Raw genomic sequence first — 144,179 nt, forward strand, 5'->3', positions numbered from 1 at the left:
ACAACATTATCGTGTTTTAACGGGCGCAGTGATTATTTTGTTCTTCTTTCAGCGTCATGAAAAACTCCACATCCAGATCAAACTGACACTGAGTTTTTTGGGTTTTTTTTTTTTGTCATCTAGCGCATAACCAGCTAATTTCTTCTTCACTTCGTTGATAGTTCCTGGCAGGTCCAACACGTAGACAGCCATGTGTAGCTGAGATAGTTTTGTTACTCTAGACACAGCCAGATAAACTAAATTTGACCATTCGATGCGATCATCGACAATCCAGATATTGGTATTTGAGACGAATGAATTGTTATTGCATATCCCAGACTCCAGCACGATGGGTTTAGTTACAGCGGCTGTTGTACAGCCTCTACTGGAACTTCGACGATATCATTACGAGTTTTGTTTCGTTACCGTTCCAGGAATGTCAGTGAGTATATCATGCCGGCGTGTATCTGCAGGCCGGTAACATAACGGGACTTGCTGAGTTGGACATTTTGATTTGTAAAGATCAAATAGTCTAAGATGCACGTGATCTCGTACAATTTTCCTGGATACAAGTATTAGCTTATTAGAGCCCCATGAGTTCCAGAAATCAGACATCGGTGTCTCTGGAATTACTACGCGCATGATTTCACATTAAATTTTATTTGGTTGTAGTCTGATTAGCAGTTCCAACTGTCGTAATGTTTCCTCGTGGTCGCACAGCATTTCATCGTAGTAGCCAGCGTAATTTTTCAGCTAGTCATGTGGGGATTCTACAGTAAATGGCAGATGTTACTTTGGAGTGCCACACATAATAATTGCTATCTATTTTGTCGTTAGGTAATCAAGAAATCTTTTTCAGATATCTTTAGACACCGTGCATATTTCGTCCAAAATAATTATTTTCGGGATATATTTTTCACACATTCGTTCGGGTCTCAATGCATCACCACGCCATATGAAGAAACTATTAAACGTGTCTGCGCTGACACCACGATGTTGCGTCTTTCTGACAAGCCAGTGAATTGGCGTCAACACAATCATATCTGAATTTTTGAATAATTCTATCGCACGTGTTATTTTACCAGAACCACCAGGTCCATTCCGATAGACCGTGATATGTCTCGTGATTGGATCATACACTGACTGCGATAATACAATCTTTGATAAATTATCGTTGCGATAATATACATCGGGTATTTTAAAGTGGGCTGACTCGAGATAATTGCGTATTAGTTCGTGTTTTATTCGCCACGCACTCCAATGAGTATCTGCAGTGCCCTTATAAATAAATCGTGCAACGAGATTCATTTTACAACGACTAATATACAAAGAACCCGTGGCGACTCTAACAACGTCATTAGGAAATCTATTAATCATCGATAATAGGTTTATTGACGAATATGCCAGCATAAATGATCTCAGATGAGTAAACTGAGGAGAATTGCCGTTGCAATAGCTAATGATCGTGCCAATAGTTGTTTCATCTCGTTTTGTTGAATCTCTCCTTGACACCAACACACTTTTTGTCACTGTATCCTTGATGACAAAATCTAATTCTGCTGGATCCATGATTCACCTTGTACAAAAACGTGAGGAACACGGAGTAAATTTACCAATAATTTTTCTGCAAATATCTTTGTTGTCTTGTGGTAACCAAACATGTTTTTGTTGTTTATACGAAATGATCGCAGAGGTTACCGTTAACAAAGTTAAAATCTTAGTGTCTAACATATATCGTACTAACACTATTGGAGCCCAACCACGCTGATATTTTTTGCGCAGCTGTCGTTGAGATTTGCATTGGTATCTGGTTTATTAAAGTATCTACCAAATCAAATTGGTATAACCAGATGAATACTCCCTGAAAACTCGAATGATTCTGTCTCTGCTAACTCAGTACGATCGACATTTGGTAGTGGCCCGTTTATTGCAACTCATCTCATTTCGTGTGTTGGATGTCCTAATCGCTCAAAATATGACCGAAACTCGCCAAGTCCAAGAAAAGCCGCCGGATAAGCAGCGACATTGTCGACAAAAATCATATCGGAGGAATTATATTTTGTGTTCCAAAGACCGCCATTTTGGATTTTCGTAAGGAATTATTTTGTTGGGTTATATGCACAACAACAGACGACGCCGTAAAACAGTTTTGAGTAATTCGTCGTTGTTTCTCTTATATTTTACCAAAATATGTTTCATATTTTGTTGGAGTGATCCATTCCGATAAATAACTCCAGATGGTATCATAAACTGATCAAATGATGATTCATCTATGGAATCATCTCCCTGAAATAACCAGATTGATACAGGATCCTGCTTACTTATGTTGTAGATTTCTTCGCAGATGTCACCGTGGTAAAATTGTATTATTCTCTCTCTTGGAAATTTTTCACTGAGTTGGTCCATATATGTGTAATATGATCATATAAAATTATTGGAGCACACTTACTACAGTATTTACCACAATTGTACAAAATCTTGTTGGTCATTGTTTTTACAATCATTGGAATATTTTGTGGGTTTTTTTTCTGAAACAACCACGTCATCTATCTTACTCCGTCGATAAGAGAGTTTTACTAATGTACGATTTTTTAAATTCTTGATTCTGCAAGTCCATTTCCGCATTTTTAGTTTACAAAATGTTCTCTGACACGTTGAGACACACACTTTAGCGACCCTGTTTTCATCTGAGCAAGAGCAGCTATGTCTGGTTTATTTAAACGATAAATTGCGTAAACAACAATGGACACTGGATTTGAGTTATTGTAATATGGTTTGTCAATTCTTGTGAAAATACCTGGTTTAGAATTTTTATCTATTATGACGACATTGTTATGTCACCGTGATTTCTTAATAGGGTCGAGTTTATCACGAATAATCCAAGTCTGGCCATCTTTGCTAACATGTTCAACAACAAATTTTGTTCTGAATATATACTTTATGTCAACAAGATTATTAACGGTAGCAGATGCTTGTTTGTCATTCAAGGTGGAATGAACGGAAATATCATCACCATCAATTTTAAACGTCGACCAAACATGAGACGCATCATCGTTGATAAATTCGTTCGTGGCCATTTTGATAAAATCATGCAATTGTAACTCAAATGGTGATTGTTTCTTATCTCTGATTAATCTGTCGGGATCAAATCTAGTAGTGTGTTGTGGTTCAATCTCCGATACTCTTTTTCGTTCTCGTTCAAGAAACATATCTCTGCTCTTCTCTGGTTATAATTTTGTTAATCTCTCAATTTCACTCGCGATTAATAACGATTTATCTCATTTAGTGAATTTTCTTGTGCAATTTTTGACATTGGGAAAGATACTTTTATCACGGTTGGATTAAAATACTGTTCTTGGAGTTGTTTTGCAACACTATAATTAGTCATCTATATAATTAGGAAAAGTATTATCATCAATTGGACTTAATCCAATAATATAAAAAGCATCATGCAAAAATAGTTGTTGATGGTTCATGTCTGGATCAATAACTCCTTGTGGAAAAAAATCGGCGTGGAGAGTATTGTGGATATCACATGACTAGTGTTCGCCGTGTCAGTACAGGACCACAGTCATGTCTGAAGTGTGTGGGTGGCGGTCAAGGTAAAGACCCAATTGTGTGTGTCTTGCCGCGGACGAAAATATCGAGCGCTTAAACGATATAACGGGATTCAAAAGGTTTCTGATGACATCTGAATAAAAGACGCAAAGGATTATCTCGAATTCCTCCGCTGAATAATGTTATATAAGAAGAAGACAAAATTATATTACTGGAACAACTTGAAAAAATGATTGATCTTGATGAGTTTAGATGCAGTCCAACATTTACTAATTACGAAGAGAACAGAGCTGGAATTATCAGAAACCGTCGTCTCATAAAACCTTTTGGAAATGTCAGTAACATGTGGTACCTTACTATTGGTATCGGGATTCCAGAAAGGAAAAGAAAAAAAAAAGAATATATCACTCACACTTTTATGATTGTTTCAATGGTTCTAATTAATAATGGTTTCGTTATTGGTCATAATTATTCTGATAAACAAGATAATAAGTTAGGAAACGTACAAGCTGTCACACAGAGAGAAAACACAATAAGTGAAAAAATCAACAGAGTTATATATAAAAAAAACAAACACTAAAGCCTGTTAGATAAATAAACTTAGAGACAAGAACGATAACAGAATTTTCATCATTAAATTCCTCCGGATAATATCTCGTTATAAGTCACAGATCAATAAAATTTACTGCAGACAATATAAAAAATTCAGTCATGTCAAAGAGACTTAAAATTTTTTTTTTTACATACATCACACAATAAAATTCATAATGGTCAGTTGTTCAATATAACGGATTTTTTCAGCAATAGAGAATAACTGGAATCTTAATTCTACTCACAGTTTATTTTCCCCCGCTATCACGTGTCAAGCCTCTAAATATACCTATCTGCTATTAATAACACACAGGGTTTCCCCACATGAGGTCACGTGTCTGATTGCTCTCAATCCCTGTTTTTACAAGGTAAAAATCGATAATTGTACCCTCTAAAGAGAAATCTACCTGTTATATTAAACATAAATTATAAAATACTAGAATATTTGATAAATAAATTATACGATCTAAATGTGTGTGTATGTTTAATGTATGTTGGTCTGTATAATTAGTTTTGATATAGTTATACATTTCATTTCAGCTGTATATCTGTAAGAGTCCTGTGTCCGAGTGGTTAAGGCGTACAGACAAACTATCAATCGACTAGTGGAAACTACTTCATAGGATCGAGTAAAAACTCGATTGACATATTGTCAGCATTACCGACAAATGCTATTATAGGGTGGGATTATCTATAATACAATGAAAAAGACGAAATAACTTAACTCGGCCCCTCCGAGCCCAAATAACGGAGTTCATTCTAAAATACCTAGGGTTCACTTAGGGGTGTGGGTGCATGGTTACATATTAAAAATCCTCTGAATCTCCAAAATTTCGCAATTAGCGATCTAACAATTACAATCGAAAAATTTCCCAAGATTCAACAGATATCCAACGTCATTTAACCTGGTCCCAGGCACCTCAATTTGCTATTTTTTAAGGTCAGATTACAGTATGGTGGTTCATTTTCTCGTATAAATTTAGGTCATTCACGAGATTTTATTTTGTCTCCTTGTTCATAAAAGCGTCTGATTCCACAATGGAGGTTTTATTGATGGGTAACAAAAATGTGTCGGTCACCCTTTTTGGGGGGTCCCCCCACTTGCTGCTGGTACCGAATTCTAGTGTAAAAAGGGGAGTGATTTCCAAGACTGAATGATCAAGCTCAGTACAATGTTCACAGAGAATTATCAATTTGACACAACAGCTGTGTGATGGATAAACTAACTCCAAGTTTAATGAAGCTGAATACATTGTTATGCCTTGCGACTAAACAGATGCTGTACGCTATGACATAAACGATGCAGTACGACATTGCCTCTCTACTATCTAAAACAATGCCGCTCATGTACCCCTCTGTGCATCTCATCAAATCACAGCAGTGTAAAAATAATAGTTTTGGAATCTTTAGTACTTTTCTAGCCTCTATCCCCATAACAGTTTTATTTAGCAAGCGAGCCATACACATTGTGTAACCCCTGGACTATCAGCATTAACAGTTCAGGAAAGTGAAGTGGTCCAAAAAAGCACCTAGAATTAGGCAGTGACACAGAGCAGTGACCAGCAAAAACGCCATTGTCACTCTATTCCACTCGCATCCACATCCTCAAAATGAGTTCCCAAATGAACTCACATTTCTGCTACTTTTTCAACTACTTTGCAAACAACTACAAAAACAACAAAACAAAACGCAATGAAACAACACCATCAATTATATCCTTCAATTCCAAGCAAACACAAACAACTTTGCCAATTTTGTTTTGTCCATTTTAAACAATACACAACAAAAGCAGAAACATCCAGAAGTCAAAATGTTTTCCAGCTGGAGACGCAACATCTCCCATAGGTGGTTGCTATGCAAATGATGTCACCAAAGACTACTTGGGCTACCTAGAAGGAGATTTCACCAATCGTATTCTGGACCATAAAAACCGTCGGAAAAATTGTTTATCTATTCTCCTGCAATACCTTCCAGGGAGATCATCGAACTGTATACTATGTCGTGGAAAATTATGCAACAAATTTGTATGCCAGATAAAATGCGCCCATATACAAGAAATGCTTGGAAACAATGTAGAAACTTCTGCAAATGTCCAGACGAACGACTGGGAACAACACTGCATACCTAGAAATGCAACAATGAGGGATCTGCCAAAATACCTAGCCATGGTTGCGATATGTTAACCCTATTTACACCTTGGCGAATCGATCAGATAATTCAGTGCTTCGGGTCTGTGAATTTCACTGGATGCGGTTGCAAGCGCATCCAATCAAAGTTAGGTTGTTCAAATTTGAATACTGTTTCTACATGATCGATACAAGGGGAGTGCACGACTGGAATGGACTGATAAATAAGCAAGTTTTCACTGACAGTCCTTGTTTGTTCAAATACATACTTTTCCTCAAATATACCTGGAATGGTTTCTCTCTAGTACGTAGTCACACTTTCAATGTTAAACTTAAAAAGTATCTTTTTAAAGTCAATTGACTTCGCCATTTTCAGCTGATGTTCAAAGTAATAATTCACCATCGTTACACGCTATTGGTTAGCTGTCATTATATACCAAGGGAGACAACTCATGAAATCAAATAGATGTCACTGTGAGATAGTAATCAAATATGTGAGCGATCTGCCAAGGTATGGATTGGGTTAACACATCGGAACATTGTCTAGCGAAGACGAGATCTGCCATATCGAGGTGTCTCCATATGACATGTTGCTGGAAGTTGCATCCATGGAAACTGCCATAAACGTTGCAGAACAGATGCACGAACTATTCCCATCGTCCACTAGTTTGGATATAGCTGATACAAAACCAATGGCAAGCACTAGCAGCAATGCATATTAATACTATCGAAGGCATCCAAAACGCTAGAATAATTTATTCTTTTTTAAAGGAAACCACTTTTGATGACATTGTAAAATCTTGTTGGTTACATTACAAATGTATGTGAAATAATATCTATGACTATGAAAATTCCAAAACAAAGGAGTTTAAAAAAATTATAAACAAAAAACATATTTCTAAAATATTTTAGAGAAATTTGTAGCACAAGGGCGAGCCTCCAGTTTTCTGTTATGTTTCTATGGCCTTAAACTAAATAACAGAAAATAGCAAAAAACCAACAAGTTTTGTAAATTTCAACAAATAATTGATTATCCCGGAATGCAATGTAAAATATGCAAAAAAGAACTTATCGTATTGCGAATTAAGTTTCTAATAATCCAAGAATTTCTATCATACATCCTAATGATTAAAATTCTGAACTTTAGTGGTATTCCAAAATAAATCCAACACCGGAGTGTTGATGTGCCTGTGATGCCCTCTGTCGTAGTGATGTGTCAACGTTCTTTTCCTTCTTTTCACAAAAATACAATCCAAAGATATATATTTATTTGACTTTCACTATAAATCCGATTTTCTATTTCCAACAATTTTATTTTTGAGCACCTAATATTTCCAAAGAAGAATCACTTGAATTAAATAATTTTGAAAAATTAAATTCCAGTCCAAAGGAAAGACTGGACACAACAGTAATACAAGTGATTGTGCTCAGATCAGACAGCACGAATAAATAATTTCTAGATAACCAAGACTATACAGTCCTCTGCTAGATGTCAGGTCACAATAGGCATTTTCTATTTTTAAAAAAACAATCTGTTAACTAATGGAAAAATTCATTATGGAAAGTTCCAAATGTTGTTATAATTAGAAGGTCTGTTACTAAAATTATAATATAATATGTGGTAATCTACAGGAAGATCTTGTATTTCATAGGGAATTTCCAATGATTTGCGCTCATATTGAGATAAACATGTTGTTTACAAAACCAAAATCAATGATTCGGTTCAGGTGGAAAATGAACTTGAATTTGGACAAGGTAAAGTCCAAATACATCTATCATAGTATATAATGAATAAAAAGCTAACAAACAATTCAAATTAACAATGGGTGTATGTTGATCTGCAGGTGTGGGCACTGATCAGTGGCACAGTGTATTGGTTGGAATAAGAATTTTTGGGGGCTAGTAGTATTTGGGCGCAGCTCAATAAGAATATGTATGTATGTATGTATGTATGTATGTATGTATGTATGTATGTATGCATGTATGTATGCATGCATGTACGTATGTATGTATGTATGTATGTATGTATGTATGTATGTATCTATGTATCTATGCATGTATGTATGCATGCATGCATGCATGTACGTATGTATGTATGTATGTATGTATGTATGTATGTATGTATCTATGCATGTATGTATGCATGCATGTATGTATGTTTGTCAGCACGTGTGGGTGATTGTCAAAATATGAAGTGGCTGCCACTAGATGTCAGTGTTGGCCATTAACACAGAGTTTTGGTTAGTAAATGTTTGGAATAGTACTGTGGGTGCTGGTCAGTAAGGCTGTCTGGTCAGTAGTTGTTGGTAATGGTTACTAACACTGTATTGGTTAGTACGTGTGGTTGTTGGTTAGTAGAAGTGGGTTTTTGTCAACAACATTTTGTATTCGTTAATAGACATAGGTTCTGGTCTGAATATGCGGGTGTTAGTCAGCAAGATGTTGTATTGGCCATTATGAGTGGTTAATGGTGAGCAACATTATTGGTCAGTTAGCATGTTTATATGCTGGTCGATTGAGGTAGGTAACGGTCAGTAGAGGTGAGAGATGGTCAGTAATAGTGTATGTTAAACTTAAGTACATTTAGTGTCTGTTAAACCTGGATGTTTGTAACATATTTTCGATTGTCCCCAAACCAGCCCATAGTAAGAATCATATGGACATTTTTAACATTGCATTCCCTTGTCCTCCTACTTACCCATAATCTTAACCCTAGTTTAAATTTAATATATGTATTGAAGGTTATTGGCATTTATAACAACGTCATCTTTTTAAAGTATTACACACCAAAATGAATAATGACACTTTTTAAATTTTACATGTTGCTTTAAACATCATGAAAAATAACATGAAATATTTACATATCTATCACAAGACGCTATTGATAAGACAGGAGACACACTTTGAAGAAAAAATTCCTACTTCATCCTCAGACATCTCCAAATTGTACAGTATCTCAAACTATATGGAAAAGCGGAAAGATAACTGTTTAAATATTAAATTCAGTTACTTGGATCTGAACATTCGTGGTTTTTTAAAATTAAAAAATGATGTATCCCTTTGAAATGAATTAAACAAAACATAAGTAAAATGTAGTATTCTTTATTATTTTGCATTCACATGCGATTTTCAAATATTAAACACGTTTTTATTTAAAACTCATGAACTTTGTTGAATTGCGTAACCATCTTTAGATCTGGTGTAATGCACATTTCATATCATTATGTAAATGTATCTGTGATTGACTTGTAGAACATATTATTTCCAATAATGAATTTGTATATCATAATTTTTTTTACCAATTTTCCAAAAGCATCACATTGCACAAAAAAAAACTATTTCTTTCTCTTAGCGCGATAAATAGTTCACCTAAATTGCTACAGTAGCATGGAGATGATTGAAATGTAATTTATGTTCTAACTTTTTGAAAGAAAATGCAGTTTTTGAAGATGAGTTGTATGTGATAATAAGTAAAAGAGATAATCGTACAAGATCTATATCACGAAAGCAAACCGAATTACGTAGCGGACTCGGAACCTTGAAAAAACTATAGTGAAACTAGACTGCCATCTATCATTGGATATGTTTCGCAAGTTTTCGTAACGAAGAAGCATGCTTAGCAAGTTAATCTGCTGTTGCACAGTGTAGGCAATCTTACGACGGTTAGCTGACGGTATATATCACTGATCAGTGTTTTGGGGATAGTGTTTTAGTGGTGTCCGAATCGGCTCACAGGTGCTCGATGCGAGCTTGATGTTGAGAAGAATTTCTTTTTAAAATAATCTGAAGGAAAAAAAATCATAGTGACAAAAATACCTGAGATAACCCTCATGCCCGTTCTGACATAGAACCCTCTCTATCATAATATATGAGAGAAGGTACGTAACTTCCAGATACTTCGTTCCACCTATGACCGTCGATTTCCTTTTGCTATTTCGGTCTTTAAAGGCACACGTCCATACTATATGGCTTGTTTCACTCCTGAGATATTTTTCTATTCATCAAGCTGTCATTGACTTTTCTGCGTTGGGTATGTGTAGAACTCGCCCCCAGCGTATCTGGAGAAGTCGCCCCAGAGTGGTCGGAGAAGTCGCCCCAATTGGTTAGAGAAGTCACCCCAAAACTTGGCACCCAGATAACCTTTTTAATATATTTCTTTGAAATAAATAAGTTATTGATTGCAATTTGAATTGTTCAATTATTAGTTGAAGATATATTTCTTCCTGGTTTACATTTGCACTGTAATTCAAAGATGTAATGGAAAAAAAGAAATAAAGCCAAGATATATTTCATCCTGGTTTACATTTGCACTGTAATTCAAAGATGTAATGGAAAAAAAAGAAATAAAGCCAAGATATATTTCATCCTGGTTTACATTTGCACTGTAATTCAAAGATGTAATGGAAAAAAGAAATAAAGCCAAGATAACAAATTAAGAGAGGTAAAGAAACAGTGTTAAACCTATCACATAGGAGATTAACTGATAATGACTATATACTGTTAGGCAAAGGGCTAAAATTTTGTCCCACGCCAAAATCTCAAAAGTTTAAATTGCCTGAAGAAATTTTTAATTTTTCTTGACATCTAAAATTAAAAGAAATTTTTTTATGATAAAACATGCAACATTTCAGAGAGTAAATCGAATTCTTTTCATTCTAAAAATAATGCGTTATTTTAACAGAATTAAATCATCTTTTACACCACTTAGTGGACATGATCCATATTTAGATTTTTATAGATACGCGATCACAAAAGAGATATTAACTGGTAATCATAAAAAGCAATATCATAGTAATATTTTGAAGGACGAAATTAAGTCTATAATCTAATGAATGATGACAATATAGTGATTAAAAAGGATGATAAGTCAAACACTTACTTTTTTGAATCAAGAAGATTATGTTAAAGAAGTTGAACGTCAATTAAATGATAAAAAAATACTACAAAAATTTTAATGAAGACCAGTCAGTAGAAATTAAATCAAACATTTCAACATGCATTAATGAGATTGCTAAAAATAATAATTCTCTATATGAGGAATTTGATACTTTCCCTCTTAACATACGTACACCTCAGTTCTACATATTATCCAAAACTCATAAAATTCCTGACTATAATTTATCTTTAAATTATCCAGGACGACCCATTATATCATGTTGTAATTCATATGCTGAAAACCTATCCAAATTTATTGATAGTGTTTTACAACCTTTAATGAAATCACTTCCTTTATACATTAAAGATACAACTACTTTCATTAAAAAGTTGAAGTCTGTTCTACAGCTATCTGATAACTCAATCCTGGTATCATTAAATGTAACATCATTATGTACCAGCATTCTGCATGCAGATGGTATTGAAGCATGTAAATATTTTCTTGATAACAGTCCTAATAATAGCACACTATCTAGTGAAGATATTTGTAAAATAATAAAACTTATCTTGGAAAATAATTATTTTAAATTTAATATTACGAATTACATGCAAATAATGGGGATGGCAATGGGTAGTCCTATGGCTCCTTCATATGCTTCCCTTTTCATGGGTAAATTAGAAAAGAATTTTCTTCAAAACAAAAAGTTTAATCCATCTATTTAGTTCAGATTTTTAGATGTCATATTTATGATCTGGAACCATTCAACTGAAGAACTGAAAAAATGTATTGATCGCCTGAATCAATTTCAACCGACGATTAAATTTACCTTTACTGCATCTAGTACGCATGTTTAATTTTTAGATGTAAATGTAATAAAAAATATTGATGACACTATCTCTACAAATATTCATATCAAGGAAACTAATATCCACCAATATGTGGAATATTCTTAATGTCATCCCTTGACATGTAAAAAATGTATACCATATAACCAGTCCAAAAGATACAGACGCATTATTTCAGATGATTGTCAGATACAAAATTTGTTGAATAAATTACATATCCTATGCATATAATTGATTCTGCACTGAACAAAGACCGAAATCTTACTCAACATGAGGCTTTAAACAAAGCAGAACGTAAAATAGAGATGTAATTCCTTTCGCAATACTAGAAACGTCATTGTCATTGGCCACTGTTGCAATGACACTAAAGGGTAATAGCGATTATTTCTGCCCTTTAAATTATCATGATTGAATTATAGTCATGAATACAGTATTAGAAATTCTTAACGTATGACATTGAAATTTCAACCACTGCCATGTAATTAAAACGACACAATTTCATCACAGTCCTTTCAGCTTTCTGTTCCCCCTTCCTGTGTCAATGCTATACCATGAGATGTACAAATATTTCATCTAAATGGCTGATTCTCCAAACTTCCAAGCTGATTCGGACCATGTGAACTATTATTCAGTTTAGTCCAGGATGTAAATGTGACATTTAAATTTGTTTTTAAAGATGATTTTCTCATTATGTCCCAAGTACGTCGAGCAGTTTAAATATGCATTTAAGGTAACAAAATCCCAATAGTACGCATGATCATGGTGTTTTTATATATAATAAAATAACGCAGTCTTGTTTATTTTGCATTGGTAATTTAGTAGTGAAATATTTTTTAAACTTCTCGTTCAGCTTTAAATAGTTTGTTTTATTGAGAAATAATAAAATTACGAACACTGACAAAAAAGAAGAAATAAACTAAATGATGGGCATAGTACAAGTGATCTTTCAGAAACCGATTGAATTCTGCGCATTAGCCATCATGATGAACTTGGTAGTGACTGCATTTCCTGAGTAGGCGTCAGTGATGCTTTTTATCGAGTTCAAGTATCATTCATCAGTGGTTAGCAAATTTCAATGAAAAATGAGATTAAATTGTTCATTTTGAGAGATGATACTATAACAATTTGGTTTATTGATGGTCAGCACCAATTCAATTGATTTCGGGTTATAGTGATCCATGTCATAAGTTCATCTGATGACGTTGGTTATTAGGTTGGAACCCTTTCATATATAAAACTGCAGATGTCATATCATGCTTACACCCACTCTATTTTTCCAACTAAAATGCATTTAATGATTTGAAGAGCAGAGCAAAAAGGACAGATAACACTTCTTATTCGTTAAGTACATAAGCGGAGTTGATCAAATGGAAAAGTTGAAAAGCTGCACATTTTATAGATTTAATAAGTTATTAACTTGAAGAAAAACAACAATAAATAAAGCCTTAACAACAATGTGGCGACATCTCAGAACTAGTATATATTATCCTTGGGGCGACTTTTCCAGGCGAAGTGGGGTGACCTCTCTGACCACCATGGGGCGACTTCTTCTGACACCTGGGATGAGTTCCAGGGTGAATTCTCCATGGGATAAGTTCTCCCAGGGTGAGTTCTCCATAATTTTCTGCGTTGTAACAAACTGAAGTTACGGGCTCCGAAATGTGCGATTTGTCACGCTATATAAGGCTGTTATTTGGGTAGTAAGATGTAGCACTAAAACATAAATAACGTGATACGTCTTACATTATAGGACTACATCTTACTACCCAAATAATGGCCTTGTATAGTGTGTTCCAATGTCGGTTGACATCGGAACGAGTAGTCAAAGTTTCAGGAATATCTCACTCACTCAGCGGCCCATATCAACACACTTCCACAAATTGATATGTAATTCTTACTGTGCTGTTTTTATCCTGTTGGAATCAAAATCTGACACTATTAAATGGATGCATTTTCATGTTCCGTTGACATCCATTTGAATTTGTTGAAATGTGATGGTAGTCGAAGTATGCCGAAATAGGTTCATGTGGGGGATATGTTTCTTGAACAAAACAAAACATTGTTTACAGTTAGTAGGCATAATATATTTTTGTTTGTTTCATTAAAGAATAATATTTCAACTTAACCCGATTTTAGCATTCCCTGCTTTCATCGCTTTCCAGCCAGCTGACATGTAGGCCAATGAAACTTGAAAACAGGTCCATTTCTTTTGTGAAAATTTGAATTTATTAGATAAAAATATCAGGGTAAGTAAAGTCTGGCTAAAACATTATGACTTTGTAGAAAAATGTTGTTATTGGTTGCCAGTTGTGTGAGATATTCTTGAAAATTTGACTTTCATTACGATGGTAGTCGACATCAAAACACTCTACATAGCGACGTTAGTTAGGTAGTAAGACCCAGAGACCCAAAACATAAATATCAGCATCAAGGTTTTACATGTAGGACTAACATGCCAGTCAACCAAACTTTGTATGTCCTCACGAAAACTTCAAAAGTTTCATTTTTTTCGCTTACTTAGTGACTATGGCACAGAGTGGTCCTCACATTATAAGGATCATCGTTTAATCCCAGTATAACGTCACAATTAAGCATGTGCAGAGCTCTGGTTGGCAGAAACTATAGCAGCAACAGAATGAGATGAACTCTCAAATGTATTACCAAATGAAGCGCATGCTTATTGTACTCAAAAGTTAAACGGCATTAAAGATTATAAATGACTGCCTGTACTGTAAGCTTGTTTGATTATTTTATGTATATTTCTCGAATGGTGCGGCCCTTTTGACATTTAGTTTCCAAGCCATCATTTGTTTATGGGGTTTTTTTTGGTTGTTTTACAAATAGAATACTTTTATATGTTATAGTAAAAGTCTTGCAGATCATGTATGCACATTTACTTAAATGTAAATTGTTGTTTTGAAATATAATACTAACTTTGCTTAACCAAACTGCATCAAGAAATGAGCATGTTGAGACTAATCATCACAATATAGGTAATATGGATTTGTGTAACAAAATGCATAACTTTCTTTGTGACATCGCAGAACGCATGACATTTAATAGGGATTGTGCTGTACATTTAGGTTGATGACATCTAAAATTGTCCACGTACTTTAACCTTGATTTTGCCATATGTACGTAACAACCCTCCAAAGGAATATGGATGTATGAGGATTCAAGTAAAGTGAATAATTGCTTTTTAAAGGTATGTTGAATAAATATAAAAAATGACACCGATTACTGAAATCATCTATACTGATGACCTGTATGAATTTTACTATACAGAGCATTGAGAAGCAGTGTCGTTAAGTAATGAGGACATCATCATGATATATGGATTATATATTACTATGCTGATCTTGAGTTTTCTAAACTATCTGTACTATTTTACCAGTATTTTAATGACCTTGTAATGACCAGTTGTAAAACGTATGTCAGGTTCATGATGCACTAACTTCCAAAAATACCAATTTCAATATTAGTATAAAACTTTGAATCTGATAGAGGATGATGGACAACTACAAAACCAAAGTAAACCTATGGTCTCTGCCAACCAGACCATGACCCCACCACCCCACCCCCACATGATCATGCCCAATGACATCTTTCAGCAATGATCGCCGTTGTATAAGAATATTTTGAACCATATTGTGAATAAATTGAAGTAGAGTTTTCTCTGATCGTTCTCAATCCATTTTAGATACTTGGACAGTTATGTTGGTGTGTAAAGTCAGAGTCCTTTGCATAGGCTGGAAATTTGAATTTGCCTAAACATTGTGGTAAAGACGTGGGTGGTCATTTACTAATATTAGTACCCATACCTCCATTGTCAATGGGGGTACTAATTGGATACTGTATCTGCAGGGACATATATAACACAAGATTGGCAACTCCCTGCAATGTGATTAAGTGATGCTAACAGACTGAAATACACAAAAAAGTGAAATACAGATTTTTACCAAAGTGCTCATACCGACGAATGGAAGTGATTTTGATACAGATTATATACTTTTTTTTACCTATTTATATCACAATGTAATGACATCACTTGGTTTACTTGACTGGACAGGTATGATAGATCTTAAGATTCTGTACTATGGTATGGCTTGGATAAATCATTATGGCTTGGATATATCATCAGTATTAATCTTAAGATTCTGTACTATGGTATGGCTTGGATAAATCATTATGTCTTGGATATATCATCAGTATTAATCTTAAGATTCTGTACTATGGTATGGCTTGGATAAATCATTATGGCTTGGATATATCATCAGTATTAATCTTAAGATTCTGTACTATGGTATGGCTTGGATAAATCATTATGGCTTGGATATATCATCAGTATTAATCTTAAGATTCTGTACTATGGTATGGCTTGGATAAATCATTATGTCTTGGATATATCATCAGTATTAATCTTAAGATTCTGTACTATGGTATGGCTTGGATAAATCATTATGTCTTGGATATATCATCAGTATTAATCTTAAGATTCTGTACTATGGTATGGCTTGGATAAATCATTATGGCTTGGATATATCATCAGTATTAATCTTAAGATTCTGTACTATGGTATGGCTTGGATAAATCATTATGTCTTGGATATATCATCAGTATTAATCTTAAGATTCTGTACTATGGTATGGCTTAGATTAATCATTATGTCTTGGATATATCATCAGTATTAATCTTAAGATTCTGTACTATGGTATGGCTTGGATAAATCATTATGGCTTGGATATATCATCAGTATTAATCTTAAGATTCTGTACTATGGTATGGCTTGGATATATCATCAGTATTAATCTTAAGATTCTGTACTATGGTATGGCTTGGATAAATCATTATGGCTTGGATAAATCATTATGGCTTGGATATATCATCAGTATTAATCTTAAGATTCTGTACTATGGTATGGCTTGGATAAATCATTATGGCTTGGATATATCATCAGTATTAATCTTAAGATTCTGTACTATGGTATGGCTTGGATAAATCATTATGTCTTGGATATAACATGAGTATTAAACTTGAAAATAAAAATGGTATTTTTCCTTCAAAATATTGGGAGAAAAGGATTATATTATGTGTTAATGTGTCCTTGGGGTGGGTGTGATAATAATTAAATTGGCTAGTAATGTCTCCATAGTGCATTTCTTCATCTTGCATTAAATCACAAAATATTATAATCTAAAAGCTAAATAAATTTTCTGCTGACGGCACAAGCTTTAAGAAAGCTAATTTTAAGGGCCGTGTTCAATGTTTAAACGCTGGTGTAGAACTCTGTTTCTGAAATAACTTGTATCACTTTTCTGTTGCAAATGTGAATTATATACCATTTGCTCTATGTTCTTCATCTTCTGCTGAGTTAAGTCACATTTGGTTTCATTAAAAGGCTGAATAAATTTTCTGCTGAGAGTGAAAGCTTTAAGAAAACAAAGTGTAATTTTAAAGGTCATTTTCAATTTTTAAACAAGCCAACAAAATTGTGGTTTTGAAAAAACTTGTAAATGTACTGCTTTTCTGTTGAAGCTATGAATTCCATATCAGCAGCTCTACTTTATGTATTTCTTCAATTTGCATTAAACTGAGTCATATATTGATATGACGTCACTATACTTGGCAGACTAAATAAATTTTCTGTTGAGGACATAAGCATTAGGTAATCAGTTTTTAAATTTAAGGGCCGTATCCATGGTTAAAATATGAGCATAAAATTCTGTCTCTGAAATAGCATGAAATACTTTTCCATCACAACTTTCGACTGCTACAGTGGCCTAAGTGGTTTGAGCATCTGCCATGGATGTGGCAGGTTGCAGGTTTGAACCTCAGCCAAGTAATGGCAGAGACTTATAAAAATGTTACTAGCAGCTGCCTTGCTTGGCACTCAGCATTAAGAGGTTAGTGTTAGGACTGGTTGGCCTGGTGTCAGGATAATTTGGCTGGGTGGGACGCGATGCTACATGTCTGTGGCATGATGTCCCAGTGTTAGACATCACTGTAACTACCACACTGCAGACATCTTAATGATATGACTAAAAATTGTAAAGCTACATTAAAAATCCAAATCACATGTACGATCACAATGTTCCATTTGTTCTGTTTGCATTTCTTCGTCTTCCATTCATCTGAGTCATTTAGAACCTAAGTAAATTTTCTTCTGTGTCAACAAGCTTTAAAGCTTTAAGAAAAATCAGTTTTTTAAATAACTTTTCAATCTCCCATAACCTACAGCATTGTCTGGAAATATGACAAGAATGAATTGAACACTTTGATTTTTCTTTTTTACCTTGTGTGTATATACTATTATACTTTAAATTAAGTATCAAGCAATATTACTTAAGCTTACATTGATGAACAGTCCAGTATACTGGTCATTGTTATTATTATTGTTAATTTATTATGATTATTGAATGAATGAATAAATCTACATGCAAAAGTGTTGTAGCCCCATTGAGTATTTTTCTTGGTAGATTTAGGGTACCGCTGTTCAGATATGTTTAAGAGATCTTCCTCAGACCGCTCCGGTGGCCTAGTGGTTATAGCATCTACCTCGGATGTGGGAGGTCGTGGGTTCAATCCCCGGCCAAGTCATACCAAAGACTTACGAAAACGGTACTAACAGCTGCCTCGCTTGGCGCTCAGCATTAAGAGGTTAGTGTTAGGACTGGTCGGCCTGGTGTCAGGATAATGTGACTGGGTGGGACATCATACTTCATGTCTGCGGCATGATGCCCCAGTGCAAGACATCACTATAAACTGTCACACTGCAGACATTGTAGCGATATGACTGAAAAATTGTTAAAGCTACGTTTAAAATCCAAATCACATACACACACACACAGATCTTCCTCATTAAGTGATTTGAAGCGTTTTGGTTTGTGGTCATCCTGGTGATCAAATGGGAACTGGACTGGTGTTAGTTCATTCAAACTAAATGATAACTCACTTTGTGATACTTCTTCCACATCAGAAGGCTTGTCAGATATGGATGGGTCAAAATTTTCAGTATCTTTGTGCATGAGATCTATCTGATAAGGCAAAGTTAGCGAAATATCTCCAAATTTTGACATTTCAGTTTCAGCGTTGGATAGCTATAATACTGGTGACCTTGACCTATCACACTTCAAAACTTTTTATCCATATTTTTCACAAATTTCGACAAAAGATGAGAAATATCAGTTGCTTTAGACTTTCAGATTAAATTTATTCAATTATTTTTTTAAAAATTGTAAGAATGTTCTTTTCCTTTAATGCTTACTTTGTGTCTGCCTTCACTGTTAGTGTTTATCTTATGTTGTACATGTAACTATTTATAGAAGTGGATATTCTTAGAAAAGTAGTTCTCATTACAGTTCATACAGAAATAACCGCAATTCATTTTGATCATGTGGTAACATTCTGACCAATGGAAATATTACTTTCCTTTACCAGCTACTGGCATTGCAATTATTATAGTCTATATTTTATTCTTGCCTGAGTTGGGTTTTGTGTATGATCATTTCACAGGCAAGCTTTCATGCCAGAATCGTGAAATTGATGATTATTTGATTTCTGTTAGGTCAGCACCCTTACAACAGAAGCTGATCGTGATCAATATTTCATCTTTTACAGGCTTGACTACACTTTGCATTTACCTCCTGACCACGTGAGCTTTTGGCATGCTATGCCTATAATGTTCTAACTGTGATAGGAAACTTGGCAAGGGGAAACAGCTTGAAAAGTTGTACAACCTTATTGCAAAAAGAGCTTCCTGTGACCTTTGCTTCATGCTTTGTTGACTTTGATGAAAGTTCTTTGTTCAGAGTTCATTTATTGTTGATGTTCTTATTATAACACTTGATGCATTTCTGTCAGTACTACAACCAAAGATCACTGTGACCAACATCATAGCTTTTCTAGCTTGATTTCTGACCAGTGCAGTTGGAAGTAGATATGTTTATTCAGTGGTAAACTTCCCATTGGAATGACTGTGCTTAGTATATTGTGATTGGTTACCCATAACAGCTTAGCTGTGTATTGTACATGTTACCCTTAACGGCTTAGCTGTGTATTGTACATGTTGTCCTTAACAGCTTAGCTGTGTATTGTACATGTTTCCCATAACAGCTTAGCTGTGTATTGTACATGTTGTCCTTAACGGCTTAGCTGTGTATTGTATATGTTACCCATAATAGCTTAGCTGTGTTTTGTATATGTTAATATAGATGACTGGACTGCATGCTATTCTGGATGCCTCATTTGTGGTGGCTTTTCAGGATACTCATTGATGCATAAACTGTACTTGTACTGCTGGCTGTCACTTCAGGGTACTTACTGATACATAAACTATACCTGTTCTGGCTGTCACTTCAGGGTACTTACTCATGCATAAACTGTACCTGTACCACTGGCTGTCACTTCAGGGTACTTATTGATACATAAACTGTACATATATTGCCGGCTGTCACTTCAAGGTACTTACTGGTGCGTAAACTGTACCTGTATTGCTGGCTGTCACTTCAAGGTACTTACTGGTGCGTAAACTGTACCTGTATTGCTGGCTGGCTGTCACTTCAAGGTACTTACTGGTGCATAAACTGTACCTGTATTGCTGGGTGTCACTTATTAGAAATGAGCAAATAGCCAAGATCACTGTTTTAAGACTTATTTTTTACATGATAAATAATGTTTACTATGGCTGCAGGAGACTACTAAAAGCTTTATATTAATGAGTCATGTTGATTACACTCTTGTCAAATCACCTGCTGAATTAATTTGTAAGAGATGATAACCACTATGCAGTACTGAATACATGCTATAGGACATTTCAATGGGCATGGGATATTGTTTGGTTGACACACACACACACACCTTTAGTCACAAAAAGTAAAATATAGTCAGTACTTAAACATAGGGATATGGTGAAAAGAAAATTATTAAATGTATACATACATGTTATACTTCTGTGTATACATACATGTTATACTTCTGAGCATACATACATGTTGTACTTCTGTGTATACATACATGTTATACTTCTGTGTATACATACATGTTATACTTCTGTGTATACATACATGTTGTACTTCTGAGTAGACATACATGTACTTCTATGTATACATACATGTACTTCTGTGTATACATACATGTTGTACTTCTGTGTATACATACATGTTGTACTTCTGTGTATACATACATGTACTTCTATGTATACATACATGTTATACTTCTGTGTATACATACATGTTGTACTTCTGTGAATACATACATGTACTTCTATGTATACATACATGTTATACTTCTGTGTATACATACATGTTGTACTTCTGTGAATACATACATGTACTTCTATGTATACATACATGTTATACTTCTGTGTATACATACATGTTGTACTTCTGTGAATACATACATGTACTTCTATGTATACATACATGTTATACTTCTGTGTATACGTACATGTTGTACTTCTGTGTATACATACATGTACTTCTATGTATATATGTTGTACTTCTGTGTATACATACATGGTACTTCTGTGTATACATACATGTACTTCTGTGTATACATACATGTACTTCTATGTATACATACATGTTATACTTTTGTGTATACATACATGTTGTACTTCTGTGTATACATACATGTACTTCTATGTATACATACATGTTGTACTTCTGTGTATTCATACGTGTTGTACTTCTGTGTATACATGCATGTTGTACTTCTGAGTATACATACATGTTGTACTTCTGTGTATACATATATGTAATAGTTCTGTGTATACATACATGTTGTACTTCTGTGTATACATACATGTTGTACTTCAGTGTATACATACGTGTTGTACTTCTGTGTATACATGCATGTTGTACTTCTGAGTATACATACATGTTGTACTTCTGTGTATACATACATGTTGTACTTCTATGTATACATACATGTTGTACTTGTTGTACTTCTGAGTAGACATACATGTTGTACTTCTGTGTATACATACATGTACTTCTGTGTATACATACATGTTGTACTTCTGTGTATACATACGTGTTGTACTTCTGTGTATACATGCATGTTGTACTTCTGAGTATACATACATGTTGTACTTCTGTGTATACATACATGTTGTACTTATGAGTATACATATATGTAATAGTTCGGTGTATACATACATGTTGTACTTCTGTGTATACATACATGTTGTACTTCTGTGTATACATACGTGTTGTACTTCTGTGTATACATGCATGTTGTACTTCTGAGTATACATACATGTTGTACTTCTGTGTATACATACATGTTGTACTTCTGAGTATACATATATGTAATAGTTCTGTGTATACATACATGTTGTACTTCTGTGTATACATACATGTACTTCTATGTATACATACATGTTGTACTTCTGTGTATACATACGTGTTGTACTTCTGAGTTGACATACAAGTTGTACTTCTGTGTATACATGTTATACTTCTGTGTATACATACATGTTGTACTTCTGTGTATACATACATGTTGTACTTCTATGTATACATGCATGTTGTACTTCTGAGTATACATACATGTTGTACTTCTGTGTATACATACTTGTTATACTTCTGTGTATACATACTTGTTATACTTCTGTGTATACATACATGTTGTACTTCTGTGTATACATACATGTACTTCTATGTATACATACATGTTGTACTTCTGTGTATACTTACATGTTGTACTTCTGTGTATACATGCATGTTGTACATCTGAGTATACATACATGTTGTACTTCTGAGTATACATATATGTAATAGTTCTGTGTATACATATATGTAGTAGTTCTGAGTATACATACATGTTGTACTTCTGAGTATACATACATGCTATACTTCTGAATATACATACATGTACTTCTTTGTATACATATATGTAGTAGTTATGTGTATACATACATGTGAGTTCTGTATATACATATATGTAGTAGTTCTGTGTATATATGTGTGTAGTAGTTGTGTATACATATATGTAGTAGTTATGTGTATACATACATGTGAGTTCTGTATATACATATATGTAGTAGTTCTGTGTATATATGTGTGTAGTAGTTGTGTATACATGTATGTAGTAGTTCTGTATATACATCTTTGTAGTAATGTGTATACATACATGTTTGAGTTTTGTGTATACATACATCATGTAGTTCTGAGTTTACATATATGTAATAGTTATGTGTATATAGGTATGTAATAGTTCTTTGTATACATGTATGTAGTAATGTATATACATACATGTGTGAGTTCTGTGTATACATACATGTTGTAGTTCTGAGTATACATATATGTAATAGTTCTGTGTATACATTATATGTAGTAGTTCTGTGTATGCATACATGTAGTAGTTCTGTGTATACATAAGTGCATTTTTTCCAGAAAGGAAATTCAGTGAAGACCAAAAATGATCAATATGTCAGCAGAAGGTTCAGCAGAAATTTGGAAAGTTTTTGTGCCGCAATGCCTGCTGGAGCAGCAACCTGCAGATCTTCTTGGTTTGATTCACACCGAAAACCATTGCATATGTATCACTGCTAGCTCTTCCAGTATACAGCCAGATGCTTTGAAAGCTACTCAGTCCATACAGTATGTAGGAAAATGGCATGGTCATCATAAGAAATTGAGGGGGTCAGCAAACAGACATTTTTATATTGATGTTTGGCTGGATAAATTTGGGTTAATTAACTGCCAGTTATTAACTGATAGTAAATTTGTATCATGTACTTGTATAACCTATGAGCCAGGGGAGTTTTTAAAGTCCTGTTGTTTTACTAAACAAAAAGGACACTTAAGAACATTGATCAGGTCTCTTGCTGACACAGAGCAGGAAGTAGATACCATGAGGAAGGAGCTTAATATTTGGATGTATGGACGGGTTTCAGAGGAAGGACAGAGAATGATGGGAAGAGTTTGGATGACACTCCTTCATAGTCTCATGTACTTGTACTGGCCATTTCATTGCTTCTCAGCTCTTGAAAGGTAAACTATTTTCTTTTCTAAATTTACTAAATTTCAACTTTACTGGTTCACAAACATTTGTTACATTGCTGAGATGATTGCCATAAATTTGACAAACATGTTGATCCCAGTTGGTCCCAGAATGGCAGCAGTCTAGGCAAGAATGATACCTGTCTGATATCCAATAAGGCTACAATAATGGCTGTCTAGAAAATCTTGTTTTTTGTACTCGTTCTGAACTGATGGTCATATGAAATGTAATTTTCACGATAAAAAAACTTAATATGATGTGTAATTGTTCAAAAATAAAAATGGTGTCCTTAATATAGTCATTATTTTATTGCCTGAATGGATGATCATATCTGGGCTTTACTAATCGCCTGAATGGATGATCATATCTGAGCTTTACTAATCAAATTGTCCGACTCATAGGACAGGGTAAATACAGCTTGGTCAAGCTCATTTGTGGAATGTACTTGCATGTGGGCAAGTCGGAAACGAAGGGGAGGGGAGGGGGTCGAGTTCAGTTGGAAATGCTTTATATTCTTCAAGTTTTATTCTCTATGATATTGGAACATTACTTATATCAGCACCTTTGTATGTACCACATTCTTCAAATACTTAACTTCATGCAGTTTCTTTCATCTGTCAGTTGTTTATTTCACATTATACCACGACAGGCTGTCTTTTTCTTGTAGTCTGTGCAAATGTTTCATATTTTCTTGTTCAGACTTGATAATATGAATGTACTATTTAAAGCAAGTTTTGATAAATAGGAAAAAATATATTTCAACTTAATGGTTATATTTCTAACTGTAATATTTGTAAATATTTGGCCTGTTGACTTTCAGGGTCTAACTTAGCCACAAGCAGTTTGTGTGTTTGAATGTTGCCAAGATTGCTAGCTCCTAAACAATCAGTGTGTTAGAGATTGTTTTGACTCATGTTGCCATTCACAAAGCAGTCTAATTAAAACCCTAAATATTCACAATTTTCATTCCCTCTTTATAATACTGTTAATGGCAGACATACAGTTATGTGCATTTTCAATAAAGCAATATTATAATGTAGGATGTTGTGGCAGTTATTGTATACAAACACAAATGTTGGATGCTCTGGCAAGGCTGTGTGAAATTATTGTATACAAACACAATTGTTGGAATGCTGTGGCAATGTTGTGTCAAATCAGTGTATGCAAACACAAATGTAGGGTTGCTGTGGCAAGGCTGTGTGAAATTATTGTATACAAACACAATTGTTGGAATGCTGTGGCAATGTTGTGTCAAATCAGTGTATGCAAACACAAATGTAGGGATGCTGTGGCAAGGCTGTGTGAAATTATTGTATACAAACACAAATGTTGGAATGCTGTGGCAATGTTGTGTCAAATCAGTGTATACAAACACAAATGTTGGAATGCTGTGGCAAGGCTGTGTGAAATTATTGTATACAAACACAAATGTTGGAATGCTGTGGCAGTCTTGTGTCAAATCAGTGTATGCAAACACAAATGTAGGGATGCTGTGGCAAGGCTGTGTGAAATTATTGTATACAAACACAAATGTAGGATGTTGTGGCAAGGCTGTGTGAAATTATTATATACAAACACAAATGTAGGGATGCTTTGGCAATGCTGTGCCAAATCAGTGTTTGCAAACACCAATGTAAGGATGTTGTTGTGGGGTTTAATGCCATTTTTCAGCACACGATAGGCTATACATGGCGGCCAGTATTAATGGTGGAGGAAGAACCTAGGAAAACCCCAGAAAGAACCACCAACCCACGAAAAGCTACTGGCAAGCTTTCTCACATACCCACAAATGCAGGGGATGCTTTGGCAAGGCTGTTTGAAATCAGTCTATACAAACACTCTTGTGGGATATTGTGGCAAGGCTCTGTCAAACCAGTATATGCAAAAAAATGTAGGAATTTTATGGCAAGGCTGTGTCAAATCATTGTGTACAAACACCAATGTAGGGATTTTTGGCAAGGCTATGTCAGATAAACTGAAAAGGATGCTTCCTCACTCTGGATAATTTGAAATTTTCAGCAATATCACACTGCCTTCATCAGCAACTAATGTTGATCATGTGACATATAATGGTCATGTGATATGAGGAGACTGGAATATAATTCATGACTATAATAATGTTACAGGATGGATAGTGGCAGTGTGGGGCCACATGTATGGAATTCATGACTATGTTAGAATATGGACAGTGGTATGGTGAGGGACCACTTCAATGGGATTCTTTTTGATGTTGGTTTTAATTGTGCTTGTGACATATTTTTGGCTTTATAAATACAAGGAAATGGGAACTAAATGCCTATCCCATGGATACTCCAAGGCAGGCACCCCTGGCTGACCTGGGCAATATTGAACTTGTGGTATTTGGATTATAAGTAATATGCTTTCCTAACTGAGCTGTCATGGCTTTTCGGTGTGATCAATAATTATGTTACAGTATGGGTAGTATGGTGAGGAACTATACCTGTGAAATTCATGTGACCATTATACAAAATGATATATATAGTGAGGGACCACTTCTGTGGAATTCACAACCATAATTATGTTGCAAGATGGTACATATGTGTGGTTAGGGACCACATTTATGAGATTCATGGTAATAATTATGTTACAAAAGGGGGAGCTGTGTGGCGAGGGACCACATGTATGAGATTCATGTTAATAATTATGTTTCATAAGGGGGAGCTGTGTGGTGAGGGACCACATGTATGAGATTCATGACAATAATTATGTTACAAAAGGGGGAGTTGTGTAGTGAGGGACCACATGTATGAGATTCATGATAATAATTATGTTACAGAAGGGGGAGCTGTGTGGTGAGGGACTACATGTATGAGATTCATGTTAATAATTATGTTTCATAAGGGGGAGCTGTGTGGTGAGGGACCACATGTATGAGATTCATGACAATAATTATGTTACAGAAGGGGGAGCTGTGTGGTGAGGGACCACATGTATGAGATTCATGTTAATAATTATGTTTCATAAGGGGGAGCTGTGTGGTGAGGGACCACATGTATGAGATTCATGACAATAATTATGTTACAAAAGGGGGAGCTGTGTGGTGAGGGACCACATGTATGAGTTTCATGACAATAATTATGTTACAAAAGGGGGAGTTGTGTAGTGAGGGACCACATGTATGAGATTCATGATAATAATTATGTTACAGAAGGGGGAGCTGTGTGGTGAGGGACCACATTATCTTCTTTAATTTACGCTGATGAGATTTATTAAAGATTGTAATATCTTATGCTGTTTCAGAAACTTCCCAAATTTGCTTGGAAAGGCTATGCATGTTCCATCAGTAACAAGTCAGTTATTGGTAAGATCCTCACAGAATGAACAAGTAACCAGTCCATTATTGGTAAGATCCTCACAGAATGAACAAGTAACCAGTCCATTATTGGTAAGATCCTCACAGAATGAACAAGTAACCAGTCCGTTATTGGTAAGATCCTCACAGAATGAAAATGTCAGGTATCCTGCAGGAAATTCTGGATTGCATAAAATGAGGCAAGTATGTTAGCAACATTAAGTTAAAAGTTCAATTTATTTGAGCACTTAGTTCTTAGAATAAAAACAAATTATGTTTCCGTTGATGTACCTAGTATTTATAGATTGAAATAGTCTTCGTTGTTGCCATATTTACTGTATATGTTGGGACACCAATAATTAAAATATAAAGTAATTTTGTGTGTATTTTATATTCTGGAACAGATCCTTGTTTTGAGTTGCAAGTTTTGGGACAATGCAGTCAACCTTAATTTTTTTTAAATAATAAAATAAAAACCTGTTAGTGTTTCTCCAAACCTTTGTTATATAGCATGAAAACATGCACACACACATAATCACTACAATAAAAAACATTAATAAGAAAAAAGTACCCAAAGTTTTTGTTTCTTAAAATCCATTGGACAGTGGATTACATTATCTATATTGTATTGTCTGACTTTACAGTCTTTAATTTGTCATTGGTGCAGTTTGTAGGTGATTCATGTGTCATTACTATTAGAGTCTGGGTAATTCATATAATCCCAGAGAGTTGCTTCTCATGGAGTTTTCAAAAGTTTCCAAAGGATTTCAAGTATTTTTTCTTAATGATGCTTTGTCTGCCACTGCATAAATATATACAAAAGAAGACAATACAGAGGCACCTCTCTTATGTGGCCACCCCTTCTGCACCAGGAAACTGGTCATATAAGAGAGGGGCTATATTTGTGAGAAGTATTTGTTGGTGTATGTAGTAAAGTTTGTTCCATTAAAACATACATGGGACCTGGGGAAGGCAGTTTTGAAATTGGGTAGCCACCCATAGATGTGATTTACGCCTGATAGAACTGGTGGGGGGTGGGGGTATATTAAGGAAAATATTTAACTCCTAGAAAGCAAAGTCTAATATTATTTTATTCAAGATATAACATGCAAATGCAATTATGTCAGGGTTTGACACTAACTTTTTTAAGTAGGAAGCCAGCATGACTTCCTGCTTTTGAAATCTGGTGGTCCTTCTGACTGTTAGAAAGTCCTTCTCATTTATTATCATAATCATCATCATCATCGTAATCATCATCGTCATAAGCAGCATCAACATCACAGTCAGACGCACCATCCATTCCCATTGCAGCGTTCTTTTTCATCCATTTGTTTCCATATCTCTCTAACATAAGGCCCGCTATTAAATGACTGATGGTTTCACTATCTACCTTGGGTACATTTTTTATACCCAAACAATGAATTTAAACCATAGAAATACTAAATTGTTGAATTAACAAAATTAAATAATTTAACCAGAACAGATCTGATATTAAATTTGTGGTTTAAAAGCTTACAGTATTATAAATGGAATGGATCTAAATTTACATTTCTGTTTAACAGTTTAAATTCAATAGTATAAAATTAAGTTTCTAAAACATATACCTTTCACTTCAAAGAATGTATACAATTTCTGCCTCTTTGTTAAACGTGTCAGTGGAGCAAACGCTAATAACTGAAAATTCCTGACTGGAGGAAATGATATGGTCCTGTTCTGACTCTTTGATTATTGGCAATAGCCCTGATAAATTTCTGACAGTATTTGTTCATCAAGTAAGTACTGCCTATTCCCAAACCTTGTCCATAATTTCAGATAGTCAGTATAAGGGCATCCATGTTTCTCGACAAAATGAACATTTCTAAACATGACACATAGTATTTCAAAGGCTGCTTTATTCAGCAATGTAACAGACTCCTTACTTTCAGAACTGGCAGGGGCTGCTGTCTCAGACCATGGGTTCTGATTCTACCAATTTTATAAGTTATTGCTGTCAACTACAAATGTTCCCAATCATATTATATCCATAACAAACTAAATATGTCATCTCATCCTTCTTCTTCCTGTGCGTTAGCCACTGAACTTCCTGTGACCAAGTATCTTGGAATTTTCATTCTTTTTTTATTTTATCCTATACATTTATTTCAAGTATCTTTTTTTATTTGGGGTTTGGGGTGGGGGGCAGATAGACACTATAACAAAATCTCATTTTTCAAACACGTAAAACCACATAAGAAGTCTAAATGCTTGATGCTCTTTTATGATTAACAAAGTAAGCACCCAAAGGCAATTTACAAAACCATTTAAAAACGTTATTTAAATCTTTGTACAAAGATCATTTGGCATTTACAATCATTCTCATTCCATTTTCCCACAGCTACAGAATATTCTCCTTATCTGTTACAATGCTGTTTATTTGAATCTTTCCAACATTAGATGTGATGGCAAGCACACTTGAACTCTCCCCATTGTTATTTAGTCAAATAATTTTTAATTTTTCTTCTAAAGTAAGAATTTTCCATTTATGTGAGGACATTTAAAAGTTTTAGTATGATTTATTCCCATGTTGCTAATTGTGCTGCAATTTAATCATGCACACAAAACTTTTGTAGAGTACATGAAATGCATTGTTTATAAAGGAAGTGATACATGTACTGTCACATGATTATTCAGTCTTCGCCTGATACCCAGTTTTGTTCATGGTTAATTTCTCTTTGTGAAGCTTTATTTAGCCTCTAGTAGTTGTTACGTGTATTTAATTTGCATTGTTTGTTCGACTGATCTGGTGGCATTAGTGGTTCAAGCATCTGCCTTGGATGCAGGAGGTTGCGGGTTCAAGCCCCAGACAAGTCTTGCAAAAGACATAAAAATGGTACTAACAGCTACTTTGCTTGGTGCTCAACATTAAGACGTTAGTGTTAGGACTGGTTGGCCTGGTGTCAGGATAATGTGACTGGGTGGGACATCATGCTACATGCCTGCGGCATGATGCCCCAGTGCAAGACATCACTATAAACTGCCACACTGCAGACATCATAGTGATATCACTGAAAAATTGTTAAAGCTATGTTAAAAATTCAAAATACACACACACACACACATTGTATGTTCATTAGTTTTTTAAATAATTTTTTATTTTCATTATATGCTATGAATAACTGTATGGACTATCTTGTCCACAATCAAGCTCATTTTCTACCTGACATGAATCATTGATTTTGACCTTCCAGTAAACATGTTTATCTCAATTTGGAGACTAGAACTTTGGAAATTTTGCCATAAAATAACAGGTCTACCTGTTGTTTATGAAATTTTATATAATTTGGAGACTAGAACTTTGGACTTTTTGCCATGAAATGACTGGTCTACCTGTTGTTTACTACATTTTATATAATTTGGAGACTAGAACTTTGGACATTTTGCCATGAAATGACTGTTCTACCTGTTGTTTACTACATTTTATATAATTTGGAGACTAGAACTTTGGACTTTTTGCCATGAAATGACTGGTCTACCTGTTGTTTACTACATTTTTATATAATTTGGAGACTAGAACTTTGGACATTTTGCCATGAAATGACAGGTCTACCTGTTGTTTACTACATTTTATATAATTTGGAGACTAGAACTTTGGACATTTTGCCATGAAATGACTGGTCTACCTGTTGTTTACTACATTTTTATATAATTTGGAGACTAGAACTTTGGACTTTTTGCCATGAAATGACTGGTCTACCTGTTGTTTACTACATTTTTATATAATTTGGAGACTAGAACTTTGGACATTTTGCCATGAAATGACTGGTCTACCTGTTGTTTACTACATTTTTATATAATTTGGAGACTAGAACTTTGGACATTTTGCCATGAAATGACAGGTCTACCTGTTGTTTACTACATTTTATATAATTTGGAGACTAGAACTTTGGACATTTTGCCATGAAATGACTGGTCTACCTGTTGTTTACTACATTTTTATATAATTTGGAGACTAGAACTTTGGACATTTTGCCATGAAATGACAGGTCTACCTGTTGTTTACTACATTTTATATAATTTGGAGACTAGAACTTTGGACATTTTGCCATGAAATGACAGGTCTACCTGTTGTTTACTACATTTTTATATAATTTGGAGACTAGAACTTTGGACTTTTTGCCATGAAATGACTGTTCTACCTGTTGTTTACTACATTTTTATATAATTTGGAGACTAGAACTTTGGACATTTTGCCATGAAATGACAGGTCTACCTGTTGTTTACTACATTTTATATAATTTGGAGACTAGAACTTTGGACATTTTGCCATGAAATGACAGGTCTACCTGTTGTTTACTACATTTTATATAATTTGGAGACTAGAACTTTGGATGTTTTACCATGAAATGACAGGTCTACCTGTTGTTTACTACATTTTATATAATTTGGAGGCTAGAACTTTGGAAATTTTGCCATGAAATGACAGGTCTACCTGTTGTTTACTACATTTTTATATAATTTGGAGGCTAGAACTTTGGAAATTTTGCCATGAAATGACAGGTCTGCCTGTTGTTTACTACATTTTATATAATTTGGAGACTAGAACTTTGGAAATTTTGCCATAAAATAACAGGTCTACCTGTTGTTTACTACATTTTATATAATTTGGAGACTAGAACTTTGGACATTTTGCCATGAAATGACCGGTCTACCTGTTGTTTGCTACATTTTTATATAATTTGGAGACTAGAACTTTGGACATTTTGCCATGAAATGACAGGTCTGCCTGTTGTTTACTACATTTTATATAATTTGGAGACTAGAACTTTGGAAATTTTGCCATGAAATGACAGGTCTGCCTGTTGTTTACTACATTTTATATAATTTGGAGACTAGAACTTTGGATGTTTTACCATGAAATGACAGGTCTACCTGTTGTTTACTACATTTTTATATAATTTGGAGACTAGAACTTTGGATGTTTTACCATGAAATGACAGGTCTACCTGTTGTTTACTACATTTTTATATAATTTGGAGACTAGAACTTTGGACATTTTGCCATGAAATGACTGTTCTACCTGTTGTTTACTACATTTTATATAATTTGGAGACTAGAACTTTGGACATTTTGCCATGAAATGACCGGTCTACCTGTTGTTTACTACATTTTATATAATTTGGAGACTAGAACTTTGGACATTTTGCCATGAAATGACAAGTCTGCCTGTTGTTTACTACATTTTATATAATTTGGAGACTAGAACTTTGGATGTTTTACCATGAAATGACAGGTCTACCTGTTGTTTACTACATTTTATATAATTTGGAGGCTAGAACTTTGGAAATTTTGCCATGAAATGACAGGTCTGCCTGTTGTTTACTACATTTTTATATAATTTGGAGGCTAGAACTTTGGACATTTTGCCATGAAATGACAGGTCTACCTGTTGTTTACTACATTTTATATAATTTGGAGACTAGAACTTTGGACATTTTGCCATGAAATGACAGGTCTACCTGTTGTTTACTACATTTTATATAATTTGGAGACTAGAACTTTGGATGTTTTACCATGAAATGACAGGTCTACCTGTTGTTTACTACATTTTATATAATTTGGAGGCTAGAACTTTGGAAATTTTGCCATGAAATGACAGGTCTGCCTGTTGTTTACTACATTTTTATATAATTTGGAGGCTAGAACTTTGGAAATTTTGCCATGAAATGACAGGTCTGCCTGTTGTTTACTACATTTTATATAATTTGGAGACTAGAACTTTGGAAATTTTGCCATAAAATAACAGGTCTACCTGTTGTTTACTACATTTTATATAATTTGGAGACTAGAACTTTGGACATTTTGCCATGAAATGACCGGTCTACCTGTTGTTTGCTACATTTTTATATAATTTGGAGACTAGAACTTTGGACATTTTGCCATGAAATGACAGGTCTGCCTGTTGTTTACTACATTTTATATAATTTGGAGACTAGAACTTTGGAAATTTTGCCATAAAATAACAGGTCTACCTGTTGTTTACTACATTTTATATTATAATTTAGAAATAGACTTCTAAAGTTTTAGCTTGTAAACATTTGATCTTCAAGAAGGAAACTTTCCTTTAGGTAATAGTTTTCTTTAACACAGTAACCCCTGGAGGTTTTTGTCATCTTCGCCTGAAATTCGAGTAGGAAACACATTTTGAAAGCTATTTTTGAATAGATCAGAAAACATAAAATCCCAGTTGATCTTTCAATAACATACTGCCTAGATGTGTTAGAAACATCGTTTATCATTGGCTATTTGGCTCGCGCATGAGCAGAAGGGTAAAAGTTGGAGTTCTTTTTTTTATTTTTCTAAATGGAGCCATTATTTTTGTATCAAGACCACTCTTTTCTCCAAATGGCCATCTTATCCTACTTTTTCTAAAGGTTCATCTGTCTGTTTGCAGTTCATACCAGTTTGCTTTAGATCCAAAAAGTCTAAAATCCGGACACAAAATTGGATTTTGACTATGGGCAAAATTTGGGTAGAAAAAAATTGGGTCCAAAAAATTTGGTTTTTCCCTCTGTATTTTGTAGTGCAACTAGAAATTTCAGATTATTTGGTATCATTGTAGAGCTACATCTGTCTACCTTTCTATAATACCACCCACTTTAGTGTATCATGCATGACCATGACGCTACAGAGTTCGTCAGTAGGCTACTACCTCCTGCCACTTTAACACGTTGCTAGGGGTTAATGTGTTAATATAAAATGCTAATTGTGACCTGAGGTCAAGTAGAGGACTATATAATCTTGTTTTTCTTGTAATTAATTATTCATGCTGTAAGATCTTAGCACAGACAGCTGCATCATTGTTGTGGCCAGTAATTCTTTTAAGCTGGAATTCATTTAGTCAAATTATTTAATTTAAGTGATTCTTATCTGGAAATACAAAGTACTCAAACATAACGTTCTTGGAAATAGAGTCATGATTTTACAATGCAGTTTCCAATAAGGAAATATTTTTCTTGGATTGTATTATTTTGTTCCAACAAAATACTGTTGGCACATCACCATTACACAGGCCATCACGGGCACATCAACCTTCCAGTATTGGATTTAATTTAACCCCTCAAATTCAAATGCACAAACCATCTTTAAAAAAGATGGCTGAAACCTTTTCATTAAAGGCAAAGAAGTGCGTTCAGATGAATTGGGTTGTTCCACTTGATGTGATTTACCTATGCAAATTAATTATCTGCCACACAGCAGCTCTTCAAAGTATATGAGACACAAAATCACCCTCGCAATTGTCAGTCAGTTAAGTAATAGTAATCTGTGGAGCAGTGGTTGTTTATCATTGATCCTTTGTATGATTGCATGTGTGATGACTGTATTAGCTGTATGATTGCATGTGTGATGACCATATTAGCAGCTGTATGATTGCATGTGTGATGACCATATTAGCTATGTGAGTCATGTGTGATCACCGTATTAGCTGTATGATTGTAAGTGTGATGACCATATTAGCTGTATGAGTGCATGTGTGATGACCATATTAGCTGTATGATTGCATGTGTGATGACCATTATAACTCTATGGTTGCATGTGTGATGACCATATTAGCTGTATGATTGCATGTGTGATGACCGTATTAGCTGTAAGATTGCATGTGTGATGACCATATTAGCTGTATGATTGCATGTGTGATGACCATATTAGCTGTATGATTGCATGTGTGATGACCATATTAGCTGTATGATTGCATGTGCAACAACCATATTAGCTGTATGGTTGCATGTGTGATGACCATATTAGCTGTATGATTGCATGTGTGATGACCATATTAGCTGTATGATTGCATGTGTGATGACCATATTAGCTGTATGAGTGCATGTGTGATGACCATATTAGCTGTATGATTGCATGTGTGATGACCATATTAGCTGTATGATTGCATGTGCAACAACCATATTAGATGTGTGATGACCATATTAGCTGTATGAGTGCATGTGTGATGACCATATTAGCTGTATGATTGCATGTGTGATGACCATATTAGCTGTATGATTGCATGTGCAACAACCATATTAGCTGTGTGATGACCATATTAGCTGTATGAGTGCATGTGTGATGACCATATTAGCTGTATGATTGCAAGTGTGATGACCATATTAGCTGTATGATTGCGTGTGTGATGACCATATTAGCTGTATGATTGCATGTGCAACAACCATATTAGCTGTGTGATGACCATATTAGCTGTATGAGTGCATGTGTAATGACCATATTAGCTGTATGATTGCATGTGTGATGACCATATTAGCTGTATGATTGCATGTGTGATGACTGTATTAGCTGTAAGATTGCATGTGTGATGACTGTATTAGCTGTATGATTGCATGTGTGATGACTGTATTAGCTGTATGATTGCATGTGTGATGACCGTATTAGCTGTATGATTGCATGTGTGATGACCGTATTAGTTGTATGATTGCATGTGTGATGACCATTATAACTATGATTGCATGTGTGATGACTGTATTAGCTGTATGATTGCATGTGTGATGACCGTATTTGCTGTATGATTGCATGTGTGATGACCGTATTAGTTGTATGATTGCATGTGTGATGACCATTATAACTCTATGATTGCATGTGTGATGACTGTATTAGCTGTATGATTGCATGTGTGATGACCGTATTAGCTGTATGATTGCATGTGTGATGACCGTATTAGTTGTATGATTGCATGTGTGATGACCATTATAACTCTATGATTGCATGTGTGATGACCGTATTAGCTGTAAGATTGCATGTGTGATGTCCGTATTAGCTGTATGATTGCATGTGTGATGACAGTTATAAATATATGATTGCATGTGTGATGACCATATTAGCTGTATAATTGCATGTGTGATGACCGTATTAGCTGTATGATTGCATGTGTGATGACCATATTAGCTATGTGATTGCATGTGTGATGACCATATTAGCTGCACAGAGGAGATATCATCAAGTCATTCATTGCATAGCTATGGGACTGTTTATTTAGGCTATAGGCATATATTGTTTTGTCAAAAAAGGTCTCAATTTTTAAAATATTTTTTATCAGATTTACTAGAAATCAGTTTTTAGAAATGACATTAATGGGCAGAGGGGGTTGGAAATCATTAATCATTTTTTTTCATGCAATTTGATCTGGCAAATTAGGACTTTGAAACATCTTTTTCATGTTTGAAAAATTACACAAAATATGGTGGCACATAAATAGATAAGACAAATTATGGCAAGCTGAATTAGCAGGATAAATTGTGTTCCTAAAATTACAACATAACTGTGGGGAATAATTTAATTTACGAATCAAAAACAGTATTTCACTGCAACCATGAAAACATACAGATTATTGATTTGTTTTTTAAAAAAAATGTTTTCCAGTGTATTTAAACAGGTTTGAATGAAGAGGGTTACATGCAATTATACACTTTAAATATATTTATTATCTTTTTTTGCAGGTACATGAATGTGTATGTAAGACAGGCCATTGACACAGTACTTGGGATCATACTAATGCTGTACCTCATGCAAGGGGACAGGTGTGACACACTGGCCATGGCTCTACACAGCTGGGCAGAGGTATCTACTGAAGATACACATGTGTGACTAAAAGGCATCAGCCATAGACTGAACACCCATTAAAGATATATATACACATGACTAAAAGGCATTAACAATAGACTGAACACCCTGTACAGATGTATACATATATGGCTACAAGGCATTAGCAATAGACTGAAAACCCTGTAAAGATATATACACACATGACTAAAAGGCACCAGCCATAGACTGAAAACCCTGTAAAGATATCAGCCATTGACTTTAGCCCATGTAAAAATATATACACACATGACTAAAAGGCTATAAATGGGGCATTTAGTAATACAGATTTACATATATTACAATAAATGTGGCACATTGCATCTGTCATGAATTTCATGAATGTACAATTTCATCTCCATCATGCTGCATGGAGGGGTCACATTGTGTTACTGATGTCCATCTGTCACATTAAGTTTATCACATTACATCTGTCTTGAATTTCATGACTGTACAATTTTGTCTCCATCATTTTGTATGGAGGGGTCACATACTGTTACTGATGTCCATCTGTCACATTAAGTGTAACACTTTACATCTGTATGGAATTTCATGACTGTACAATTTTGTCTCCATCATGTTGTATGGAGGGGTCACATTGTGTTACTGATGTCCATCTGTCACGTTAAGTGTAACACTTTACATCTGTCTTGAATTTCATGACTGTACAATTTTGTCTCCATCATTTTGTATGGAGGGGTCACATACTGTTACTGATGTCCATCTGTCACATTAAGTGTAACACTTTACATCTGTCTGGAATTTCATGATGGTACAATTTTGTCTCCATCATGTTTTATGGAGGGGTCACATAGTGTTACTGATGTCCATCTGTCACATTAAGTGTAACACTTTACATCTGTCTGGAATTTCATGATGGTACAATTTTGTCTTCATGTTGTATGCAGGAGTCACATAGTGTTACTGGTGTCCATCTGTCACATTAAGTGTAACACTTTACATCTGTCTGGAATTTCATGATGGTACAATTTTGTCTTCATCATGTTGTATGGAGGGTCACATAGTGTTACTGATGTCCATCTGTCACATTAAGTGTAACACTTTACATTTGTCTTGAATTTCATGACTGTACAGTTTTGTCTCCATCATGTTGTATGGAGGGGACATATTGTTATCAGTATACGTCAGATACAATAATGTCATAAGTTTTATTTTATGCTGAATAACTTTGCAGGATATTATGTTTTAAAATCAAATATATTTTCTGTTTTGAATCAAATGTTTTTTGACATTATATTAAGAAGACTTCAAGTTTAGACATTTTCTAAAATATTTTGAGTACAGACCCTGATTGCCCTTGCTTATTGAACCAAACTGTCTTCATTATCACATAGGTAGGGGCATGTTTCCTGTTTTTAAAATAGACATGGGAAACATAACCAAACTGTCTTCATGATCAGATAGGTAGGGGCATGTTTCTGACATGGGTATATTTCCTGTTTTTAAAATAGACATGGGAAACATAACCAAACTGTCTTCATTATCAGATAGGTAGGGGCATGTTTTTGACATGGATATAGTTCCTGTTTTTAAAATAGACATGGGAAACATAACCAAACTGTCTTCATTATCGCATAGGTAGGGGCATGTTTCTAACATGGATATGTTTATTGTTTTTAAAATAGACATGGGAAACATAACCAAACTGTCTTCATTATCACATAGGTAGGGGCATGTTTCTGACATGGATATGTTTCCTGTTTTTAAAATAGACTTAGGAAACATAACTGAAAGAAAGACACAATACTGATAACATCTTCATAAAAATGAATTTTTAAAAATTTGGTGTTTTATAGTTCAGTGGTTTGGTTTGGTGTTTTATGATGCAGATGTTTGGTTTAGAGTTGTATGGTACAGATGTTTGGTTCATTGTTTTATGGTACAGAAACATAAGTAGTTTATTTACTGTTGAGTTACATTAGTACAGTAATTACAATAAATTTAGAATTTGAAAATGTTCTCTTTGAATTCATTTTATCAGTTTTACACAACTTTGTAATTATGACATGGAGAATGACTTTGTTATTAGAGACCATCTCACAAGATTAATATTAGCAGTTGTGTACAAAGCACCTTACAGAGAAAAAGATAATATCAGCTATTTGTTATTGTAAATGTCAAGATGTTTTGTGAGCACAGTATTTTAGAGAAATTACAAAGGAAAGTTTTGTTTTGAAAAAAATAATAAAGCAATAAGCACAATTTACTTGCTAGCATACTGCATTGACTATTGTAATAAACATTTTATAACACTATCAGTTTATAATTGACTATTACTACATGGGACATAAATGAGTTTTTTTTAAAGGTTACATTAGTACAGTGATTGGAAAAGTTAAATGCTATTTGGGATTCTTGCATGTATTTATTTTTTTTTAAATATTAGCTCTAGAAGGATAGTTGGATTATTTAGTTAATATTCTTAGTAAACAGAACATTTTTTCATGTCAGTTGTTATGATGATTGCTTATTTTAGCTCAGTTGACAAATTGTTTTTTCTTTCTTTCAGCATGTGGCTGGTGAACTGAAGATTCTACTGAACTGGTTAATGGGGTCACCTGCGGGGCTTAAATTAAATAGTCAACTTACACATTTTATGGGACATTTCTTCCTTTACCACATTTACTTATGGAAAGGTTTGTAACATCAACTGATCTCAATTTAACCATCATGATGACAGGGTGTTAATGTCATTAGGGGTGATCTTAATTTAAACATCATGATGGCAGGGGTGTTAATGTCATAATGGGTGGTCTTTATTTAACCATCATTATGACACGGGTATTAATGTCATAATGGGTGGTCTTAATTTAAACATCATGATGACAGGGGTGTGGTGTTATCCTTATTTAACCATCATGATGACAGGGGTGTTAATGTCATAATGGGTGATCTTAATTTAAACATAATGATGACATTATTAAATGATTGAAAACACTAAAAAAGTAATTAAAATGGTTGCAAAAATAAAGTAGAGGGTCATAAGAAGCTAAATTTCTTTGTTTTTACTTGCTTTGGATGCAGTGAAATTTATAATTCTGCCAGAAACTTAATGCTTGTAATTATCTCATTAGTTTTCCCACCCCAATGCTCTTGAATCCTGAATGCTTACCATTGTATATAAATATTGGATGGTCATAAACACAGGAACCTGAGATTGTTTTGTCATTTTTGTTTCATCAATCTCAGCAGAAGATCGACATACTGATCATATAGGTATTCTTGTGTCTCTTCATCCATCTGTAATCTGTCCACAACTAAGGTCAGTGTCCACATGTAAATCTGTCCCCAACCTGAATTAAGGTCAGTGTCCATCTGTAATCTGTCCACACCCGAAATTAAGGTCAGTGTGCATCTGTAAATCTATCCACGCCGAAAATTAAGGTCAGTGTGCATCTGTAAATCTATCCATGCCCTAAATTAAGGTCAGTGTGCATCTATAAATCTGTTCACACACTGAATTAGGTTCAAGTTTTTACCCTTGTAGCTAAATCAAAAGCAGCCTCAACAGAAAGGGAGTCATTTGTTTTATAGAATCCGTATATACACTATGATATTATTCTGAGGTCCATGCCTAGCCATGCTTGATAAATTTGCTGTCTTGTAGCTTTTATTCAGTATTGTTGAAGTAATGCAAGCTTTCCAGTGATGAAGATTCACTACCTTGGAATTTACTATTACTTTTTTTCAGTATAAGCCGATGTCAGTTGGAAAGGGTGTCATTTGAGAAAATATTCCTAATGTCAATTTGACCTTTTGAGCAAATTATTCAGATATTATGTCAATATTGTGTTATGTTGATATGATAAATAGTTTATTATTGACCCTTATAAAGAGTTATGCTTATGATTGGTATTATAAGTCGACAAACACAGAATCCTTACTAAGCTAAATCATGGCTTTTAATCAGGCTTTTCTCCTGAATCACAATTACTGGTCACTTTATGTGATCTCCTACAGTCCATCAACTGAAAACAGCAAGTTGATGTTGCAATTTTTGACTTCTCTAAAGCTTTTGACACAGTCCCACACAACAAATTTCTTCATAAAATACACTGCTACGGAGTGTAGGGACAACTCGACTCCTAAGAGACTGTGTCGAGGACATTGTCAGTGAAGGTGATTACTCCAAGAGCATTACGATTGACTCTGATGTATCTGAGGACATGGTATTCAGTCCCCTATTGTTTCCTGTGCCACATAAATGATCTGTCAGAGCGCATCTCCTCACAAGTTAGACTCTGATGATTGTTAGCTCTATATAACCATCAAAACTATCCAAGGTCATGAAATTCTTTAACCTCATTGAATTAGAAAAGTGGGTCTCAACATGGGGCATGCAATTTAAAGCTAAGAAAAGTCTATACACTGGGCATTAGGAACAAAGAGTCACAAAATTTTACCAAATAAACTGCATCTTTCTACAACAGATAATGACTAGTCCATACCTAGGGGTTTTCAGTCAGAGGATCTCCAAATGGGGAACGCCTATCAACAACAAATGCTGTAAAGCAGACTCTTCATTGGGGTTCTTAAAATGGAATTTAATGAACTGCCCTCATGAAAGTAGAAATCAGTGATCAACACTTGAGTATGGCTTGTATATATGTGACCCCTACCACACTGAACATATACAATCCATAGAAAGGATTCATGCCAAGCTGCACGATTTATTCAGATGGATTATAGATCTTGTGATGACGCTGTGTATCTAGGATGCATGCTACAAGTTCTGGAACTCTCTAACCTTCAACAATGATGCAAGTTCAATAGGCTTACCTTCCTAGTCAAGAAGGGATTGGTATGGTACTGGCAGTAGGCACTGATGATTACTTAATCAAACTCAAGCCAAAAAGATGCATTTTCACACAGACTTTGAAACTAAAAACGTTGTAGACGATCATGTTATTAATTATTCTGCATGTTGTTAAAAGTTTGAATATGGAATAATTTAGAAACTCTTTCTTCATAAAAACTGTTGTGGTTTGGAACTGCCTCAATGAGAATGTGTTGAACATCATGCTAATGGAAGCTTTCAAGTCAGCACCTCTCAAGAACTACTAAGATGAGAACTCCCCCTTAGTTAGATACCAGTATTGGTTTCTTCTATGTACAGATACAGATATCAGTACAGAAATGAGAACGTGTTGACATGGGACCTATAAACATAACCAGCAATTGTCAAAATGACACTGTGCCAGCAGCGGTGAAATTCTGTCTTTTGTAACAGAAGTACATCAGAATCTAGACTTGTGATAGATTGCTTATGTAACAGAAGTACATCAGAATCTAGACTTGTGATAGGTTGCTTTTGTAACATCAGAATCTGGACATGTGATAGACTATGTTTGTAACAGAAGTATGTCATAATCTGGACTTGTGATAGATTGCTTTTGTCTCATCAGAATCTGGACTTCTTAAATACACTGGCTCTGTATACTGTATATACTTGCTTAAAAGTTGAGTCCAACTTTGAGCTGCACATGCCCAGATCTGCTGACACTTAATGTACTGGCAAATATGGATCTATGCAGTTTGTTAGGAATAATGATTAGAACAAACAACATAGACCCTGATCTGCTGGCACATTATGCAGTGGCAGATTGGAGTCTTTGTTGGTTTCATATAAGCAAGTATAGATGGTATATTCATTGTCAGTTAGCTTCAAGGCGTGTATCTGGAAAATAGTTTACTCTGATTGGTTACAGTCTCCTGTGGTTGAAAATGTAATCAGATCTGTGAACAATTTAGACAGTTTCAAACAAGTACTGATGTTAGGGTATTTTCTTCTATTCTTTGTTAATTTTCAAGTTAAGATGAATTTTGGTTTTCACTTTAGCAAAAACGAGCATTTTCAGAGATTGGAAACATGTTTAAGTTTTTTGCAAAAGATGAATCCAGAAATGTAACTTCATTTCTCTGTGCTTATGTTCCATTCAGTAAAAAAAATGTCATTCCTCATGCTAAAATATGTACATTTTTCTGGATAAATGAAATATGCTTGTCTAAAAAAAATCAAAGTCCACAACTGACCTTAAAGTCATGTAAAAGTGTACCAAAGTTGAAACATTCATTTTCTCAATGATAAGCTGCCCAGCTGAGGTAAACCACTTCTTGGGTATCTAGCTAGGAAGGAATCAAATTGTAAATGTTTTCCTAAATTTTATTACATAAATAATAATTTTCCAACAGTCCATAATGGTTTACACAGTTTGATCTTTGTCAGCAAAACACAGTACAAGTGCTAAAAATAGTTAACAGTATGCATGTATATGTGATTTACTTGAGCACATTTTTATGAATCAATGAGAATTGTAAAATTCTTTATTTTAGGAAATTAATTGTTGTTAATCTGTCACCAGTATCTGAAGTCTGATTAAATGGCTTTGCTACGATGTTGGTTTTAAACTCTTTTCCAGCTGTGGAACAAACATCATTGTAAATCCACAAATACCAAGATCCTATTGACAGATTCCCAAGTCAACTTATATATTCCTCCCAAGATCTAGACCTTTTTAAAACAAAGAGTCTCAAGGTTTTTTTAATAATAACTAACACACTGTATCTGTACACAATGATATTAACACTACATTTGTAACTATAAATCTCTCTATCTGTACACTATAACACTGTATTTGTACACACTATAACTAACACACTATGTCTGTACTTTCAGGATATCTTTACTTGCTGAAGTCAATTCTGGGTCAACTCATCTGGTATTCTTCGATCACAGGCATACTGGGAATGTCCATCCAGGTGGCACTGTTTCAGGACATCTTGTCCACACTCACCATCCATATATACTGTTTTTATGTGTATGCTGCCAGGTAATTAAGGACAAATTTTTGTGCTTCACATGCAGGATATCTTTTTCAGCCTTTAGTTGATGGAACGTTACACATTTCATCATCAGTATAGTAGGTATATCAAGCTGTCCTAGCCGACCAGGTCAGTGGGCTGCCAGCAGGACAAAAGTCAAAATTTTGCACATTTTGAACAATAAATTTTATGCCATCACTATTCATAAAATCAATAACTATATTCATTTATCACAATAACTACTTTTCTTCTATCATTCTATGCATAAGTCTTTTTTTTTCTTTTTTTTTCATATATAAAAATATGTTTGTTTGAGGTATGTAAATGGCATAATTTGTGCAGTAGCAGTTCTTTCGGATGTCGAAATTTTACCTACATGCAATTGGATAGCGATAAAATTGTGACCTTTAACCTTTCTGTCTGTAAACATGATTCACCAAAAGGTAAATGGGCTCTGTTACCCGTCTTTATTTCTTTTCAATTTGTTTCTTTTGGCTTTTGATTTTGAGCAAGGTCCAAAATTTTGGATATGTGTTTATTAATGATGAAAAGGCATTGTAAATCTAGCTAGCTATAGACTGGCATTTTAGTACGTTCAAACTACAAGACCTATCCCCAATTTCCAATTTTTATATATCTAGATGGCATTTCTAATTTTTCCAGGCAGTAAATTTTCAGGTCAGCATCATTAAATGTAGCTAAAAGTATCTAATTCATTTTAAATGCTTCATGTGAAATGAATTAATTATGCCTCATTTAGGAAATCAAAGAACAAGCAGTGCTCAACCACAAAACAGGACCATTTTTTAAAAACAGAAAAAGTACACGAATTTTTAAAAATTCTTTTACTTAATATTTTTCTTTTGCTTTGTTGCATTCGTCCATTCAGGTGCATCTGAACTTTTTCTGACCTTACACATTTCAGGTTTATGAGTGGATTAAGAAATTTAAGAAACTATCTTGAGACTTCCTATCCTTGTACTGCTTCTTATGGGTAGGTGGCCCCGAGTGGCCGAGTGGTATAAAGCGCTCTCCATTACGGATCACTACCATCTCACCTCTGTCTGTGTGGGTTCGAGTCTCAGATTCAGCCAATGTGGGTATGTGAGAAAGCTTGCCAGTAGCTTCTCGTGGGTTGGTGGTTCTTTCCAGGGTTTTACTGGGTTCTTCCTCCACCATTAATACTGGTTGCCATGTATAGCCTATCGTGTGTTGAAAAATGGCATTAAACCCTACAACAACAACATCATATGGGTAGCTGTGCATTATGGTGACCAATATTACATTGGACAAATGTTTGAAGTACACCAACCTGATCTGGCACTCATACAGATTTCATGCCAGATGAAAACCAAAACCAACTGTTTCAAATGGCCAGCCACTGATGACATTGCCGAGGTTAAGTCACGTTTTGTGTTTGATAGGAACTTTAATGTTCAACCAGTTTCAAGGAATGGCCAAACTTGGAAAGTTGAAAATATTGGACACATTGTCACAAGATGAAGCCGGGTTGGGATTGGATTGGTGAAGACACCCAAAGCAACTGCGTTAATAAAGATGTTTATTTATAAACGCAAATTAAATATTAACAAATCTGACACCATTATAAACAAAAAAGATAAGGAAAATTATAAAGTTCCTAACATGGAACTTTCAACAACAAGTAACTCAATGAGAAAACTCAAACATGAATTTAACAAATGGAATTTCAAACAAACATGAAATAAGCCCTATCACCGATCAACAAAATAAAAGTATATGATCTACACCCCAATATAAACAAGGTCTTATTAAACACCAAGGGATATAGGGATATGTATAAATTTATGAATCTGTCGCTCATATAACGATATTGAAATGGGATTGCATGTAATTATGAATTTATTGTTCATATAACGATATTGAAATGGGAATGCATGTAAATTTGCTCAGATAGCAATAGTGAAAATAACAACATGGAACACATAATATATATAACTATCGTGGCGTCCATTTGACGTCCAAGATGTATCTCCTGTTCCATTCACTCTAGTCAATGGTCAGAGAAGTGCCCATGCACGGTCCACCCCTCTCAGTCTGTTGAAGGATCCCTCAAGAGCCCTCACATTCAACACAAACCCGATGGTCACGAAGCCTTGGTCACTCGCATCGAGAACACCATTACACTCTTCCGAACCAACGTCACCAGACACAGCGTACACATCACAAGAAACCACACAGAGCTCTGTGACTCCACATCAAACCATGTATAAGGCAGCTAAAATTATAACAACTAAACCGTGTAGTACATATGACACGGTTAAGTACTTCTGCATTGATGTATGTTGCGCATGCGTGCACATGAATTCGTTACAACAAATAGCTAACTCGAACCAGACTATAGTATTTCTAATATGGCGTTGTATAACCTAGGTATTGACTCTCTGTAGAATTTAGAATAAATTCTTAAACATCTAAAGTATGAAACAATTCTGTCATATAAAATGAATAGTAATAAAGAATACTTAAATTTCATTACCTCTACAGCTGGAGATTTGCTCCCGTAAAGAGGTAAGCTTCCTGACAAGACTTGTCGTAGTGTAATTCATATATAGAGAATTTGCTCTATATGTATACTAGCTGTGACAGATACGCGCAGCTAGGTACTTAGGTTTTTGCTGCAGGCAGTTTGCACATGCAGCATGGGTTGAGTTTCGCTCAGTATTTTGAAATAACTAGAGCCGAAAAAATATACCATCCTTGGGTGATGCTTTACGCGGCAATGAAACCCGAGTACATTTTTGATCACATATACATATTGATATAACTCGTACACAATTCCGTGACACACATTGACCAGCAAAATACAGCAGAATAAAATTCTCAAGCTTAAACTTTGTTAAAGCTGTTACTTTCCTAATTATTTTAAACAAAGGAGTCCTTTATGACATTACAGTTGTATCTACTGTCTGAAGTGTACATTATCTTCAAAACATTAGTCATAATGAAAGATTTTGATACTTTGTCAATGGTTCTTGCTTTGTAATCTATCTTTGCTTTATCATAATTATAGTTGCTTTATTAGTATGATGCATTAAAGCTGTAATATGCTCCATTTTGGTGCAAAAACTATCAAAATAAGTTACTAATTGATGAATTTGTAAACTTTTGAAAATTGTTGTTTTTGCCATTTTTGCCTATTTTCAGATATTGCTTCTGCTACCTCATGTTTACAAACAGAAACCTATTTTCACACTAATGTTGACATCTTTGTATATTGCGTGAATTTTTCATATAATACCCAGCACTTTGGTACAAGAAGTATTAAAATCTGTTAATTTAAAAAAAATTGTGACCTTGTAAAAATTGTCGCTTTGCAATTTTTTTGGACATTCAGATTTTTTCTCTTTTTCCAGATTTCTATGATCTGGTATGGCAAACGTTTCATACCCATTTGCCCCCCCAAAAATTGCTTTGTTTTCAGAAGGTTTTCTCACAGGAACATATTTTAATTTGCATTTAAATGTCATAGTTTTATTATAGCAAGGTTGCAAAGCCATGGAAAAGCACAATTTCTGGCTTTTCCAGTAAGGCCGCCCTCTGTAGTTTTACTGTTTTAGAGTGAACTTAATAAAAAGGATTTTTTGTGTATGATTGTAGTGCTTGCATTTCTTGAATCACAAGGAGCTTTTCTAGCTTTGCAGTAAATCCCACTGTTGTATAGCTGCAAATTATATTTTTTTTACTCATCCGAAGTTGATGGTAATTGCATTTTCAGTGAGGATCGCAAATTTCCCAAGTCTTTCAAAAAACTTTGAAAGGTCATTTCTTGAAAGTATTTGACCGATTTACATATTTTCTAAATTTTATTTTCATATTAAGGTCTTAAGGATGGTAACAACAGCTTAGTGCTTTTAATTGTATTTGCTGATATCCTAAAAGTGCTTGGAATACTGAAGTATAACCTTAGTACGTAGCTGTGCACTCTTTGGCATCTTAATATTATCATTTGGGTATGTCATTCATTCATGTTCCAGGAAGCTTGTTAGAATGGTCACACAGAAACCATTCATATGTCCCAGTAGACTTGTAAGCATGATTGCAGAAAATGACCTATGGGCCTATCAGTCATTCTTAGGAAGCTTGTCAGCATGATTACACATAAACCACCATAGGCTAGTTGACATGATTACGCAAAAGGCATCTATGTGTCTGTCATGAACTTGTATGTCCCAGGAGGCTTGTCAGAATGATTGTATTAAAAGCACCCTGAGGGTCTGTCATTTATTCATATGTCCCCATAGGCTTGCTAGCATGATTACACAAAAGCCACCTGAGGGTCTGTCATTTATTCGTATGTCCCCATAGGCTTGTTAGCATGATTACACAAAAGCCACCTGAGGGTCTGTCATTTATTCATATGTCCCCATAGGCTTGTTAGCGTGATTACACAAAAGCCACCTGAGGGTCTGTCATTTATTCATATGTCCCATAGGCTTGTTAGTGTGATTACACAAAAGCCACCTGAGGGTCTGTCATTTATTCACATGTCCCCATAGGCTTGCTAGCATGATTACACAAAAGCCACCTGAGGGTCTGTCATTTATTCATATGTCCCCATAGGCTTGTTAGTGTGATTACACAAAAGCCACCCAAAGGTGTGTCATTTATTCATATGTCCCCATAGGCTTGCTAGCATGATTACACAAAAGCCACCTGAGGGTCTGTCATTTATTCGTATGTGCCCATAGGCTTGTTAGCATGATTACACAAAAGCCACCTGAGGGTCTGTCATTTATTCATATGTCCCCATAGGCTTGTTAGCGTGATTACACAAAAGCCACCTGAGGGTCTGTCATTTATTCATATGTCCCATAGGCTTGTTAGTGTGATTACACAAAAGCCACCTGAGGGTCTGTCATTTATTCACATGTCCCCATAGGCTTGCTAGCATGATTACACAAAAGCCACCTGAGGGTCTGTCATTTATTCATATGTCCCCATAGGCTTGTTAGTGTGATTACACAAAAGCCACCCAAAGGTGTGTCATTTATTCATATGTCCCCATAGGCTTGCTAGCATGATTACACAAAAGCCATCCGAGGGTCTGTCATTTATTCATATGTCCCCATAGGCTTGTTATCATGATTACACAAAAGCCATCCGAGGGTCTGTCATTTATTCATATGTCCCCATAGGCTTGTTAGCATGATTACACAAAAGCCACCCGAGGGTCTGTCATTTATTCACATGTCCCCATAGGCTTGTTAGCGTGATTACACAAAAGCCACCTGAGGGTCTGTCATTTATTTATATGTCCCCGTAGGCTTGTTAGCATGATTACACAAAAGCCACCCAAGGGTCTGTCATTTATTCACATGTCCCCATAGGTTTGTTAGCGTGATTACACAAAAGCCACCTGAGGGTCTGTCATTTATTCATATGTCCCCGTAGGCTTGTTAGCATGATTACACAAAAGCCACCTGAGGGTCTGTCATTTATTCATATGTCCCCGTAGGCTTGTTAGTATGATTACACAAAAGCCACCAGCTATATGAATGATTTAATTGATTTGTTAGGTTTTTTTTCTACTGGTCATAGGCCAGAATAGCTTATGGGATTGTCTCTTATCCATCATCCATGTATTTGTTAGCACATGTTTATCGCTAATCCTACTGAGCTACTTGGAGGATTGCCATGAAATTTTACACACACATTCATCCCATGTCTAGTTAATCCTAAAAGAAAATGGGGCTACTTGGACATCAAATATGGTCATCATAGAAGACATCTTGAAAGTTTTGTTATCTCTACTCGTTCATAGTTGGTCACATCAGCATGAGGATTTCACTAAAAGACTACTTATGATGTTTAGTTTGTCCTAAGTGACAATATGTCAATTAGAACATCTGTGGGGCCCCGAGTGGTCTAAAGCGCTCACCGTTATGGATCACTGCCATCTCACCTCTGTCTGCATGAGTTCGAATCTCAGCCTCGGCTAACATTGGTACGTGAGAAAGCCTGCCAGTAGCTTCTCGTGGGTCGGTGGTTCTTCCCAGGGTTTTCAGGGGTTTTTCCTCCACCAATTATACTGGCCGCCATGTATAGCCTATCTTGTGCTGAAAAATGGCATTAAACCCTACAACAACAGCAGAACATCTGTATGGCAACCACCACATCAGCCATTCTGAACATCTTGTTATCGCCACTCCTCCTACAAGGAATGGTCATACAGTGGAACCCTGCTACAACGTGATAATTGGGGTCCAGAAAATTGGATCGCGTTATTATCGGTGTTGTGTTAATGCGGGGGTTTACAGTATTTTACTTTTTTCAGAGAAAAACTCATTGGCACATATATGTGTATTCATGTCAAATATATATGATGAATAGGGTATCAAAACCATTTACTATTGTGCCGTCATGGCATGCAGTTCATCCATAATGCATGTAATTCCATTGAAAAATTGCACACAGATTTACAATATTCAGTAATTTTGTCCCAGATCATTGTGTCTGAATTCAGCATCTAATATACGACATGAACAGAGTATCAACACCATTTACTTGCTGTCTGATATTGTACCGTTGAGGCTTGCAGTTAATCCATAACACATGTAATTCCATTGCAAAAATTGCATACATATTTAAACTATTCAATAATTTTGTCACACATCATTATGTGTCTGAATTCAATAGGAAAAATTATCAGCATAATTAGGTTAAGAAAGATGAAGCACGTGTACGGTTCATTACGTTCCAGGGTCTATGAACAGTGTCTGTACAAATTTCATACTGCTAAAATTTTCTTATATGCATCTCCATGTACATTTATCCATTGCAAATTTCTAATAATTAACGCTTGTTCGCCTATTCATTTGAATGACTGTAGCAAGAATAATTAACCATCAACACATACTTTCAACGTGCATATAACTTTTACTTCAGGTTTTGGAAATATCGAAAGAAACATATGAAAACTACTATACTAATCATTGCGCAAAGTGCAGAGGATGACTTGCATTTGTGAACTTGCTTTTCCATAACGGTAAAATATTTTTTTACAAAATAGGAAATTAATAACGAGTTCATAAACAAACACCATACCCATGTAAAACCAGAGAACTAGGTGCAGTAGGCTTGCAATGGTCACGAGTCTTTTTTGTAAAAAACATCTAAGCTGAATGCATGTACAATTTCATACCCTTTCAATTTCCAGCTAATAAAGCAGACATTATTTACTGATCAACTGATTGTGTCTAATAACACCACCAAGCCCAGCAAACATGTTGGCAGCTTTCGTTTTTTGATGTTTATTAAATTGTGAGAATCTTTTATCAACCACCGCATTGTCTGCTGCTTGGATGTGTATGCAGTTAAAGAAGAAACTTAAGTTGACTATTGTTTGAGCAATGATTGTATACATAATTAATTGAAGACAATCATAAAGATGACTTACAGGCTTTACTCATGGATCAGTAATAAGTAACATTTCTGATAAAGTTTATTTTGGCATAACACTTCAAGAATCTGGTGACATTATTAAATTTCAGAAGCTATGCCAAGATCGTATTATATTAAAATTCATACGCGAACTCTTCCTCAAAATGATATAAAATGTTTTACATATTATTTCATTTACTTAAAAAAATACATATTTTCCTGGTACGAGAAAAATACATGTACATGTATTTAAAATTTCAGGAACCACGCCACGATCATATTAAATACAAATTCATATGTGAACTCTTCCCCAAAATGATAACAAACGTTTTACATACTATTTCTTGTACTTAAAAAAAAAGATCTAGGTATGAGAAAAATACACATACATGTATTTAAAATTTCAGGAACCACGCCACGATCGTATTATATTCAAATTCGTAAGTGATCTCTTCCCCAAAATGATAACTTTTTTATACACTATTTCATGTACTTGGACCAAAAATATTTTTTCATGTGTGAATGAATATATGTAATTTTGGGAGCCATGCCACAACCGCATTATATCCGAATTCATGTTATCGTGGGGCACGTTATGGCAGGGTCGAGTTGTGTCAATATGGGTTCAAACTAACAGACTTGCTATGATGTCTGGTTGGTTGTAAATGATAATGATTCCGATCTGATGTCCAATATGGCTGCCATGGCAGTCAGTTAAAAAATCTTATCTCAACTCTACCTGAACAGAAAGTGATGTTGGAGTGGGGTTTTAACCGGAAGACTTATGATGTCTAGTTGGTCTTGAATGAAAATTGTGTTCGCATCCAGTGTGGCTGCCACACAGCAGCCATCTTAAAAAACTTGTTATTGCAACTGTTCATGAATGGATGGCTATATCAGCATGAGGTTTTCACTAAAAGACTTCTTGTGATATCTTGTTGGTCTTAAACAAAAATGGATCCAATCTGGTATATATGGCCATCACAGCAGCCATCTTGAAAATCTTGCTATTTTGACTCCTCAATGGCAAGCCATATCTTGAAAATATTATCTCTACTCCTTCAACATGGTGTTAAACTAATACCTAGCTTGTCCAAAATAATGGTGCCAGTTATATATCCAATATGGCTGGCACAATGACTATCGGTATCTTTAAAGTCTTGTTGTCATTACTCCTAATGGATGATCATTATGATACAATGTTTTCACTAAAACACTTCTAATGATGTCTACTTTGTCATAAAAGAAAATGTTTCCAAGCCTTCATCTAATACTTGCACCACAGCAAGTAATTTGAAAAAAAAATTATTGCTGAAGAATTTCAGAGATGGATTAAACACATGACAGTTAAAAGAACCAAAATATTCATGTCTTGAATTTTTGGAAATCAGTTTTGTCCAGTTGGTGTAAATGTTGTTTGCACACTTAAACACATTTTACCAGGGCAAATAAAAAAATTATGTGAAGCAGGTAACCTGTTTAACATTTCTTGTTCTTAAAATAATGTTGGGACTTTTATCATTCTTTGTGACTTTTAGACATTGACTTTTTTTTGTGAAGAATGATTGTTGAAGATAGTCCTTGACCTTCTTTGCTGATGTGTGAACCGCTCCAGTGGCCTAGTGGTTAGAGCATCTGCCTCGGAAGCAGAAGGTCGTGGGTTCGATCAGCATTAAGAGGATAGTGTTAGGACTGGTTGGCCTGGTGTCAGGATAATGTGACTGGGTGGGACATCATGCTATGTGTCTGCAGCATGATGCCCCAGTGCTAGAGAATCACTGTAAACTGTCACACTGCAGACATTGTAGCAATATGACTGAAAAATTGTTAAAGCTACATTAAAAATCCAAATCACACACACACACACTGAAGTGTGCGATGCATATTATTTTATTTGTATATGTAGATCACCTGATGGGTTTTAGGACTTTGACTTTTAATTGGCAGTATCGCATATGTAATTAATAAAACGAAAATCTTTGTATTACCATTCTAACAGGATGTTGTCGATGCTCACATGTCCTTCATGCCTTTTGCAGGTTTTGCATTTTGGTCAGATTTCAGGCATTTGTTGTTGGGTCATCAATGTTTCATGAACACACATTGTTTGTTTTTCAATTCTTGGTTATTACAGTATGTAATTCACAGTAGCAGTTTACTGTACTGTGTTTCACAGCCTTAGTGTGGACTTTTACAGTCAGCGGCCAACACATAGTCTAATAACTTGATCAAGAACAAATTATTACTTATGAGATTGCATACACATAGTTCATAAACAATGACCCAGTCTCTATCATTCCTATGCATAGCATATACACAGCGACCCAGTCTATCATTCCTAGGTATAGTTTATACACAGCGACCCAGTCTCTATCATTCCTAGGTATAGTTTATACACAGCGACCCAGTCTCTATCATTCCTAGGTATAGTTTATACACAGAGACCCAGTCTCTATCATTCCTATGCATAGCATATACACAGCGACCCAGTCTCTATCATTCCTAGGCATAGTTTATACACACTAACCCAGTCTTTATCATTCCTAGGTATAGTTTATACACAGCAATACATAACCCAGTCATCAACCATCAAAGTACCTTCAGCTGTACAGCATCTTTGTTGAATAGTTTTGTTTAGAATGACAGTACTTTATATTTATAAATATATATTTCTCTTAACCCTGCCACCATCCCCACAACAATGCTTACAGTGTTTGGTGACTTAGAATTGATATTGCCACCCAGGACATGCAGTTTATTCCATGCTGTTTTAAACATTCAGGAATCTCGTACAAGTGCCATATTGTGTATTCAAACTAAACCCATTGAGTCATATCCACACAATTGCTGCTGTCATCACCAACTTTCATTGGTTAGCACAGTCATCACTTGCATCCTTCAGTTTCAACTGAAACACTTGACTCAAATGTCAGTAATAGCATTCTGTCAGGAAGTTTCACACTCAGCTGGGACCTTTGTACAACTCTGTTATGCTCATTCAGTAACTGCTGAATCACTGATGGACAGAATGAACTGAAAATCTTTAATAGCAGCAGACATTCCCCCTGGGCCAAACATATAAGTTTATAAATATAAAGTTGACTGTTGTATATAGACTCCTATTATGTTCTGCCAGGACCTTACAAAAGCAAGACAATTATGTAGAAGCAGAAAAGTAACTTATGACTAACATCACTATATTAAAATCTTTGTAGCTGTTATTGTTTGGGGTTTAATGTTATTTTTCAGCACATTATAGGCTATGTATGAAGGAAGAGTCCAAGAAACCCTAAGAAGAACCACTGACCCATGTGGCAAGCCTTCTCACATACTAGTGTTGGCAGAGCCAGAGACCCAAACCAATGTAGACATTGATGAAATGGCAGTGATCTGTAAAGGAGGGTGCCTTAGACCACTTAGCTTCCTGGCCCCTCCCCATCAGATCTTTATTTTTATCTAATGTATGCAAAATCTGCTTTTTGTGTCCTGAGCAGAGACTGAAATGTTCAGTGATGGTGTGGAGGATTATTGGGAAATCAGTCACTCAATTACTATTAAGCTTACTAGGATATTTTTACTGTACATAATCTCAGCATATAGTGAGACTTGTCCAAACAGGTCCTTACGAACTGTGTGAATCACTAGGTATGTGTGTGAAAGAGTGTTTATCATGACATACTGGTACACAGTTTACTTCTGTTGGTCGGTGTTGATATATAGTGCCAGTTTACAAATAAAAGACTAATTAGTACTGTTCAAACAAAGACTAATTAGTACTGTTCAAACAAAAGATGAATTAGTACTATTCAAACATAGATTAATTAGTACTGTTCAAACAAAAGACTAATTAGTACTGTTAAAAAGAAAGACTAATTAGTACAGTTCAAACAAAAGACTAGTAAGTACTGTTCAAATAAAAGACTAATTAGTACTGTTCAAACAAAAGACTAATTAGTACTGTTAAAAAGAAAGACTAGTACTGTTAAAACAAAAGACTAGTACTGTTCAAATAAAAGACTAATTAGTACTATTCAAAGACTAATTAGTACTGTTCAAATTAAAGACTAATTAGTACTGTTCAAACATAGACTAATTAGTACTGTTCAAACAAAAGACTAATTAGTACTGTTAAAAAGAAAGACTAATTAGTACTGTTCAAACAAAAGACTAATTAGTACTGTTCAAATAAAAGACTAATTAGTACTGTTAAAAAGAAAGACTAATTAGTACTGTTCAAACAAAAGACTAATTAGTACTGTTCAAATAAAAGACTAATTAGTACTGTTCAAACAAAAGACTAATTAGTACTGTTCAAACAAAAGACTATCTGTGATTAAGAGACTGCAAAATGCTTATTGCAACTGCCAAAATAATAAGCGGTACCATACTTGAAAGATAATCATACAATGTGTTAGTGAAAAGTTTATGCAGTCCCCATTCTAATACCCAGTTTCTATTCTGATGACCAGTTTCTATTCTAATGACCAGTGCCCATTCTAATGCCCAGCCCTAGTGTTGATCAAACATGGAGTAGCAGACAACTATACAACTATCTTACTCAATCATTACAAATTCCAATTAAATATAGTAATTTGGCAAATGTCAATTATAAAATGTCAATTATAAGAACTAACATGTAAATCTTACCTTTAATTTATCATTTTATTGTGAGGATTAACATAATCACAAGCCTAATTACCTCAGATGGGTTTGTGTGAAGTACAGTGTACACCTATTTGCACTAACATTATAATTGTCATGCATAAAAACCATTGTTTTGCACAGTGACAACTAGAATAATGAAATTTAAGAAAAAGTGATTTTATTGTCTAGCCTGCTCATGTTTTCAGTGATACATAAGAGCCGTTTTTCCAGTGGTGATGATGTCATTGTCTTTCTCAGCAATTTGGATAAGGTTTTGATTAAAGTTTTTCATTTGTATATATGTCCTAAACTAGAATGATTGTCATTATACATGGTATAAATACTGTATATTGCATGATGTAAGAGGGATATAGAATAGGCCCCATTCACCCTCCTGTATGATGTAAGAGGGATATAGAACAGGCCCAGATCACCCTCCTGCATGATGTAAATTGGATATAGAATAGGCCCAGATCACCCTCCTGCATGCTGTAAGAGGGATATAGAATAGGTCTATTGTCCCCTCCTGCATGCTGTAATAGGGATATAGAATAGGCCCATTGTCCCCTCCTGCATGCTGTAAGAGGAATATAAAATAGGCCCACTGACCCCTTCTGCATGCTGTAATAGGGATATAGAATAGACCCATTGTCCCCTCCTGCATGCTGTAATATGAATATAGAATAGGCCCATGTCCCCTCCTGCATGCTGTAATATGAATATAGAATAGGCCCACTGACCCCTCCTGCATGCTATAATAGGGATATAGAATAGGCCCATTGTCCCCTCCTGCATGCTGTAATAGGGATATAGATTAGGCCCATTGTCCCCTCCTGCATGCTGTAATAGGAATATAGAATAGGCCCATTGTCCCCTCCTGCATGCTGTAAGAGGTGACTGATGGAGGTAGTAGCCTAAATGACTCGGTGGTTAGCATATCAGACTCGCACTTGAAAGGGTGGGGATTGAATCCTACCACTGGATCAGCCTGGGACAGCTAATGTGGTGTATAATTGGCAAGATATATTACTCTAGTTGCCTTGGCACTAAGGAACCAACTTGTGCTGTTGTGCCATAAACAACAAACCAAACATATACTGTATTTTGTATATGCATAAAATAAAAGTTATCAAAATAAAATAGTTTTCTAGGGAATTGGAATATCCAGAGTAAATAGCATGGAAAACCATGGAAAATTCTAGCATGTATTTTGTATATGCATAAAATAAAAGTTATCAAAATAAAATAGTTTTTTAGGGAATTGGAATATCCAGAGTAAGCTACAAGCCATAAGCTCAGAGTTTAAGGTTGTGTCACATGCACTGTATGCCAGGTGGTTTAATTCTGTTTTCTATTTTCCTATTATATATTTCAGCTTTTTGTTTTGGATCTAAAAAAGAAAACTGATTAAATAATTTTAGAAAACTGATTTAAGTGCTGTAGATGGTGATTACATTTTATTTATGTTTCTTTTTAATTTGAAGACTTTACCGACTACAAGTGTATGCTCTTAGCTCCCTTTGGAGGCTATTCCGTGGCAAGAAATGGAATGTTCTCAGACAAAGAATTGACTCCGCAGTGTATGATATGGACCAGCTGTTCTTGGGAACTTTGATGTTCACCATACTCCTTTTTCTTCTGCCCACCACAGCTTTATATTACATTGTCTTCACACTGGTAAGTAATGTCTGTATCCAGTAATCCTTTACAGTGGTAACTAATGTTGATTTCCATTAATCCTTCACGCTGGTAAGTAATGTCTGTATCCAGTAATCCTTTACAGTTTAACTAATGTTGATTTCCATTAATCCTTCACGCTAGTAAGTAATGTTAGTATACAGTAATCCTTCACATTTGTAAATAATGTTGATTTCCATTAATCCTTCACGCTAGTAAGTAATATTAGTATACAGTAATCCTTCGCATTTGTAAATAATGTTGATTTCCATTAATCCTTCATGCTAATAAGTAACGTTAGTACATGTAATCCTTCAGACTGATGAGTAAATTCCCATTTTGTATAAAGAATATATAAAAAGCACATCTGTAGTGAGTCTTTGCTTTTAGGATATCTTTTTTCTGGTTCTGGACTCTCTTTTGGCAAAATTTGGTCACAGTTTTCTGTTAAATGGGACTTACTTTGTTGTTTTTTTTTGTTTTTTTAGTAGCATGGCCCATCCTCCATTTTTAAGAATCCCACAAAGGGCTAAAAACTGTTAATTTTTAAGTCTTTGTCATGTTTAATGTACAGACATTTTGTTTTTGAGAGCTTTCTGTTTGCCTCTTCCCCCAAAAGGTTTATTGTAGTTAAACATTAAATAGTGTTGCAGATCACATGAAATATTTTTTATTTTGCAAAAATGTGAAGTGCATATGTTTTCAGTTTAATATTTGCAACTATTTTATTCCCCTGCCCCTCAATATGGATGGAGGGAGCATATATTGTTTCCCCCTACCAATCTACCATGTCAAGTCTATTACAGACTTTTTTTCTGCTAAGTAACTTTTGAAGATCCTAATGGAAGGAAACAAAATTTTATATGATGCTTTACATAAAATAGATACAACTCAAGTTTGACTTTAACACTGTTGTGACAAAATTGTTCATAGTAATGGTTTCTGTTTTGCTTAGAACTTTACAATTCCTTTTCTTTTCCTAAACATTTGAAGGATTTCATGGATTTGAAATCAACATTTGGCATGAGTCTTTCTTTCAAATGTAGGTTTAGTTTTCACTGTTTCTGGACAAATGTAGTTATGGTCCATTTGACTTTGAACTTTTTCCTCAGTTTTCACAAAATAACTTTTGAGGGACTAAAACCAGATATGGTCTGAGGCTTTACATTATAAGGACTTGGGTTTGATTTCACTTTCCAACAAGTTTTCAGTTTTGGTCACAGTTTGACTTGAGGATTTAAGTCAGGTTTCATTTCACTTTCTTGCAAAGTTTGTCAAGTTACAACTACTGTTTAATTTGAGGACTTGGGGCCAGGTTTAATTTAACTTTGCAGTGAAACTTTTTGCAGTTACGACTACTGTTTAATTTGAGGACTTGGGGCCAGGTTTAATTTAACTTTGCAGTGAAACTTTTTGCAGTTACGACTACTGTTTAATTTGAGGACTTGGGGCCAGGTTTAATTTAACTTTGCAGTGAAACTTTTTGCAGTTACGACTACTGTTTTACATAGCTCTTTACATGCATCATACTGTTGTGAATGAAATGTGGTCATTTGTTCCAGTGTCTTGGAAAATATCTTGATCGGAAATTGAATTAGCTTATTGCCAAGAAAGTGTAATCTCATGCTTGATTCATTGTAGCTGCATGCAAACATAAAGATTGACAATGTAAAGGCATTGAAATTGTTATAATTATAACATTGCAACAATAAAAATTATCTCAGTTTTAACTGGCTTAATTATTCATTCATTTATTATAAAGCCATATGAGAAAAATATGTGGTGTTGGTTACATTTAACAAATTTTTAAGGTGATGGGCCGGTAGTTATTTTTGTTTTAAAATTGCTTTGTCAGGACTAATTTAAATGAAGTATTAACTAGTAAACAAGCATCATTCAAAACCTGAATTAAACTTTAATCGAAGTTTCAGCCCATTGATTGTTTGATTTTGTTGCTTTTTTAACTATGGGTTGTCCAAATTTGTTTCCACAAAAATATATATATGGTTGGCAGGAAAAAATTAAAGGTTTGTTGTATAACCAGTTCAGCACATATTTTGCTATTTGGCCAAATTCTAAATATTTGACAATGAATGAGCATTAGCAATCTGATGGCATATATTGATGACAAAAAAATACACACAATCTGAATTACTGCATGGGGATAAAAAGTATTATTATTTGGAATCCTGGTTTTATGGCTGGGATGTAACTTTTTCCAAGGAAGACTTCTGGACTGCAACTTTCAGAATCCTATTGAAAACCTTGATAAGAATAGTCTTGAATTTGTTTCATTATTCAAGTGCCTTCTTTACACGGCAGAATTTAAGTTGAATCACCAAGCTCTGGTTTCACTAAAATGTTCAAAATTTCTCCTCAAATTGAGATTTTACATTATTTTGCTTTTAAAATTTCAGATAATATTTGTGTCAGTGGTAGAGATAGGATGGAAAATCATTTTTTTTTTTGTTTTAAAACTTAATACATGGAAGCTTTTTTTAATCTTTAAAAAGAGTTGAGAAATTCCTCAAATTTGAGTCAAAGCAAGACATCTTTAAGGAAATTGTTGATTTTATGTCTGTATTTTAATACTAAGTGCATTGTGAATGTTTTTTAAAACATCCATAGTTACTGACCAAATAGAAAAAAGACTATATTTAAAAACTTAAAAGACGAAAATTTGAGATGTATTTTAAAACAGACTTTTTCTGATAGCCCACTACCCATGTGGGTTTCAAATTTGTGAGATCATGTCATTTTTTATTTGGTTATATTGGGGATGGCTTTTTCCTTGTACTGATCATGCTGCTCCAAAGAAACAATCCAAGTATGAAATATGTAAAATCTGTTCAGCACTAGTAATTTAAATTCACCCTGTTTAGTGTGAATAGCTAGGTTGAAATTTTCCTTGTTTAGTGTGAATAGCCAGGTTGAAATTTTCCTTGTTTAGTCTAAATTGCCAGGTTAAAATTCTCTTTGTTTAATGTGAATAGCGAGGGTAAAGTTCACCCTGTTTAATGTGAATAGTGAGGTTAAAATTTGCCTTGTTTAGTGTGAATAGCCAGGTTAAAGATCACCTTCTTTAGTTTGAATAGCCAGGGTTGCTAAATGATTGGTTTAAAAGGAACATATCTCTATTCCATGGTTGGTAACTTTGAAGTGTGATGTGATTCCATGGTTGGTAATTTCAAAGTGTGATGTGATTCCATGGTTGGGAATTTTGAAGTGTGATGTGATTCCATGTTTGGGAATTTTGAAGTGTGATGTGATTCCATGGTTGGGAATTTTGAAGTGTGATGTGATTCCATGATTGGGAATTTTGAAGTGTAATGTGATTCTATGGTTGGGAATTTTGCAGTGTGATGGGATTCCATGGTTGGGAATTTTGTAGTTTGATGTGATTCCATGGTTGGAAATTTTGAAGTGTGATGTGATTCTTTAAGATTTCTTTTCAAAACGTTAGTTCTTACACCAACAAAAAAACCAACAAAAAAAAGAACAACCCTGGGCTCTCACAGACCTGTGAAAATGAAGGTAAGTACAGTCATATATATTTTTCTTTTTTTATAAACCAAATTTTGTGATGTTTTAGTTTATTTATTTCCAGCTGAGGCTTGTGGTATTAATTCTTCAGGGCCTGCTTACCAAACTAAGAGCCACACTTAATATGACTCCAGTCTGGTCAATCTGCCTTTGGTGTACAAACTCCAGCTCATTGGCAAGTGAGTATTTAGTTTACAAGCTAACTTTCAAAGCTCAGTAATAACCAGTAAGTACTGGCTAAAGATGCCAACGGGTACCCAGGTGCTAATGTACCACACTGGGTACCCAGGTGTTAATGTACCACACAGGGTACCCAGGTGTTAATGTACCACACAGGGTACCCAGGTGTTAATGTACCACACAGGGTACCAAGGTGTTAATATACCACACAGGGTACCCAGGTGTTAATGTACCACACTGGGTACCCAGGTGTTAATGTACCACACAGGGTACCCAGGTGTTAATGTACCACACAGGGTACCCAGGTGTTAATGTACCACACAGGGTACCCAGGTGTTAATGTACCACACACAGGGTACCCAGGTGTTAATGTACCACACTGGGTACCCAGGTGTTAATGTACCACACAGGGTACCCAGGTGTTAATGTACCACACAGGGTACCCAGGTGTTAATGTACCACACAGGGTACCCAGGTGTTAATGTACCACACTGGGTACCCAGGTGTTAATGTACCACGCTGGGTACCCAGGTGCTCATGTAATAAAATGAACATCCAGGTACCTGTTTAAAAAAAAAGTATTCCAAGTTCAACTCGAGACAGAATAACGATTACAGTTCAAGGCTGATGTGTGCTCGTATGGTTGCTTACAATTTACTTGTCATACATGTACTATATGATAATACAAGGAAGGGCACTTCTCTCATTATTAGTTCTAAAATTATTTTTGAATCAACACTGATATTTAAAGCTAGTCCATCCTAACTTTGTGCCTGTCCATGCTTTGTGTGCCATTTCTCATGCGACTTAAAAACTTGATTTGAGATGCTGATGACATTAATTAGGTCAGTACCTTTCGTCAGCAGTGACAGTAAGCAATGATTAAGAAATATTAGACGAAATAGAATTTAGATACTTACTACAATTCAAATAAAAGAAAACACTATATAAATGTCCGGTTGAACTAAAGCCATTTTTGCCTCAAGTTTGTGGCCTTGGAGCAATTCAGGGCTGCTGTTCACATGTTTGTTTACAGGACTGGTTTTTTTTTTTATGAGCAGGAAACCCAAAACATATTTTTGTCACAGCAAAGGCAATGCAGAAACTTGGTTACTATAACACGCACTTCATATACCATGTTAGGAAAAATGAATGAAATGGACAACTATACAGAATGAAATTTTTCAATGAAATATTTCAATATAAGAGTAATCTTTGTTATTTAATAACACTGAAAAAAATCTAACAACAGTTACAAGAAAATAGACATGAATCTTGAATGTGATACCACTTGTCATAGGTTCATTCTTTTTTTATGATACATGCATAGCGGACCAGTCTAAAATAAATAATGCCATATAGCATTAAAAAAAATGGGCTGTATTGATCTTACTCTTGGATGTTATATGACTGGAAAATGTTAGAGGAGAGGGATTTTGTTAAACTTGAAAAATGTTGCACTGGACCGTCGTTAATGGACAGGTAGAGGATATTACAACAGTCATCATTTGTGGACATTACAACTATTCACAAAAGTTACTGTAGACATGTTGACTAGTTAAGGTGAGTGGTATGCATAATTTGTTTTGTGTCTATACTCTTGTATTAACCTCTAATCCACATGGATTTAGCGATTTGTGACAACAATTTTAACTACAGATCCAGGTAAGTAGCAAAAATAAATGTACATTAGATAAAATAAATATGCATGTTTTTCATTCAGTTTTCTGTAACTATGGCATGTAGTATATAGATTGCTCTTTTTATACCCAGAGTATGCTTTTTGCCACTTACATCAGTAATAAACTACACTTATTCTTCGCTTGGGGGTTGGCAAGTGTGAACCTACAACAAAGCAGTTCAGGTTCACATTTAATACAATTTCCCTTTCATTAGGTACCAAGGTAACCACTCGTTAGGATTGAAGGGTACCCAGTAGAAATTTCCTCAGATTTTGACATCTCATGTTCTGGCAAATAATATGATATCATACTGAACAATTTGTAATATATGTGTGTGTGTAACTGCAGTTTCTTGATTAATTGTATTACCTGATCAGATTACATTAGGATAACTTTCTTTGCTTCCTCCGAATCCAGCCCTCCCAGAATGAAAAACATGTCTGTAATTTAAACAGACGAAGGGAAGCAATTCTTACAGGTTAACTCCCCTTTGTGCATGCTAGGTAGCTACGGTTCTATCTGGTTGAAACCAGTTTTTACTTTCGCTACAGTATGTTAATATGCCATACAGATAATCCAGTTTAAATTTGATGGATTTTATAAGTTAAATTTAATAATCTGTATTTCTTATACATTGGTACAGTTTATCAAATTGTTTCTTTTTATTTCCAGTGAATTTATTGATATTTTTGCAATTATCATACCGTTCATTATTGTCACATGGAATTTAATTAATTTTGATTATTAGCATTCATTTTTTACCAAAGAAATTTTGGTCGCTATACTTGTCAACTGTTGCACTTCAAAGTTGCCAAGATAATGCTGTTTACATTTTTACAGGCTTTTTAAATATTTTATTTATGCATATTATTACGCATTTTTTCAAGAAATCATGTTACCATTCTGAGTGTGTCCCCATTTTTAGGCGGCTCATGTGACATAAGTCCATTTGCATGTCCAAGCATGGCCTTCTGGCCTGTAAATCCAGACACATGGAGTTATTAACAGATCCATTGGATCCATCATATATTACTGTATTGTCGTCTCCAATCATCCAGTGAATACTAGTGTTGCTGTTATGGGCCTAATGCCATTTTTTAGTATATGATAGACTGTACACGATGGTCAGTATAACTGGTTGAGAAAGAACCCATGAAAACCCCTGGAATGGGAAGCTACTGGCAAGCTTTCTCACATACCCACATTGGCTGAGCCTGAGACTCAAACCCATGTAGACAGAAGTGAGATAGCAGTGATTGATAAAGGCTAGCACTTTAGACTACTCAGCAACCCAGAGTCCCTCCAGTGAATACAGTGGAATCATTGATTATTTTCATTGTTGATGTTGAGATGTCTTTCTAATCCCCATGAAAACACAGAATAACATACTGTATCCAGGAAGATAGATACTCAAATCGTTGATTTGTCGAGTGGGGTGGGTGGGTGGGGCTCTCTACAGATGTTATGAAATGCTCAGCAAGTTGTGTGTGTCAGGTGAAATTGTTTACATTGGCAACATACACAGTGGAGAGAATGTTAGTATACCACTATGTTACTTTCATGTAATTTCTTTGGATATTATATGTGTTGTATTAGTCTAAAGTAGCCTATCTTTAGCAGCTATTAAAAAATGAATTTTTCCAGACTAGACAGTACCAGCTTCTGAAAGTGTTGGAACATGCTGATTTGACAATAGAATAGACAGAAATTAATTTATGGCAGCTATAGAGGAAATCTAATGGATTTTTATGTCCATTGAAATGCTATCCTCCACCTGGAATCAGTTCTGACTACAAGATCAATGCCTTGGTTGATGTACATGAATGATGATGAACTGTCGTTATTCTTAACCTTGCTTCAAGATTGAAAAGTTACTGGACATCTCTTTGAGCATCCTTTTCATGCAAGAGCTTATATATGGTGAGCCATTTGCCAGCAACTTTCTCAACCCACTGGTAAAAAGTTGTGTTCAGAGATATTTACACCACATGTACCTTGTCTAGTTGATTATAAAGTGCACAGACAAGTCTTCAACACCATGTCAAAGTTAGAAATATTATGTTGACTGCCGAAAAAGACACTAATGGTCATTGCGTTTCTATTCTCCACTTCTGTTAGGGCTTCAGATTGAGGAGGTGGGAAAGCAAAAGGCACAAGAGTTGCCCTTTAACTTTCAACGCAATCTCCTATCTCTCAACTTTGCTGTTAGGGAACGTACAAGAGATAGATGATTGTCACCTTAGATTTCACAATGGTAGTTTTCAACAGCGACATTTCTCCTTCAAATATGTTCCCCGATCACATTAACGTTAGGGATATAAGCCTGCTACCTCTCGAATCCAGCCCTACTAAAAGACGAAAATTCGTCTTTTCTGTCTATCTCATATAGACCAAAGAGCAATAATTCTTGCCCCTTACCTCCCCTTGCCACCGCCAGGTGTCACTAGTTTTTAAGCTTCGCTTGTACTGATAACACGTACATTATACCTCCAAACAATCCAAGCCATCTTAGCGTTAAATTGGACCATCCGAAGTTAAATTTGAATTTATTGCATTGGACAATCATTCTTCTACAGGTTGTATACATTATTTTAAAATTTTTTTCAAAATTGAGTGACTTTGTCACCTTTACGGATTTTATCTACAGAAGACCATGTTACACACGCTATCGCTGAACTCGTGTTGTCAATTAAGAATTAACGCGACACTGACTAATTTTGCTTACTCCGTTAGTAATGGTTGTGGTATTAGCGAATTAATCACATGCTGAATTGCTAATTTGTGCTTTGTTTTGTTTTCTAGTGTCATTTCAGTAGAAATATCAACCAAATGCATGAAATGCAAAAAGTTCAAAGCCTACAGTCAGCGGCACGTGGGAGCCAGGGGAGAGGCCTCTCCACATCAACCTTTTAGAAATGAGGGCTGTCATCAATGCCTTTCATTTCTGGAAGGATCAACTCTCAGGAAAAACTGTCCTCATTATGTCAGACAACTCTGTGGTGGTGACTTACCTCCTCAAACAAGGGGGCACCAAATCACCAGACCTGTGCATTCTGATCTGGCAGTTTCTACGTTGGTACGACAACCTCCACATCAACGTACAAATCAGACACATTCCCGGCAGACTCAATGTCTTGGCCGACACTCTATCCAGGAAAGGTCAAGTCATTCACATGGAATGGTCACTCCATCAATCAGTCTTTCTTCGGATTTGCACACTTTGGGGGCGTCCGATGATCGATCTTTTTGTGACAAGGTGGAATCGCAAGTTGCCCATCTTCGTCTCTCCAGTTCCAGACCCAGAGGCTTGGGCCGTGGACGCTCTGTCAATCAGCTGGGAGGGGTTGTGGGCATTTGTCTACCCTCCCACGGTTTTGGTACCGAAAATAATCCAGAGGTTAAGGGGTCAGAACTGTTGGATGATTCTGACTGCCCCTCTCAGATGGAACAAGTCCTGGGTCACCGATCTACTCGATCTAGCGATAGATCTACCCAGGAAGATTCCAACCAGCCCAAATCTTCTCAAATAACCGCGGTCACGGGTGTTCCACCCCTGCCCGGACCATCTTCTTCTTCACACTTGGCTCTTGTCTGGACAGCCTTGCGAGACAAACAATTTAAACCTTCTGAAGGCTTATGAGGGAAAGTGGCATGTTTTCAGGGACTGGTGCCATATCAATAACATCGTCCCTTTGAGTGTCTCAATCCCTCAACTGGCTGACTTTTTTCTCTGGCTTTTTGAGGAGAAACAGTTGGCCCCAATTACTATCAAAGGCTACCGCTCCATGATATCAGACACATTCCGCCATCATGGTAATGTGATGCTGGGCATAACAAAGATCTATCAGATCTTTTAGCCAATTTTGATTTCAATCGACCAAAATCCCTCACCCTGTTTCCAAAATGGAATCTGTCCTGGGTTTTAACATGGCTCAATTCAGACAAATTTGAACCTTTAGCCCACACTTCGTTAAAGCTACTATCATACAAAACATGTTTCTTGATAGCCTTAGCTTCAGCATGCAGGGTGAGCGAGTTACATGCCCTTTTCAGTGACCCGAACTTTCTTCAGTTCAGATCAGATGGTTCGGTGGTCCTCCTGACGCAACCAGGCTTTGTAGCCAAAAAAATAGGTTACCATCCATTGGCAATCAAAGAATCGTCATTCGCTCACTCTCTTCCATAGATAAGTCAAGAGCAACAGCCATGCAAGATCCTGTTCGTGCACTCAAGCACTATTTAAAACGCACAGAGGCATGTCGGGACACACGTAAGCGCCTCTTTCTTGCGGTCAAAGCTGGTAAACGGGATATCACTCCTCAAGCCCTTGCTTCATGGCTGAAGTGGGTTATATGCTCAGCGTACTCTGAGGTCTCACAAGATCAGAGTCGCCTCATGAAGATTACAGCTCATGAGATTAGAGCAATCTCAGCGAGCCTTGCATTCAAATGCAATGTTTCGATCCAAGATATAATAGAAGCTGTTGGCTGGCATGCAGAGTCAACCTTCTCCAGTTTTTATCTCAAAGATTTGGCTTCGCAGAGACAAACCTTGAATCTGGTAGGTCCGGTGTCAGCAGCCCAGATGACCACCAGACCCATTTAAAACAATCAGCACAGCCTATCAGCTTCACTGGATTCGCCAGTGAAATTTCATAGGTAAGAAGATTTCAATAACTATCTTCTTAACCGTATATAGGGGTCACATATCACGGGACCCTAGGCTGTGTTGCTGATGAAATTAGGAGAACGGGTTATCGTTCAAATGGGGAATCCAGCCATCATTCTGTAGAAGGTACCCGGGGTGGAGGTAGGATGCTCAGCATTCCCTCCTCCTATTACCTATTCTCCTAACGTTAATGTGATCGGGGAACGTATTTGAAGGAGAAAGCAAATGTTTAGTAAATTATGTTTCTCTGAGAATACTTACCCGATCACATTACTTAAAAACCCTCCCAACCACCCCATTATGCAAGCATCCTCATATAATATATATCGCTCAGCTTAAAAAACTAGTGACACCTCGCGGTGGCAAGGGGAGGTAAGGGGCAAGAGTTATTGCCCTTTGGTCTATATAGTAGGGCTGGATTCGAGAGGTAGCAGGCTTATATCCCTAACTTTAATGTGATCAGGTAAGTATTCTCGGAGAAATATAATTTACTAAAAATTTGCTTTTTCTTTACCTCTGCCATGCAAATTATAGATTGTCATATTCCCTAATTTGTGCAGACGGGCAGGGAGAGGAGAGAGAGGAACAGTGTCTCCTTACCCAGGCCTTCCTTCAATCGTCATTGATACATCATCATCTTTGCCCTCTAACAATCCATGTGAGGTGCCATACCAATCCCTTTTAGTGACTTTGGACCAACCATTCTTGCAAAACTAGGGGTGATCCAAACCATAAAAGAGAATCTCCAGATTTCATTATCAGAACCCCTCAACTCTCATCTTTTGCCATACAAAGGAACTCTCAGGCGATCCCATGAAGGGGGATGTTTTCACACAAAAGTCCCAGTTTTATCTGCTTGTTAGGAGCGTTGTAGATAGTACAAAAACTGTACAAACAGGGCTGCTACTCCAGAACATTCCTGGTTATGAAGACCAATGGCAGTTGAGATTGATGATAGAGATGCAACTATTACATTGCCCAAGTCTGACATGTACTTCACTATACCGATTCATACAGCCCTGATCTAAGCCTTCACTAAGAATTCAGCAAGCCTGCAGAGATGGTGACAGCAACACACCACAAAATCATTTGGTGTGATTTGTTTTTGGTTCACTGCATGAACAACCATACTTTCCTCATTGTGTGGTGGATAATGTGGAGAAGACAGACCCTTCAACATTATGGTCCATCTTGGTATGGAATTCTAAACACTTATGTTGTCTTTCTCCCAGATGCATAGAAAAAAATGCTCCTATGTGAGAGAAGGCATCAACCACAACATTGAAGTTGGACCTTCAGATGGACACTAGACAAAGTCATATCCCAGTTCAAGACGTTCTCCACAGAGAACGCAACGTTTCTGGATTATTCATTACGAAACCATCGGGTAAGTATGGGTTTCATGAATGACCTTACTTCCCTCATTCATAGTTCGTTGTTGATAATATACATTGTTTAGGCATGGAAGCTGCTTACAAATCCTTGGCCATCTCACTGTGAAGGTGGAGCTATTACAATTCCAGTTTCTTACTTGATCTACCATGGTCTCTTGAAGAGATAGCTCATCATCTCAACCTTTTTGAAATAAAACCCATTCTCAGTGATTTCCATACATGGCTGCAACGTATTCATGAAACATGTTCCTGGTAATGTTGTATGATTGCTCATGGTGACATACATTTACATGGGGCTGAACAGTCACCTCACATTTGCCTCAGAGATTGGGAATACCTTCATGGGTACTCCCACACTAAGGTAATATTCAAGTCTGACATATTCCTGTCCAGATCAGTGTCATGGCCAACTGTTTATCAAGGGAGGAACCTCCTCTCAGGTCTGTGGTCATTTGGGCCATCTGATGCTTGGTCATTTGGGCCATCTGATGCTTGGCATTTGAGCCATCTGATGCTTGGTCATTTGTGCCATCTGATGCTTGGTCATATAGGTTTCCATGATCCCAGAGGCATGAGAGGTACATGCTTTTTTAATCAGCTGTGAGGAGCATACACTTTCTATCAGCTGGGAGGTAATGGGGGCATACACCTTCTATCAGTTGTTAATCAGCTTCGGGGTAATGGGGGCATACACCTTCTATCAGCTTTTAATCAGCTGGGAGGTAATCGGGGCATACACCTTCTATCAGTTTTTAATCAGCTGAAAGGTAATGGGGGGATACACCATCTGTCAGTTTTATTGTGAAAACATATAACAAATGATGAGTACAGACTAAGTATCTCTAATTGCCTTATTATGGTGAAACACCTCAGATGAACAATCTACACAATTTAGTAACACATACACAAGTCTTAAGGACCTCCTCTCAACTACAGCAGAAGAGTGAAAAGGAGCTTGGAGCTTAAATCCTGGAGAGTATCACAACAGCTGAATGATTAGTGTCACATCAGTGAAGTCACGCCATTCTTAACACCCATTCCCCATATGCAAACTTCTTTTTTGTTATGTATATCTATATTATGTATATTATTTTCAAAATAATGATTTTTAAGGGTCATTTAGTTAATGACATTTGTAATGTTAGTATTCTAACATCGTAGTTTGCACTGTTGGAAAGGAATCATGTGAAGTGCATAGTCTGATTTCATTCATAAAATTCCAAGGTTGATGCACTGAAACAGTTCAAGTAAGCATCACTTGATCCATGAACGCAAGACATAACCCAGCAAGTGCCGGTCACTTGGCTAAAGGAGTTATAAAATCATTGTACTCTGAATTCTCACAGGATAATGAATATTTCAGCTTACAGAATATGAACAACCTCCATGAGCCTAGTCTTAATTCAGGACATAGTGGAGTTATCTGGCTGGCAAACAAAAGCTGCCTTCTCTAGTTTCCATTTCCATGACATGGCTTTGCTAAGGAGAGAACTTAATCTCATTGGGTTGATGGTAGCTGTAGAGATGGTAACCACTCCCTATTCATGAAAGTACAACCTTTTACCCAGTCATGAATTTGCCACTTTCACTGGGTTGACCTGGGAATCGAAATTGTTAGTTAATTATGTTTCTCTGATATTTACCTGTTCACATTGCAAATAATCCCTCCCACCCTTCCTCACAATGTGAGCATCCTTTTAGGTGCCACTAAAGTAAAACAGGATAAAACCAGATTTAAGAGTAGCCACTGAGCAGGTAGAAAGGGGAGTGTTAACCTGTAAGAGTTGCTTCCCTTTACACACTTACGTAGGTGTGTGTGTGTATATATATATATATATATATATATATATATATATATATGACAGAGACAGAGATTTTTTTCCATCTTTCTGGGAGGTCTGGATTCAGAAGTAGCAAAGAAAGTTATCCAAATGCAATCTGATCAGGTAAGTACAACAGAAATAATTTACAAAAGCAACTTGCTTTTTTCTGGTTATAACTGAGACAAATCAAAGTTGAACTACTTTTCTTAGACTAAAAGCGTTGATTATCAAGGCAAGGGGGATATTAACAAAATGTTGAGGTTTGAGAATGAATTAAATGGATAGATGCAGACATGTATATTTCACATGTTTATGCAGGTTTGTCAATAGATGAATTTATTTTTTATTTACACTACATAATTAGAGGTACTGTATATTTCAGGTGGCGTTGTCTTTCAGGTTTTACCCCAAGGAATGGATTCTCAAGAGACCCTCTACCTTAGTATGCAGGTAAGTTTGGACTGAAGTAGAGCTGGGTACATATGTACCATATTTGGGTCATTAATATAAATTGGGATACCAATGTACCATATTAGATCATATGTATAAATCATGGTATGTATGTCCTGTAATGGTTCATAAATTTAAATCATGATAAGTGTGTACCATTCAGACAATTCAAATACAGTCATGATACTTACATACCATATTGGGTCATTCATATAAATCATGATACCTGTATATCATATTGGGTCATTCGTATGAATTGTGATACCTATGTACCATATTGGATCATTCCGTGACTAAACTGATGATATACAATACTAGCTGATGCGAATCATCAGATAATTAAACCGTGTCATAAAACTTGCTTTAGCATCAACAGCAAATTGTAAGCAAAAAGAAAAGAATGAAATTGGATGGTTTAGTATGTTTAGAACAATAAACACCAATAACCTGTTTATTTCAGAGAAATATCCCATCAGTCACTGTGGCCTAATTCTAAACTTAATTTTTATGCCCAATTTATTTGGATGCCCACACAAGGATTGTTGCTGGGTAAAAAAACCCACATGAATTTGTTCGCAAATTTGAACATTTTTTAAAAACAACAACAACAGTGACAAGGGCCCCATGTTGCTGAGTGGTCTAAAGTGCTCACCTTTACGATTCAGTGCCATCTCACCTCTGTCTGTATGGGTTCGAGTCTCGAGCTCAGCCATTGTGGGTATGTGAGAAAGCTTGCCAGTAGCTTTTCGTGGGTCAATGATTCTTTCCGGGGTTTTTCCCGGGTTCTTCCTCCACCATTTATACTGGTCACCATGTATAGTCTATCTTGTGCTGAAAATGGCGTCAAACCCTATAACAACAACAACAAGAACAGCACCATTTATACTGGCCATCTATCTTGTGCTGAAAATTTGCATTAAACCCTATAACAACAAGAACAGTGACAAAAAGACTAGCATAGAGCAATGCGTATTGGCTTATCAGAACTTTGTTTTAGTGCATACTATTTACATATTAGCCATCATGTTTAAAAGTATAGGTTTTTACTCTCAAAATTTCTGAAAAAATATTTACTTTTCTAAAATGTAAATATATTTCCTTGTAGAGTACGTATCTTGGGCTGCCAGAAATATTTGATGTGTTTATGTATGGAGAAGGTCAGTCTTCTTCACCCAAGACTAGAAGATATTCCTGGGGTATGTTTGTTAAAAGGCTTTGCCAGGGAGACCTTGTTTACCCCTGGATTGAAATGGAAGAAAAGGAATTGCATGGTGATTCCAAAAAGTAATGCAAGAACTTGAAGAGAATTTCTAGTCAGTAGTCAGACAGTGATTCACATTTTTTTATGCATTTGCATGCAGTGATTCACATTTATATCTATTGATTAACATTTTTGAATGCAGTGATTCAAACTTTCATACAGCAGTTTAGCTTTTTATGCAGTGATTAACATCTTCATGCAGTAATGAAATGATTCAGATTTTGTCTTGCTCAGGGAGAAACAAGACATGGACTAGTCTCATTAAAAACTATTCTACTTAGTGCCTTCATAAAACTAATCAAAATGGCAATAAATTTGACGGTGTATTCAGTAAAATGCATGATTACTCTTTTTTAATGATGTAATTTATTGATAAATCTTTTATAATATATGCAGAAGGAGTTATTGTTTTTTACAAATCACATTGTTTTACATTTATAGATGTACACCTTTCATTTTGTTTGTCAGATTATGTTCATATGATCATCAAATTTGATTTATGTATATTACCAGAGGAATACTACAGCACCAACTGTGGCTTTTATAGCCATCAAGCTCGATGTAACTATATCACCATGTGTGGCCATCAAACTTCATGTGTGTGTGTGTGTGTGTGTGTGTGTGTGTGTGTATGTATGTATATATATATATATATATACACACATACATACATACATACATATAACAAGAGGACCTACATCACCATCTGTGGCTTGTGTATCATAAAACTTAATATATATTACCAGATGACTGCTATATCACCAATTCTGGCTATATTTCCATCAAACTTGATGTATGTATATTACAAGAAGACTTGCAGCACCACCAGCAGCTTGTGTATCATAAAACATGATATGCTTCCAGAGGACTGCTCTATCACCATCTCTGGATTGCATGGTCATCAAATGTGATGTATGTGTATCACCTGAGGAGTGACACCTCACCATCTGTGTCTTGTAGGGTCTTGACACTTTGATGTGTATAAATTACCTGAAGAGTGCCACATAACCACTTTAAAAGTAGTCCCAGATCCACCTATTGCAGATTAATGGCTATGTACTCATCTTAACTTTAGGTAACTTACTCTCACAGTGTCATACATTCAGTTTGGAAATGTGACAAACACACATGCATGCACACACATACATGCACACTTTTTATTCTTTGTTGAGTTTTTGGACACTGTTATTTCTGAAGTCATGAAACTTGGTTTGCCTATGCAGAGATTCCAACCCTTGTGAAGGTCCATAACTTTTATGAATATTCAACAGATTCATTATTGACCGAGTCGAAATTATGAATTTTGTGAAATGGTGAAGTAAGCTTTGGGTAGATGACACTCCAATTCCATATTATGATTTTCTTTAAATGGTTAAGTAAGCTTTTGGTAGATGACAATCTGATTCCAAATTATGAATTTTGTGAAAGTATTAGGTATGCTTTGGGTAGATGACATTTCCATATCTCATTTTTATCAAAGAATGCCATACAGATGGAGTTTCTTGACCGTTGGAACACCAGTCTATAATACCTACATATTGATGGGAGATTTATCATCTTGTTTCATGTGTGTGTGTGTGTGTATGATTAAGCTGTGTCATTAAGTCTTTACAGATTTGGTTTTGAAGGTTTTACTATAACATAATGCTAGTGGAAGAGATGTCCACATTCATGTTGGACACTGTTTACTATGATCTCATTGTTGTTCATAAAGTAGTAATTTTCATGAAGTACCAATATTGATGGATTCTGTGGTCATTACAGACTATGAATTTATTGACCATTAAACAAAGAGTCTTCTATGAAAACAATCATTTCCAAGACCATGGATATTTGTACATATTTTGCAAATGTGTGAAAATTAGAAAATTCAGAGCATTATTTAAAATCACGAATATAAATAATCCTCTTTCAAAGCAATCGGAAGTTTGGAAAAGTCCAGATGTTGTGAAAACATTAACAAGCTTAGACAGACACCTCAAAATAGGGACGTTTTTTACAGTTGGTTTGGATTCTGTGGTTGTTAAAAAAAACTTGAATTAAAGTCCAGTGAACGATTCTTTTTTGAAAACAAAACAATTTAGAGCATTTTTTAAATATCAAATTTCAATAATTCCTCCTTCAAAACAATGACAAGTTTGGAAAACCTAAATGTCATGAAAGCATTAACAAGCTTAGACAAACATCATGAAACTGAGATGTTTCATCAGCTAACATCCAGGCACTGACCAATCAGATGCTAGAATTATAGAGTTACGCTGTGCATGATGATAAAAACAGCAAACTTCCAAGACATACCATTGATATTACCTCTCCCATTTTTGGCATCAGGTGCAAAATGGGACAAAACGGTAAGTGTCATTATTAACGATTGAACACAAATATAATCGTGCAAATCAAAATGTTATCATTATGTATGATGGTAAAGAAGAATCGGATACAAATGAAATATTTAAATGACAGAAATTGTACATGAAATTTATAACTAACTAACTTGTTAATGACCCTCATTAGTTACTGCTTGTCACTGATCTCACTGAACCTCTCATCAATTATATTACAAGTCAAGTATAAATAATAATGTAAACATCTCTGCACCAGTTGTTTGAATGTAATTATCTATGCACAAGTTTGAACCCTTTGGACTGAAACCAGGCACAGGGATGTTTTCACCATAGAACATTTAACAACTTACATTTATTTACTAGCAATTGCTTGTCCTTTCTTTGCAAACTTACTATTTTAAAAAAGGCTACACGCTAATGGATCCAGGAACATAATTATTTGGTTAATGGTAGTGCTAAATCAGCAGTAATGATAAGCCTGTACCTGGACCTGTTGCTTGCATATGTAGGTGACATTCTGATCCTGGACCTGTTGCTTGCATATGTAGGTGACATTCTGATCCTGGACCTGTTGCTTGCATATGTAGGTGACATTCTGATCCTGGACCTGTTGCTTGCATATGTAGGTGACATTCTGATCTGTACATTGTCAACAATTGGTTTCAGCTTGTTTCATAGCAGCATCATGATATGTGGTTTTCAACTACAAAGCTGTTGTACTTGTTATAATCTTGTAATCCTTGTCAATGGAAAATTGCATTGGATTATTCTTGTTGTCAATGGAAAACTTGTATTGGATTGTTCTTGTTGTCAATGGAAAACTTGTATAGGATTGTTCTTGTTGTCAATGGAAAACTTGTATAGGATTGTTCTTGTTTTCAGTGGAAAACTTGTATAGGATAATTCTTGTTGTCAGTGGAAAACTTGTATAGAATTGTTCATATTATCAGTGGAAAATTTTTATAGGATTGTTCTTGTTGTCAATGGAAACACTTGTGTAGGATGATTCTTGTTGTCAGTGGAAAACATAGAATTGTTCATATTATCAGTGGAAAATTTGTATAGGATTGTTCTTGTTGTCAATGGAAAACTTGTATTGGATTGTTTTTGTTGTCAATGGAAAACTTGTAATGAATTGTTCTTGTTGTCAATGGAAAACTTGTATAGGATTGTTCTTTTTGTCAATGGAAAACTTGTATAGGATTGTTCTTGTTGTCAGTGGAAAATTTGTATAGGATTGTTCATATTATCAGTGGAAAATTTGTATAGGATTGTTCTTGTTGTCAATGGAAAACTTGTTTAGGATGATTCTTGCACTATGAAATACTGTTAAAAAGGATTTCATAAAATAGGTCACATCACAAAAACTTAATTCTTTAATGAAATTGTTCAATGTTGGTTTTTCTTCTTAAACTTGTTTGCAATTTTTTAAATATCTTTACAGATTTAGAAATTAACCTTTCATTGGCATTATATAGCCAGGATTATGTTGATATACTGTGAAACTCCCTGTACAAATGAAAATAATTTTGAATGGGGTAAATAAGGCGAAAGATGGCATCAGTAGAAAACTTAACCTGCAGGCATCTCTCCTTATTAATTTCCTGCTGACTGTTATATGACATAGGTCACTAACAAGGCATTTCATTAATTTCCTTCTGTTATATGCCATAGGTCATTAACAAAGCATTTCATTAATTTCATACCGCTCCGGTGGCCTAATGGTTAGAGCGTCCGCCTCGGATGCAAGAGGTCGTGGGTTCGATCCCCGGCCGAGTCATACCAAAGACTTACAAAAACGGTACTAACAGCTGCCTCGCTTGGCGCTCAGCATTAAGAGGTTAGTGTTAGGACTGGTCGGCCCGGTGTCAAGATAATGTGACTGGGTGGGACATCATGCTACATGTCTGCGGCATGATGCCCCAGTGCTAGACATCACTATAAACTGCCACATTGCAGACATCATAGCGATATGACTGAAAAATTGTTAAAGCTACGTTAAAAAAAATCCAAAAAAAATCACATTAATTTCATGCTGACTGTTGTATGCCATAGGTCACTAACAAAGCATTTCATTAATTTCATGCTGGCTGGTATATGCCATAGGTCACTAAGAAAGGATTTCATTAATTTCATGCTGACTCTTCTGTTATATGCCATAGGTCACTAACAAAGCATTTCATTAAATTCCTGCTGACTCTGTTATATGCCATAGGTCACTAACAAAGCATTTCATTAATTTCCTGCTGACTGTTGTATGCCATAGGTCACTAACAAAGCATTTCATTAATTTCAGGCTGACTGTTATATGCCATAGGTCACTAACAAAGTATTTCATTAATTTCCTGCTGACTCTGTTATATGCCATAGGTCACTAACAAAGCATTTCATTAATTTCCTGCTGACTGTTGTATGCCATAGGTCACTAACAAAGCATTTCATTAATTTCCTTCTGACTATTATATGCCATATGTCACTAACAAAGTATTTCATTATTTTCCTTCTGACTGTTATATGCCATAGGTCACTAACAAAGTATTTCATTAATTTTCTTCTAAATCTGTTATGTGCCATAGGTCACTAACAAAGCATTTCATTAATTTCCTTCTGACTGTTATATGCCATAGGTCACTAACAAAGCATTTCATTAATTTCCTGCTGACTGATATGCCATAGGTCACTAACAAAGCATTTCATTAATTTCCTTCTGAATCTTTACCATACTGGGTCATTGACAAATCATGTCATTAATAGAAAACTAGCTTTTGAGAGCATCGCATGTATCACAAAACACTTTAATCAAATCGACCAGAACTGTGGTGCAAGTCATATGTGTCACAAATCACTTTAAGCAAATCAGTCAGAGCTGTAGTGAAAGCAGTAGTATTGCCAAAAAGGGGGCTGTGGTGTAAGTTGTCATGACCCAAAGGGGTCTTATTCATCATTAGGATACACTCTACACTTCATATAACGTAAATTGTTCAGGCAAAAGTAGAATATCCATATCAAAACATTTGCCAAGAATAAAATTTGTATATAGCAACAGTAATTTTTTTACATAATCTGACAGCTTCAGCTGGTTTTAATTTTATAACTTTTGTCTGTGAGTTGTTTTCATATGTTAGAAACAATCGACATGTGCCCTTTGAAGAAAGTTGTTGCTTTCGCTTTGCTGTTTGAGTAGCTGATGATTCGAGGACAAGATGAATGAGAGGCAAATCTTTTCATTTGTGTACATAAGTAGGATAACAGGCTTGGAGATCTTCTTTACAATAGTCTTATGGCAGAATGTTTACACCTAAAATGCCTTCAGGGTTCATTGTGCCCAGAAAAATGGTGAGCATCAATACTAGCATACTACATGCATCTCCACATTAGATGGAGGAAAAACTAAGCCAGGTATGCCACCAATCAGGTGATTTACTTGAAAACAAAGTCATGCAGGACACATGGCATAAGTTGAGGGTCATTCTGATTGGCTGGCCAATTTCACATAATCAGTGGCATTAGGATATAGTGGATTTGTTAAGACTGGTAATTGCATCAGGCCAAGCACTTGAACCGTGCCAGCTTTTATGGATGCCTGAACTGTTCCTATAAAAAATATTGTCTAAATTAGTAACTCATTTAGGTCCTGTGGCTAGGCTAAGGTTGTGACCAGGAAGTTGAGAAAACTTGTAAACCAAAACTTGTAGACTTTCAGGTTTGTGCATTCAGTCATTTCCATGTTTTGGAAGGAGAAATTAAAAGAGTCAGGATTGTTGGTATTCAAAAAAAGATTAAGATATACAATTATGTTAATGAAATAAATATAAATCTGGGGTCAACTGAAGGCTATTAACAACTCTGGAATTCCAGGCAAGATAAAACTGTGGTATTAGCACCAAACCAAAGCCTTTCAAGACACTTCCCTGGAAGGAGTTCACTCAGGAGTTCAAGCTGGTCAAACGATATCTTTTCATGACACTTCCCTGAAAGGAGATCACAGAGGAATTCAAGCTGGTCAAACCAAAGCCTTTCATTACACTTCCCTGGAAGGAGTTCACTCAGGAGTTCAAGCTGGTCAAACCAAAGCCTTTCAGGGCACTCCCCTGGAAAGAGTTCACTCAGGAGTTCAAGCTGGTCAAACCAAAGCCTTTCAGGGCACTTCCCTGGAAGGAGTTCACTCAGGAGTTCAAGCTGGTCAAACCAAAGCCTTTCAGGGCACTTCCCTGGTAGGAGTTCACTCAGGAGTTCAAGCTGGTCAAACCAAAGCCTTTCAGGGCACTTCCCTGGAAGGAGTTCACTCAGGAGTTCAAGCTGGTCAAACCAAAGCCTTTCAGGGCACTTCCCTGGAAGGAGTTCACTCAGGAGTTCAAGCTGGTCAAACCAAAGCCTTTCAGGGCACTTCCCTGGAAGGAGTTCACTCAAGAGTTCAAGCTGGTCAAACCAAAGCCTTTCAGGGCACTTCCCTGGAAGGAGTTCACTCAGGAGTTCAAGCTGGTCAAACCAAAGCCTTTCAGGGCACTTCCCTGGAAGGAGTTCACTCAGGAGTTCAAGCTGGTCAAACCAAAGCCTTTCAGGGCACTTCCCTGGAAGGAGTTCACTCAGGAGTTCAAGCTGGTCAAACCAAAGCCTTTCATGACACTTCCCTGGAAGGAGTTCACTCAGGAGTTCAAGCTGGTCAAACCAAAGCCTTTCAGGGCACTTCCCTGGAAGGAGTTCACTCAGGAGTTCAAGCTGGTCAAACCAAAGCCTTTCATGACACTTCCCTGGAAGGTGTTAATGGAGGAGTTCAAGTTGGTTAAAATAAAGCCTTTCTTGGCACTTATGACTTTGCGGACTAGGTTTGTAAATGATGTACTTAAAGACATCTGGAAGCAAAACAAATGATCCACTCAATAATCAAAGATCAGGTTAAAAGACAAAGATGTACTTCATTCTGCTGCATAGTGGAATGAACCTCAGACTGGGAGATGTGGCTAGTGAGGTAGGAGCAGATAATAGGAAGAAGAAAAAAACCCAGCGGATATAGAACAGCAGGATGCTTGAACAAGATTGATGCCAATAAAGAGACCAGAATCTTGCCATGGAATTGTCAGCTGAAAGTAAGGCCTGTAAGGATATGTTTTTGTGCTGCATCCAGAACATAAAGTGAGTTTTGCTGGTCCAGCTTTGCAGAGAGGAAACTTAACAAGGGTAACATACTGGTATAGTGAGAAAAAATGTTGCTAAACATACTAAGTTATGTGTTCTGGATGCTTTTCATGCTTAAGCGGATGTACAAGTTTTTCCAGAATATAGTTGGAACGGTATTGAGACAGTTCATGGTTTGTGGAGAACATTTCCCTGAAGTGAATATCCTGGACCCATCCCAGTTGGAGAGTACTGTGTTTACATTTGTAACATAATCATTCAAACTCGAGGATGCTTGCTTTTTGGAATCCAAAAACTTTAATCTGGGCAGTCACAATTTTCATTAATGCAATATCACTTTTTGAAATTTAGATAAGGTGCAATTATTTATGATTTCTCTCAGAGCTTAATATGTTTGATGCAAACTTCTAACCAGCTTTTACGGTTTTATCCATGATTGCAGATGTGATAGAATTTGAGTCATCCTTGCTTGCTTATAACGATTTAGAGTGCAACCTTCAAAGTGTTGTTGTTGTTTTGGGTTTGCATGAGAGGCTATATATAGTGGCTAGTATGACTGGTCAAGGAAGAACCCAAGAAAGTCCCAGTAAGAATCACCATCCCACTGGAAATGATGGCAAGCTTTCTAACATACATTGGCTGAGCCCAAGACTTGAACCCAAGCAGAGAGGTGAGATGGCAGTGATCAGTAAAGGTGAGTAATTCAGACCATGCTGCCACCTAGATCTCCCCTTCAGAGTGTAACACAAATATTTTGTTTGAATGCAACTATAGGTCGTATGATTTTATACGCAATGTGATCTGTGTCTCTGATGACAGAATAAAGAATGCTTTTTGTGTAGGAAGAATAAAAATCTGTAAAGTTGCTAATCCATCCATTTCTTTTCATGGGAATAACAATGTGAATAGAATAGCAGTGAAATAAACATTCACTTAAATCTTCAGAAATATGCAAAAGGCAAAGTTAATATTATATATTACATGTAGTATCTAGTTGTGCTTTGCTACCGTAGATCCAAGCCGCTTCTGCATCCAGGACTGGGATGGGTATATTAACATGCTATCAGTGGTAACTTAATCAAGTAGTGAGATATTGTATAGCATTTAGTTTGCCCTATCTTGTTGCAGCAGAAACCGTATGTAAATAGACTGAAGCAGAGGGAAATAATACTAGTACCTGTTTAGTGCTTTGGGCTATTTAAAAAGACAGAGGCAAATAATACTAGTACCTGTTTAGTGCTTTGGGCTATTTAAAAAGACAGAGGCAAATAATACTAGTACCTGTTTAGTGCTTTGGGCTACTTGAAAAGGCAGAGGCAAATAATACTAATACCTGTTTAGTGCTTTGGGCTACTTATAAAGGCAGAGGCAAATAATACTAGTACCGTTTTAGTACTTGGGCTATTTAAAAAAGCACAGGCCAAAAATAATAGTACATGCAGTGCTTTTGCTATTTAAAAATGCAGAGGCAAATAATACTAACACCTGTCTGGTGCTTTGAGATATTTAAAAAGGCAGGGGCAAATGTTATTAGTACTTGTAGTGTTTGGAATATTTGAAAAGGCAGAGGCAAATAATACTTGCATCTATTTAGTGTTTGGGGCTATTTAAAAAGATATCTGACCATATGCATGGTTGTACTCTTGATCTAAGGTGTATTCTGGTAAATTATGTGCAACTGGTTTCTAATGGGGAAAATTGGACTGAATTTAAAGGACTCTTATTTTCATGCTCCATACTACATTCCTGTCAGGATGATTTATGTGGATTTTAAGCATAAGCCTGTGTCACAGAGATTGAGACTACATTCCTGTCAGGATGATTTATGTGGATTTTAAGCATAAACCTGTATCACAGAGATTGAGACTACATTCCTGTCAGGATGAATGCTGTTGATTTTAAGCATAAACCTGTATCACAGAGATTGAGACTACATTCCTGTCAGGATGAATGCTGTTGATTTTAAGCATAAACCTGTATCACAGAGATTGAGACTACATTCCTGTCAGGATGAATGCTGTTGATTTTAAGCATAAACCTGTATCACAGAGATTGAGACTACATTCCTGTCAGGATGATGGGGATTATTTTGTTGTTTTTATTATCAATGGCATTTTGTTGTTTTTATTGTCCATTGCATTTTGTTGTTTTTATTGTCCATGGCATTTTATTGTTTTTGTTGTCCATGGCATTTTGTTGTTTTTGTTGTCCATGGCATTTTGTTGTTTTTATTGTCCATGGCATTTTGTTGTTTTTATTGTCCATGGCATTTTGTTGTTTTTATTGTCCATGGCATTTTCTTGTTTTTGTTGTCCATGGCATTTTCTTGTTTTTATTGTCCATGGCATTTTCTTGTTTTTATTGTCCATGGCATTTTGTTGTTTTTGTTGTCCATGGCATTTTCTTGTTTTTATTGTCCATGGCATTTTGTTGTTTTTATTGTCCATGGCATTTTGGTATTTTTATTGTCCATGGCATTTTGTTGTTTTTATTATCAATTGCATTTTGTTGTTTTTATTGTCCATGGCATTTTGTTGTTTTATTGTCCATGGCATTTTGTTGTTTTTATTGTCCATGGCATTTTGTTGTTTTATTATCAATTGCATCTTGTTGTTTTTATTGTCCATGGCATTTTGGTATTTTTATTGTCCATGGCATTTTGTTGTTTTTATTGTCCATGGCATTTTGTTGTTTTTTTTGTTCGTGGCATTTTGGTATTTTTATTGTCCATGGCATTTTGTTGTTTTTATTATCAATTGCATTTTGTTGTTTTTATTGTCCATGGCATTTTGTTGTTTTATTGTCCATGGCATTTTGTTGTTTTTATTGTCCATGGCATTTTGTTGTTTTTATTATCAATTGCATTTTGTTGTTTTTATTGTCCATGGCATTTTGGTATTTTTATTGTCCATGGCATTTTGTTGTTTTTATTGTCCATGGCATTTTGTTGTTTTTTTTGTTTGTGGCATTTTGTTGTTTTTTTGTCCATGGCATTTTGTTGTTTTTATTATCAATGGCATTTTGTTGTTTTTATTGTCCATGGCGTTTTGGTATTTTTATTGTCCATGGCATTTAGTTGTTTTTATTGTCCATGGCATTTTGGTATTTTTATTGTCCATGACATTTTGTTTTTATTGTCCATGGCATTTTGTTGTTTTTATTGTCCATGGCATTTTGTTGTTTTTATTGTCCATGGCATTTTGCATATGACTCACACATCACATATCTGACCATGTGTGTGAGTCTCAGCTCAGCCAGCGTGGGTATGTTAGAAAGTTTGCCAGTATCTTCCCATGTTTCGGTGGTTCTTCATGGGATTTTTCTCGTTCTTCCTACACCAAATATACTGGCCATCATGTTTAGCCTATCGTGTGCTTAGAAATGGTGTTAATCCCCAAAAACAAAAAGTGAATGACTTCTAACGATGTTTAGTCGGTCATAAATGAAAATGGTGCTGACTTGACTTCTAATTTGAATGCCACAATTGCCATCATTAAAAGTTGTTATCACTTCTTTTCTCTGCAGGCAGTCACATCGACATGGTGCTTTCTTTCACCAGAAGTCTTCTTATGATGTCTCATTAATAGAAATTGTGTCAGTCTGATATCAACAATGGCTTACGTCTTGAAAATCGTGTTATCATTACTCCTCCAAAACGGAAAATCATTTAACATGGGGTTTCCGCCAGAAGATTTGCTATGATGCCTTGTTGGTCCTAAATGTAAATGGTGTCAAGTTGAAATCCAAATGTCCCGTGCAGCAGTTAATTTCGAAATCTTATCACTTAAGAATATTAAAGACGGTTTAGTTAAAAGGAAGGAATGGTGTTATCTTGCACTCCAGGAAATTCCTATCAACCATTAGAGTGTCTGTCACTTCGAGAGTCTCTTGTTATGATTGAAAATTGACTGTTTTGATGTACAGTGAATTTGTGTTTGTTCTTTTTAGTTCTTATCTTTTCATAATTTGTATTTTGAATTGTGATGCTCCATTTCATCGAATAGTCAAAATTTCACAATAATAAATAACAAAGACCATTTTATATAATATAAATTTATACTTGTGGCATAGAATGGGTTAACAGGTTAACCCATGGCGACGAGTTAACGTGGCAGGAGATAGTAGCCTACTGCCGAGCTCTGTAGCGTCATGGTCATGCATGATACACTAAAGTGGTCGGTATTATATAGAAAGGAAAGTAGTTAAGTGGGATACATTAGCGTCAATGGGAATTAGCATTACAGAGACCCCTGGGACAGATTAGCGTCAAGGGAAATTTAACATGGAGAAAAATCGTGGGTCAGATTAGCGTCAAGGGAAATTAACATGGAGAAAAATCGTGGGACGGTTTAGCGTCAAAGGAATTTAAACAGGGTGGGACTTTATAGCGTCAAGGGAAATTGAACATGGGATTTTTTTTTTTTAAATTTTTTTTTTTTAAAAAAGGGGGTAGGCAATGGAAAGGCTATCTCTTTTCGAGAAATATGGCTGGCCCTGAAAAGGGCCTTTGGGTTTATGTTAATGTATTCATTAACATAAAGGGCACCGCATTGGTCTTCTTCTTGTCCTTAGACTACGTCTCACTGTTGGTCCGTAAATCAGCACTCTTTTCAGGCATCCTTGTCTTTCTACGTAGATCCTACGTATCCACAGACTGGTGTTTGTCCTGTGGACAACGGTCCACTTGGATCGGACATACATGGGTATGTCCGTCCGGAACATCATGGAAGACACAAGCGTAGAAGATTGCACATCGGTCCACATCTTGAAGCGACGAGAACAAGTGAATCAATGCACTGAACTGCGCTTATTTATAGGTAGAGGCAGGATTGAAACGGATTGAGTTCATTCACCAATCCAAACACGCGTTACAAAATTCAGTCAGCCCGCATCCAATCCGAAGAGAGTAGTCTGTGACGTCAGTTGGTCTATATAGATTCGCTAGCGCTTGTGTGCAGTCAATCTATGCGACAGTGATTCAACATGACGGAAACTCAGAAAACGATCTATTGGGGTGCACCAGCAGGGGAGACTGCCCAAGGGAACCCGGACTTACGTTCAGAAGAGGTACATTGGGATTTTGTGGATTTTCTTACCTCGCAAGAATTTGTTCCGGAACCTTCGTTACCTTCTTCATTACCGCAAGTGGAGAATTTTAGACAGAGACAGAAAGAAGAATTGGAGAAATTTATGCAACGACAAAAGGAAGCGGAACAAGCTTTTCTCCTACAGCAACAGCAACAGCAACAAGAAGAGGTAAGAAAAAAAACAACAGCAACAACAGCAAGAAGAAGTAGCAGCAAAGAAACAAGAGGGTGAAAATCAAACGGCTACGGTACTGTTGGACATTTTAGCGGAGTTAAGAAGTCTGAAACAAATGTATCAAACTTCTTTATCACGACCGAAGAGAATACGACCTTCCCGAGCTAAATACGCCAACCCTGTGACTAAGCCTGTCGTACCACCCTTAGTGATTTCAACCCAATCATCAGAAGTAGGCCTTGGCCGTGGCAAAGGCTTAAGGCAGTTAAAGTTGATTGGTTAAACTCACCCCTACACCAAAATAAAAAGGCCCTTTTCAGGGCCACCCACATTTCTCGAAAAGAAATACAATTTCAATTTGCCAATAACTCAAAAATAAACCCCACCCATTTTACCCTTATAGTACGTGTCTGTGTATGAGTGCTTGAGTTTAGCTTCTTATTTTAAAATCAAAACTCAAAGACACTTACCTTATATCATTCATGTATTCTTTTATCCATTTTTTACAATCCAATTCACAATTCACCACAGAACACTTTAATTAAAAGTTCATTGACTTCTTCTTTCTCCTTGTTTAGTCTCTCTGTTTTTTGAATTTCTTCACCGTTTTTTCCTCATTTTCTTCCCTTTTTCTTTTCTTCTCCTGTTTCTTTGCCTCTTTTAAATGGAATTGTCTTCTTTCTTCCTCTTCTTCCTCTGAAGAATCCCTCTCTTCTTCCGAAGAATCCCTCTCTTCTTCTGAAGAATCCTTCTTTTCTTCTGACTCCTCTTGTTTCTTTTTTGGGTAATCTGGAGACCAATGCCCTTTTTCTTTACAATAATAACAGGTATCTTGACTTTTGTCTTTTTTAGCCCCTGTTTTTTTTTCTTTTTTGACGGTCTGGACACTCTGAAGACCAATGCCCTTTCTTCTGACAGATATAACAAGTATCTTGACTTTTATCTCGAAAGGAAGGAGAGTAGTCCGTAGGCTGGTCTGAAGAGAATTTTCTAATGACCCCTCGCAAAGCTCTGACGAAACGTTCCATCTGGGTAGTCTCTTCCATCGTTGTGCTCGGCTTGAGAGTGAAATGAATAGTGAAAGGACAAGACACACACCCTTTTTATATACGCTGGTTTGCCAAGACTATAAATTAGTCTATGGTGTTTAAACTTGAGTCATTTGACGTTTTGCACTCAAGATGAAACGATCCCATTCATTCGAGAAGAAAGAAGAAGAAGAAGAAAGTAAGAGGCAGAAACGTGATCTATCGCCTCGTACCAGGGCTGAAATCTTGGCACAAATTCATGCCAGTGATTTTGAAGAGGACATGAGTGAACCAGAATTTGAAACCTCTAAACCAAGTTCACCACCCTTAGTCAACCCTGAAAAATACTATTCCATTCGAGAGACGGAAAAGCGCTCCTCTAGAAAATTTAGAACCACGGCTTACACCTACACGGTGAAGTTTAAAGATTTCAAGGCCGACGTACCCTTGGAGAAAGCAGAAGGGTTTATCACTGAGATGTGGGATTCTTTGCTCACCGCACTCAAGCGACAATGTCAACCCAAAGAAGACGATCGCTTGACACTATCCATAGATCACGACGGTTTGAAATCCCCTGTTTGGATCGAGTTTAGCAGACCTGCAGAACTAACCCCTTCCAAAATCATGGACAAGATTCAACACGTACAAAAATCTAATGACCAGTTTGACATCACCGATGGTAAAGCCACACTGAAAATGGCCCACGTCTCTCTTCCTCAAGGGACAGGACGCAAAAAGATGTTATTGGTGGACGACCTTCGCAACACCAAAAAGAGTCTCGTCCGAATTAACAACCCTCAAGACCAAATGTGTTTAGCCCGTGCCATCGTGGTGGGACGAACCTATGCCAACAAGAACGACACGGTAGAATGGAAAAGAACCTGGAAAACTATTCAACAATCCGACCGAGCCAAACAACGAAATGAAGCAGAACTCCTGTTGCAACAAGCCGGACTGTCCAAAGACACACCCTGTGGCATTCCTGAGATGCAAAAATTGCAAGATGCCCTAGCTCCACGCTACACCTTGAAAGTGCACCCTCAAGAAATGCGTGGAACTCTGTTGTTTCGAGGCCAAGATTTTAAGGACGGAAAATACATTCATGTCTATCATCACGATGATCATTTCGATACCATTACCAGTATCACTGGATTCCTTGGATACGGTTATTATTGTGAGAAATGTGACTATGGTTATAACAATCGAGAGCAACACAAGCATTGTGGAATGAAATGCCCAGGATGTTTGGCCTCTCCACCCTGTCTGAGCGAAGAACCAGTGCCTTGTTCGACTTGTTTGCGCACGTTTGTCAGTCCTACCTGTTACCAACAACATTTGAAAACACAAGGTTCACAGAAGAAATGTGCTTGTCAACTCCTGAGATTGTGCCCTACATGTGGACAAGGCATACTTACCAACAATGCCAAGGCACACGTATGTCGAGGAAAGAAAAAATGTCACATTTGTCACCACATCGTGGACTTGGAACACGAATGTTACGTGCAAAAATACCAACCCCCACCAGAGAAAGAGGACGGTCACAAGAAGAAAGGCAATTTCATCTTTTTCGATTTCGAATGCATGCAAGAGACTGGCATTCACATCCCTAATTTCTGCGTGGCTCATCCAGCGTGCGAGAAGTGCATTCAAGAACCTATCTTCAGTCATTGCCCTCACTGCAGCAAGATTCCTGGAGGACGTGAAAAAATCTTTCGGGGACCAAACACGTTAGCCGATTTTGCCCAATGGGTCTTAGACCCCATCGACAAGACGTGGAACCAAGAGGACATCGAACGTTACGGAGATTGTCATCGTCATGCCACGGTGATGGCTCACAATTTCTCCGGATACGATGGACAGTTTCTTCTCAGATACTATACGGAACAAGGCACCGAACGTCCTAAAGTGATTTTGAATGGAGCCAAAATCATTTTCATGCAAGTGGGACAAGTACAGTTTAAAGATTTGATGAGCTATTTGGCCATGCCTTTGAGCCGAATGCCTAAAACGTTTGGAATGACAGAAATGGCTAAAGGGTACTTTCCACACTTTTTCAATACGGAAGCCAATCAACACGCCGTTCTACCACATTTACCTGAGGCTCACTATTACGACCCCGACAACATGCGTACCGAACAACGAGAAGCTTTCTACGCTTGGTACCAGGCTCACGCCTCTGACCCTTTCGACTTTCAGGAAGAAATGTTAAAGTATTGTCGTTCCGACGTGGACATTTTACGACGTTGCTGTGGAAAATTTCGAGAACTGTTCATGGAACACGGAGGGGTCGATCCTTTGAAAGAAGCTTGCACCATTGCCAAAGCGTGTTCCTTAGTGTACCGCCAACGATTCATGCCTGAAAACACCGTGGCTGTCATCAGTCCTCAAACAACCCACTATGTCAAACGTCAATACTCGGTCAAAGCCCTACGTTGGTTACATTACTTGTGCGACAAGGAAGACAAGTGGATTCAGCATGCCCGCAACGGAGGAGGCGAAAAGACCATCGGAACGTATTCGGTCGATGGCTGGGACTTAGAAAACCCCAAGATCGTGTACGAGTTTAACGGTTGCTTATTTCACGGATGTCCCGTCTGCTACCCTGACCGTGACACTAAAAATCAGTTTACAACGGACCATGGAAGACCTGTACCAGGACACTTGTAAGCGACGCCTAAAGTTAGAACAGCAAGGATACCAAGTGGTGGAAATGTGGGAACACGAGTACGATCACCGTATGAAAACCGATCCCGAGTTTAAACGCCTCGTGGAAAGTTACCAGTTCATGGACCCGCTGAACCCGAGGGATAGTTTGTACGGAGGAAGGACCAATGCCACCTGTTTGCTGTACCAAGCCGACGAAGAGAAAGGAGAAGAAATCAAATACTTGGACGTGTGTTCGTTGTATCCCTACGTGTGCAAATATTGTCGCTTTCCTGTAGGGCACCCGCAATTGCTGACGGAACACATCGACCTGAAAAACATTCGACAATACGAAGGCTTGATCAAGTGCAAAGTTTTGCCTCCCACGAACCTATACCATCCCGTCTTACCTCACCATTGTCAAGGCAAACTGATGTTTCCCTTGTGCCGTACTTGTGCCGAAACGTGCAACCAGGACCAACCTTGCCATCACAGCCAGGAAGAACGTGCCTTGACGGGAACCTGGGTCAGCGTGGAATTGTTCAAAGCTCTGGACATGGGATACCAACTGTTAGAAGTGTACGAAATTTGCCACTTTCCCAAGACACAACAGTACCACAAGGGTGACCCTACTCAGAAAGGCATTTTCGCCGACTACGTGGATGCCTTTTTGAAACTGAAACAAGAAGCCAGCGGCTATCCTTCCTGGTGTCACACTCACGAAGACCAAACACAATTCGAAGAGAAATACTACGAACAAGAAGGCATCTCTTTAGACCACATCGAAAAAAACGAAGGCAGGCGATCGTTTGCCAAAGTGATGTTAAATTGCTTGTGGGGTAAAATGGCACAACGACCGTGTTTACCCAAGACGGAATATTTGACAGAACCTTCCCGCTACTTCCAGATGATTCACGACAAAACCAAATACATGAAACACGTGGACGTCGTTCGAGAGGATTTGATCTTGGTCAATTACGAAGAAGATCTGGACTTTGTACAAGACGACCGTTTTGGAAATGTCATCATTCCGGCTTACGTGACAGCTCATGCTCGCTTAAAATTGTACGAAGCTTTAGAACTGTTAGAAGAACGCGTCCTGTACTTTGACACGGACAGTTGCATTTACATCCATCACCCGATTCAACAGCACCCTGACATCGAAGGAGACCGTTTAGGAGCCTGGACAGACGAGCATACTGACGACAAGATTCTAAGTTTCGTCAGTGGTGGTCCCAAAAATTACGGCTACGAATACCGGGACAAACAAGGAGAAGTGCACACGACGTGCAAAGTGAAAGGACTGACTCTGAATCATCGTACCAGTCGAGTGGTCAACTTTGGGGTATTGAAAGAAGCCTTGCAATCGTGAGAGGATGGAAACTTTAAAGTGACCACTTATCAACCGAACAAGATTGTACGTTTACCCACTCACCACATCGTCAGTCGGCCCCTGGAAAAAATCTATCAAATCGTGTACCAGAAGCGAGTGAGACTTCCCAATCACTTTACGTTGCCGTACGGTCACATCGATATTGGTCAGCATATAAAAAGGGACAACGTCCAAGACCAATAGTTCATTGTTCATTGAAGTAACTTATCATGTCGTTGACGAAGAAGAAACCAGATTGGTTAGGAGTCAAATGTTGGACATCACCGAGACCAGGCTTTTGAGGCTTGGACACAAGAGGTGGCCCAGTATCCACGAGAGTTATTCAAGGAAAAAAGTTACTTTTCAACCTGTGTTAGTGACGGTGCCAGAAGAACCCGTCACCCAGGACAGGACTGTCGTGGACAGGCCTGAAAGACCCTTTCGGGAGGACACTTGTGTGACCTTACCCCTACTATAGAACTGGTTAGAACTTTACCCAAAACATGTGGTTGTTGTACAGACACTTGTTTTTTATTCCACGTTCATGTGCCTTTTATTGTTGTACTTAAGCCTTTGGCTTTTATGTATTTTTGTCTTTCGTATTCATGTTTGAAAAAAATATTCAATAAACGTGTTCTGAAAAAGTATATAAACTCTTGTCTTGTTTGTTTTTTCGTGTCACAAGTGACATTCCTCACACCATGGCTACCTCTACTGTCTCTGCTCCCTCTTCCTCTACTGTCAAAGTCATCGACGAACACTTAGATCGTGCCAGTTGGGAGGCTTTGTATCTTCGCCATCCCTTTAACATGCTCATTGCTGGACCTAGCGGTTCTGGCAAAACCGAATTCGTCAAACGTTTGATCGAACATAAACATCATTTGATCGATCGGCCACCTCAGCAGATCGTGTGGTGTTACAAAGAGTGGCAATCGGCGTACAGCCTCTTGCGAGAAAGTCAAGGCGATTCCATCGTGTTTGTGGAAGGCATTCCTAAAGAAGACGACGGCATCGTCTCTGACTCCCGTCAAACCCATTTGGTCATTTTCGACGACATGTTAGGAAAAGACGAAGAAGAAATTAAACTGTGGTTCACGCGCAAAGGGCATCACCGTAATGCCAGTGTCGTTTACATCACCCAAAATTTGTTTCAACAAAGTAAAGCCCATCGCACCATCAGTCTCAATGCGCATTACGTGGTCTTGTTTAAAAGCCCTCGAGATAAATCGCAAGTGCAAGTCTTAGCCAAACAGTTAGGAACGCCTTGGCTGACTCAGGCGTACGACGATGCCACTCAAACGCCACACGCCTATTTACTCGTCGATTTGAAACCTACGACTCCCGATGATTTGCGATTTCGTACCCACTTGTTTCACCACTGGTGCCAAGACGGAGGGCCTGTCCTGTACACGTCTCCGTCCTCGACTTCATTTCACTCCCCATAAAAAAATCTATAAAAACCTCAGACCCTTTTTCGTCTGTCTCACACAGTGCGAACATGACGTCCCTTCAGTCGCATCTTCCCGTCAAATTGATTCGTGCCTTGTATGGCATCAGTCGAGAAAAAAATCCACAAACACGAGCTCGTGTCTTAGAAGCTAGTCTCAAAGAAGTCTTACGATGGTTCACGGTGACGGCACGTCAATTACTCCAAGGAATCATTCAGATTCCTCATCAAACCAAACGCTTTTTCGATCGAAACAAAGTCGCTTTGGTCCAACTGGCCGATCCCCGCATCGACACTCAAACCAAAAAACAAATCATTTTGAAACCTGGAGGGAGCGGTACTCTAGGAGGGGTCATCATTCGCTCACTCTTAAGATGGGATCCTAATGCCCCCAAAGTTATACCCAAGACAAAAGTCCAACGAAGCCCCAAGAAGAAAAAGACCAGGTCCCCAAGGAGAACTTCTCCAGTGGCAGGACCCTCCTCTGACCAGACACCACCACCACCACGGAAAAAGAAAAGAAGCCCCCAGGAAAAGAAAAGTCCACAGAAAACTAGTCGCAAGAGAGGCACTTCGGCCAGGACGCAACCTTACACTCGCAAACCACGACCTGCCACGGCGGTGACTGCGTCTCCGGCAGCTTCACGTTTGTCCACTTCTCCGTTAATGACACCCAGAACTGAAGAGTACTTGGAGACGTTGATCACACCAAGAACTTCTCCGTTGATGACCCCCAAAAGAACTTCCCCAGTGGCAGGACCTTCCAATTTAGTGGCAGTGGCTGCTGCTCACAAAGTACCTTCTCCCAAAATCAAAGTTCAAGAAAGATCGGGCATGTTACAAAGTTTACTGGATTTGTCCAAGCAAGAACTGGCTCGATTTAGTCCGTTACGTACCCCTGCACGACGTGTCATGCCTGTCCTCAAACTAATACGACGTAAAGACAATCAGTGGCGACGCGTTCCAGTATAAAAAAGGCCTGTGACCAAGTCGGGTATCAGTGTTTTTTGGTGCTCCTGAAGACTCAAAGATGTCGCCCTCCAGAAAACCCCAAGGAAAGAAAAGGAAAGGACTGCCACCAGGTTTAGCCAAAAATGGGGACATGTTATCTGTTCTGTCCAAAGCTTCTCCACCCCTACGAAAAAAACTCATTCAAACAGCCTCCAAAGAGGTCATCGATACCGTGTGCGAATGTTGTTTGAACGTTTTGAAAGGCACGATCCCTTTGTCCAAACACCAGAAACAATGCTTAGGCAAACATCGTCACGTTCTTCGCCAAATGGTTCAAAGAAAATTCCCATTCGTCAAAAAAAGAAGATGTTAGTGCAACGTGGAGGTATTTTACCTCTCTTGTTAGGCCCCATACTGAAAGGAGTGTTGGGAACCATGTTGGGAGGACTGGTGGGAGGAAGATAAAAAGGCCTCGGAAGTTCCAAGATCTCAGAATCGACCCCTGACAACCCCATGGAAGGACGAAAACTAGCTTTAGTGCCTTACAAACGATGGATGGAATACCATCGGTGGCAAGAACAACACACCCCGCATTTACCTCCCAATCCCCATTTGAGCGAGATGTCCCAGTTACAACACGAATTGCAGTCCTTGATGGATCGCCAAGATTTGTCCGAAACAGAAAAATCGCAAAAGTACGGTCAACTCTTGCAACGACTGCAACTATTTCACCAGAAAGCTTTAGACGAAACAGCTCTACCCACTCTGAAAGATTTTAAGACCTTGATGAAAAGTCCAGCCCCATCACCAGTACCAGTACCAGTACCACCAGTACCCGTGACCAAGACAGAAAAAGGAGAAGAAGAGGAAGGGTTTCAAACTCCACCAGAAAAAGTACGCAAGTTAACAACACCACCTACCTCCAGAATTGGATGGATTAAAAAGATGATGGCCACCCCTTCTTCCTCACAAGAGAAAAAGAAAGTGAAGACAGAAGTGAAACAAGAACCGATATCCCCCGCTCAGACATCCTTCTCCTCTTCGACACCTATTGCTGGCCGCACACGCAAAGCATTGCAATCCAAGAAAATACCCCAAGAGAAAAAGAGTAGCATCCTCCAAGAGTGGGTGTCTTATTAACACAAAAAATAAAAATGGAAAAAGTCTTAGCCAGCATTTACTACGATCCCTCCCATCCTGCAGGTTACGCAGGAGTTCAAAAATTGTATCGTGCTGCCAAAACGCGACTGAAAAGTCTCCGTTTACCTCAAGTGCAACGATGGTTACAAGAACAAGCTACCTACACTTTACACAAACCCATTCGACGCAAGTTTGCCAGAAGTCGCACCCGAGTGGAAGGCATCGATCATCAATGGCAAGCCGATTTAGCCGATGTCTCTCATTTAGCCAGCTACAATCGTGGCTACAAATATTTGTTTTGTGTCATCGATGTCTTTTCCAAATTTGCTTGGGATCGTACCCTTGACTTCCAAATCGAGCAGCGAGTTAGTGCGAGCCCTGCAACGGATGTTGAAACAAAGCGGTCGTCACCCTCTTCGATGGCAAACGGACAAAGCCACCGAATTTCTGAACCAAGCTTTCCAAAAAGAATTAAAGAAACGTGACTTTCATTTTTTTACCACCGAGAATCCCGAAACCAAAGCCAGCATCGTGGAACGTTTTCAACGCACTTTGAAAGAACGCATGTGGAAATATTTTACGCATCACCACACTCTGAAGTACATCGACATCTTACCGCACCTGGTGCAAGCGTACAACCAATCTTACCATCGAAGCATCGGACGTGCCCCGCAAGACGTGACTCCCGACAACGAAGTGCTGGTGTTTGAGCGTCTGTTTGGTACGTCCCCGACGAGGGCTGTCCCCAAGAAAAGTGGAGAGTTGGCCGTAGGAGATTGGGTGCGCATTGGCAAAACCAAACGCACTTTCGACAAAGGTTACTTACCTAACTGGACGACCGAATTGTTTCGCGTCACTGGACGAGTGCATGGTCGTCATCCTGCCGTCTATAAATTGGAAGACATGAACGGAGAAGTGCTCAAAGGAACGTTTTATTTGCCCGAGTTACAACGTGTCACCAAAAAAGAAGACGACGTGTACGACATCGAAAGCATTCTCGAACGCAGAACCCGTAAAGTGGGCAAACGACGTGTCAAAGAAGTCAAAGTACGTTGGAAAGGATATCCACCCAGTTTTGATTCTTGGATCGACGCTTCGCAAGTCATCGACTATAAAAAGAAGTGACCATCATGCCCTTTCACACAGCAGACGCAGCTACGTCGACCACTCCTCCTTCACCTAGTTCTTCTGTGCAAGATTTACAAAAACAACCCTTGTGGGTGTGGTGTGGAGAACGTGTGCCTAAAACGCAAATCGTCTTTTTCTGCCAAATCTTCGTGGTGTATTGTGTCATCGGGGCAGCCATTGCCAATTTGAGTTTGCAACAAGGAGACAAACAATTGTGGACCATTTTATTGAGCAGTTGCATCGGTTACCTGCTTCCTAATCCCTCCCTGAAATTCACCTCGAACGGGAACCCCGGGAACCTTGTGTCCAGTGCCAGTGCCAGTCACCACTTCAATCACAACCAGAACCCCATTTTGGGCGGAGACACGCCTCTGACGTCCAGTAACCCCTCGGACAGCCACAGAACTCTGGAATTATGAGTCACCAAAACCAATTTTACTTAACTTTACCCAGTGACAGTTCCATGGAGGTGTTTCCCAAGAACACGTTGTGCTGTTACACGGCCAAATTACCTCAGACCATCCCCTTAGATCACGAAGCCCATTGGGAAGTGGCTTTAGTAGAAATGATTCACCCGACCCAAGTCCTCAATGTCCTTCCCAATCAAAATTTTTTTGATGTGGAAGTTCATGACGAACAATTGCAACAGTGGATGGATAGCAATGTCAAATATGACAAGAAAACCCGTACACAAAAGTACACCACCTATCACTTGTTCATTCCCCCAGGCTATTATTTTAGTGGTCAACATTTGGTCAGCACCATAACCTCCAGGTTTAATGTCGTGTTTCTGAAAGCTTTGGAGCATGTCAACAAAAGTGTCACCATGGAGTACCACAAAGCAGCTCGTCGCTTCTTGATGAAATTTGAACGAAGTAAAATCCTGTCCATTTTATTTTGTCCTGAATTGTTTGACATGTTGGTCGGAGACATGGACATGAGAAAGACCATGCTCAAGAAAAATGAATTACCCATCGTTTACGACAACGAGTCTTTTAGCAAGTTATTTCGTGCCCCGGTAGAACTGAACCAAGGACTGAATTTGATGTTTGTGTATTCCGATGTGGTGGAGTACAACGTGGTGGGACACACCTCCGTACCGTTACTGCGTGTCATTCCTTTCAAAGTGGATTCTGCCACGGACGCTGACGAGGAAGGTGGAAACACTTACCACGTCCACCGCGAATTTGTACATCCTCACTATTTGCCTGTCAGTAAGTCGTATTTGGACACGGTCAACGTTGCTATAAAAGGAGATCTGGGACAAAATATTCCATTCACCAAAGGAAAAGTCACGGTGAAACTCCATTTTCGAAAACGGTTCTCTCACGACTCGTAAGTAATGTATCCAGTGTACCGAGGGGTTGCTCGACAGCGAGGACACGGGTTAGGAGACATGTTAAAATCGGTCTTTCGTTCGGTGGCCCCGGTGTTGAAACCGATGGTGACACGCGGATTGCACGCCTTGAAAGATGCGGCACTGACGCAAGGCAAAGAATTTCTCCAAAATGTCATCATCGACAAACAAAACCCTAAAGAAGCCTTCATGAGGGCAGGCAAAAATGTCTTGCTGCAAACGGGCAAAGACATTTTAGGCCAACGAGAAACACCTATAAATGCCCTGCACGCTACCGAGTCAGGCATTCAGCAAGGACAAGGCAGAAAGAGACGACGAAGAAAACACCCTTTCACCAGACTTCAAGCGAGAAAGGCCAAGAAAAGAAGAACCGTTCGAGACTTAGACGTTTTCGATTATTGAGAAAAAAGAGGCAAAAAAAAAATGATGCACCGAGAATCTTGCGCTTGTTCCAAGACGGAACTGGATCTGTTTGCCATGCCCCCCACGATGATGACGATGCAAGAACCCCAGTGGGTGGAATTTCACCCCGTCTCCTCACTGACCGATTCCGCTCCCATCGAGTTTGAAATCAAAGGACAGCCCGAAGATTACATCGATCTGAATAGCAGTTACTTGTACCTGAAAGTCAAAATTCTAGATAAGACTGGAGGTGCTATAGACGATGAAGCAGTAGCTCCCGTCAACAATTTCATGCATTCCTTGTTCAGTGGAGTGGACTTGTACTTGAATAACAAACTGGTCAGTAGCAGCATGGATACTTACCCTTATCGTGCCTACCTGGAAAATCTCTTGACGTACGGAATAGATGCCAAGAACACTCATCTCAATAGCTGTGTGGTATGGGAAGCTGACGAACCTACCAAGTTTGAAATATTGGAAACTGATGAAAAGAAAGACAACAATGATGGATTTCTAGAACGAAGAAAGAGAATCACGGGAGCCGACACAAGTTTAGAACTGATGGATCGTTTGCATTTGGACATGTGGTTGCAAGAAAAGTATTTGCTGAACGGGGTGGATGTCCGCCTGAGACTGAATCGTAGCAGTGCCGCTTTCCATTTGATGGCTGATAGTGACGGTTACAAAACCAAAATCCTAGAAGCCAGACTGTACGTACGCCGTGTGGAAGTGTTACCTAAAGTGGGAAACGACATCAGTCAGACGTTGAGCAGAACGACCGCCAAGTATCCCATACGACGCGTGGAAGTGAAAACCTTCACCATTCCCAAGGGACAGCGATCCATGATCGAAGATCATCTGTTCCAAGGACAGTTACCCAAACGTTTGATCGTTGGTATCGTCGAGAATACAGCCTTCAACGGAGCTGCCGAAAAAAATCCTTTCTACTTTCAACACTTTGGCGTGTCCAAAATCGAAGTCAGTCGCGATGGCAAGACCTTGTGTACCCGACCTTTCGAACCTGACTTTACCAAGAAGAATTACTTGAGATCGTACTTGTCCCTGTACGAAGCCACCGGACAGTTGGGAACCAATACCAGTCACGGTATTACGGACGAGGATTATGCAGGAGGCTACGCTTTGTGGGCTTTCGATTTCACTCCAGACCAAGGCAGCGACGAGGGACATTTCCACCCTATAAAATCCGGCCAGATTCGTGTGGAAATTCAGTTTAAAGACCGAGACCCTGATGAAACGGTGAACGTCATCCTGTATGCAGAATTCGATAATATCATAGAAATCAACAGTTTGAGAGAAGTCATCCTAGATTACTAGAAACCATGGAAGACTGGTATCCCTCTTTACCTAGTGGAGAAACTTTTAGTGTTGGATTATTGTTAAAAAATGTTAGAGTTGTTGTTGTTTAGTGTTAAGTGATTTTTGAATTAAAAAATGTTGTGTTTTGAAAAAAATTGTTTGATGTTATATTGTTGGATTGTTGTTAAAAAATGTTAGAGTTGTTGTTTAGTGTTAAGTGATTTTTGAATTAAAAAATGTTGTGTTTTGAAAAAAATTGTTTGATGTTATATTGTTGGATTATTGTTAAAAATGTTAGAGTTGTTGTTTAGTGTTAAATGATTTTTGAATAAAAATTGTTGTGTTTTGAAAAAAATGCCTTTGTCTTTTGTTTAGCTATAAGTATGTTGGATTGATGCTCTTTCATTTCTTACTATCCCTCTCATGACACTCGCTAAACGTTGCGACTCAAAAACCGTGTGGGGGATGTTTTCCTTCACGTCCGCGCTTTGACTTTAAGAACCGGGTTGTTTCCAGTCTAACCATCCATTGTCGACTCATCCTCCTAAGAAGATGTGCTCCAAACTAGCTAAACTCAACGAAGCCTACGTGAATTTGCATAGGGTCAGACACAGTCTGATACCGAAGCCAGAAGAAATAGAGAATGTGAGAATGTTAAAAATCACTGAAGACCTGATAGAAGAGCTCTTCAGAGAAGAAATGAACAGGGAAAAAGAAGAATGGACAGAGAAGTACAGACTTCAGAGACAGCAGCAACAACAACAACAACAAGAGCAGCAGCAGCAACCTGAAGCTGACAGAGGCTTTGTCGATTGTCGTATCGACACCAAAGAGTTCTTCTTCTCTTTCCGAAGAAGCAGACCTATCGCCAGAAAGTCTATCCTCAGAGGACATCGCATTCTTAGAAACTAAAAAGAATGCCATAGCAAAAGAAAAAAAAACAGCCCTTTTCAGGGCTACCCAATACTCTAGAAAAGAAATAACCATCGATTTGCCAATGTGTAGGTAGAGTAGTGTGAAAATAAACACTAACTCTTTTTTTAAAAAAATGTGAGGGTATGTGTTTGTGTGTTTGTGTTTGTAAGTGGTTAAGTAAGTTGGTATGGATAGTAGATTAAAATGATGTCTTTTTTTTTTTTTTTTTTTTTTTTTTTTTTTTTTTTTTTTTTTTTTTTGGTGTTTGAGGTGTAAATTTGGGGTTAGATTGGATTGCTTTGCGTATGTGGATAGTCTATTGAAGTGATTTATAAAAAATTTTAAAATAGTGATGGGTAGCATAAAAAAGTGAGTGAGTGTTTCTTTTAGGTCCGCGCGTTGTTGTTTTTTTTTTGGTTATGATCTAGGTAAGATCAATTTTATGTTTTTAGGGGGATGTTTTCCATCACGTCCGCGCTTTCACTATAAATTGAAACTCGTTCGGCAGTCCAGCTACCCTTGTTGATTGATCAACACCAAAAATGAACACGAGACTGTCTAAACTGTTGGAACTTCATGTGCATCTGGAATATGCCAGGCGCCTGTTGAATGAACTGGCCGCGGAAGCCATTGTGGAGGAGGGAAGGATAAGAGAGGAGGAGGAAAGAAGAAAAAAAGAAGAGGAGGAGAGAAGATATAAAGAAGAAGAAGAAGAGGAAAGAAGATACAAAGAGGAGGAGAGAAGAAACAAAGAAGGAGGAGGAGGAGAAGGAAAAGAAGAGAAGAAGAATAAATTTCAGAATCCCAGAGAGCGAAAATTGGGATTCTGAAGCGACATATCCTGCCTCTGCTCTCTCCCCCAAAAAAGTAAAAAGTAACTGGGGGATAAGATGTGTATGTGGCGCCAGGCCTGGAAGGTGCCACCATTAACCAGGTGTCCATGAAGTTCCAAACAAAAAACAGCCCTTTTCAGGGCTACCCAATACTCTAGAAAAGAAATAACCATCAGTTTGCCAATGTGTAGGTAGAGTAGTGTGAATATAAACACTAACTCTTTTTTAAGATAGTGTGAAGGTATGTGTTTGTGTGTTTGTGTTTGTACCCGCTCACGTACGATTGTGTGGATAGTAGATTATGGATTTGTTTATTGTTTCTTAGCTGATGTGGAGAGTATAGTTTGGGTTTTATTATATGAAATAAAAAAGTAGGGGGATGTTTTCCTTCACGTCCGCGCGTTGTTTGGTCATGATCTAGGTAAGATCAATTTTATGTTTTTTTAGGGGGATGTTTTCCATCACGTCCGCGCTTTCACTATAAAACTAACAGTGTTGGTCATTGGAGCCCATTCTACGGAATAAGCAAACAAGAAGATGCCAGCAGCTTCAGCTTTATACAACGATCTTATGGGAAGTTGGTATTGGATGGTAGATGGATTGAGTGTAGCAGAAAGGGTTGAACAGGAATGGAGGTATGCAGTGACAAAAGACTTCGTCTCAAGACAAGTAACCAGCCTCCACTTATCCGTAAATATTGTAAAAGAAATGATAGAGGATGAGGAGAAGAGAATCAGAGGTTTAATTAACCCACCATATGTGAAAGTGGGTAAGTTAAAAGAAGCAATAGATCATGTGACGAGTGCAAGGTGCTTTCTAGAAGACATTGCAGAATGGACAGATTGGTGTTTCGCGAAGTGGGGGTTAGAAAAACTTAAGAAAGCTGAAGAACTAATGAGGAATGTGCTGACCGAAGAGGTCAAGAAGATCAAAGAAAAGTGGTCAAAGGAAAGAAAAGAAGATAAAAATAGAAAAAAAATGAAGAACTAGAAAAACTGAACACAAACTGGATGAAAATCCAAGAGAAGTTCCGGGCCATGGGTCACCCGGACTGGATGCCGGAAACAGAAAAGAAGAAGAAGAAAGGAATGATGGACAAAATAAGAGGATGGTGGAAAAAGTTAAGAAGTTAAAAGAAGAAGAAGAAGAAAAAACCCAAAGGCCCTTTTCAGGGCCAGCCATATTTCTCGAAAAGAGATAGCCTTTCCATTGCCTACCCCTTTTTTAAAAAAAAAAAATTTAAAAAAAAAAATCCCATGTTCAATTTCCCTTGACGCTATAAAGTCCCACCCTGTTTAAATTCCTTTGACGCTAAACCGTCCCACGATTTTTCTCCATGTTAATTTCCCTTGACGCTAATCTGACCCACGATTTTTCTCCATGTTAAATTTCCCTTGACGCTAATCTGTCCCAGGGGTCTCTGTAATGCTAATTCCCATTGACGCTAATGTATCCCACTTAACTACTAAGGAAGACAGATGTAGTTCTACAATGATACCAAATAATCTGGAATTTCTAGTTGCACTACAAAATACAGAGTGAAAAATATCATTTTTTGGACACGCTTTTTTTTGTACCCAAAATTCGCCCGTGGTCGGAGTCCAATTTTGTGTCCGGATTTTAGACTTTTGGTCTCAGCTCTAAGGCAAACCGATATGAACTGCAAACAGACATGTGAACCTTTGCAAAAAGTAGGATAAGATGGCCATTTGGAGAAAAGAGTGGTCTTGATACAAAAATAATGGCTCCATTTAGAAAAATAGAAAAGAACTCCAACTTTTACCCTTTTGCTCATGCGCGAGCCGAATGGCCAATGAAAAACGATGTTTCTAACACAACTGGGCAGTATGTTATTGGGAGATCACCTGGAAGTTGGTGTTTTCGGATGTATTCAGAAATAGCTTTCAGAATGTGTTTCTTACTCGAATTTCAGGCGAAAACGACAAAAACCTTCATGGGTTAATGTGTTAAGTGGTTGGAGGACTTTTCCTAATCATCTGACATTCGTTACACAACATTTTTTCCCAACTCTGAAAATATTTATTATATCCCTTCCATTTGTCAGCACATACGTTTGCCATATTTTGTTTTACAAATTTCTCATCCTTGAAGCTGTCATTTTGCTTTTCTTATAGAGATGGTGCATTGTAAATGTTCCGTGTAGTTTGCTCTTGATTTAAGTCTTTTAACCGTTATAGCGTAGGGTATCCACAAGTTACTTCATTCGTTATGAAAAAAAAAATGACTATCAAATTAGCAAGCTGGTCTTTGCTTAAAATACATTTTGAGTTCGTGACTTTTGAACTTATTTTGTGTTTGGAGATTCCATTGACCTATTCTGGACTTATTGACTTCTTTTCGCGAAATGTCTATAAATCTATCGATATATCCATCAATACGTTTTGACATGTACCTGCCCATATTCTAGATTCATCTTCAGTGAAACACTTCCACAGTTCACAGCAGTTGTGAGTCTATGGTAGCTTGCCAACTCGCGACCCAAAGGGTGCGTGTTCGAATCTACCATCATACCGGTCTGGGACAGCTTCCATGGTGTGTCTTTGGGCAAGGTATTTTATTCCATTTGCTTCATCACCAACAAAATATCTGCTTGTGTTGATACGCCATAAAATACAGGCTAAAAAAGCAACGTTTCCATAGTCTGGCCTTCGAATAAACAGATTGGGGTATTTTTGTCTGAGTAAGCAGTAAATTTCTATTTTCTTTGTCAAATAGTTCCATGACCTTTAAGTCATAAAATCCCCTTCGTCATCTGGGTTTCTCTCAACAGATATTCTACTAAATCTTAGTGTATGGCTCCTCCCATTTTTTACTTTTTTACCCCTAGTATATTTGGGAAGACAGTTATCAATGTCATATACTGTATCGATAACCTTTAATAAACTTTTCATGTTTGTATATCAGCTATGTCTGACTGGAGCTGGTCATCAGTTTAAATTCTCCTATAGACGGAGCTTATTGGGGTGGGGTGGCCTGGTTTGTGCAGTGTTTACGTAGAATGTTTAGTCAACCGATCTTAAAGTTAAGAATATTTTGATATTGCTTCAGTATCACTTTCTTAACCTGTTTAAGAGTCCTGATGTCCAGTTTTATTTGCCTGCACAATTAATTAATATTTTAAAAGCAGCTAGACTTTAAATATCTTAATACAGATCTCTTAAGTACTTTTCCTGCTTAGTGTGTGTCATCTAATTTATTAATAATTATATTACTTGTGTGACCCTACTAATACTTGTCACAGTCAACAACTGTGTGTTATGTATTGTTATAAGATCTATTTTATGAAACTTTTTTTTCAAACTGCACACCTTTGTACCTAAAGTTTCTCCCTGTGGATAATATAGGGTAAAGAAATTATTTACCTCCTGCAGGGACATGCCTCATCTCATTTGAAAATCTTTTCATGTATGATACTAATTCATCCTTCATTTTGACTTTCTGTGGTAATAGATTCACGCGGTATTGAAGTGGCACTAACTTATAAATACAAAATAGTTTAGGCAGAAGACTGTTTCCAATCCCTCAATTTCTACAGTTTCATCAACTTCTTTTTTTACTTCCTCAATCACCTGTGGAAAACGTGTTATCATCTTTGCAGTTGCTCTTGTGACGTTTTATATCTTTAGTGCGATTGGCTATCTCACGAACCAGGGGCTGCTTCTGTTCCCGTCAGTGCTGCCACTTCCTGTACGTTTGCTCTGGTTGCCATTTTAATATCCTTGGCACATTTGGCAATTTCCTTTATGGGCTTTATCAGCGGCGCAAATGTTTTTTCGAACCCCTCTGGCAGGTTTTCTCATGTAGTTTGTTGTGACTGTAACATATCTTTGACGTCCTTGCAGCCTTCTATCACATTTTGAACCAATTATTGTTGTTCTTAAGCGGTTTTACGGCATCACCTCTCATACTATATTACATCTCTGCCAGACAATTATTATATGATTGTTTGGGGATTGGGGATGGGGGTATTAAATTGACTCAATCACATTCAAACAAGACAATATTTACCCCAACAAGTTCCGGACAAATAAATGGTGTCAAAAATATACAGGTCAGAGGTGATCCGCGGAAACAAGTCACAAACTTTATCCCACGTCCAGTGACTATTTCCAAGACCAACCGCATCAGTACCACGAAATATCAACATGTTACAGTCAGGGATCACTTTTAGCACACGTGCGTATCGTTGACTCAAATAAATCACGTCTGTGTATTTGTGCCGGGCTCTTGAAACTATTTGTGCGGATTCAAGCATCACATGGTCGTATACAACAAGATTGTTTTTATTTACATCCAAATCGTTAATGGTCGGGGCTTCGTCAGTGATGGAAAAGAAATCGATGGAAACATTGTTACCACTTCTCAACGACTGTTTTGTTACTCAACTCTTTTGGAACATTTTTTAAAACTTCATAATACGGTTGATCATCAGCCGATGGTGCAATCACATGCAACCGATCCCTTGTTAACCATCGTAAAACCATATTCAACAACAGTTTTTCCTAATCTGGCAGGGCCAATGGTTAGCGCACGAACTGAGTTTCGAAACACGGTTCCATCGCCATGCTTTTTAAGGTTTATGTGTCGCTTGTGCGGAAGAATCAATGACCGAAAAATCGTCGATTTTTCTCAAGTAACTTTTTTTACCAAAATCATCTGCGAATTTTCTTTTCCGTGATGCCATTGAATAATTATACAGTATTTATTAATACGACCATGTCTTCATATTGTGTACAAGAACACTCTAAAACACTTAACACAAATCCAACTCTAGTTCAAACACGTAATGGATGAGCAGCGATTACTGGAACTTGTGTTTGATGTGGAGCAAAGAAGTTTATGTTCATCAGGAAAGCCCCAGATGTGCAGGATATAAAAAGGTTGACGGCTGTGATATCATGGCTGCATTAACAAAGTTACCAGGGACAACATGAAGTAAATATCTGGGCGAAAAAACATCTTCCTTGTTACAATTACCGTGGGCTGGTACACGGCTTGATCTACGACTCGATTCTAATAACCAACCAAAGTCTGGTGAAGCACATATCAATCGCGTTGACGCTGTGTGTTACCGACATTACCTTACTTATAAAGCAGTGGTTTCCAAAGTGGTCGGTGGGACTAGCGAGGGGGGAGGGACGCTAATGCTGAATAATGCTTTTTACGGGGTAAGGTAGCGGGCTCTGAGGATAGCCAAGGGCCTGTGGTCCGACAACGTTTGGGAACCACTTTTATAAAGCATTCAATGATGCCACATCACATCAACGTGCCGACATGGATCTTAGCCATGATTTGAATGAGATTAATCCAGCATTGGGAGAACGAATCACACGATCGGTCGTCAAAGGAGATACGAAAACCAAGACTGCACTTGGTGGACAAAGTCCACTTTGAGGCAGATAGAAGTTCACTCATTAAAAGCAAATTATACTGACATAAACAAACAATGGAACGAAGAGCCTGACATTATCTAAAATCAGTCCGCGTGGGTATTGGAGAGATGAAGCCGTCGTGGAACAGTTAGCAATTGCAGCTAAGGTCACTCATAGGATTGCTCAAACATGATTGACCAAACAAGCGCTGTGACAAATTTACTTAATAGTGCCAAGAAAGATAACACGTGGTTGATTTGATGTCCAAACACCAAATGAGGTTCATCAAGCTGATTTATTATTTCTTCCAGGTAATCGTGTCCGTCATTGACAAGGCCGATTGCGCATATACAGGTACGCGCTAACTATTGTCGATGTGACTAGCAGATACAAAGAAGTGGAGCTGTTGACTTCTAAAGATTCTGCAAGTATGGCGTGTATTTATGCACGTGGACCGCTCATATGGCCACGATTGTTACACGTGGGTCCTGGCAAATAATTTATTGGATCTGCGGCTGTGATGCTGACCAAACACTATGCATGAGCACGTATCCGACATGTCAGTGTAAACTGTTTTGTCGAACGATTTAATCGCACTCTTGCAGTACAGTTGTTCGGTCATTAGTAGCACGACCTCGCTTGGTCATAACAGCATTGACAATGAAGTTCAACGCACGATTGGATTAATACATGCCAATACGATTCCGCTCGATACGGTTACTGTTACTCAGGAAAATGATTTTGTAGCTAGCATTGTTACTCGGAGACAAGTTTATTCGGTATTTGTATGCACCTGGAGGACCAGAAGGGTCACAACAACGTTGTGCGACTGAACCAGTATCGTACGTAGATGTATTTACTGTTTCGGAATGGATTGAGACTCCAAGACAGCATCACCTCATGGACCAAAACATCCCAGCCGTGTATTTGTGCGAGAGGAATTGAAAGTCTTTCCAGCAAGTACGGGACTACCAGCAACATTGATTTTGACACGTTGATGCATTGCACAAACCAGTATCAATCGCGAGTTCGTTTTCAACAGCATGATTGGCAAACGCGTAAGTGGTGATTCCATAGGAAATATCCATCGCTTGGTATGCAGCAGTTACAAACTCATTTTTGTGCATCGGTATAATCCTATGCGATGTTTGTTGGATCGCATTATATTTGTGGTGTGTGCAGACTAATGTCAGTCTTGAAGACATTCCAAGTACAGTTCGTATTTGAGATCTTTTTCTACAGTCACCTTTGAACACATTTGGCTTTTTTTAATGTTCTTCCCGGAAGTCTGCGGTCCGACCACAATCAAGTACATTTTGGGTCGCAGTTCCACATACACTTCGGCTTGTTTACCCGAGCATTTGTCTTTAAACTTGCCAACAACTTTTTTATTAAAGTTACTAAACAACGGATGTTCTTTCGGATACTCGCTGCTATCAGATTCGTTGACAAAATTTGGCGCTCAGCATTAAGAGGTTAGTGTTAGGACCGGTCATCCTGGTGTCAGGATAATGTGACTGGGTGGGACATCATGCTGCATGTCTGCGGCATGATACCCCAGTGCTAGACATCACTATAAACTGCCACATTGCAGACATCGTAGCGGTATAACTGAAAAAATGTTAAAGCTACGTTAAAAATCCAAATCACATCACACACACATGGTATATTTGTACGCAAGTCCGTATTCATCTGAATGTGAGGGGTCATCAAAGGTTTGGGTTACGAATACCCAACCGCAATTACAGCTGCAGATTTCGCACGTGCAGTACATAAATGTGTTTGGTCCTTAGGCTTGATACCAATTTGTGCATTCAGTATATTTGCATCTGGACTCATCGACGATCGGGCACTGCTACTGGGACAGTCATACACTGGGCACTGACAACGCTCCTGGTGTCAGCGGATAGTCGTTGTGTGCGTCATGTAAATGTTCAAGATATTCCAGATCAACCTCAAAGAAATATCCATGGGTCACTGTTGATGTTGTGATCTTGCCACATATTTTGTTGTTTTTTTTATCTATCCACTTAAATCCACCAACCGTAAGTGATTGCATCATTTCTTATACATAAGGTTGTTTGCTTCTAAATACATATTATAACTGTTGGGGTTATTATGGTCATACCATTCCACATCTGAGTTGTTGACACCAGCGTATCTGTGACTTGACATTGATTTTCCGCCACGATAAACAGATGCTGGTCAATGTCAGTGGCCAATTCCAGCTCGATTTTGGTTTTGGACAACAACGTATCCCAGTCCATACCAGTGACAAGTAATGTGCAGGATCGAGCTTGTACACGTGCATGGTTGTATCATAAAATGTTTCAAACACATCAACGAGCGAGCAACAAAACATCAGCGCGCAGTTACAGGTCGTCATAGTTGATATGGTTTTTGCATTTGAATGCTGACCTTAACTTTCTTTGTATCTTCCTAAGGTGGTGCTCTACAGTTTCGTATTTTGCATAGGTTAGAATTTTAATGAAAAAGAATTTCCCCGGCTTTCCTCACATGTTATACTGGCTATTTAAAAAAGACCTTGTATATCGTAGGTATTGTTCAAAGAACCTTTAATTCCCTTTATTTTGATGTATGATTGATGAGTGTAATATGGGTTATAGAGTATACAGCTTTGGCTTACTCCAGTTGTGCACCTTTCAAAAAAGTGCTAGCTCCGCTTGGTCATTTTCACTTTCTGAACCTTAGAGGTATAATATATTTTTAAAAAGAGCCGATAACCTTTTTTTACATTTTATATATTTGGTAATTCATTCATTGCACTTTCAGAAGCTGGTATTGTCTAGACTGGCAAAATTCATTTTCCCCTTTTTAATAGCTGCTACGGATAGTGTATTTTAGACTAATTCAGGCTGAATTTTCGAGCACAAGGGATCAGATATTTTAGTTAGCAGTGTGCTTACATCATATACAGTTTCCACAAGTACAATATCCTAAGAAATGTTAGCCACATTACATTAAAGTAGTGTAGAGGTATGTCAACATTCTCTGCACAGTGGGGTGGCCGAGTGGTCTAAAGCGCTCTCCGTTACGGATCACTGCCATCTCACCTTTGTCTGCGTGGGTTCGAGTCTAGGATTCGACCAATGTGGGTATGTGAGAAAGCTTGCCAGTAGCTTCTCGTGGGTCGGTGGTTCTTCCCGGGCTTTTCCGGGGTTCTTCCTCCACCATTAATGCTGGCCGCCATACATAGCCTATCGTGTGCTGAAAATTGACGTTAAACCCCACAACAACAACATCAACTCTCCACAGTGCATGTTTTAAATGCGAACAACTTTCACCTTACATACGTCACTCTCTCAAAAGTACATAATAACTGGTGAGCGCCCCCTAATGATTTTCCGAAAAACCTTCACGTCACAAGCTTGAATTAAATGGTGGCAACTGAGTTTCAACAAATTTGTTCTGATCGTTCATGTACTTGTCAGTAGGTATTTATTTTATTAGTTGGTTTGAACAGTATCGACGAATGATTTTGAAGTTTTCTGCAGTCAGATTGTTAATTTATGCAAGGACGAATTCATAAACCGCTTCTTCTTTATAGTAACTAGGCACACGTCAGAGTTTGGATGTCATTCCTGTATTTATGACCCAAAAGCATTTGTTTGATTAGTCTGCTCTTTAACATCTTCATCACTGACCTCAAATCAAAAACGTCACTGGCTTCAGATGCAGTGGACGAGTTATTTTTCTTTTGCGGGTGTATTCTTTCATACACAATATTTCATGACAGTGTATTATGGGTTTGTTTCGGAGAATGCATACTCTTTTGAGCTTCCTTTATAAACCTCTAAGATGCATTAAAACGATACACTGATCTCAGAGTATCCATCGCATTTTCAATATTCCAATCATTTAGCAAGTTTATGTTGCTATTACAGACCTCCATAAATTCGTTCAGTATAATCTGGGAGTCGATGGCCTGGCTATTGTTTATCATTTGTATATAAACCACCACTAACATTTCTTAAATACGAATTATATATTTATATTTATGTTTGTACAAAATCGTTAGACATTCTGGAATAGCGGAGAACTCGCCCTGGAAGAACTCGTCCCAGGTGTCAGGAGAAGTCGCCCCATGGTGGTCGGAGATGTCGCCCAACTTCGCATGGAAAAGTCGCCCCAATGATCATATATAGTAGTTCTGAGATGTCGCCACATGGTTGTTAAGGCTTTATTTATTGCTGTTTTTCTTCAACTTAATAATTTATTAAATCTATAAAATTTGCAATTTTTTAACTTTTCCATCTCATCAACTCCTCTTCTGTACTTAACGAAAAATAAGTGTTATCTGTCCCTTTTGCTCTGCTCTTCAAATCTATTAGATCCATTTTATTTGGAAAAATAGAGAGGGTGTAAGCATGATATGATGTCTGCAGTTTTATATATGAAAGGGTTCCAACTTAATAACCTAAGTCGTGATGGATTAGATTGTATTGTGAAAGGAATTACATCTCTCTATTTTACATTCTACTGTGTTTAAAGCCTCATGTTGGGTAAGATTACGGGCTTTCTTCAGCGCGGAATCAATTATATGTGTAGGATAATTTCTATTTTCTAAATATGTTTGTAATTTAGTAAACGAATTTTGTAATTGACATTCATCTGAAATAATGCGTTAGTATCTTTTGGACTGGCTATATGGTATACAGTTTTTACATGACATGGGATGACCTGAAGAATATTCCACATATTGGTGGATATTAGTTTCCTTGATATGAATATTTGTAGAGATAGTGTTATCAATATTTTTTATTACATTTGCATCTCAAAATTAAACATGCGTACTAGATGCAGTATAAGTAAATTTGATCGTCGGGTGAAAATGATTTAGGCGATCAATACATTTTTTTCTTCTGTTCTTCAGTTGAATGCTTTCAGATTATAAATATTTCATCTAAAAATCTGAACCAAAGAGATGGATTAAACTTTTCGTTTTGAAGAAAATCCTTTTCTAATTTACCTATGAAAGGAAGAGTATGAAGGAGCCATATTAATACCCATTGCCGTACCCATTATTTGTATGTAATTCGTATTATTAAATTGAAAATAATTGTTTTTCCAAGATGAGTTTTTTTTATTTTACAAATGTCTTCACTAGATAGTGTGCTATTATTAGGATTGCTATCAAGAAAATATTTACACGCTTCAATACCATCTGCATGCGGAATGTTGGTATATAGTGATGTTACAGCTAATGATACCAGGATTGAAATTATCAGATAGCTGTGGAATAGACTTCAACTTTATAATGAAAGTAGTTGTATCTTTAATGTATGAAGGAAGTGATTTCATTAAAGGTTGTAAAACACTATCAATAAATTTGGATAGGTTTTCAGTATATGGATTACAACCTGATATAATGGGTCGTCCTGGAAAATTTAAAGGTAAATTTTGGTTAGGATTTTTATGAGTTTTGGGTAATATGTAGAATTGAGGTGTACGTGTATTGGGAGGGAAAGTATCAGATTCCTCATATACGGAATTATTATTTTTAGCGATCTCATTAATGCATGTTGAAATTTTCTATTGAATTGCTATTGACGGGTCTTCCATAATATGTTTGTAGTATTTTTCATCATTTAATTGACGTTCAACTTCTTTAACATAATCATCTTGATTCATAATAATAATAGTGTTTGACTTATCATCCTTTTTAATCACTATACTGTCATAATTCATTAGATTATATAAAGACTTAATTTTGTCCTTAGAAATATTACTGTATTGCTTTTTATGATTACCAGTTAATATATCTTTTGTGATCGCGTGTATATATATATATATATATATATATATATATATATATATATATATATATATATATATATATGAATCACGTAAAATATGATTTAATTCTGTTATAAAAAGGTTATCTGGGTGATAAGTTTTTGGGCGACTTAAAACAATTGGGGCGACTTCTCCAACCACTCTGGGGCTACTTCTCCAGATACGTTGGGGCGAGTTCTCCGTGGGGCGAGTTCTCCGCATACCGACATTCTGTAGAGACTGTGTAAGCATTGTCTGCTGCGGAGAAAAATCAATAGAGAGCTTTTTGTTGATATAGTTACAATCAGTACTACAACCATATCTGTATACATTGTTCGTCAAAAATACAGTACATACATTCACTGCACTGGGGCTCGCAGTTTGTATATTGATCGCCACTCTATGCTTAAGCGAATAAGTACACTAAGTGAAATTTGTTTCGACAATCACAGAGTAGTATGAAAGGCTGGTGTTTTGTCCCCATGGGAGCTCTTGGGGCACTTCCATCCGTGTGAGACTCACCCCACCCCCACCCCATCACAGGATCACGTCAAAGTGTGGAGACAAAATTAAAAGTGATCAAGATGAAACGGTCACTGTTAGGCTAAATATATCATGGTGGCAAGTCAAGGACTGGTGGTTGGGCCACAAAGAGGGCCAGTGGTGCAAAACTCGTATTACTGCTTCACGGGGGGAGGGGAGGGGTATTTGCCTCGCTACGCGACGTGCTGGCTTTTTAACCAGGGGTAAGGTTTGGAGGAGTGTTCATTATTATTAGGTTGTTTTCTCGAAACTTAAGAGAGAAAAAAAGCACAAAATTTATATACTCTAAGGTATTATATCATCTCCAGTTATTTTTAGAATTTACGGTATTTATATTCACCCATAGTGAATTTGCATAATGAATTTGAAAATTTAATTGGGGATATAGGGGTCGTCCATTTAGTATGTACGCATGGAAGGGAAAGTGGGGCTAACCCAAATGCATACGCATGCGTATGGGGGCCTACTGCGAATGTACATACGCATAGGAAACGGGGGAGGTGAAACCTCGATAATAATTTGTCTAATACGTAACCTGTTTAACTAAATTCAGTCGGCGTTTGAATTTTAGCGGACACTAGACAAACTTTTTAAAGTTGCGCAGCTTATTTCTTTGAAGCAGCCATACATTCAACGTTGGTTAACTATCTGTTTTATTAAACACGTTAATACTATTAATCCTTGATCGTTTCTGCGTGGATTAAATATAGGCCGTTCTGTAGAATGGGGGGGGGGGTGCAAGCGTACGTACGCAGGTGGGGTGTGTGTAAAAAGTACGCATGTGTACGGGGAGGGGTCAAGCTTTGCCAGATTTTTGCGTACGTACTAAATGGATGGCTCCATACAGACCCCATTTTTCCGCTTCGCTCACTCGAATGATTCGTTTGCTACGCAAGGCACTAGCTATTTATCCGTGGTTTATTTTATTTTATTTCATTTTTTTAATTTTATCTTTTGTTGTTTTGGTTTCCTTTTTTGATTGGAGGTTGGGGTTGGGGTGCTTGCAAATAATTTTTATTTTATCTATATCATCTCTAGCTCTGTTTTCTTTGAATTTGCCGAATTCGTACATGTTGCATAGTGAATTTGTAAAGATTATTCGCATGTCTTTATTACCTGGTTTTTTTTTTTCGTTTTGCGTTAATATTTTTTTCACTTTAACATTATATAAATAAAATATGACGATGGTAACATGCGTAGATACCTGATCCAGAATCTATGAATTTGAAATTGAGTGTAATGTACACAGTGACACTTGTGAATGTCATTGCCGTTAACTTTTTCTACCTATGTAAAGCACAGTTATCCCTTTAATTCTAACAGCGTAACATTAAATGGGCTATTTTACCAGGGTTAATCAATTGGTAAAGTTTTTATCTCCGCTGGTGGTTGCTACCGGAAGAGCAGAGAAACTTTACAAAAATTGGAGATATTGTAGGAAACTCTGCAGGGTTACCCTGACAACAAACATTGTTCGCTGAATGTTAACTCACTGATCCTGATACTGTGGAGTGACAGAAGTGTTTTCTATTTTCTTTTATACAGTTACAATAATTTTCTATCTTCTTTTATACAGTTACAATAATTTTCTTTCTTCTTTTGTACAGTTACAATAATTTTCTATCTTTTGTACAGTTACAATAATTTTCTATCTTCTTTTGTGCAGTTACAATAATTTTCTTTCTTCTTTTGTACAGTTACACTAATTTTCTTTCTTCTTTTGTACAGTTATAATTTTCTTTCTTCTTTTATACAGTTACAATAATTTTCTTTTTTCTTTTATACAGTTACAATAATTTTCTTTCTTCTTTTGTACAGTTACAATAATTTTCTATCTTTTGTACAGTTACAATAATTTTCTATCTTTTATACAGTTACAATAATTTTCTATCTTTTGTACGGTTACACTATTTTTCTTTCTTCTTTTGTACAGTTACTATAATTTTCTTTCTTCTTTTGTACAGTTACAATAATTTTCTTTCTTCTTTTATACCGTTACAATAATTTTCTTTCTTCTTTTGTACAGTTACAATAATTTTCTTTCTTCTTTTATACAGTTACAATAATTTTCTTTCTTCTTTTATACCGTTACAATAATTTTCTTTTTTCTTTTATACCGTTACAATAATTTTCTTTCTTCTTTTATACCATTACAATAATTTTTTTTTCTTCTTTTATACAGTTACAATAATTTTCTTTCTTCTTGTATACAGTTACAATAATTTTCTTTCATTCTTTTGTACAGTTACAATAATTGTGCCACTTACAAGTACAGTTGGTGCTGGGTCATTGATAGTTTCCTCAGTTGTGCCCCCCCCCCCCCCCCCGTATTTGCTAAGTTTTAATACGGCATTAAAATAATCTATTCAGGATTATTTGTATAAACATTCATTTTATAAATTATAAAAATTGTTTAACTGCAACAAAATCTTCATCCATACTTTTAAAGTAAATTAATATACTGCACTTTTATCACTATTTAACGAAAATCCCACACTGGCATATTTCTGTAAGCTTTGGGAAGAAAAATTGTTTCCTCGGCTTTCTTCTTAAGGAAGAATCAACCATGGTCCTTCTTCAGGGGTCAAAATCACAGCTGAAATTAAAATATCAGTTTTTTAATCAGCCGCCTATTGTCGTTTTCGCCCCATGACATTTGAACAGTTTCAGATTTTTTGTGCAACCTTTGCACAATAGTTTAACAATTCTATGCACAGCGCATTTGGACATTTAGCATGCATCAAGGTTAAGGTCATATATACGATCATATTGGAGATGCCCTTACGTTCTGTCAACTAAACTTTAATCTGGAGTCCTAATGGAGATGCTAACTACAATCCAGCTTTACTTCTTTATTTCATGCAGATTGTTGTTGCGGTTCTTTTATTTTGAATTTGGACACTGCGGTATCAACTTCATTCCAGTTTGGGTTGGGTTTGTTTCCAGTATGAACACATGTACTTACAAGGGTACATGATAAACTAGATTTCAACAGCGAAACTTAATTGTTCAGATTAACTAGACGAGATATCTTTCTGACTCGCCTCATAATCTTGTCTGCTGTCACACTTATAACAACCTGCTGGCTTTCCATAAGGTACTTACCATGTGTACATTGGGGTATTCTGGTTATTATTCATGCATTTTAATTACAATGTTTTGGGGCCCCGAGTGGTCTAAAGCGCTCTCCGTTACGGATCACTGCCATCTCACCTCTGTCTGCGTGGGTTCGAGTCTCAGATTCGGTCAATGTGGGTATGTGAGAAAGCCTGCTAGTAGCTTCTCGTGGGTCGGTGGTTCTTTCCGGAGGCTTTCCCGGGTTCTTCCTCCACCATTAATTCTGGCCGCCATACATAGCTTATCGTGTGCTGAAAAATGGCGTTAAACCCTACAACAACCACAACAACAACAATAATTAAAATGTTTTTGTTTTTTTCAGAATTTCACAAAAATAAAAATAACATTGTGAAATTTGTTTCTGACTTCACGCTGTTACTTTGTCGTCACTCTTTTTTTTCACTCTTCTTATTCTTCTTTCTTTTTCTTTCTTTGTTGATGCTATACAGGACGAGTGTGGCACCAGAGCGGTTGGTATCTCAGGTTATTGTATAATCTATTTCTCCAAAAAGTTGGCCGTTTGCGAACCTTACATGTTATCGCAGTAAAGTTGTCCCAGCGCTAGGTTCGTAAAGTCACACCATGCGACAAGTTTGGGCTTGTCTAGGGACAATGGGAATTGAACATGGGAATAGAGTTTGGGTTTGTCTAGGGACAAGGGGAATTGAACATGTTAGAAAAAAGAAAAAAAAATATCTATTCTAGGGACAAGGGGAATTGAACATGGGATTTGTTTTTTTTGTTTTTAAAAAAAAAATTTAAAAAAGGGGTAGGCAATGGAAAGTCAATCTCTTTTCGAGAAATGTGGGTGGCCCTGAAAAGGGCCTTTGGTTTCATCATCATCTTCTTCTTTTATTTCCTCCACTTCTGTAGCCATCTTCTAACTTTTGCCATCATTCCTTTCTTCTTCTTTTCTGTTTCCGGTATCCAGTCCGGGTGACCCATGGCTCGGAACTTGGCCTGTATCTTCATCCAGTTGTTATTCAATCTTTCAAACTCTAATTTCTTCTTCTTATTCTCTTCTTCCTTTCTCTCTTTGCTCCATTTTTCTTTTATCTTCATCACTTCTACTTTCATTACCTCTCTAATTAGTTCTTCTGCTTTTATCAACTGGTTACAACCCCACTTTACATACCAGCAGTCAGTCCAATGAAAGCTATTTTCTAGGAAGCTCCTGACTTCTGTGATATCATCCAAGGCTTCCTTTAAAGTACCTACTCTCACGTAAGGTGGGTCAATGAATCCTCTGACTCTTTCTACTTCTTCCTCAATCATTCCCCCATTTGATCTTTTGCTACTCCAGATTCTTCACATTGTTCAGGCTACCTTCAAATCTTCCTTCCTTATTCAATCTTTCTACATCATAAGTTCCATCCATGATCCAAAAATAGCTATGTCTCAAATCGTTAAATAATTTTGTCACCTCCATCTTCTTTGTTTATTCCTTAGAATGGTTTGAACGACGAATACTGTGGGTTCTTATAGTGAAAGCGCGGACGTGAAGGAAAACATCCCCCTACTTTCTCATTTCATATAATATACTATCCACATAAGTGAAGCAACATTTAACAAACCACAAATCTACTATTTACACACGCAAATCATTAAAACAAAATCCATAATCTACTATCCACACAATCGTACGTGAGCGGTTACAAAACCCAAACTATACTCTCCACATACGCTAAGAAACAATAAACAAACCCATAATCTGCTATTCACACAAACTTACGTGAGCGCTTACAAACACAAACACATACACTCACACTATAAAAAAAGAGTCAGTGTTTATATTCACACTACTCTATCTACACACATTGGCAAATCGATTGCTATTTCTTTTCTAGAGTATTGGGTAGCCCTGAAAAGGGCTGTTTGTTTTTAACTCCAGATGCACCTATCTAATGCTGGCACCTTCCTGGCCTGACGCCACACACACATCTTCTTCCCCAGTCTCTTTTCACTCTTTTTTGGGGGAGAGCAGAGGCGGGATAAGTGGCTTCAGAATCCCAATTTTCTGTCTCTGGGATTCTGAAATTTCTTCTCTCCTTTTCCTCCTCTTCTTTTTTTCTTCTTTCCTCCTCCTCTCTCATCCTTCCCTCTTCGACAATGGCCTCCGCGGCCAGTTCATTCAACAGGCGCCTGGCATATTCCAGGTGCATCTGGAGTTCTAGAAGCTTTACAATTCTGGTATTCATTCTCTTCATCAATCAACAAGGGTAGCTAGACTGCCCAGCGAGTTTCAATTTATAGTAAAAGCGCGGACGTGATGGAAAACATCCCCCTAAAACAAAATTGATCTTACCTAGATCATAACCAAACAACGCGCGGACCTAAAAGAAACACTCACTCACTTTTTTATACTAACCATCACTATTCTAAAAAAATTTCATTAATCACTTCAATATACTATTCACATACGCAAAGCAATCCAATCCATCCTCAAATCTACTCTCCCCACACCTCAAACAGCAAAAAAAAAAACATGATCTTAATCTACTATCCACACCAACGTACGCGGGCAGTTACAAACACACAATCGTATACACAAACACATACCTTCACACTATAAAAAAGTGTCAGTGTTTATATTCACACTACTCTACCTACACACATTGGCAAATCGATTGTTATTTCTTTTGTAGAGTATTGGGTAGCCCTGAAAAGGGCCGTTTTTTTTTTGTTTGCAATGGCAATCTTTTAGTTTCTAAGAATGCTACGTCCTCTGAGGATAGACTTTCTGACGATAGGTCTGCTTCTTCGGAAAGAGAAGAAGAACTCTTTGGTGTCGATACGACAATCGACAAAGCCTCTGTCAGGTTCAGGTTCCTGCTGCTGCTGCTGCTGCTGTTGTTGTTGCTGTTGCTGCTGTCTCTGAAGTATGTACTTCTCTGTCCATTCTTCTTTCTCCCTGTTCACTTCTTCTCTGAAGAGCTCTTCTATCAGGTCTTCAGTGACTTTTAGCATTCTCACATTCTCTATCTCTTCTGGCTTCGGTATCAGACTGTGTCTGACCCTATGCAAATTCACATAGGCTTCGTTTAGCTTAGCTAGTTTGGAGCACATCTTCGTAGGAGGATGAGTCGACAATGGATGGTTAGACTGGAAACTATCCCGGTTCTTAAAGTCAAAGCGCGGACGTGAAGGAAAACATCCTTCTACGGTTTTCGAGCCGCAACGTTCAATGAGTGTCATGAGAGGGATAGTAAGAAGTCAAAGAGCATGAATCAACATTCTTATAGCCAAACAAAAGACAAAGGCATTTTTTTTCAAAACACAACATTTTTTATTCAAAATCACTTAACACTAACCAACAACTCTAACATTTTTAACAATAATCCAACAATATAACATCAAACATTTTTTCAAATCACAAATATTTTTTTCAATTCACACTCTACTTTAAACAGGGTTGACAACGTTGTGAATGAAATTGTGATTTCCACTGTTGGAAGTCATTAGGCCATTGATGGACACTACGTTTCCTAGCTTGAGACAAAAGATAAGCATAATGGTCACAAAACCATCGATCTACTTTCACATCGTTTCTTGAAGAAGAACGAGGATCAAAATGAGTCACTAAATGTTCTAAGGAATAGCCCAGGCTGCGATGATGCAGAAAATACACACAGTACTGTCCACACACCAAGGAATCTGTGCCTTGTAATTTCACATTATTGAATCGGGTGGTCTGAGCATTTCTTCTCATAAAGTCAATGATATCGTCTTCCAAAGGGGGCAATCCGTACGAATCGAAATATTCCACACATCCTTCTTGAGGAAAGTAGACGGCTACCCAGTTGGTTCCTGGAAGATGACTGTCGTCCGTGTTGATCACATAAGCTAGATGGTCTTGAGGTTTGCGATGAGGGAGTTCATCTTTAGCACAGACGACAGGATTCCAAGAAGCCGTGTACGAACTGTGGTTCAAAAGGTAATAAAGTTCCCAGGTATCCATGGTTTTTTTTGTTTTTTTTTCTTCTTCACAGGTAATAATAAGTCATCAATTCGATCCTGACTTTTTGCTTGAAAATGACAAATAACCGTTTCTTCGTTTCGTCTCCCCACTCTGATTCAGGACAGCTTCGATACGATGAATCTCTTGAGTGGTTAATGGTGGACAAGAATGTTCACGCAAGTCTTTATACCACTGATGCAACACGACTTCGTCCGAGATGAGACTCCAAGCTTCGTCCAGATACTCATCCAATTTTTCTTCTTGACTCAGCATCAGACATTTATCGTGTTGAATTTGACTGGGATGATCGTTTTGACATCCATAGCACTCTTTCTTGATCAGTTCCGTCATTCTTTCGACCAAGTGTTTGGCAAAACAGGAGACTAAATGGGCTTCTTGTTCTGGCCATCTTGACTTCATCAAAACTTCATCGTCTTTGTCTTGGGATTCTCCTTCCACGGTCTCCTCACATTCCATCTCCAAAGTTTCTCCACTAGGTAAAGAGGGATAACAGTCTTCCATGGCTTCTAATAGTCTAGAATGACTTCTCTCAAACTGTTGAATTCTATGGTATTGTCGAATTCGGCATACAGGAGGACGTTCACCGTCTCTGTTAGATTTGTAGTAAACTGAATTTCCACACTAATCTGGCCAGATTTTATAGGGTGGAAATGTCCCTCGTCGCTGCCTTGGTCTGGAGTGAAATCGAAAGCCCACAAAGCGTAGCCTCCTGCGTAATCCTCGTACGTAATGCCGTGACTGGTGTTGGTTCCTAACTGACCAGTGGCTTCGTACAGGGACAAGTACGACCTTAAGTAATTCTTCTTGTCAAAGTTAGGTTCGAAAGGTCTGGTACACAAGGTCTTGCCATCGCGACTGACTTCGATCTTGGACACGTCAAAGTGTTTAAAGTGGAAAGGATTTTTAGCCAAAGCTCCGTTGAAGGCTGCATTCTCGACGATACCAAGGATCAAACGTTTGGATAACTGTCCTTGGAACAGATGATCTTCGATCATGAATCGCAGCCCCGTAGGAATGGTGAAGGTTTTCACTTCCACGCGTCGTATGGGATACTTGGCGGTCGTTCTGCTCAACGTCTGACTGATGTCGTTACCCACTTTAGGTAACACTTCCACGCGTCGTACGTAGAGCCTGGCTTCCTCGATGACAGTTTTGCAAGCACTAGTACGTATCAAATGGAAAGCGGCACTACTACGATTCAGTCTCAGGCGGAGATTCACTCCCTTCAGCAAATACTTTTCTCGTAACCACATGTCCAAATGCAAACGATCCATCAGTTCTAAACTATCTCCACTTTTGATTCTGTCTCTTCGTTCTACAAATCCCGCGTTGTGTTCTTTGGTTGTATTAATTTCGAATTCTTCAAACTGGCCTGCATCGTCAGCTTCCCATACCACACAGGCATTGAGATGAGTGTTCTTGGTGTCTATTCCGTACGTCAAGAGATTTTCCAGGTACGCTCGATAAGGGTAAGTATCCATGCTGCTACTGACTAGTTTGTTATTCAAGTACAAGTCCACTCCACTGAACAAGGAATGCATGAAATTGTTGACGGGAGCTATTACCTCATCACCATCTAGGGGCGTATTATCCTCATCGACAACTTTGACTTTCAGGTACAAGTAACTGCTATTCAGATCGATGTAATCTTCGGGCTGTCCTTTGATTTCAAAGTCGATGGGAGCTGAGGCTGTCAAAGAGGAGACGGGGTGAAATTCCACCCACTGGGATTCTTGCATGGTCATCATGGGGGGGGGGGGGGGCATGGCAAACAGATCCAGTTCCGACTTGGAACAAACGCAAGATTCTCGGTGCATCATTTTGTTCTTTCTCAATAATCGAAAACGTCTAAGTCTCGAACGGTTCTTCTTTTCTTTATCTTTCTAGCTTTAGACGTGTGAAGACTGGTGAAGGGGTGTTTTCTTCGTCGCCTTTTTCTGCCGTGTCCTTGCTGTGGAGTCAGAGAAGCGGGAATGCCTGAATCGGTAGCGTTCAGGGCATTTATAGGTGTTTCTCGTCGACCCAAAACGTCTTTGCCCGTTTGCAGCAAGACATTTTTGCCTGCCCTCAAGAAGGCTTCTTTAGGGTTTTGTTTGTCGATGATGACATTTTGGAGAAATTCTTTGCCTTGTGTCAGTGCCGCATCTTTCAAGGCGTGCAATCCGCGTGTCAACATCGGTTTCAAGACTGGGGCCACCGAACGAAAGGCCGATTTCAGCATATCTCCTAAACCGTGTCCTCGCTGTCGAGCAACCCCTCGGTACACTGGATACATGACTTACGAGTGGTGAGAGAACCGTTTTCGAAAATGGAGTTTCACCGTGACTTTTCCTTTGGTGAATGAAATATTTTGTCCCAGATCTCCTTTTATAGCAATGTTGACCGTGTCCAAATAAGACTGACTGACAGGCAAATAGTGAGGATGGACAAATTCGCGGTGAACGTGGTAAGTGTTTCCACCTTCCTCGTCAGCGTTCGTGGCAGAATCCACTTTGAAAGGAATGACACGCAGTAACGGTGCGGAGGTGTGTCCCACCACGTTGTACTCCACCACATCGGAGTACACAAACATCTAATTCAGTCCTTGGTTCAGTTCTACCGGGGCACGAAATAACTTGCTAAAAGACTCGTTGTCGTAAACGATTAGTAATTCGTTTTTCTTGATCATGGCCATTCTCATGTCCATGTCTCCGCCCAACATGTCAAACAATTCAGGACAAAATAAAATGGACAGGATTTTACTCCCGTCAAATTTCATCAAGAAGCGACGAGCTGCTTTGTGGTATTCCATGGTGACACTTTTTTTGACACTTTCCAAAGCTTTCAGAAACACGACATTAAACCTGGAGGTAATGGTGCTCACCAAATGATGACCACTAAAATAATAGCCTGGGGGAATGAACAAGTGATAGGTGGTGTACTTTTGATTTCTTGTGCCAGGGGTTTTCTTGTCATATTTGCCATGGGTATCCAAGTACTGTTGCATTTGCTCGTCATAAACTTCCACATCAAAAACGTTTTGATTGGGAAGGACATTGAGGACTTGGGTCGGGTGAATGATTTCCACTAAAGCCACTTCCCAATGGGCTTCGTGATCTAATGGGATGGCCTGAGGTAATTTGGCCGTGTAACAGCACAACGTGTTGTTGGGAAACACCTCCATGGAACTGTCACTGGGTAAGATTAAGTAAAATTGGTTTTGGTGACTCATAATTCCAGAGTTCTGTGGCTCTCCGAGGGGTTACTGGACGTCAGAGGCGCGTCTCCGCCTAAAATGGGGTTCTGGTTGTGGTTGGAGTGGTGACTGGCACTGGCACTGGACACAAGGTTCCCGTTCGGGAAGAATTTCAGGGAGGGATTGGGAAGCAGGTAACCGATGCAACTGCTCAATAAAATGGTCCACAATTGTTTGTCTCCTTGTTGCAAACTCAAATTGGCAATGGCTGCCCCGATGACACAATACACCACGAAGATTTGGCAGAAAAAGACGATTTGCGTTTTAGGCACACGTTCTCAGTACCACACCCACAAAGGTTGTTTTTGTAAATCTTGCACAGAAGAACTAGGTGCAGGAGTGGTCGACGTAGCTGCGTCTGTGTGAAAGGGCATGATGGTCACTTCTTTTTATAGTCGATGACTTGCGAAGCGTCGATCCAAGAATCAAAACTGGGTGGATATCCTTTCCAACGTACTTTGACTTCTTTGACACGTCGTTTGCCCACTTTACGGGTTCTGCGTTCGAGAATGCTTTCGATGTCGTACACGTCGTCTTCTTTTTTGGTGACACGTTGTAATTCGGGTAAGTAAAACGTTCCTTTGAGCACTTCTCCGTTCATGTCTTCCAATTTATAGACGGCAGGATGACGGCCATGCACTCGTCCAGTGACACGAAACAATTCGGTCGTCCAGTTAGGTAAGTAACCTTTGTCGAAAGTGCGTTTGGTTTTGCCAATGCGCACCCAATCTCCTACAGCCAACACTCCGCTTTTCTTGGGGACAGCCCTCGTCGGGGACGTACCAAACAGGCGCTCAAACACCAACACTTCGTTGTCGGGAGTCACTTCTTGCGGGGCACGTCCGATGCTTCGATGGTAAGATTGGCTGTACGCTTGCACCAGGTGCGGTAAGATGTCGATGTACTTCAGAGTGTGGTGATGCGTAAAATATTTCCACATGCGTTCTTTCAAAGTGCGTTGAAAACGTTCCACGATGCTGGCTTTGGTTTCAGGATTCTCGATGGTAAAAAAATGAATGTCACGTTTCTTTAATTCTTTTGGAAAGCTTGGTTCAGAAATTCAGCACCTTTCTCCGTTTGCCATCGAAGAGGGTGACGACCGCTTTGTTTCAACACTCGTTGCAGGGCTCGCACTAACTCGCTGCTCGATTTGGAAGTCAAGGGCACGACCCAGGCAAATTTGGAAAAGACGTCGATGACACAAAACAAATATTTGTAGCCACGATTGTAGCTGGCCAAATGAGAGACATCGGCTAAATCGGCTTGCCATTGATGATCGATGCCTTCCACTCGGGTGCGACTTCTGGCAAACTTGCGTCGAATGGGTTTGTGTAAAGTGTAGGTAGCTTGTTCTTGTAACCATCGTTGCACTTGAGGTAAACGGAGACTTTTCAGTCGCATTTTGGCAGCATGATACAATTTTTGAACTCCTGCGTAACCTGCAGGATGGGAGGGATCGTAGTAAATGCTGGCTAAGACTTTTTCCATTTTTTGTGTTTGTGTGTTAATAAGACACCCACTCTTGGAGGATGCTACTCTTTTTCTCTTGGGGTACTTTCTTGGATTGCAATGCTTTGCGTGTGCGACCGGCAATAGGTGTTGAAGAGGAGGATGTCTGAGCGGGGGATATCGGTTCTTGTTTCACTTCTGTCTTCACTTCTGTCTTCACTTTCTTTCTCTCTTGTGATGAAGAAGGGGTGGCCATCATCTTTTTAATCCATCCAATTCTGGAGGTAGGTGGTGTTGTTAACTTGCGTACTTTTTCTGGTGGAGTTTGAAACCCTTCCTCTTCTTCTTCTCCTTTTTCTGTCTTGGTCACTGGTAGTGGTGGTACTGGTACTGGTGATGGTGCTGGACTTTTCATCAAGGTCTTAAAATCTTTCAGAGTGGGTAGAGCTGTTTCGCCTAAAGCTTTCTGGTGAAAGAGTTGCAGTCGTTGCAAGAGTTGACCGTACTTTTGCGATTTTTCTGTTTCGGACAAATCTTGGCGATCCATCAAGGAGTGCAGTTCGTGTTGCAACTGGGACATCTGGCTCAAATGGGGATTGGGAGGTAAATGCGGGGTGCGTTGTTCTTGCCAACGATGGTATTCCATCCATCGTTTGTAAGGCACTAAAACTAGTTTTCGTCCTTCCATGGGGTTGTCAGGGGTCGATTCTGAGATCTTGGGACTTCCGAGGGCCTTTTTATCTTGCTCCCACCAGTCCTCCCAACATGGTTCCCAACACTCCTTTCAGTAAGGGACCTAACAAGAGGGGTAAAATGCCTCCACGTTGGACCAACATCTTCTTCTTTTGACGAATGGGAATTTTCTTTTGAACCATTTGGCGAAGAACGTGACGATGTTTGCCTAAGCATTGTTTCTGGTGTTTGGACAACGGGATCGTGCCTTTCAAGACGTTCAAACAACATTCGCACACGGTATCGATGACCTCTTTGGAGGCTGATTGAATGAGTTTTTTTCGTAGAGGTGGAGAAGCTTTGGACAGGACAGATAACATGTCCCCATGTTTGACTAAACGAGGAGGCTGTCATTTTCTTTTCTTTCCTTGGGGTTGTTTAGAAGAGGGATGTTTTCTGGAGGGTGACATCTTTGAGTCTTCAGAAGCACCAAAAAACAATGATACTCCGACTTGGTCACAGGCCTTTTTTATACTGGAACGCGTCGCCACTGATTGTCTTTACGTCGTATCAGTTTGAGGACAGGCATGACACGTCGTACAGGGGTACGCAACGGACTAAATCGAGCCAGTTCTTGCTTGGACAAATCCAGTAAACTTTGTAACATGCCCGATCTTTCTTGAACTTTGATTTTGGGAGAAGGTACTTTGTGAGCAGCAGCCACTGCCACTAAATTGGAGGGTCCTGCCACTGTTGAAGTTCTTTTTGGGGTCATCAACGGAGAAGTTCTTGGTGTGATCAACGTCTCCAAGTACTCTTCAGTTCTTGGTGTCATCAACGGAGAAGTGGATGAACGTGAGGCTGCCGGAGACGCAGTCACCGTCGTGGCAGGTCGTGGTTTGCGAGTGTAAGGTTGCGTCCTGGCCGAAGAAGTGCCTCTCTTGCGACTAGTTTTCTTCTGTGGACTTTTCTTTTTCTGGGGACTTTTTCTCTGTTTCTTTTTCTGGGGGCTTCTTTTCTTTTTCCGGGGTGGTGTCTGGTAAGAGGAGGGTCCCGCCACTGGAGAAGTTCTCCTTGGGGACCTGGTCTTTTTCTTCTTCTTCTTGGAGCTTCGTTGGACTTTTTTCTTGGGGAGAACTTTGGGGGCATTAGGATCCCATCTTAAGAGAGAGCGAATGATGACCCCTCCTAGAGTACCGCTCCCTCCAGGTTTCAAAATGATTTGTTTTTTGGTTTGAGTGTCGATGCGGGGATCGGCCAGTTGGGTCAAAGCAACTTTGTTTCGATCAAAAAAGCGTTTGGTTTGATGAGGAATCTGAATGATTCCTTGGAGTAATTGACGTGCCGTCACCGTGAACCATCGTAAGACTTCTTTGAGACTAGCTTCTAAGACACGAGCTCGTATTTGTGGATTTTTTTCTCGACTGGTGCCATACAAGGCACGAATCAATTTGACGGGAAGATGCGACTGAAGGGATCTCATGTTGACGTTGTGTGAGACAGACGAAAAGGGTCTGAGGTTTTTATAGATTTTTTTATGTGGAGTGAAATTAAGTTGAGGACGTAGACGTGTACAGGACAGGCCCTCCTTCTTGGCACCAGTGGTGAAACAAGTGGGTACGAAATCGTAAATCATCGGGGGTCATAGGTTTCAAATTGACGAGTAAATAGGCGTGTGGAGTTTCAGTGGCATCGTCGTACGCCTGAGTCAGCCAAGGCGTTCCTAACTGTTTGGCTAAGACTTGCACTTGCGATTTATCTCGAGGGCTTTTAAACAAGACCACGTAATGCGCATTGAGACTGATGGTGCGATGGGCTTTACTTTGTTGAAACAAATTTTGGGTGATGTAAACAACACTGGCATTACGGTGATGCCCTTTGCGTGTGAACCAGTTTAATTTCTTCTTCGTCTTCTCCTAACATGTCGTCAAAAATGACCAAATGGGTTTGACGGGAGTCAGAGACGATGCCGTCGTCTTCTTTAGGAATGCCTTCCACAAACACGATGGAATCGCCTTGACTTTCTCGCAAGAGGTTGTACGCCGATTGCCACTCTTTGTAACACCACACGATCTGCTGAGGTGGCCGATCGATCAAATGATGTTTATGTTCGATCAAACGTTTGACGAATTCGGTTTTGCCTGAACCGCTAGGTCCGGCAATGAGCATGTTAAAGGGATGACGAAGATACAAAACCTCCCAACTGGCACGATCTAAGTGTTCGTCGATGACTTTGACAGTGGAGGAAGAGGGAGCAGAGACAGCAGAGGTAGCCATAGTGTTAGGAATGTCACTTGTGACACAAAAACAAACAAGACGAGAGTTTATATACTTTTTTTCAGAACACGTTTATTGAATGTTTTAAACATGAATACGAAAGACAAAAAATACATAAAAGCCAAAGGCTTAAGTATGATAACCATCAACGTGGAATAAACACAAGAGTCTGTACAACATGTTTTGGGTAATGTTCTGACCAGTTCTATAGGGATATAAGGTCACACAAGTGTCCTCCCGAAAGGGTCTTTCAGGCCTGTCCACGACAGTCCTGTCCTGGGTGACGGGTTCTTCTGGTACTTTCACTAACACAGGTTGAAAAGTCGCAAGGCCCACAATCGCATTCCACTTCAGAAGCCCCACACTTGAATTGTCCCTTTCTAAACTTGTTTTGTGTTTCTCTGAAAGTATTCATCTTGTTCACTTGGTCTTGGTAGTCACAATGAACTATCGATCTTGCCTAGGGTTCCTTTTTATATACAGACTAATACCGACGTGTCCATACGGTAAGGTGAAATGATTGGGAAGTCGCACTCGCTTCTGGTACACGATTTGATAGACTTTTTCCAAGGGTCGACTGACGATATGGTGAGTGGGTAAACGTACAATCTTGTTCGGTTGATAGGTGGTCACTTTAAAGTGTTCGTCCTCTCCGGATTACAAGGCTTCTTTCAATACCCCAAAGTTGACCACACGACTGGTACGATAATTCAGAGTCAATCGTTTCACTTTGCACGTCGTGTGCACTTCTCCTTGTGGGTCCCGGTATTCGTAGCCGTAATTTTTTGGACCGCCACTGACGAAACTTAGAATCTTGTCGTCGGGATGCTCGTCTGTTCAGGCTCCTAAACGGACTCCTTCGATGTCAGGGTGCTGTTGACTCGGGTGATGGATGTAAATGCAACTGTCCGTGTCAAAGTACAGGACACGTTCCCCTAACAGTTCTAAAGCTTCGTACAATTTTAAGCGAGCATGAGCTGTCACGTAAGCCGCAATGATGACATTTCCAAAGGGGTCGTCTTGTACAAAGTCCAGATTTTCTTCGTAATTGACCAAGATCAAATCCTCGCGAACGACGTCCAAGTGTTTCATGTATTTGGTTTTGTCGTGAATCATCTGGAAGTAGCGGGAAGGTTCTGTCAAATATTCTTGGGTAAACACGGTCGTTGTGCCATTTTACCCCACAAGCAATTTAACATCACTTTGGCAAACGATCGCCTGCCTTAGTTTTTCTCGATGTGATCTAAAGAGATTCCTTCTTGTTCATAGTATTTCTCTTTGAATGTCTTTTCGTCTTCGGGAGTGTGACAACAGGAAGGATAGCCGCTGGCTTCTTGTTCCAGTTTCAAAAAGGCATCCACGTAGTCGGCGAAAATGCCTTTCTGACTGAGGTCACCCTTGTGGTATTGTTGTGTCTTGGGAAAGTGGCAAATTTCGTACACTTCTAACAGTTGGTATCCCATGTCCAGAGCTTTGAACAATTCTACGCTGACCCAGGCTCCCGTCAAGGCCCGTTCTTCCTGGGTGTGCTGACAAGGTTGGTCTTGGTTGCACGTTTCGGCACAAGTACGGCACAAAGGAAACATCAGTTTGCCTTGGCAATGGTGAGGTAGCACGGGATGGTATAGGTTCGTTGGAGGCAAAACTTTGCACTTGATCAAGCCTTCGTATTGTCGAATGTTTTTCAGGTCGATGTGTTCCGTCAGCAATTGCGGGTGCCCTGCAGGAAAGTGACAATATTTGCACACGTAGGGATAGAGCGAACACACGTCCAAGTATTTGATTTCTTCTCCTTTCTCTTCGTCGGCTTGGAACAGCAAACAGGTGGCATTGGTTCTTCCTCCGTACAAACTATCCCTCGGGTTCAGCGGGTCCATGAACTGGTAACTTTCCACGAGGCGTTTAAATTCGGGATCGGTTTTCATACGGTGATCGTACTCGTGTTCCCACATTTCCACCACTTGCTATCCTTCCTGTTCCAACTTTAGGCGTCGCTGACAAGTGGCCTGGTACAGGTCTTCCATGGTTCGTTGTAAAACTGATTTTTAGTGCCACGGTCAGGATAACAGACGGGACATCCGTGAAATAAGCAACCGTTAAACTCGTACATGATCTTGGGGTTTTCTAAGTCCCAACCATCGACCGAATACGTTCCGATGGTCTTTTCACCCCCTCCGTTGCGGGCATGCTGAATCCACTTGTCTTCCTTGTCGCACAAGTAATGTAACCAACGTAGGGCTTTGACCGAGTATTGACGTTTGACAAAGTTGGTCGTTTGAGGACTGATGACAGCTACGGTGTTTTCAGGCATGAATCGTTGTCGATACACTAAGGAACACGCTTTGGCAATGGTGCAAGCTTCTTTCAAAGGATCGACCCCTCCGTGTTCCATGAACAGTTCTCGAAATTTTCCACAGCAACGTCGTAAAATGTCCACGTCGGAACGACTATACTTTAACATTTCTTCCTGAAAGTCGAAAGAGTCGGAGGCGTGAGCCTGGTACCAAGCGTAGAAAGCTTCTCGTTGTTCGGTACGCATGTTGTCGGGGTCGTAATAGTGAGCCTCAGGTAAATGTGGTAGAACGGCGTGTTGATTGACTTCCGTATTGAAAAAGTGTGGAAAGTACCCTTTAGCCATTTCTGTCATTCCAAACGTTTTAGGCATTCGACTCAAAGGCATGGCCAAATAGCTCATCGAATCTTTAAACTGCACGTGTCCCACTTGCATGAAAATGATTTTGGCTCCGTTCAAAGTGACTTTAGGACGCTCGGTGCCTTGTTCCGTATAATACCTCAAAAGAAACTGTCCATCGTATCCGGAGAAATTGTGAGCCATCACTGTGGCATGACGATGACAATCTCCGTAACGTTCGATGTCCTCTTGGCTCCACGTCTTGTCGATGGGGTCTAAGACCCATTGGGCAAAATCGGCTAACGTGTTCGGTCCTCGAAAGATTTTTTCACGTCCTCCAGGAATCTTGCTGCAGTGAGGGCAATGACTGAAGATAGGTTCTTGAATGCACTTCTCGCACGCTCGATGAGCCACGCAGAAATTAGGAACGTGAATGCCAGTCTCTTGCATGCATTCGAAATCGAAAAAGATGAAATTGCCTTTCTTCTTGTGACCGTCCTCTTTCTCTGGTTGGGGTTGGTATTTTTGCACGTAGCATTGATGTTCCAAGTCCACGATGTGATGACAAATGTGACATTTTTTTCCCTGAACATACGTGTGTCTTGGTACTGTTGGTACGTAGGCCTTGTCCACACGTAGGGCACAATCTCAGGAGTTGACAAGCACATTTCTGCTGTGAACCTTGCGTCTTCAGATGCTGTTGGTAACAGGCAGGGCTGACAAACGTGCGCAGACAAGCAGGACAATGTACTCTTTCTTTTCCTTCGCTCAGACAGGGTGGAGAGGCCAAACATCCTGAGCATTTCCATCCACAATGTTTGTGTTGTTCTCGATTTTTATGGCCATGGTCACATTTCTCACTATAATAAACATATCCCAGGAATCCGGTGATACTGGTAATGGTATCGAAATGGTCATCATGATAATAGACATGAATGTATTTTCTATCCTTAAAGTCTTTCCCTCGAAACAACAGAGGTCCGCGCATTTTTTGAGGGTGCACTTTCAAGGTGTATCGTGGAGCTAGGGCATCTTGCAATTTTTGCATCTCAGGAATGCCACAGGGTGTGTCTTTGGACAGTCCGGCTTGTTGTAACAGGAGTTCTGCTTCATTTCGTTGTTTGGCTCGGTCCGATTTTCGAATATTCTCCCAGGCTCTTTTCCATTCTACCGTGTCGTTCTTGTTGGCATAGGTTCGTCCCACCACGATGGCTCGGGCTAAACACATCTGGTCTTGAGGGTTGTTAATTCGGACGAGACTTGTTTTGGTGTTGCGAAGGTCGTCCACCAATAAGACCTTTTTGCGTCCAGTCCCTTGAGGAGGAGAGACGTGGGGCATTTTCAGTGTGGCTTTACCATCGGTGATGTCAAACTGATCATTAGATTGTTGTACGTGTTGAATCTTGTCCATGACTTTGGAAGGGGTTAGTTCTGCGGGTCTGCTAAACTCGATCCAAACAGGGGATTTCAAGCTGTCGTGATCTATGGATAGTGTCAAGCGATCGTCTTCTTTGGGTTGACATTGTCGCTTGAGTGCGGTGAGCAAAGAATCCCACATCTCGGTGATAAACCCTTCTGCTTTCTCCAATGGTACGTCGGACTTGAAATCTTTAAAGTTCACTGTCTAGGTGTAAGCCGTGGTTCTAAATTTTCTAGAGGAGCGCTTTTCCGTCTCTCGAATGGAATAGTACTTTTCAGGGTTGACTAAGGGTGGTGAACTTTGTTTAGAGGGTTTGGTTTCTGGTTCACTCATGTCCTCTTCAAAATCACTGGCATGAATTTGTGCCAAGACTTCAGCTCTGGTACGAGGCGATAGATCACGTTTCTGCCTCTTACTTTCTTCTTCTTTCTTCTCGAATGAATAGGATCGTTTCATCTTGAGTGCAAAACATCAAATGACTCAAGTTTAAACACCATAGACTAATTTATAGTCATGGCAAATCAGCGTATATAAAAGGGTGTGTGTCTTGTCCTTTCACTATTCATTTCACTCTCTAACCGAGCACAACGATGGAAGAGACTAGCCAAATCGAACGTTTCATCAGAGCTTTGCGAGGGGTCATTAGAAAATTCTCTTCAGACCAGCCGACGGACTACTCTCCTTCCTTTCGAGATAAAAGTGAAGATACTTGCTATATCTGTCAGAAGAAAGGGCATTGGTCTTCAGAGTGTCCAGACCGTCAAAAAAGAAAAAAAAACCGGCTAGAAAAGACAAAAGTCAAGATACCTGTTATTATTGTCAAGAAAAAGGACATTGGTCTCCAGATTGCCCAAAAAAGAAACAAGAGGAGTCAGAAGAAAAGAGGGATTCTTCAGAAGAAGAGAGAGATTCTTCAGAGGAAGAAAGCAGCCAGGTGAAGAAAAAGAAACAGGAGAAGAAAAGAAGAAGGGAAGAAAGTGAGGAGGAAGAGGAGGAAAAGACTGTGACGGTGAAGAAATTAGAAAAAAAGAGAGAGTAAAAAAAAAGAAACAGAAGAAGTGAATGTAATTTATAAAGTGTTCTGTTGTGAATTGTGAATTGGATTGTAACTATGGAGAAAAGAATACAATAATTATATAAGGTAAGTGTCTTTGAGTTTTGATTTTAAATAAGAAGCTACACTCACGCACTCATACACAGACACGTACTATAAGGGTAAAATGGTTTTTTTTGTTGATTTTTGAGTTATTGGCAAATTGAAAGGCTATCTCTTTTCGAGAGAAGTGGGTGGCCCTGAAAAGGGCCTTTTTTTGGTGTAGGGGTGAGTTTAAGCAATCAACTTTAACTGCCTTAAGCCTTTGCCACGGCCGAGGCCTACTTCTGATGATGATGATTGGGTTGAAATCACTAAGGGTGGTACGGTAGGCTTAGTCACAGGGTTGGCGTGTTTAGCTCGGGAAGGTCGTATTCTCTTCGGTCGTGATAAAGAAGTCTGATACATTTGTTTCAGACTTCTTAACTTCGCTAAAATGTCCAACAGTACCGTGACCGTTTGATTTTCACCCTCTTGTTTCTTTGCTGCTACTTCTTCTTCTTCTTGTTTTTTTCTTACCTCTTCTTGTTGCTGTTGCTGTTGCTGTAGGAGAAAAGCTTGTTCCGCTTCCTTTTGTCGTTGTATAAATTTCTCCAATTCTTCTTTCTGTCTCTGTCTAAAATTCTTCACTTGCGGTAATGAAGAATGAGACGAAGGTTCCGGAACAAATTCTTGCGAGGTAAGAAAATCCACAAAATCCCAATGTACCTCTTCTGAAAGTTAGTCCGGGTTCCCTTGGGCGGTCTCCACTGCTGGTGCACCCCAGTGAATCGTTTTCTGAGTTTCCGTCATGTTGAATCACTGTCGCATAGACTGACTGCACACAGGCGCTAGCGAATCTATATAGACCACGTGACGTCACAGACTGCTGTCTTCGGATTGGATGCGGGCTGACTGAATTTTGTCACGCGTGTTTGGATTGGTCAATGAACTCAATCCGTTTCAATCCTTCCTCTCCCTATAAATAGGAGCAGTTCAGCGCAATCACTCACCTGTTCTCGGAGCCTCAAGATGTGGACCGACGTTCAATCTTCCACCCTTGTGTCAACAATGATGTTCAGGACGGACATACCCATGTATGTCCGGTCCAAGTGGACTGTTGTCGATAGGACAGATACTAGTCTATGGATGAGAAGAGTTTACATAGAAAGACAAGGATGCCTCAAGAGGGTACTTGTGTATGGACCTGCAGTTAGAAGGAGTTTAAGAAGAAGAAGATGTGACAGATGTCGTCTATGTTAATATTAACATAAAAGCAAAGGCCCTTTTCAGGGCCACTCCTATTTCTCGAAAAGAGATTGACTTTCCATTGCCTACCCCTTTTTTAAATTTTTTTTTTAAAACAAAAAAAACAAATCCCATGTTCAATTCCCCTCGTCCCTAGAATAGATATTTTTTTTTCTAACATGTTCAATTCCCCTTGTCCCTAGACAAACCCAAACTCTATTCCCATGTTCAATTCCCATTGTCCCTAGACAAGCCCAAACTCTATTCCCATGTTCAATTCCCCTTGTCCCTAAACAGACCCAAACTCTATTCCCCATGTTAAATTCCCATTGTCCCTAGAGTGACCCAGGGTTTTTTGTCCATGTTAAATTTCCATTGTCCCTAGAGTGACCCAGGGTGGTTAATGTTAAATTTACATAGTCCCCAGAGTGACCCAAGGGTGTTTTTAATGGTAATTCCCATTGTCCCTACGGTGACCCCATTCACTACTCTCGTGTTTCAACCTCACAAGAGGTGACATAGAAGGCTTAGTTTTATAATGTGACCATATTTTACGTTCATAAAGTAATTTCATATGTTCTTTTTATTTACACGTTCATTTCAAGGCGTGACTTGAGGTCAAGATTCATGACATCACTTTAAGCATATGTGTAAATGGCTGAAGCATTTCGAAGATACTTGACAGCGTATTTATGCGTCATATGATCAATATAATCTTATATTTGTTTTCGTTTTAAATTAAAGTTATGAAACGAATTGAATAGGTCCCATCTTGTGCAAGCCTTATTAGAAGAAAATTGTCGAACTCATTTCATAGCTTTCGTCTGAAATGAGCACTCGTGTAAGAGCACACATACACACACACACGTGATGTCAGTTTTATTTAGTAATCTGCAGATGACTTCGGTCGTCTCTGCAATCTCTCGAGGCACGACATTAGTGACGTCTTTGCAGTCACCAGTTGATAGCATTACATGTTCCCTTGGCCGTGCAAGTGACTTGTAATAAAGGGCAGATAAAATTATTTCATGAAGAGGTCAGCGCCGATACACGGAATCAGGGGACAACACTGACACGCGGAATCCTGGGACAACACTGATACACGGAATCCGGGGACAACACTGATACACGGAATCCGGGGACAACACCAACACACGGAATCAGGGGACAACACTGACATGCGGAATTTGGGGACGACACCAATACACAGAATCTTGAGACAACACCGATAAACGAATCCAGGGACAGTACCGACATACGGAATCTGGGGGACAATACAGACACACTGAATAAGAGGACAGCACCGGTCCGGCACGAGGAATTCGAGGACAACACCGACATACGTAATCAGGGGATGTCATTAGTTGTCTTTCCGATTTGTAAGGCCTTGCGAGGAGAGAAACCCTCTTCGCTAGCCATGGATCCGATATATTAACCTATCTACACCTTGGCGGATCGATTAGACATTTCAGTGCTTCGGGTCGCTGAATTTCATTGGATGCAATGGCAAGCCGCTGCATTCAATCAAAATCAAGATGTTCAATTTAAACATTATACCTACATGATCGAGACAAGGGGAGCACACATTTGGAATAGACTCGTAAATAATTTTCTTCTGTCTGTCCGTGTTTGCACAAATACATCCTTTCACCCAAATGCATCTGTAATGGCTTCTCTCTGGTACATAGTTTTACTTTCGATATGAAACTTACAAAATGTCCTTCTGAACTCAATTGCCTTCACCATTTTCGGTCGATGCATAATGCACCGCTACAACACGATATTAGTTAGGCATTACAAACAAAGGGAGACAACTCTTGTAATCCAGTACATGTCGTTAGGACACAGCATTAAATATCCGATCGATCCGCCATTGTGAAGATAGGTTAACATATGAGAATCTTGGCTTGCGAAGATGAAACAAACTCATCGACTGCGATTTCTTTGTTACGTTGCCTTTTCGAGATATATTTCCTTATAGGTTGTCTTTTTTAAAAATAAAAGAAACATACATTAAAAACTTTTCAATGTGTCGATTAAGATCTTCATAGTTACAATTTCTGTGTCTAATTTATTTTTCAGTGAGTCGTCGTCGAATGTTAAGAAATTAAAATTTAGCAATGCTAATTGGAGTGTTTACGTCTGTATGAGAGAGAGAGAGAGAGAGAGAGAGAGAGAGAGAGAGAGAGAGAGAGAGAGAAAGAGTCAGTAGACGTATTCTCAAAAGACAACGTCCATATTTTACCGTTTCGAATGTAACGCTAACAGTGACCATATTATACTGTCCCAAGAACGGACTGGTTTAAGAAATAATTTAAGAACGGACTGGTTTAAGAAATAATTGAAGAACGGTCTGATTTAAGAAATAATTTAAGAACGGACTGATTTAAGAAACATTTCTATCAGAGATGCATTTTAAATGTACTAGATTTCTAGTGGTGATTATGGAGGCAGAAAATTTGTGTTCTAACTCCCAGTGGTCGGTATTATCAACCTACGTTCTATAGTGAGATATGTGCGCCATAGCATGGCTAGGACATCGTGAATATTTCAATATTCCATTCCAATCCAGGGCTGAGGAAAGTCTAAATACGTTCAAGGCCGAAGAGAAACCCAGTGAGCTGGATAGATAGATCTGTGCCATTAAAAGAAAACTGCCGTGAAATGTGAATAATCCATTATCAGTCTCCCCTACAACCGGACAAATTACGTGTTTTGAAGTTAAAAGGTGCTATTGTTGCGGAATGTCAACGCATATTTTTAGTATTATGTTCTTTTGAGTGAATTTAATTTTTTTGTCGCCAGTTATTCACTTTCTCAAGAGTAAATGTTTTTGTTTTTTAATTTACTGTGGCGCCTAACATAGTTATACTCTCTCTCTCTCTCTCTCTCTCTCTCTCTCTCTCAGGCACACATACATACACCATAATTTTAGTGGTAATTTTTTTAAACCACTCGCGTTGATTAATATTTTTGTCTTCACGCCGCCACGGTGAGGTCTGCCCATTACCACTGACATCATTATAGGATTAAATAATAACGGCTGAGTATTTATCAATGTGTAAATTTTACCCAGTCACTCGCAAAGTAAAGTCCGAAGGACGTCGTGTTAACCTTGTGAGTGAATAAGTAACAATTTATACTAAGATCAATACCATGATCATGCAATGCTTATATTTCCATTTTTTTTTTCCTTTCTGTCACCGTATAAGCGGATACCAACATGAACAAAGGGGCCATCCATTTAGTACATACGCATGGGGGGGGGGGAGGTGGTTTAACCCAAATGCATACGCTTGCGTGGGGGGGGGGGACAGTCTATTGATAATGTACGTACGCATAGGAAACGGGGGGTGGGGTGAAACCTCGATAATGATGTGTCTAATACGTAACTTGTTCCACTGTGGTTCGGTCGGCGTTTGAATTTCAGCGGACACTAGACAAACTTTTTAAAGTTACGCAGCTTATTTCTTTGATCAAGCCAGTCATTCAACGTCGGTTGACTATCTGTTTTATTAAACACGTTAATATTATTAATCCTTGATCGTTTCTGCGTGGATTAAATATAGGCTGTTCTTTGGTGGGGGGGGGGGGGCGTCAAGAGTAGGTACACAGGTGGGTGTGTGTAAAAAGTACGCATGTGTGCAGGGGGAAGGATCAAGCTTTGCTAGATTTTTGCGTACGTACTAAATGGATGGCCCAAAATCATTCGATATTGGTAGCTAGCAGGTTTTTTACATTAGTTAACTCGAGTGGTCTACAGCGCTCACCGTTCCGGATCACTGCCATCTCACCTCTGTCTGTGTGGGTTCGAGTCCAGTAGCTTCTCGTGGGTCGGTGGTTCTTCCCTGGGTTTTCCAGGGTTCTTCCTCCACCAGTTATACTGGTCGCCATGTATAGCCTATCTTGTGCTGAAAAATGGCGTTAAACCCTACAACAACAACGTTAGTTAACTTCGCTGCGCCGGAATACCTAGCCCTATATTCACTAGCCATGATACAGGATAGGGTGTCGGAGTGAGTCATGCCAGTGAACTAAGAACTTGACAAGGTCATATTTTTTTAAAATATGGAGCGTATTTTGTTGTTTGAACAAGACTATTGATTTTTTTTTTACAACAAAACGCTTGCGTAGGGCACGTGTTGATTTAGCATTCGTTGTTTTTGCTTTCTTCTCATTTCGAGCCTTCATAAGTAAATCGTGACCATTTTTATTGAGATCGCCTTCTGGTCGTATTACCCTGACTTTTAATCCAACAGGCCTAGCTGTGTGTTACCAGAGTTTAGATTATGGGAAACATTAGACAAAACGCCGCAGTCATTCAATAGGAAAATATAACAACCAAGGTGGAATATCTTGTTCTATTATACTTTTAAAATCTTAATCGAATGAAAGTATCAGACTGACACCACGTGACTGTACAACAGGAATCACTGTTTTCCAGGGCATGCGTTTTGAGAACTGTATTGTTAGCATGTATTATGAGAACTGTATTGTTAGCATAAATTCTGAGTATTGTATTGTACTGGTGTATTGTACTGTATTGTATTGTAGTCCAATAATGTAGATATTAAAACCTATATTAGACTGGAGCACATTCAAGATGGCGACTAAACATTTACGCTAGACATGGTGTTAGATGAAAATTATTAATACAAATCATGCTTGTAATCACTTTTCCCAAAAAAAATATTTGGGGAGAAATGTTGGAGGACGATCAGATAATGCATTTTTGTGTGTATTGGCTTCTTAAAAGATAAAGAACAGACCTCGGTTTCACGAAACCCGTCAACCTGAATGTACTCGAGTTCAAATTCCAGCTATTCTGCATTACATAAACTAAATGAAACAGAGAATTTTGAAAATAATAGTAAAATATAATTTTATAAGTATGAGACTTGTAACAAAGGCACTTTTGTGATGGAGTGCACACTCGAGTTGAAAAGCTTCGTTAAAATACCGGTGTCGATTGCCCGGTCTGTGTATTAACTTAAAAGCTTGACCAAGTTCAAGTCTGGTTTCCGGACCGTCAGCAACTAGCGTGTACCAGCGTCAGAAGTACGATATGGGACAAGTCTGTACCAAGTACTATCTTTGTTTACACATGGAATGCTGTTGCCTTGATCTACCACTCTACGGCGCCTCGATCAGTATAGGTTATGCACACGGCATTGACCTCTACAGCAGAAGCCGATTTTGTACCATTGTGCGTAAAATAACCTGATAAAATCAGCCATAACTCTTTAGAAACCGATTGGCTCTTTTGTAAACAAAGGTAGTACCTTCAAGGTACACTAGTTACATTGCTTCCTCTTACGGTAGTTTAGGCTGCGTGGGTTCGAGTCTCGGATTCGGCCAATGTGGGTATGTGAGAAAGCTTGCCAGTAGCTTCTCGAGGGTCGGTGGTTCTTTCCGGGGATTTCCCTGGTTCTTCCTCCACCATTAATACTGGCCGCCATGTATAACCTATCGTGTGCTGAAAAATGACGTTAAACCGTAGAACAACAACAGTAGTTTAGGAGTCCAGGATGGCCGAGTGATCTAAGGCGCTTTATCTCACTTCTGTCTGCTGAGTTTAAGTCTCGGACTTGGCCAACGTGGATATGTGAGAAAGCTTGACAGTAGCTACCCATGGGTTGATGGATGTTTCCGCGGTTTTCCCTATCATGTATGCGATGAAAATAGTGTTAAATACGCAACAACGACAATAGTTCATAAAAACATAACAAAACAAAAGCTTGTATTTGTTAATTTGTAATGGATTATCATAACCATGGAGATGAAAAAAGCACGAAATAGTTGTAATGAGGTTTTCTTATAACTGCAGCAAAACATCCAGAATGACCCCAAAAAAGTCAGCCAAAAGGGGTGTAGAATACAGTTTTGTAGTTGCACCGACAATGACAACTGATTAGTTCATGATTACACTCATGTACAATACGCAACATACGAGATAAAATATTAGTATCTAATATTGCATGTGTGTACATCAGCCATAGACGATATGTATTCAGTCATTGCAATCTAGCTTGGACTGACAGCAATATCACAGTCAATACTCCAATGGAATCCGAACAAGTACAAACCTACATACGTACATGATGACATAATTGGGAAGACGGGATATATGGAATACAAATTAATCTCTTGTAAAGTTGTTACTTTACAGTGATGACACTTTCTTTACTCTGTCTAAATCAAAAATAAACACAAAAAATGGAAGGAATTGCAAACACACCGAGCAATGATAATTTTAAATTAATGAAAATTTTATAAAATGCTATCAGTCATTTTTAGAGAGATTTCTTAAAAGACCAATTTTCTGATAATTCAATAATTATTTCAACTTTGGTACATTTCGTCTGAAATAGAAGTGTTTGGGTAGCAGCTGCATTCTCTGTTCTCTGAAATAGCCTCATCACCCAAGGAGTTTTGCGTGCAAAGTTTGCACATTACTATCAAGTCTATGCAAATTTTCTCATTTCCTTTTTTTTTGTAGGTACACCAAACCCATGGTGACTAAGTGGTCTAAAGCAACCGCCTTTACTGATCACTGCCATCTCATCTCTGTTCACGTCGGTTCGAGTCTCGGGCTCAGCCAATGTGAGTATGTGAGAAAATTTGCCAGTAGCTTCCAGTGGGTTGGTGGTTCTTACCGGTGTTTTCCAGGGCTCTTCCTTGACAGTTATACTGGCCGCCATGTATAGAACATTTTGAGCTGAGAAAAGGCGTTAAAATCCAAAACAACAACATAAATCAAAGTCCCTCATTATGTACCAAGATACTAACAGTTCATGCAAATGGGTCATGTGTCGATACTTCATGGTAAACAATTATATGGATAAGAAGAACAGCTGGTTTGGTTTTTGGTTTGGTGGTCTCACGCACAGGCAACACGAGTGGATTATTTAGTGTCAATACAATGGGTATAAAGTGTCTAGCCCAAGGACCAGGTGTTACGATTTGAACATGCACCTTTTCGGTAGGGAATCTGATACGCTAACCACTGACCATGCTGCATCTACCTTAATTAACTGCTTCTTACGACATGCAAGACAGTAGTAATACCCGGGCCAGCGAGTACTGATTTTGGTTTTACTTGGCTTGAAAACCAAGAAACTTAAATATGGCCGATATAGATTCATTATATGTTCGTTTTGAAACGGACAAATTTTTCAGTGTCATGAATAATGACATTAAGTTCCGTGATACTAGTGACTATCCAAAGGACATCGTGTTTGACTTCCCACAGTGATAAGTTCTGTGATACTAGCGACTATCCAAAGGTCATCGTGTTTGACTTCCCACAGTGATAAGTTCTGTGATACTAGCGACTATCCAAAGGTCATCGTGTTTGATTTCCCACAGTGACATGAATGATAACATTAAGATCCGTGATATTAGCTACAGTCCAAAGGACAACGCGTTTGACATCCCATAATGAGTAAGATATATTCGTCGGTGCCAGTGATAAACTTGGTGGTATACCCAGATGAGTTCCGCGGACTGAGATCGAAATTTTGTTAATTTAAGACTGATCATGAAGATATAAGGGTAAGCAAATATATTAGGACACACGTCATCAACAGAGTCTTCTATTTGATATGTTTCAGGATTGATCATTACAATTTACTGAAAACTTTCAACTTGCTTACAGCATACAATTACGAACCGTGAAACGTCAGAAAATAGCAGTTTGATTGTCTTACAATGATTTTTGCTGAGGGGGCGATGGCGGGACGACATGAAGACGCTATATGACGGCTGTTTAGAGTGAGGTATATTTATATTTAGTTAAATTTCAATTTTAAATGTCAAAAGGAATAAATATTTTTATTTGAAGGAATTCTTTTTTGGTATACCATTCCCATTTAGGTATTCTGAAAGTAAGTTAAAAATTAAAGATCTGTTCCGTTGTAGGGCTATCTAGACTCCGTCGACGTAGAAAGCCGTGTGTCCTGTGTAGATGAATAGTGGAGCGAGGTGCAATTAAGGCAAACAGCAAAAGAATATGTTGTTGTTGTAGGGTTTATCGCCATTTTTCAGCACACGATAGGCTATACATGGCGGCCAGTGTTAATGGTGGAGGAAGAACCACCGACCCACGAGAGGCTACTGGCAAGCTTTCTTGCATACTCACATTAGCCGAATCCGAGACTCGAACCCACGCAGACAGAGGTGAGATGGCAGTGATCCATAACGGAGAGCGGTTTAGACCACCGGGCCATTCGGGGCCCCCAAAAGAATAAGAAATAAAATGCAAGCTGATGTTCGAAAAAAAAGTGATTTGATTTTTGGTTTTGTCTTTGTTGGTTTTAATGCCACTTTTAGGCATTATTAATACGTAATGCCTACAAAATATGAGTCATATGACTTTCCCAAGGACACACCGAGGCAGCTGACCTGAGATCGGTGGGGCCGGCATCAAACCCACGTGACTCGAATCACGTCATGAAAAGGAGTAAAAATTTCTTCAACGGAATATTCATGGACGTAAATCTTATAATGAAAAAGAATGTTCAGCTAGAATATTGATGAAATATAAAGACGTTTATGAGAAAATTAGATCGTACATGAATTTGCAAATTATTTACCAAGATACTGATTTGCTACTAATTGTAAGGGAAAAGTCTACAATGGAGTCGTGACTGTTTACCAACTACACCTGGCACATAGTTAAAGACACATCATTTCGTGTAAAGTCATCAGTTAATCAACTACACCTGGCACACAGTGAAATACACATCGTTTCGTGCGAAATCGAGTGAATATTTATCAACTACACCTGGTACTCGGTCAAATCCTTTCGTGGCCTGCTAAGCCTCTTTCTGTTAACATTAGTGTAATGTTTTAGGTCAGGGGTGTCCAAAGTCCGGCCCGCGAGCCAATCACGGCCCGCGGTGAGATTTCATATGGTCCGCAGCTTCGGTCATATAATGTATTATTTATGGCCCAGATATGAATGAAAGGCAGAATTGTGTTTTTAGAGTTGTTCATGTCTGCCTGAGTGGCTTATATTTCGTTACATTGCCATTTGAAAAATAAAGATAATTGTGACAATGAAAATTGTTTTATTTATTTATTGTTTATTTGTTTTTTATTTATTTATTGTTCTATAACAGTGTATATTTGCATGTAACTTTTGTGGTTAAAAAACATCAGAAGGAACTATTGGCCCCGGGGCATCTTCACTTTATCAAATCTGGCCCTCTTTGCAAAAAGTTTGGACACCCCTGTTTTAGGTGAAGCATTGTTAACTATAGTGAATGACATGGAATATTTGGAAGATGACTTAAGCAGACAAGAGATGAAAAGAATTGGATTAATGGACCCGAATCAGTACGGCAACACAGCCGAAGGAACCCTCTAAGAAGAGATAATACAACAGATGATGAGATCAGTAGACCAATACAAATAGAAACATTAAAATTGCCATTGATTATGTAAAAATCTATAATATTTGCCATTCTTTCCTTTTCAACAGTTTCCATTAGAATGGTAATAACTGTATGTAGCCATCTGTTTACTGTTGTTTAGTATATGAGGGTTCCTGGCGCACTGTATTTGTTGGGGTGGGGTGGGGGCACTCGTGTATGATTGTGTTGCAGGGAACTGGCATATGAACGAGCCAAGAATGGCGTTGCGGCGAGAAGCGAAGTGTATACAAATTAAAATTTCACTTGAATGGGTGTGTGGGTTCACCAGGAATAAGATGTACTAGAATACTTACACAGAATATGTCTACGTCATCGCTTTAAAATTACTTTCTCTGTATATATATTTTTTAAAATTACTAACACGCGGGGCGCGATTGGGCCAAATAGGTCCAATCGGCCTAAGGCCGGCCCTGGGGTAGACTACGTATGTGTGATAGGGTAAGGTAGATTTGGCTGAGGAAACTTTATGGTGTCAATTGCAATAGTTAATTATCGTAGAACTGTATTGAAGAGAAATGGGAGTGTACAATTACTCCATACAAAGACAGGCCCTTAATGTTCTATTTGTTTGGTTGGTTGGTTGGTTTTGGGAGGATTGGGGTGGGGATTTAAAATGAATGTATTTTTAATGAGCACAGCCGATTGTACCCAGGAACACGACTTTATTTAAAACCTCCAATTACAAGGCCTGTTCCAACTTGGTTGATTCTTAGTGTCCTCTTTTGTAAAACGCACTCACTCTTTGTTGAGGGTGTGGGTTGATTGGCGGATTGTACCTTCTTTCAAGGTGTCCGCTTTATTCGGTTCTCGTTATCTAGGAGGTGATCGCCCTCGGTGTTATTGCCCGGATCGAGTAAACTTATAGGTAGAATAAATAGAGATCTGAGCAGATATATAGAACAGATACGACTCGAGCCCCCGTACATAGAAAATCAAAATTTAATCAATCACATAAACAATGGTATTAACACAATACATTAGGAAGATACCCTTCTTTTTGGGATAAATCTTTCACCGAATCTCAGAACACAAATACATTTATAAAAATAGCTGATCTGTTTTACTGATATAATTAGTTCATCATAAGATCGAGTGAACAATCGAAGTCGTTGCCTTGTACAATGGCATAACCTGCTTATCTCTGGTTCACTCCAATTTCACTGCAGCTGTTCTGTCCTTTCGCTTTTTCCTTTCCTTTTCTCTCCCAACCTCCCTACTGCCTCGCCTCCTTTCGGCCTTCAAACTTTGTGTGGGTAGGTGGATATGTAAGCATGTAGATACACAGATACGTGGATACGTCAATGCGTAGGTACATCTGAGGATACTTCTGGGAATACGTCTGAAGAACTATTTTCCCCTTTCAAAACAAACAGAGAGCAACCTAAATTTTCTGTCGATTATTCTACTGGGGACAGATCATTACTTCCCTCTCGTTATCAAATCTTACTATCTGTATTGAAACAGATACCAAAGGCTATTTAATCGGGCCAAGCATGGCAGACCAAAACAAACCTAGTTTCATAAGATTAATGTCTTCCTAATGGCTACTTCATCACTTCGCATTAACATACGAGACTTAGAAGTCCCGCTCTCGTCTCAGTTACACAAATGAATGAATGAAAGTCACTACCCGGCTGAAGTTATGTTCAGCGAATACACACATTCAAGTCTTTAGCATACATGAGATTACCTAAGATCGGTGAGTTCAAACGGCTCGTAATTCATCAACTAAAGAAATACAAGAAATTCTTAGAACCTAATTCCTATAAAAACAAGACGACTAATTCAAACAATTCGATATATATAAAACTCAACACAGTTATACTTATATCAAGAGAATTGATCTACAAATTTAACTAATAAATTCATGCAAATATTATCAAAGAATTCAAGCGAATCATTGTATTGGTATCAACGAATTTCATGAAATTGACACAAATACCGTTTATGCTAAGCTAAACCTTTCAGGTTTTCAACTAACGGTTTCTGGAAATGTTCCAAGTTTGACAGTGCCACTATGAAATCGAAGTTAACCGTGTCCCTAATAGTCCATCTCGCGTTAAGTAAACGAATGCTAATTTAAAAATCTCTGCCACTACGACCAGAGATTTGGAATCACTGCAGTAGAGCG

The 144,179-nt window shown here is 38.1% G+C and overlaps 1 protein-coding gene across 6 annotated transcripts; it reads left to right on the forward strand.

The window, feature by feature from the left end:
* Nucleotides 1-9,807: 9,807 nt before the first annotated feature.
* Nucleotides 9,808-72,893, forward strand: LOC149802433 (phosphatidylinositol N-acetylglucosaminyltransferase subunit Q-like). 6 transcript variants are annotated; one of them, XM_089951649.1, is made up of 11 exons: nucleotides 9,890-9,927; nucleotides 19,593-19,626; nucleotides 23,372-23,971; nucleotides 27,243-27,494; nucleotides 36,774-36,894; nucleotides 39,446-39,572; nucleotides 43,613-43,766; nucleotides 57,309-57,501; nucleotides 61,109-61,223; nucleotides 71,174-71,241; nucleotides 72,347-72,893. In XM_089951649.1, exons 3-11 carry the CDS (start codon nucleotides 23,397-23,399, stop codon nucleotides 72,527-72,529), a joined length of 1,788 nt encoding a protein of 595 aa, XP_089807775.1. In that variant the 5' UTR covers nucleotides 9,890-9,927; nucleotides 19,593-19,626; nucleotides 23,372-23,396; the 3' UTR covers nucleotides 72,530-72,893. The 6 variants fall into 6 exon arrangements, with proteins under 6 accessions (XP_089807773.1, XP_089807777.1, XP_089807778.1 ...); XM_089951647.1 differs by lacking the exon at nucleotides 19,593-19,626 and having other exon boundaries at nucleotides 9,808-9,927; XM_089951651.1 differs by lacking the exon at nucleotides 19,593-19,626 and having other exon boundaries at nucleotides 9,808-9,927; nucleotides 61,136-61,223.
* Nucleotides 72,894-144,179: the final 71,286 nt, after the last annotated feature.

Source organism: Sinohyriopsis cumingii, chromosome 3, assembly GCF_028554795.1.
Source record: "Sinohyriopsis cumingii isolate HCF-2022 chromosome 3, ASM2855479v2, whole genome shotgun sequence".
In the NCBI taxonomy this organism is placed as follows: Eukaryota; Metazoa; Mollusca; class Bivalvia; order Unionida; family Unionidae; genus Sinohyriopsis; species Sinohyriopsis cumingii.

Excerpts from the sequence above, each read along its gene's own strand:
- LOC149802433 (XM_089951647.1), top strand. The coding sequence starts at position 23,397 with ATGATCAATATGTCAGCAGAAGGTTCAGCAGAAATTTGGAAAGTTTTT. Across the intron at positions 36,895-39,445 it reads CTCTACACAGCTGGGCAGAG|CATGTGGCTGGTGAACTGAA; the intron begins GTATCTACTGAA and ends TCTTTCTTTCAG. Across the intron at positions 43,767-57,308 it reads TTTTATGTGTATGCTGCCAG|ACTTTACCGACTACAAGTGT; the intron begins GTAATTAAGGAC and ends TTTAATTTGAAG.